The sequence below is a fragment of the Anoplopoma fimbria genome, chromosome 8, assembly GCF_027596085.1.
Source record: "Anoplopoma fimbria isolate UVic2021 breed Golden Eagle Sablefish chromosome 8, Afim_UVic_2022, whole genome shotgun sequence".
Taxonomy (NCBI): Eukaryota; Metazoa; Chordata; class Actinopteri; order Perciformes; family Anoplopomatidae; genus Anoplopoma; species Anoplopoma fimbria.
The window spans coordinates 27,307,776-27,451,954 of NC_072456.1; the positions used below are offsets into that span (position 1 = coordinate 27,307,776).

The following is a 144,179-nucleotide window of genomic DNA, read 5'->3' on the forward strand; positions in this document are numbered from 1 at the left end:
ATGAAAAGCCTCTCGTTGTGAACAGAGCAGGAATTTCAATGGAATGTCAACGAGGTGCTGGAGTTGACTGCAACGTAAGAGCAGTGATTTGAGAAGAAGAGTAATCAAATTAGATTAAACTGGTTGCTCGCAGTATCATCAAACTCTTTGATGAACAAGAGTGCTGTTCAGGGACTAAAGTTGTTGGAAATTAAAAGCTTTTACGAGATGTTTTTTGGGACATTTGTGCACATGCCGAGGCCTCGTGACGCCAGCTGGATCGAGACGGAAAGACTTTTAATCAAATATTAAGTTTTTGTTTTGTTTTATCTTCACAGTTCAAAGTGTTTTGTCCCTCCGGTGTTAATCAAATATCCTGCAGGGTTCAGTGAGAGATTGATTCGGCTTCTAGGAATGAATGGTGTGAAAGCTGTAAATCAATAGAGAGACTGTCAGCGTGTGATGCTGCTGGTCAGAGGTCTGTTAACCATGAACTGAATGAAGTACAGTACTGTGAATATATATATGTTATCTACTCATTAAACCATCAAATGGAACAGAAGACACCCCACCACATCATTTAAACACACTTCAGCTCGTTTCTGCCTTCTTTAGGTTGACAATAGTTGTATTGTAACTTAATCATTATTTTTGAGTTATGACAGATATATTAGATTCTCCATGCAGATCTTGGAGGTGATCCACGTCTGTGATTACACAATAAAAGATAACTGCGTTTGGACCAATAAATAGATTATCACACTGCGACCTGACTGCTAATCGCACCATTAAAACATGCTAATGGAATGTTTTAATGGTCAGTTAATCAACTTATTTTATCAGTGAGAGGATAAGAATTATGTAAATGAGTAACAGCAAGAAGTGTGGGAGCAGTCGGCAGAGCTAGTTAACGTTAGCCGTTAGCTGGGCCGTTAACAGCTAACTGTTTTATTTAGTTTAATGCAAAAACTGAAGTGTAAAACATCAAGAATGATAAGCTAACTGTTTCTACTTGTGTCCAGTCTTTATGCTAACCAGCTGCTAGCTGTAGTTTTATATTTAGCATATAAAGAAAAGACACTGGTATCAATCTTCTCACCTAAGGCTGCATTAATGTGATATTGTTAGTTCCGGACTGAGAAAATTCACTTTAACGCCTTAAAGTTTGTTTAACAACTCTGAAAGTCGTCCAAAATATCCGTATGCAACTTGCAGAGTTGACGTCATGTTATGCAGAAACATTGCAGCATAAGTAAATGTTTGGTTGACGGGGAGAGACTTAATTATATCACGTATTTCATGTACATTTCTGCCTTCATTAGGTTGTAACAGTTAACAGTTTATTAGGTGCTGTCCATGTAGAGTGACCTAGATGAGTTATTAAAGTTACTTATTAGCAATAACCCTGATAACAAGTGGTAATTATTATTAATAGTTTGTTTTTGTTGTCAACATCCATGTTTTTTTCCAGGTTTGGACGACTAACTCTGGAATTGTGACCATTGGAGGAGCACCTGAATGCACCATAACTTTAGCCAAGAAAACAAAGAACAGTTTTTTTCCTTCATTGTTTATTGTTACACAATGAGTTCTATCTGACCTTATGTTGGGTTACAGCAAAGAATACATACCATACTTCTAAAATCTAAAAGTGAGCATTTAGCAATCATAGTACCAATTAAAACACTGCTACATGAAGAGTTGACTAAAGTGTACAGTGGTGGTGCAGCAGTTGTTTTTGTTTTGGTGACCTGTTTGTTTAAAGAAAGAGACAGATGACAGAGACAGAAGAAGGATAGAGGAGATCATTATTCCATCCCTCAATTATATCCAGCCTTCACTCTGTTGACTCGGTGAAACTCTTTATTTAACTAATGACACCGACGCCAGGCGACAACACTGACTGCTGCAGACCGAACATCATCCCACCGAGCCGTAAATAACCGTTAAGAAGTGAGCAAACACGGTTTGCGGCTGAAGGTTAAAGTTCAGCTTCTTCTGTTTATCAGAAGCTCAGCAATTACAGAGAAGCATTCTGAGGATGTCGGCCATTACCGTTAAAAAACACACAGCGACAACAGAGGAGCATTTTCTTTTGACTGATGCTCCGGCGAAGGCCCCTGAAGGTGTGTTTCGTTGCCCTGGTAACTCATTCAGGTCAAACTTTTCTCGCTGATGTCTCCCATAGCGACAGCTCAAACTGATATCGTCTTTTCTCTCGTATCGACCAGGAGCTCCTGAATCAATACCGGCTCAGATTCCTTTGCCTTGGACAAAAATGTTTTAAAGTGCCCCCCCCCCCTCCCCCTTCCTGCATGTTGCCGCTGCAGGTCCAGTCTCCAGAGAGACACTTATCATTAGGATGGCGCTGATAGGACTCAGGAACAAGGCCTAATAGCTGACCTATGAGCACGCAGCCTCCGTTGCAACACATCCATCACCGAGGCTGTGGATGAGACAGTTTTATAAGATAATTCACAGAATAATACAAAAACAATATTTGAAAAATACTCAGAAAAATGTGTTTGTTTAATTCTTTTTGAAAAGTGGGTCAAATATGTGAAACCCTTGAGGACAGATTTTGTGGAGGTGTCGAATAAATGACTTCATTGATTTTTTTTAATTAAATTTTTCTTTCAAGTCTTCCCCTTATTGCTCTTACATGCACACTTTACCTCTACAAAAATGTGAAAATCTTAAGCACTTTTGAAGGAAAAAAAGAAAGAAATTTATATAAAAATAAATGTATAAAAGATTAAATAATAATATTAAATAATAATAATAATATGATAATAACGTAATACAATATAATGATAATGTAAACAATTATAATAATAAAATATCATAAAATAATATAATACAATATTATAATAATAATAATAAAATACAATATAATGATAATGTTAAAAATAAAAACTATATAATATAATATAATAATTATTATAATAATATTATAATAATCATTTGTCAAATTAAATGTATGTTTTGTACTCAAAACTAATAAAAAATTACTAAACAACTCTGTGTTAAAATATGTATTACATGTGTCATAACAGAAGCTTCAGTCTGCTTCCTTGGCGCCGCATCCCAGAGACAATACAGACTGCCGGTCTGGACGCAGCATTAATTAAATGAACTGCATGATAAGTATTTAATTTCCACAAACAAAACGATGGAACAAAATGGTAACCGAGGAAACACTATCACCTCTCTGATAAAGCCTCACTTCCATGCCTGTCGTCGTCCTAACTTTTAAATGAGTCTCTGAAATGAATGTGAGTTCTGACAGCCGGTGGTGTCTGCTGCTGCTGTGCGTCATAAGAGGTGATAGAGCAGCGCCGTGCAGAAAGCACTCAGGCACACGCCGCACAGGGTCACGGCCAGATCACAGGTCTGCAGGAGCCGCCGCCGCTCGCCGTTCAGATTCCCCGCCACGCCGTGTGCTCCTCCCGGGACGCCATCTTGCTCTCTGTCCGAGTCGACGCCACCTTGGCTGACGGAGGATGCCCTCGCTGCAAACACTCGCCGACTGGCAACATTTTGCTCTGTGTTCATTTGCAGATTGAGTGCATGGAAAAAAAAGATTATCTCAATATGCAAGAGAGGTGGTAAAAACTGAAATGTGGGGAAATGGCGCCATCTTGTGGCAAAGACGTCCAAGTGGGTGCAGCACAGAAACTCACCTAGACAGCTCTGCAGTGGCACGATGACAATAGTGACAACGACAGAGAGAAGAGATGCATATGTCTGCAGAGGAATGAGAAGAATGAATTTAAATAAATCATCACGTCTCTCTTTCTCAAAATAGCTGCCTTTAGTGTCTTTAATGTCTTATTCATGACGATCGTCCAATTAGCATTGTCACATGTTTCAATAATTAAAGGTATATCAAATTATCAAAGGACGATAATAAAGTGTAAGACGTTTTTTTTTCTTCCTCTCACTACATACAGTAGGAGTGAACTGCTTACCAAGAGGAGCTGGGCTCCGTTCTGACTCATTCTCCTCAAGGCTTTCCCCATCTGGACTCTGAGCAGAGCTAAAGAACAGGGCAGCAACGCCTCCTCCTCCTCCATCTCCACACATCTGAGGACAGAAATCAAAGGAGGCTGTGTCACACACAAGACGGCAGCGATAATCATCTTTTGTTAAAATAACAAATAAACCTCCTATATAGTCTTCTGACCAGTTCAAAGAGCTTTATACTACATTCACACACACACACACACACACACACACACACACACACACACACACACACACACACACACACACACACACACACACACACTTCATACAGTGATGGCAGGATCCAATCTAAATGTTCATTCACACAACAATGGCTCAAACCTCGGGGGAAATTTGGGGTTCAGTACTTTGCACAGGGAGACTTCCAATCTACCAACAAACAGCGTTCTTTCATTCAGGAGTCTGCAGTTTCGTTTCCCGGCAACGCTTGTGTTCAACACTTGAATACTTCTGACTGTACTTCCGTAGTTATTTCAACCCAAACAGCTATCCGTCCCCAAACCCAATCAATTGATTTCCTGTGAAGACAGAACCGTTGTATGAGGATATGTTTCTCTATGTTTCTCGTAAAGACATCGGCCACTAACTATTCCACCCTCGCCTCCAGAGTCTCAGTAGTCAACAGTGAGCGGGTCTGGAGGCTCGGGCAGATAAGCTCCCTCTTGAGGATTCTTTTTTACTTGTTCAGATTGTTCAATGTGCTAAATCACGTGCACACATCTGTTTTTGAGGTTGTTTTTTGTATGTGCAGACTAACTAAATGCCACAGCATCCGACCAGAACAAAAAAAAAAGACTGAAGGAATGAGCGTGAACTAGTTTTTAACTAGGAGAAATATTCATTGACTTGCTAAGACTCTCGAATGTCTGTATGGTAAACAAGAAGACAGTTAGCTTAGCTTAGCATAAAGACTGGAAACAGAGGGAAACAGCTAGCCAAGGTGTCCAAAGGTAACGTATTCCACCTAGCAGCACCTGTAACCCTCATTAATTAACAGATTATATTTCGTTTATTTAATCTTTAAACTTTTTTTTTTAACGACGAAAAACAGCAGAACGATGTATAAAAACGGGCCTCGTTAAGGTGATCATTTATGTGGGCATGTTATACCAGTTCATTATGGGAGTTATATAAAGGGTAAGGACCATATAAGTGTTTACTTTTGCCTACTCCTTTGGAACATATAATACATACATATAATATTTATGTATTTGTTTATTTAGAATCTGCTGTATATATTTATTGTTCATTTTTTTAGTTATTCTTGCTTTGTTACATGTTCAAATGGTTTGTCCTTTCTGGGCTACTGTAGAAACATGGCGGGGCTTCCTATGTATATGTGAAGAACTCATTCTAAGCTAACGGAAACGCTAACAGATTCTTAGTTTCAGGTGATTAAACACTAATGAAAACATGGTTACATTTCTGCCAATAAATCCCCCAAAATGCTTCACACTGTTCCTTTAAACTTAAAAGAAGAAGAAGAACTTCATATCGTAAGTACTATAAACAAATATTAATGATCATTACTCATTCACCTTTTTAAGATCTTCACCACGATGTCCTGCTCGTCTCCCTGTGACTCGTTAATAAACAAGTGGTGGATGTTCTCCGGTAGAACGTGGCCTTGTTCCGCCAGAACCACCAGGTTGTACATTCCCTGAGAAAATGAAAAGAGAGGAGCTGGTTATTCACACAGAGAAAACACACTCCAAATAATAACACTGTATAATGTGGTTTTTATTGCAGTGTGCCGGAGCCCGTGACCGTTTTAATGAAGTTTATCATAAGGGTGATGAGATTACGGTCACCTGGGGGCTTCCTGCTGCCGCTGCTCGGCCGTACATCGATACGGCCTCACCGACCGACGGCGATAATGAGTCTCCTCGCCGGCCGGAGGAAGCGTAGTAGTGGTCTCCCATCTTCAGCAGAGCTATAAAAGAAGATAAATACTGGTGGTGTTTATTGAGCGGACTGACAGACGCAGAAAGAAAATAAAATAAAATGAGAAGAAACTCACTGTCCGGATGCGGATCGTAGTTTAATATGGAGAAGTTATGATACCTCCACTGACAGTCGTGAAGGAGGTTCAGCTCCTGAGTGCAGAGAGAGAGAGGGGCTCCGTTATCCACGGCTGACACTTTCCCTCAGGCTTCGTTTCCTTCTCTTAGTCTGTGACTGTTCATCAAGCTGCCTCGTCAGGCCTCATCGCAGGAAACCATTTAAAATCCTCCTATAAACTATTTGTTCTTATTTTTCCTTTTCTCTTCGGTAAGACAACGTTCTACGAGTGGTTTCCCAGACAAAATGACAAAACCATCTGGTTCCAGTTCACAACAGGCAAAACAATCGATTAGTCAACTAATCGATTGTTTTGGTAATAGTTGCCTAAATTTCTTTCATTGTTTTTTTGTCTTATTTCTAAGAAACTTTGGTAAACTCAAGATTTTAAAATGGTGTTTTTGAGGAGAAACTTTACAGCTCTGTCGATTAAATCAACTAATTGATTAGTCAGGCCACCAAAATATAAACAATCGGCCACACGCCTCCAATTCATGCTCTAGTGGGATTCATCTGTGGCTGCAGATATCGATTACTTTTAGTAATCTAGTATGCTGCCAATAATTACATCAATCTCTCGGGTGAGAAAAACTTCATTATGCTTCATTATTAAAGAGCAATTAGAGGTCAGTAAGACGGGTCTCTCAAAATGAAATCTAATTAGTTTCCTCTGAAAGATCAACATTTTTTTTGCTGAACCATTTTGATAAATACATATATATATATATATTTATGGATTTCAAAAACGAAGCCTCTATGCCATGAATTTGCATTGATGATTTTTAGTAACCGAGTTGAGGAATCGTTTCAGCCCTTGATCCAACATTCACAAAGGTAGATTTTGGCGGTTAACAATATTTGATGCATCTGGACTTGACTTCTCTTATTTTTCTTAATTAGGAAAAAATATAAAAGACATATAAGAGAATGTTGCATGAGGCTTTTTGATTTCAGAATCGTGCTGAACATCAGTTGAAAGAGAATAGTCATTTTCTGTTGGTGACGGACATGAAGGGGTTAAACACCAGAGACACTCTTACCTCACACAGGTGGGCTGCGTTGCTCTGAGCCAAACCCAGACCGGCTTCAGCTGCCAACACATACTTCACAAAGGCTCCCTGCCTGTTTGCAACACAATAAACAAAAACAAAAAATGCAGAAGAAGCCGAGACGAAACAACAACGAGCAGAGACGATGATTAAATGTGGACGATTGTAAAAAGGTCATTGAAATGAATGTGCGTACCGGGAGCCCTGGAGGAAGGCCTGCAGAGCGTCTCTGATCATAAAGCCAAGATGTCCATTCTGGTCGCAGACCTTTTTCAGCATTCTGCACACAGAGGGGTAAAGGACGGCTGATGAATTATGGAATATTATTCCCCTATATAATATCGTAAAATATTGTAACGTAATCTAAAAATACTTTCTGATTTGTTGAGGAAATAAAAACAACAAAAAAACAACCTCAGCTGCAGATGGAGCTTCTTTAAATTCATAAGATAGAGGAACAATGGTGAGCAGAGTCTCTCTGTGCCAGACAATAATGCAGCGACTCATATTTTTAGATATGCAAATGCCGACTCCTCTGACCTTGAATCAGCCGCTGCCATTGAGATTGGATGCCACTGAGCTGCAGGCTACATAACAGAGCTTTTATTCACCACTTAATGAAAAGCCTCTTACGTCACAGCGCTCTCGGCGTCCTGGGACACGCCCTCCAGGTTCCCCGTGGAGAGGTACCACGCCGCCTCCACCGATGCGGCGGCGTGGCCGAGCCGGGAGGCGTTCAGGAACTGCAGGAACGCGGCTGTCTGAGAGCGGGGTCAGGTAGGAAAATATAAGAATTAAAGTGGCCCTATTATTCTATTTTCCGGGTGCATATTTTTATCTCACGTTACAGTTACAACATGTTTACATGCGTTAATGCCCATAATCCTCCTTGTTTTTCTCATCCTGGCTGTCCTGCAGCACCTCTTCTCACCCTCTCTCTGAAACACTCCGTTGTTGCTCCTCCATCCAGAAAGCAAAGTCTGCTCTGATTGGTCAGCTAGCCCGCTCTGTTGTGATTGGTCAACGTTTTTACATTTCAAAAACTCTTCATCCAGAGCTTCAGCTCAGTCTCTCTCTTTTGTTGTTTGAGGTTCAAACTAGCCGAAAGGAGTTTTACACTTCTGTAACTTTATGACCTCATTACATTGTGACCTCATAAAGTTACATTGTGACCTCATAAAGTTACATTATGAACTCATAGTGTTACATTATGACCTCATAAAGTTACATTGTGTCCTCATAAAGTTACATTGTGACCTCATAAAGTTACATTGTGACCTCATAGTCTTACAGAAGTGAAGGAGATAATTCAATGGAGCCGTTTCAGGAGCTCAGGAGCTTCTGAGGGGGAGGGTAACTCCTTTTAGGCGTGGACTTCAGGTTTTACACTCTACGGACATTTTACATGTACAAAAATATATATAACACACTAAAGAAGAGGGGAAAAGTGGAAAAGCATAATAGGGCCACTTTAACACAAGAAAAGTGAAACAAGAGTTTTTTCGACAAGGTGGTGCGACTCGGACCTCGTTCCTCAGCGGGTGGTCCGGGTTGGCGCCGCTCAGGTGATAAATCCCCAGGTTGAACATGCCGTCATTGCTGCCGTTCAGCGCCGCTTGCCGGAAGTATTTTACCGCCTTTTTGTGGTCGTTCAGAATAAACCCGTAGTACCAACCCAGACCGCTCAGAGCGTTGGTGGAGCCCTGAAGAAAAACAGAGAGAGAGATGTAAAAGAGACGACACACACACATATATATGTATGTAAACACACAGATTCGATTGATTGCACACACACAGACACACACACACACACACACACACACACACACACACACACACACACAAACAAACACACACACACGTACCATTTCTGCAGCTTTCTCCAGCAGCTTCAAACCTCTGGTGAAGTTTTTTTTCACTCCCTGGCCCTGAAGGGATCAACATCAATCAGAGGATCAATAAGTGTCAACACACACACACACACACACACACACACACACACACACACACACACACACACACACACACACAGAGTTGAAAGTGATCGTTAAATATCGCTCCAGTCTTTATAATCTTGCAGGACCTTCATCAGCAGGATGGAGTAGTCGTACATGGCTGAAGGATCTGTCATCTGCAGAGCGCTTCGTTCGAACCACTTCACCGCTTCCGCCACGTCCTTTGAGACGCCGTGACGTCCCCAGTAGAGCATCGTGCCCAGGTGTTTCTGAACACAGTGAGAAGTTTACATTTGGTTTATTTGACAAATAACTTGAGTACATCTCTAGTTCTTGTGAAGAAGTTTATTTAAAAATGACTGTGTGCATTTAACGAACTGAAACAGACAAGTGTTTCTGGACGTCGATAGGAAAACACACAAAAAGTAAAAGTAACTTTTAACTTAAAATATATAGACTGTTGTATGTGAAATCTGGTACTACACGCCTGTGTTAAAGCATTGTCATTCACCATATATCTTCTCTGATACTGCTACAATGTGAACAACAAATCTGCTAGTTAGCGTTAGCTGTTAGCAGCACAGCAACGTTAGGAGGTCGCATTGAGTTACATTATGATTGGTCCGCTGGATAAAAACTAACCTGAGCTTCGACGTCTCCTTTCTCCGCTCGGTACTTCAGATAGTGGAAGACGTCGCTCGTCTCCTCGGTGAAGCTCTTTAAATCCTCTTTGTTGCTCAGATAGATGAGTTCCAGCTGGTGTTGCTTTAGAAGAGACGGAAATATAGTTAATTATTAGTAATAAGATAAGATAAAATAGAACTTTATTAATCCTGAAAATGATTGTTTAAATTATTGATAAAAGATTACAACAGAAGAAAAGCAATAAACAATAGAATAAAAAATATAAACATATATGTACAATAATAAGAACACAATAGCTATAAGAGTAAGGTAAATACGTAAATTAAAATTAATTAATAAAAAATTTAACTAAAATATAAAGAAAGTAAAATACAGCAACAAAGAAAAAACTACATGAGTAAAAATACAATGTGTATAAAAACACCAAACTTAATAAAAAAGCAATATTGAGCATGATACTAAGAGATATTGCCAATGATATTGGAAAAGTAGTTACAACTTTTTTGCACATAGATCAATGAAAATAATATCGCAAAGTACTACTACTACTACTTTTACAAATAATACTTCAAACATGACTCCTCATTGTTTAGATTCCGGGGCATTGAAAAGGTCAAAGAGAGGTCAAATACTTATATTTAATCCAAAGATTTGAACGATGAGATACCTCAGGCTCTAACAGACATTTTATTATGAATATAATTGTTAATATTATATAATTATTATCATTATTATTTTATGGATAGATGTACGATTACATAACTTTGAATGAAAGCTGAAAGGCCCAAGTTTTTATTCATCACCTGCAAATATTCTCGTAAATACTACTTTGTGCTGATGAACCTGCTGTTCCTTTTCTCATTTGTGGAACATAATAATCTATTTTATCTAATCGATGAGGAGAATTTATCAGGTCACAAATCTCCACCTGCCAATAAGAATGATAAAGGTGTAATGCGTCTCGCTCTAATAGGTTCATTGAAGCTAACAGAGACTCATGTCAATCAATGAGTCTGTACACGCCCACTCCAGTGTTTCCCGTTAATCTGTCTGATCACAGGTCTCCTCAGGACTGTGTGGGTGCTCGCAGGCTTCAGATCGATGTAACAATGTGTAGAACACTGTTGACGAACGTCCAGATCAACCAAAACGTTGGTGAGATCAATAAACTGTGATGCTGAGCGAGAGCAGTGTGTCGAGATCTTCTTTTGCTCAACACAAATAAAACTCTTAGTAGAAGAAAAACACAAAGTACATGAGGTAGGAAGCTTGGTGACGCTGTGAAAACATGAGTTTATGGTCTCAATCTCTAGTTTCAAGTCTTCTTCAATACAGCATGATGTTCATTTAGTAAATGATGCTCCATTTAGAGTCAAACAGACCATAAAGCAGGGGATGCTTTAGGGCGGGGCTACACACTGACTGACAGGTCGACACCAGAGACGTAAACGGCGTCCTCCGTCCAAATATGGTCACTTCCTGTTCACTGGTTGCAAAAAACAACAACATGGCGACGGCAGTAATCAAAGATGGCGACGGCAAAATATGCAAACTCCAGCAAAACGGCCGTCCACAAACCACTGAATGACGATGGTTTTCGCCTGTAGGAAAAAAATTCAAGACCGTCCGATGACGTCATTCTGCTAAATAATTAGCCATGTGCTTCTGTTTGTTGCAGGTAGAGTTTGTTTTTTCGTATCAATGGGCCATCCCTGGCGAGTGACAGTCACAATAGCTTCAAGACATCCTTTTGATTTCTAACAATTCCTCCTTATTGTCACACATGAAGACATCATTTGTTATAAAGATCTAGAGGTCTTAAGTTATTTCATTGAATGTATATTATACTAAAATCATTATCGTCATTGACAGATTTTAGAACAGTTTCATCTTAAACCTTTATGACAAGTCGTTTGAACAAATCTACTTCTTTAGGTTTGTTTTTCTGTTTCCTGACTTTTACAATTGGTTATTCTTGCTTGTGTGTGTTTTGTGTCTGTAGATCTTCCTTCCTCCTTTGTTTGTTCGTTTATTGTTTATCTGTTTTGTCATTTCTTTATTCTTTGAAACAAAGTAGGAGTCTCAGTAAGTCTTTCAGGCTTCCTTCCTCTCATACACTGTAATAACTGTCTGTTTTCTATATTGTATGTATTTTATATCTTCATTATTGAGCAAATAAACAGCATACAGCATACCATCCAGTAGTTGTCGAGACATTGAGTACTGGACCAAAGTGGAATGCTGAACAATAGCATGTTAATGCTAGCATGCTAATTTAATAACAATCTTAATAATTTAATATCAACGAACCTCATTTTCATGCATCCTGGAACTATCCACGAGGCTCCGTGCCCCGACGTTGGAATAGTAGCTGTAAGCCACGTCCAGGTCTTTTGGAAACCCGTCAATTCCTTGTTGGTGCTTGTACCCAGCATGCATCAGGGCGAAACGGTTATTGCCCGATGCGCCAATCAAACTGTAGACATGACCCTGAAACGCGGCATTATTATCAGGCATTGTATGATATTAATAAGTATGTTTTATGATTGCATTGATATTAATGGATGACTCTACCTGCTGTCGATCGACTGATTGGCCGAGGCCGGAGAAGTAGACTGTGGCCAACAAGAGAGACGCTTTGTGATTTCCAAAGCAGGAGGAAATTCGGAGTAGAGCCGTTGATCTGAACTTGACTTCATTTTGTTCCTCATCCGAACTCAACATTGAACCAACTGCCTGATCAAACAGAACAGTCCGGAGCTCCTTCATGCCCAAAGATCCTACAGAAGATAATGCAGGAGTCATAAACTGTAAACAATGACGTGTTATATGTGAGTAAACATGAAACAATCTATGAGACCTGTTCTGATGTCCTCCTTTTTTGATTGCAAGAAATGAAAAAGTGTGCTGTATTCAAGTTGTTCTTCCCACGTCCATGTCTGGGTGCACACTTTGTCTCTGGACGGACCCCGAAGTCTTCTGAAGAGAGGAGTACACGCACCTGGAATTAAACATAAAGAGCAACCTGTCAGCAGTAGTCCTAAAGTTAGTACTTAAAGTTACTACGAGGACCTTTCATTTAGTGTTGATTCTGGCGGTCCCTGTGGACTACAGTGGTAGTGTTTCTGTTCACCAGACTCCCTTTAGAAAACCTCTCATTTTACTGCAGCAGGGTCTGACAGTCTGCCCCGCTCAGTCCTGGTTCTGGTTCTCCTGTGCCTCCCTTCTCTCCAGCAGGTCCAGCTATACGGTCCTCGCTGGCAGCCAACAGCAGAGAGGAGAAGCTCTGCTCCAGGAGGAGGAGGAGACGCTGCTGCTGCCGGGAGCAGGTCAAAGGCTGTGGTGAAGCCGGATCTGGGTCTGTCCACGGTGGACTGGTCTCTGCTGGATCTGGGTCTGTCCACAGTGGACTGGTCTCTGGTCTGGATCTGGGTCTGTCCACGGTGGACTGGTCTGTCCTGTCCACGGTGGACTGGTCTCTGCTGGATCTGGGTCTGTCCACGGTGGACTGGTCTCTGCTGGATCTGGGTCTGTCCACGGTGGACTGGTCTCTGCTGGATCTGGGTAGTCCAGATCCAGCAGTAACTGTTGTTGTTGGTCCCTGTGGAATCACAGCTTTAAAGGACTTATCTTCGTGATCCCTCACCTGTGTCGTCTGGTGTCGTGTGGTGACTCTCCGTCACTTCCTTAAGAAAAGCTTGTGTAAGCGCTTTCACTTCCTGACACTCCTGATGCGTCTTATCCAGCTCCTGCAACGTTGACTCCAGCTGGTTTCTCACCTGGGACACGGAGAAAGCTGCATTTCAACACAGTTGTATAAAACAGCAAACTAAATGAAATCAGGAAAAGGAAGCTTTACCTCTTTAGTTCCGAAACGGTAGTACTTGATTGGCCCAAAATACCCGCGGAATCCCCGCATGTACTTGCTTCCTCCGATCACAAAGTACCCATCAGTGTCGTCATAATAGACGCTTTCCTGAAATCTATTAGATATTGAACACAGCTCAAACCAGCTCCAATGATCATGACAGACATGTGAGTCACCTTTCTATTTCAGGAACTGGACCAACAGGTGCTTTTGTTCTTGCAGTTTGTCGTTTTAAACATTTCAAAATCAGAGAATCACAGAGAATCTTTAAATCCACAACCCGTCTTACTCGTATTGATATCTGCGGGTTTCATCATCCAATGTTGCATCCAGCAGCACCTGGAAGTCAGACATAATAATGATTATGCATGAGCTCACGACACACCAGCTTATTCGGCTGTGAACGACTGCAAATTGCAGCACAGACACTTCAATCGCCTCGAGTTTCCCAGCTGGAAAGAAAAAAACATCTTTCAGGAACTTGCAGATGTTCCAAAAGGAATCCAAACACCTCCAAAAGCAAAAGGGCACCAAAGCACACAGAAGAGGAGGGAGAACTTGGGGATGTTGCCCCGAGCTGTGTTTTAATTTCTATTTCTTATCCCACCACCCAGAGGCACGCTGATTTTTTAATTTTTTTTATACCTTTGAGTCCCATATGTAACAGTCCAATCTGATCCATTTCCACCGGGGCAACACGACGCCGGCTCGGAAAGCTTTATCTTCTCCCGTTGTCACACGTGTCTGAATAATGACGTCTCCTACACAGGAGATATGGCAGTCATATATTTCTCAGCGGGATATCCAGCACGCTTTATTAATACATAACACAGTCTGTTTCCCCGAATCACACAAAACACACACATCATCGCTCACAATCATCTGGTGCTGCCGGCCCACCTGTGTCTGTGAGCTGCAGCAGAACGGAGTCGAACCCGCGCTTCCTGCCGACGTGATGGATGATCCCGCAGAGCTTCTCCTGACACCATTTCAGCAGGTAGATCCACACGGAGAAGGTGACGCTGTAGGAGAAAAAACACATGATCTGACACAAAAATCCTCTCTTCAGCCACCGAAGCGAAGAGGTTGAATTTAAAGCGCCGCTCTTTATCTGCTAAAGATGACTGACCTCGCTGTCTGTCATTGACCGTAAATAGAAAGCTCACATGCTCCGGTGGAGAGGCTTCATGAAAGCTTGTGAAAGGTGTTTGTAATGAAAGTGAAGTATAACTAAAAGGGGGGTTTGTTAGAAACGTCTGACAGCACTGAAACAGAAACAATCACTGACCTGTGGCCTGTTCATCTGCTGATTTCAACACAAACCACCAAACTGTACATCTGAGGGACTATATGATGGTTTATTTGGTTTTATTGTGCATGTTTAATGCTTTTAATATCTACAAACTATACTTAAGTGCTACAACATTTGGAGACTCTGCAGGGGATTTAATTCCCGCTGTGTGTGAGACTAAGCTCCAACTAAACTGAACTAAGTGAGAAGTCGGTGTGTGAAGTTGATGTCCAACCTGGGCTGTGTCACAGCATGCAGACGGGCGCTCTCCAGGTGTCGGTCGATAAAAGGCTTGAACACGCGGACCGATCCAAAGTGCTCACCAGGACTCGCCAGGGGAAACTTCAGCATATCGATCACGTCTATGCACGAGTAAAACAGCAATAGGTTACATATGCAGCCATGGATGGATTACTGACGGGCCTACTGGACACAGGACCAGGGGCCCAAAGTGTCACTTTCAAAATATAACATAAAGGGACACACATCAACCAAGAAGAAACAATAATTACAACAGAGAGACAAATGACTCAAAAAGACATAAAACGACCACAAAGAGACATAAAATGACTACTTAGAGATACAAAACAACCACAAAGAGAATGTGAAACAAAATGACAACAAGACACGATTTGACGACAAAGAGACACAAAACCACCACATAGAGACACAAAACAACCACATAGACACAAAACAACCACATAGAGACACAAAATGACTACAGAGAGACGCTAAATGACAACAAAGTGTGATAAAACTACAAAGAGTCACAAAACAACCAAAAAGAGACACTTAATGACTACAAAGAGAAACAAAACGACAACAAAGACACACAAAATGACAACAAAGAGATGAAAAATCAACAAATAGATACATAATAACTAAGAAGAGACACAAAACAACCAAAAAGAGAAACAAAAGGACCACAGAGACAAAAAACAAACACAAAGAGACACAAAACTAACAAAAAAGAGGCTTAACAACTATATAAACTTTGTGTCTTGCTCCTATGTAATAGAAGTTGTAATAGAAGTTGTGGGGCCTTTTGAATGTCTCTGCCCAGGGACCCATTGTCTCATAAACCCCCCTATGTGGACAGAAACAATATGTTTATGTTTCCATTCAAAGTTTCAGTAATAAAGACATGAAGATGAAGGGTCTAACCTGACTCGTGTGGACAACGATGAATCCTGTTCCTGGTCGTCTGCCACACCAGCTGAGCGGACCATGAGGGGCACTCGGTGGGCGGTTTAGCTGGACGCTCTGAGATTGGCTCCACCTTCAGCTCTTTATAAACCCTCAACACAGAGTCCCGGTAAGGTTCTCCGCCATCTTCAAGAAGGTCTAACCAAGCGCGAACTGTCACATTCTGTGTGTCCAAAACGTGCCTGTTGAAGAAGTCACGTCGATATAAAATAGACGGAGGCAATCTGAGGGCCACCTGGTGGATCCTGTAGACCCCCGGTGTGCTTCCGATCCATTTCCTCCTGAAGACGGCTGAATCTGTCTCCTTTAATGTGGACGCCACCACCTCCACCGCCAGCCGACAGGGCCCCGAGCAGCGGTACCGCACACGGACCACTGAGCCGTGTGACACTTTGTCGGGGGCTGAGGCAAACCCTATGAAATGATCAGGCCGACTCTCACCAGTCTGGGATGAGGAGGCTTGTAGCTCACATTGTCCCTGGATGAAGTGAAGGATGAGTAAAGAGAAATTACTCACATGCTTGTCTTTCTCACTCAAACTAATTAGGCAGGAAAGAAGTGGCCAGAGGACACATCTTCAAGACTCAAACCTGCAATAACTGATCGTATCGGCCAGCGGATAACACAACATTAATATGTCTACACATAGGAGCAACCGTTTAAGGCGATACGGTGAACTTGTTTGCACCTTATTTACACATCAGGCAGTTATGAAGCAACATATTTTTAGAGCGTTCTTTCTAAAAAAAACAGCTCTCTGCTGCAGCTAAGCAAAACAACGCTATGAAAAAACTGAACCAGAACAGTGAAGTCCTGGAGTTTCACATTCAACCATTCATATCAGGATTACATCATTACAGTAAACAATAGAGTTTCTTACCATTATAATAGCAGCAGTGAAGATGTATCCACAAAAGCAGAAGGGTAAAACGTTCATTTTGAGTTGTTTTTTTGCCTTAAAATTAATTAAAACAAACACGTAATCCTTGAGTTAATATCAGTCCATTCGGGAAGTCAGTAATGTGCAAGACTATGATGTTTGACTTCAGTGGCTGTTACATTCCCTAAAAGGTGTGTGAGCATGAACACCCAGCGTGATGCAGAATTACCTGAAATTCTGGCGGTGCAAGTTTAGCAATTTGCATGAACGGCCTTTGAAATATCTTCAGGGCTTGGCTGATTAGACTGCAACAAACATGTTGTTGGATTTATTTTGTACGTGTTTCATGGGAGCGATTGCATCAAACGTTTGGAAAATCGACCTTAATGTTAAACCCGTCACCCAGGGTCCTCTTTGGCCTACGCCCTCACATGACTTCTGAAGAAATCTGATCAGAAAAAACAACCTGATATAGCAGCCAAAATTAATTACCCATGGGCTGTTCATGCTTCAAAGTGGAGGGAGTGAGGTGTTGGTTACCGTTGCCGTTGGGTGTGTTTTGGGCGACCACGCGTAGACGAGCGCTGCCTTGGTGTCTATATATAAAGGGGGCTGAAGTCAAGAAACTCTAGACGGCGAACAAACCTATCAGAGAGTTGAACAGATGAATACCTTTGATTAGACTTTGGGTTTTCTTTGGGGAAAACATAAAATGGCTTTACAGGACTTATGCAATCTCCAGGACTTTTTTGTGGACAGTTTAACCCCTGGATGTTCTTCAGAGAACTTTGGGAAGAAGACTGGTTTTAGCTATCTGACTGGTTTGCCCTTTAGCAACAGCACAAGTCTGTTTAATTTTTATATACCAGTTGCAGAATACTTGGATGAAAGCCCGCTACAGTTTGGACAGATCAGCTCCGCCCAGCGCTCTGCCTCGTCTCTGGACTCCATCTTAGACCCCCTCTCCTTGCATACGAGTCTTCCTCTGGCCTCCTCTCAGTCCGTCCCTCTACCCTTCCCGATGTCTCACGGCACCACCACCTTGGCTTTCATTTTTCAGGGCGGCGTCCTGGTCGCGGCGGACACTCGCTCCAGCTGCTCCGGCCTCGTGGCGTGCCCGGCTTCCCAGAAGATCCTGCCCATCCACACCCACTTGGTGGGCACCACGTCGGGTACGTCGGCCGACTGCGCCCTCTGGAAGCGGATCCTGTCCCGAGAGCTGAGGCTCTACCAGCTCCGCCACGGCCGACGGTTGTCCACCAGCGGGGCCGCCAAGCTGCTCTCCCACATGCTTCACCCGTTCAAGGGTACGGAGCTGTGTGTGGCCGCCACGCTGTGTGGGTGGGACGAACGCCAGGACCACAGAGGTGCAAAGACTGATCTCAGTGTTCAACGAGAAACAACAGGGAGTCAAATGACCGATCCTGGAGAGTCTGTAGATCTTGAAAAGGCCTCTCCGGTTGAGACTCCGAGCTCTTCCTCAACAACAATTTGTCATCAGCGTATCGTCGGAAAGAAAGCGAGCTCCTCTGGACCCAGTCTGTTCTACGTGTACAGCGACGGCACTCGCCTGCAGGGATCGCTCTTCTCCGTGGGTTCTGGATCGCCCTACGCCTACTCCATCTTGGACCAAGGGGTTCAGTGGGGGCTGACGGTGGAGGAGGCCACGTCCGTAGCCAGGGAGGCCGTGTACAGAGCCACGCACAGGGACGCATACTCGGGGAACTGCGTGGACGTCTATCACGTCTCCGCCAAAGGATGGACCCGCAGGAGCAGAGAGGATCTGAAAGAGGAGTATTACAGGGAGAAGGAACGACGAGGGAGACGGGATGTGACTTTGTCGGAGTGAAGACATGAAAGGAACACAAACGGCATGAGAAGAGAAAGGCAAACATCCAGGGGAGTGTTTTGGCAAGAGAGACGCGATGGCATCTTTTGCATGCAGATACTGAATTAATGAACAGGACAGGCAGTTGCATCCTCCAGGCTGTTTTCTCAAATGATTTGGGCATGCACATATCGCTCCCCTCTAATAAACAGCTGATGTTTTGTTTTGGCACTGATGATAAAAATGTATTCTAACAGCACTCTGCTGCTGCTGCCGCCGCCTGGCATTCAGATTTGGACGCTGAAAAAACATTATGAATCATGTGAGATAATTACAACCCACTCCTGCATGGTTTGAGTCACACCGACACAGAGAGAGGCAGAGAAACCAACCCGAGTGAATCGTTAGAAAAAACCAAAAGGTCTCGCTGTGAATAAAGGAACTGACTGAGCTTTAGCATTAAACCCGTAGTTGAAAACTGATTTGTGTCCGCTGTCAGAGGTTTCACTGACACTTCAATAAATTAATGAATGAATAAATGCGATTCTGCTGAACTAGCTTGTTCGTTCTGTTTGAGCGGCCTGGTAGTAAATTAAGCGTAGTAGTAATTATTCTAGTGACAATGACTCTGTGAGGGATATTAGAAGAAAAGGTAAAGAGCTGTTCGTCCTATTCATCCATGCTCTTTATACACTTCAGTGCCAAGCTTTTCAAGGGAACATTGTAGCGTGTGAATTATGCTTCAGTTTCAAAATGTCCAAGCTTGTCGTTCAGAATGCTGATATGACAAGCTTATTTTTTGCGAGATGCCATATGTGACGGACTTTGTATGTGTGCATATGCATGTATGTATCAGCTGTCTTAAATAAATTACAGGCACTTCTCCCAGTGCGACATCAAGAGAGTAGAGTTGTCTTCTCAAACACACACTGTGTGACTGACTGCAGCTGTGAGTGTGAGCGGGGAAAGCCTCCCTTCCCCCCCGACCTCATCCATAATTCCCATCTTCAGAAGTTCATTAATGACAGAATTATTGAGTGAATGAAAAAGAAACAACAACAAAGAAATAAAACGAGTGGAAGCCAATGTGGTGGTCCAGATTCGAGCTCAGAAAGAGGCCAGAACCGTGAAAGTTATCAGAGTATTTAAGGCTGAATGAGGAGCCGGGACTTTGCTCACCCTCTTTAAATATCTTTGTTCAGTTTCATGCAAACTCCAGATGAGAGAAGAACAAACTCCACTGGATCCGACCAAGAAGTGAGATGTTACAGACCCTGCCATCTAAGTTACATCAGTACATCTGTTGTTTTTTGTTTCATCCCTTTAGAAGAACGATAAAAAAGAAACATATCGACCCTAACAGAGCATGTTTTCTCTTGTAAATCCGTCAACACTTGTTCTCATATCCAGACGAGCAGATAGATTACGGCTTGGCTTTGTTTTTTCGCAAACGCAGCAGTTTTTTTGGGGGCGTTAGCAAACCTCCGTATCCAGCTGGGTGCTCAGGGGATCTGAGGAGCGACCTTTTGGGGTTGCAAGTTTTGCTTTCTAGTCTTATCAGTCACCACTTGTGTTAAAGGCTCTGTTGTTTCTCAGTCAGGAGACAGAACTCACCAGTGATCCAGAAACATTGATGTGCAAAGCAAGACTGCACTCTGTAGATGAATGAACACTTGAGCTCAAAGCATGTCTCTCTCTCTTTTTTTTCAAAGTAAAAATATCCAAAACATGTGGGCCTGAAACTAAAATTCTATTCCAAGAGGGATCGCATAAAGTATGTCAAAATTGAAAAACTCATATTATCTAAAAATCTCATGTTTTCCAAACAGATAAATTGGATGTAATATTTAGATCTTGGGTGTCCGGACAAATATAGATTTGTATGGCATGATGTTGTTAGGAACACTCATCCTTGAAATTTGGATTAGTAAATACAAATTTAGATTGTTTTGTTTGAAGATGGGCTTTCTGTGTGTCGGAGACAAAGATTTGAAATGACTCATAAAAATCAGCTTAAAGCCACCGACTTAATGGGAGAGTGATTTACAGAAATGTACCGGGTATTAGATTGATCATTATGAGCAGGGGAGTGGGGGGGGAATCACAGTCAAACATTTGAGCCGCGAGTTTCTTCGCCGGTGGGAGAACGATGTGGTGAAATCTGTTAATGCGTCCTTAAGAAGCAATTTTCTGGTCCAGCTTCTGAGTGGAACAACTGGGAAAATTATGCAAACTGGCTGTACATAAACAGATTACAACAAAAACACACAGTACTTTAAGGGAACGATAACCAGAACATATTGCAGGGGTTGAAACGATTTACATTTTGTCCAGAGGAAAAAATAAATGTGATAATTACAAACAAAAGCTTTGATTTAGGAGACGTAGAAACTGAGCTAAACTAACGCGGTCATCTGTTCATATATATATATATATATATATATATATAGTATATGTATATATAGTGTATATGATATAGGAGGCTTTAAGGGGGATGATTATAGGGACTTATTGTAGCAAAAACTATTTGATAATGTGTGTGGAGATTTGTTTATGTGTATAAAGTCTATAAGTGCATCCGGAGATTTGTGTACGTTGAAAAAAACCTTGAAATCTGTATTAAGATTACCATTAAAAGATCTACGTACACATCTGGAGCTTTATGTAAGCTTTCAGAGTTTTGTCTTCAGATTGATGTAGCATTTACAGATGTGTCTCCACATTAAGAGATCTATGGACACATTCACAGTTTTGTATAAACATTTGCAGATTTGTCAAGACATTATAAACGTATGTACACATTTACAAATCTGACTACGCCTTTAAAGTTTTGTCTACACATTTACAAATCTGACTACTCACACACAGAATCTGAGTACACATTTGCATGTTAGAAATACGTCCACACATTTACTAATCTCAATACATTTACATAACACAGATTTACATTTTATTCAAATGACTTGCACACAGATTCTGAATGCACATTTGCAGATTCCTGTTCTCATGTACAAATCTATGAAATGATTTATAGTTTGTCGACACATTTACAGATATATTTATGCATTTAGAGTTTTATCGACACATTTACATGTATATTTATGCATTTAGAGTTTTATCGACACATTTACATGTATATTTATGCATTTAGAGTTTTATCGACACATTTACAGATATATTTATGCATTTAGAGTTTTGTCGACACATTTACAGATCTCAACACATTTGCAAATCTGAAAAAGGATTTGTATTATTTTTTTTCTTTACACATTTATAAATCTGATTAACACTCTACTAACACATTTGCAGATTACACATGGATTTCTGCACAGATCTCAGTACGAGATTAGATCAGTGAGGAGACAATTAGAATAGAAATATGCAAACAGCTTCAAAACAATAATACTAATCTCCATATAATAATGTATCTGAGTGAGTAACTAAAGGGGAGGGAGGGAGGGAGGGATGGAGAGAGAGGGAGGGAGGGAGAGAGAGAGAGACTGGGATAAGTGGTCAGAGCTCACGTTGGGCTCAGATGAACCTCGGCATCCTTTTCCCACGTTGGATCCTTTGGGCTCCGTTACACCGGAGAACACTGGAGCGGGGCATCGAACGCACGGTGAGCTCTCCTCTCCTCTCCTCTCCTCTCCTCTCCTCTCCTCTCCTCCTCTCCTCTCCTCTCCTCTCCTCTCCTCTCCCACTTTATTCTAACCTGCATTATTATTATTATTCTCTGCTTCATTCAGGTTCCCCCTCCCCAGCTCTCTGTACACTTCATCTTTTCTCATTTTTTATTTGGCAGGTGGAACTGTTTCACTGATTATTTATGCAAAATCCATTTTTCTCATTTTGCTGCGAGCTGTTTCTATGACATAACGCACTGCCGGAGCTGCCTGCAGAATCAGAGCTTTGTGACTGATGCTTTGGACACATTTTCTGGCTTTTTTTTTTTATGAATATGCTCCAAACTCACCTGCAGCGTGCACTGCCTTGCGCGCTCTGGGGATCTGGTGCGCGTTCATGAAAACAGTCAGTGTGTAAATGACAGAAACGTCAATCAAGTAGGTCATTGTTCAGACAAGGTCTCTCTCTCTCTCTCTACTTGATATGGTAATGAGCTGTCCAGATGTAATCATGTGCTTTTGAAGGAATGCAATGATCCTTCAGTGTTCTCCAGCATGCATGTGATGGATGATGACACATTAGTGCATATCTGCTGCTTGGTGTTGTATCCAGAGCCGTGGGGGAGATATGTGGGGCCCCGGGGCCCTCGTCACTGCTCACTAGGTTTGCTGATGTGTGGACGCTCACACGGACGAGAGCTGACCGAGCGCAACGATACGCCGTGAAGAAAAGGAGCCGGAGCAGAAGTGTCAAAAAAGTGCATTTCCTTCTTCTAAAGAGCGAGTCAATCCAAGCCTGGTGACCTCCGGTTCTGAGGAGTGAAGCCGATGAGGAAGTGTGTTAAAGCTGCATTCTCTCTGCTGTCCACCAGGGGGCGACTCCTCTGGTTGTATAGAAGTCTATGAGAAAATGACTCTACTTCTCTCTTGATTTATTCCCTCAGTAAACATTGTAAACATGAGTTTATGGTCTCAATCTCTAGTTTCAAGTCTTCTTCAATACAGCATGATGTTCATTTAGTAAATGATGCTCCATTTAGAGTCAAACAGACCATAAAGCAGGGGATGCTTTAGGGCGGGGCTACACACTGATTGACAGGTCGACACCAGAGACGTATACGGCGTCTCTACGTCACTCCTCCTCAGTCCAAATATGGTCACTTCCTGTTCACTGGTTGCAAGAAAAAAACCAAGATGGCGACGGCCAAATCGCCGAACTCAAGGCTTCTTAACATCAGTCCTCAAACCAAATGACCTCATGACGACGACGTCCATTTCTTATACACAGTCTTTGATTAGCTGTTAGCTTCGGTGCTGCTAACGCTACTTGTTTGTCTTTCAGTCAATTTAAACACAAATGTGTTGTTCACATGTGACGATATCGGGATAAGTGACCAGAAAAGCATCAATGACGATGTCCTGTTTGTCATATTTTTGATGAATATCGTCCGATAACGATCATCAGTGTCACTTCATTTCACACCACGATGGCTAAAATGTGTGATTAATCCGATGTTCACATGCATGTTGAACCTCGAGGATGGACAACGATCCGTTACACCACTAAGTTCTCCGTCCATCACATTGGAGGAACCCCCCCCCCCCCTTATATTAACGCCCCAGGATGCATCACTTAGGGCTAAGCCGTGTCGAGCCTGGACTATAATGCGCTGACTGATGTGCTGAGTACAGTGGGCCTCTCCTCAACGCCAGTCTGATTTGGAACGACTTAAGAGATTTCCATGTGTACGCTGAGCAGCAGAGAGAGAGAGAGAGAGAGAGAGAGAGAGAGAGGGAAATGATGAGAGGTTATAAGACAAACGGCAGCAGGAGAGAAAGCCAGAGATGTTTTAATGGAACTGAATCCGTCCTCGTCTTTTGGTCCTGAAAGCCAGCCAGGCTCTCCCCCCCCCCCCCACTCTACCTCCATCTCTCCCCCCATGTTAAAGGCCTGACATGCACAGGCTATTTTTAATAAAAAAGAGCCAGATAGCCTTGGATGCAGCCGAAGCGACTCGGCGCCGAGAGTGAAGTGAGACAGAAACAGCGATTTGCAATTTAGAGCTATGTCACCACTCATCATTCCGTTCTGAGCCGGCAAACAGCAAAACCGTCCTCACGCTTTCATCCTCCATCCCCGCCTTACATCTCACACACACACACACACACACACACACACTAGTGCACACTCACACTCTAAAGACTTCAAACATCGGGTGAATGACGTGTTCTGCAGGCAACATGGGTTTTTTTGGGGAGATAGAGAATAAATGTAAGCCGTATGCTAAATGCACAATAGCTGAGGAAGACAGGAGTGTTTTTTTGAAGAGGACACTTTTGTATTTTGTTTTTCCATTTAAGACGCCGGCAAACAGATGCTGAACACGAGGGGTTACAAACGGTGCAGTTAACTGTAAGCCGAATGAAAAATTCAAGGGTGGATTTCTTTGACGTGAACAGAGAAGAATTTACTTAATTACTTTAGAAAGTAGGTCAGAATCTCTTGAGTGGAAGAAGAACATTGGTTTAATTTCCATGTGTCCTCTCTCTTTTTCACATGAAGCATTCAATTTAAATATATCACCAAATGTTATGGTTGGTGTTATATCAAAGGCTCCGTGCTTCACTGTGGGCCCTCTCTGGGCTTATTTGCATCTAAATGAATCAAAGCTCACGTTCCAGTCTACGTTTATTTAGCACGGAGGATTTAGGTTCATCAGCGTGCATACTTTATGTTCCTTAGCTGTGATATTGATCATTTGCATAAACGTAGCGGGCCGTGAACTCTCTCCGGCTTTGGTAGGATGCTAAAGCTTCATTTAAAACAGTTTGCAGAGCACATCCCTGTGTGGTCACACTCTGTGGCCACTTTATTAGCTTCAGAATTTAATCAGATAGAAGCGCACACAAAGCTCCTGGTTTATATTGCTGTGTAACGTTTGGAGCACCAGGCTCTTCTTCAGACTATTTTAATTGTGTTTTGCACATATATCAGAAATTAAAAATGTTATTATTGGGTGTACAGTTTCTTTATAGGACGTAGCCATCGTGACGTCACTCAGTTGTTTGCGGACTGCCGTTTTGAAACCTCTAGTTTGGTGATTTGGCCGTAGCAATCTTGTTTTTTTTTGCAACCACGTCATGACGCATGAGTTTATGCAACGTGCAAATGTGAGAGAAAAATACCGACATCAGTAAAATAATGTAATAACGTCGTAGGCATTCAATTAGAATGGATCGGACAGTTTACCTTCTGCTAAGCCCCGCCTACGGCACTGACTGCACTGCCTGAAGAAATATAATCAACACCTACAGTATACCTTCAGTAGCTAGCGTAGCATAGAAGTGCTAGCGTTAGTTAACAATGTTTAACCACGATTACCTCCAAATCCACTAAACCCGCCTGAACATGAAGAACATCTGAAACCATTGATGAGTCTGAGGAGCAGAGACGGATAGTTGTTGGACCCTGGGTCAGAGCTGGACGATATCTACGCTGTGATTGGCCAGTCTGAGTTTGAGAGGCGGGGCTTAACCAAGGGTCCGCTCTCAACTGGAACCTCTTCTCGATTTCTAACTCTATGATTGTGTCAAAAATAACAGTTGATTGGATGCATTACGCTCCACAGGTGTAATTAATGAAGTGGCCCTTGAGTGACTCATGCAGTGTTGCATTGTGGGATAATGGTCGCTTCCATTCATGCATAAAGGTGAACAACAGACGTGATAAAGATCTCCATTGATTACAGGGAGCAGTGATGGAACGAGGACAGAAAAACTGAGATTACAATGTTTACAGCCGCTGACACTTTTTCAGTAGATCAAGTTTAAAAAGATCAACGGCCGCAATCTGACTCAAATACCGAGGAAACCCACATCATTAAACTTTTGGGAAATGAGGACAAGTCATTGATTGAATTATTTATGAGGCTAATTAATCTCATAAGTGGGGAACCTGTCTACGAGGCGCAGGGACGCCATCTTTAGAGACGACATCCATCACCGGATGTCCAGGCAACCGGTGTGTGACAAGGAGCCGTAAAGAACCCGAGCTCCTCCTCAGCGACGGGACCCTCGGGCTCCAAATTAATTGAATTTTTTTAAGACCGCTCTGAACTCTCTGAGAATGCCTGAGTGATCAATAATAAGAGCATTCACACAGCAGAGCAGCGCTAGCAGCGACGGGAATGATATGAATGAACAGCATCTGGTATAAAGTGAGTTATCCTGTCTGGGTCGTTCCTCATTGGACCGTCATGTTCAGAGTTTGTCTGCTGCTATTTTTTAACAGCAGCAACAGTAGAAACGATCTAAGAGGTTTAAAATATTTAATGTGTTAAGATGTTCGACTGTCTTTTGCACTTCAAACACTTGTTTGCCATTTAAACCCCTCTCATTATGTTTCTCTCAGGTGAAGCTGCCAGCATGCGTGCAGAGCGGGAACATGAACGGCGAAACGAAGAAGAAACCTGAACGCAAGAAGATGGATCGTCATGAAACAACCCTCCATGTGATCAGCCGTCCGTCAGCGACTCTTTGAGACGGTTAAACTTTAGAAATGGCTGCACGTCTTCTTCTTCTTCTTCTTCTTTTATTCTGTGAAGGGGAAAGACACGGCGTATCAGTGGCTGTCGGCCTCTCCGATAAAGATCGGGGTTTGGAATGGATATCGAGCAAAAGTCAACAAGTCATACCTCATCCAGAGCCCGTTGACAACTTTATTGAAGAACAATTCCACTTTCAGAGCGGAGCGGGTGATGAAATCGCTCTGCCAAATGCGGCAATCGGACTAAATGACAGAAGACCTAATGATTTTGACTTTAAGGACTCTTTAGCGACGCAAACTGTGAAGCTTAAACATCTGGAACCAGCTGCCAAACCTCTAGCAGCCAAACAATATAATAGCCTTAAACTCACCCTGGACCACGAGAGAAGAAGCTGTTCCACTAACGGAGAGGACGAAGGTGTAATTAAAGCTCACAGTCCGGGTGTGGAGACAGGTGGAGGTGGCGTTCCACCTGAGAGGGTCTCTGCGTCCGAAGACGTCGGGTCAGAGCCTCGAACCCGCCGCCGGAGGAGCTGGCTCTGGAACCAGTTCTTTGTGATCGAGGAGTACCGAGGTCCAGAGCCCGTGCTCATCGGACGGGTAAGCGTTCCAATCATCACGTTGATAACCTGTGTGGAATATCTGTGCATCAGAAATCTTGCATGCACATGAAACATATTTTGTAGAGAGAGAAGAACATTTAATTCAAGCGAACTAAACATTTTTTAATTTACTCACGCAGTCGTGCACCATTACCCACATAAGTGATGTTTCACCCGGGCTCCGTTCGTCCTTGGACTCCCGCTCACAGCGTGTCTCCTCTTTCTACATCATTTCCCTGCAACGCTCCGTCGATGTGTTATGAGACCTAAATGATGACGGCGCCCGCTCACTCACATGAAATGCTCGCCGAGCACATCAGCCAATAAAAAGTTGGTCTGGCTTCCAGGTTTGCTTCCTCCAAATGATGGAAAGACGAAAGCGCCATTAAACGCCTCTATTGATACCAACAAAACAGCTTTTTACTCCACTCTTTAAACTTTGAAACAACCTTTTTACGGCACTTAAAAGCAGACATGTTCCTCATGGTGATGAGTCCTATAGCCAGTAACCAATCAGTGAAGAGTAAAGCCAGACCAACGCATCGATGAAAAGTACCTCCCGGATAGGATAGGATAAAGTTATGTTTTTGTGAATTGCACATTATTCAGAGGATTCAATATAATGTTACCTGATAATATAATCACCTCCTTCACTGTCTTTTAAAATGACCTCTTTAGATTAGTGTAGGGTAAACATAACCATTGGGTTCTGTCACTGCCAGATGGTTGTGAAATTATGATCACCTCATATTTTCTTTTAAAATCACCGGTATTAATCTTCTTTGCAAGGATTTAACAATACATGACTCACTATGAAAGGATGGGCACATTATCAATGGGCTCCACAAACAGTCCAGTGGTGTCAGCTGGTTTAACAGCTCGCAGTCAAAGACGCTGCTTGTGTTTCTTCTTGACGCACTCAAGTATTTTTGCTTGAAAAAGCTGTGTTTTTCTTCAGATATTAATCAGATATTTGTCAGATAAAATACATGTTCATCTGTGTTTATTATCTACGCAATCCATTACGTTACTAAGAGCAACCGCAGCTGAGGGTCACCAGTTAAAGATGAGTTTTTACCCGCCGTAGTGAAGGCGGAGCCAGAAAACAAGTCTTCAAAATCTACATTTGAGTAAATGTTTTGCAGCTAAATCAAATAGTTTACAGGATATTCAACCTTTGTTTCTTTATAATACATTTAATATTTTACATCTTTCTTTACAGGGCTTGTTTAAAGGTAATAAAGTAGTCCATGAATATGAGATATGATGCTCGCTAAAACAACTCTTATGTCTCACTTATCGAACACATATTTTTGACGACGTCTGCTTGCATCACTGAAATTGAATGATCATTTCTCTACAATGTGTCTCAAAACCTCCCATCAGGTTACAACTACACATCTGCGTGTAATTGCAGCATCAGTGCGGCTGTTACTTCCTCTTTTCGTGTCACACACTCGACGTTTTTTTTACATGTTACCACACCAACAACCTAAAGTGTCAGAGATGATTTAATCCACGGCACACCTGAACCGTTCCCACATCCCTAGAGGTTTGACTCGTGGCGTTTTCACAGTCACTAATGCAGCCGCTGGCAGCCGCCGTAGGATTATATCAGCTGTAACGCTAACAGGGAGCGCTGCCAGCCGCTTCGCAGCGAGCAGGATGCTTTATAGTGACAGTCTAGATTGGATTCGTACCAGTGCAGTATATACCTCATAAATGTTTAATCTCCCTCTCTGGTTGTTATTGATACAGTCGGGGGGTGGGGGGGGTGTTAGAGCAATCAGTAGTCACACGAGGCTGCTCGCTCCTCTGCACGCAGTCCGGATGTTGATATTCATGTAATAAAAGGCTGCAAAAGGGGGTCGTTTGTTTGCTAGAAAATGTGTTAAAGGTGACGCATCACCAGCTCAATTCACAGGTGTTTTAACCCCCTCAGGGCGAGAAAAGTGAAGAATTTAGTTTGCCAAAGAAAGCTGATATATATAAACCCCAGAAGGTGGATGGACTGAGAGAGGAGGAGGAGGAGGGAAAAGTGACAAAGCAATTAGAAGAGACAATTTCTTCTTCTTTTCTTTTTTTTACTCTAGTGTTGTTTTGTAGCGGGGCGGATACATTTCCTCCCCGCCGCGAGAGTGTTTTTCCATGCTGACTGAAGCACAGCAGGACTGAGCAGCAATTAGAGGAGGGCTGGATAGAAGAGAGAGAGAGAGAGAGAGAGAGAGAGAGAGAGAGAGAGAGAGAGAGAGAGAGAGAGAGAGAGAGAGACGTCTCTGTCGTTGGTGAAGTGTGGGATCAGAATCGAAGCTGGCTCTGCAGGAGAAAAGGAGGGAGAAGGATGTGAGTGGTAGGGAAGAATAAAAAAAATAAAAGCGTGAGTCCCTTATCGAGCAATTTGAGTTTCTATAATCCCCAACTTTATCCTCCAAGACATTCACACACAGAGAAAGTACTCTAATCTTATATATATGTCCTCCTGGTCTCTGCCTGCAGTGTGTGTGTGTGTGAAGTGTTAACATGCATTATGCAGGAATATGTAACATGCATTATGCAGGAATATGTAGATACCAATTCAATTTACTCCATGAAACCCTCAGATCCTCCACTGCTGGGTTTTCTAATTCCTAAAATAAAACTTCCAAAAACAAAATTGGAGCTTCTTTCATTTCAAAACATCTATTTCTCTAAGCCTTTCTTCTTTAACAACATCTGTCTTTAAAATTATATTTTAGTGCATTTACAAACTTTTATGTGTTATCATTTTTGTTTATTTATATTTCATTTTAAATGTAAAATGTTCTACAGATTTTGAATTCATAGTTTAAGTGTTTAACTACACTTTAAATGTTAAGCATTATGCATGCTTTCTGTAAAAGGACGTTTTTTTTGTTTTTATTTATTTTTAAATGCACAGCACTTTGAGCTACATAGTCTGTATGAAATATGCTCTATAAATTATTATTAAAAGATTATTATTATTATTATTATTATAAAATTATTCTGTTGCAAATCATTTTTTTTAATTAATTTTATCCCTAAAAGGAAGATTTTCTGTTTTTATTCATTTTTAAATGTGCAGCACTTACATAGTAATGCACATAGAAATGCGCCAAATAAAAATACAAATTATTATTTTTATTATTTTTATTGTTATTCAATTCCTCTTGTGCAAAGACACATTTCATGCCTTGCAAAATAAAACAATACACATTTTAAATTGCTCAGTGAATTTGTGAATTTTTGCAGCTGAATGTTAAAAAGGGGGGATGCTTTGGCGTTGGTGAGGATCTGAGGTCCACAGCAGAGGTTGTGAGTAACCCTGGTGGATTATATGATGTGCCTTAAGGGCAAGAGAGATGTGAAGGTTCCTGGTCAGAAAGCTCAGTGTGGTGAAGGCTGAGTAATCTCCTCAGCTTTCTATTTCTGTGTGTTTGGCCTTTTACCTATCTAGCTCACACTAATATCCTCTCTGCCATTTAATACAGAGCGAGTATTCTGCACCGGAGAGCAAAAGGGATGAGCAGGAGGAGCAGGAGGAGGAATGTGAGCAGATGGGCTTTCTGTGTAAAGTGAACTTGATATAAAAAAAGAAAAGGAGACACAAGGAGAAAAGAGGAAGCTTAAAAGGTACAAGGAAGTCATGGCAGATGGATTCACAAGAAGGGGAAGAGAAGGCACAGATGGATGGAGGAGTGAACGTACATGTAGGACATCACGGTCCACATCGATGTGGTTTTCATTTTGCTGCCGACTAACTCCCCCGATGGCACGTCTGGTCCACTGAGTTAATTAGCGGCGAGCATCAGCACTCATCCCCCGTCCCCATGTGGATCTAACAAACACCTGGTGCCGTTCATGTCGGGTTCACAGAGCACGTCTTCACAAATCACCCATTTACACACAGTGTTAACGAGCGATACCGCCGTCTTGAGAGCGACGTCGCCCCCCTCAGGGCGTAGCTGTAATTCACTCTGTTTATCTTAATCTTGTTGTTGTTGTTTTGTTGTTTTGTGTCCCAGCTGCACACGGACATGGACCGAGGAGACGGACACACTAAGTACACGCTGGAGGGGGAGGGGGTGGGCTCCGTGTTTGTCATCGACGGCAACACGGGCAACATTCACGTCACCAAGTCTCTGGACCGCGAGGAGAAGGACCAGTACCGCCTCGTTGCCACGGCGACGGACCGCCAGACGGGCCGGGCCCTGGAGCCCTCGTCGGAGTTCGTCATCCGGGTGCAGGACATCAACGACAACCCGCCCATCTTCCTGGACGAACCCTACGTCGCCGTGGTGCCGGAGATGGCCAACATAGGTACGGCGTTCAACTCTCACCATCTGTGAAATGAAGAGCATTGCATTGTGGGATTGATCGCAGAAAGTAGTGTACATGCCACTACATGTTTGAAGATGTCAAAGTGGATAACGTTACAAATTTAGGGTCTTTACAAATTGGAGGACTCGTGAACGCAAAATGCGTATTTAATATTTTTATTATTTTGAAAGGTGAGACAGGAAGGAACAGATCTGCTCTGACTTCGTGACCTAGACGTCTTTTATTCGTGGTGCAAAAAATAATCGACTTTGTTCCCCAAAAAATACATCTTGCTTTGTATTCCTGCTGACTCATTTCCTGGTTTTCGAACTCATTCCTGCAGGTCTATACTGGCACCAAAGCATTGAATACATTTTGACCTGATGATGGCGCTAAATGAAAAGTCAGTCACTAAAGTAGTAAAGGGTTCATCCTGAGGGGGACATGAATGTGTGCACCGTATTTCACCGTAGTCCTTCCAATAGTTGTCAATACATTTCACTCAAAACCGTCATGGTGGCGCTAGAGGAAAAGGATTCATCCTCTGGGCAAAATGTCATGATGAAAATTAACATCACAACTTCCAAATTGCTTTTATTCACCATCAATACAAAGTCCCCCTTAATTGTATCCCATATGAAGAAATAAAAGCTTCACATCTTTGCTTGTACAGTGACTGATTGTCACCTCAGGTGCCGATTATTCATCTGCTAATCGTTGCTGTTTGTACTTCTGCAGCAGAGTATTTGACTTCCGCACATTCTTTGAGCTTTTCTTCCTGAACGGAGTACGAACACACTGCATCCGGCTCTAATCGTTAAACATGAAAACCAGGATATTTAATCATATTTGATCTAAAAGATGAACGTTTCATCCTGCAGAGAAGTGGATTATCCTTTTAATCCTACAGATAAGATTCAGCTTTTCCTGTGGAATCGCTTCCCTTTGAGCTTATGAATCCGCCACCCAGCATGTCGACCTTTCACCTTTTGTCGCCTCTCGTCTCTCTCACAGGAACGTCCATAATCCAAGTCACGGCCAGAGACGCCGATGACCCGACATATGGAAACAGCGCCCGGCTGGTGTACGCCATCACTCAGGGCCAGGACTACTTCTCTGTTGATCCTCAAACAGGTCTGGATGATTTACACAGTAAACCCCAGAGGCTGCCAGTTAAATACAGCACGTCTCTGCCACCATATGTGCAACATTTACATGATCTGCGCCTCATGTTTTGTTTTTTTTCCACTGCCCTAATTCTGAACACGCATGATTCGCTTTGACGGTGATCTGCAGAGACGTCGAGATGTCGCTGTGCAAAAAAGAAATCATTTTTTGTGGTTGTGATTCCTGCTCTGCTGTCCACCAGGTGTCCTGAGGACGGCGGTGCCCGACATGGACAGAGAGACGCGGGACGAGTATCTGGTGGTGCTCCAGGCCAAAGACATGGGGGGGCATCTGGGCGGACTGTCGGGGACGACCACCGTCACCGTGAGGCTGAGCGACGTCAACGACAACCCGCCTCACTTCAGGAGGAGTAAGTTCTTCTGTGATCAGACCGCCACTTAAAGGAACAGTGTGAAATGTTTAAGGGGGATTCATTGGCAGAAATGGAATTTAATATTAATAACTACGTTTAAATCAGTGTATTATCACATGAAACTAAGAATCATAGTGTTTTCGTTAGCTTTTAAAAAGGCATTTATATCCATGTAGGGAACAGAGACCGCCATTTGCACCGCCATGTTACTACGGCAGACCAGAAAGGACAAACTTAACACTAACTCCAGAGAGAGACTTTTTGTGTTTTTACATTACCTAAACGTAGGGATGCGTTCCATAACTCGGTATTAAACAGACAACGATGCTAAATAATTAGAGATCGTAGAACTTATAAGCCCCGAATTTACTGGTGCTTTTAATTTGTACTTTTGAATGTTTTTATGTCATTTATTATCACGCTGCAGAATCTGCTCTGGCTGAGCTCCTCCTAATACAAACACAAACACAGACAATGACACAAACAAACACACACAAAGCGCGAGCAGACATGCCGCTGTGGTGAAGTGAAGGACACTCGAGTTGACGGCAACTACGCTCGTTACTGTACGTGCAATAAAATATTTGCAAACAAAAAGTGAACATGTAAACAAAAGTGAAACCTAAATCGATCGGCCCACACAGCTATGTTTACACAAGAACAGCACCAACGATCGGCCAAATAAGCTCTTTTGTTTTTTAGAAACTTCTCTGCTGCCTGAGACAAAGAAGCTGCGAGGAAATAGGACAAGAGGACAGAGGGAGTAGGACATAGGACAGGAGACATGTGTGTGTTCTTCATTCTTATAAATTCAATCAGAAATGTTGTTAATTTATTGACATTTACATTTGTTTCCAGTGAGATATTAATGACTTCATATCATGAATTTGTTTTATTGTTAACCTTAATGTTGCTGCTCTATAAACAATATTTAGATATATTTAATATAAAACGTCTAATCCTGTTCTGAATTTATTTGTTTTAAAAATTCTATATAGGTTTATAAAAGCAATTATTTTGTCATGTAGAAGAACAGAGTGTTGATATGAGTAGCTCCTAGTTGTACTGAAATCCTAAAGATTACTATTTGTACCTGAAGGCCACGCTTAGAAAGCGAGGGTTGATTTTAGGGGTATTTAGTTGGTTGTAATCTACAGCTTCACCACTAGATGGCACTAAATCTCCCACACCGTTCCTTGTCTGTCTCTCAATCTCAATGATGAAACGTCTCGTCATCATTGAGACAGCAGTCTGATATTTCCCTGCCTCCTCTGGGTCCTCGTTGTCTCGACTGACTCGAGATAAACTGAGCTGCTTGTCAGTCCACTATTTCCTCTTTTATTCCACGCACTCATATTCATCATTGTTTTCCACCATTAGTCGGAATAACATGGCCTCTTCCAACGACGACTCGGCATTAACATTCATACTAACACTCCCCGTTTGGTCCCGGAGGTTCAAAAATGGACTGCGCCTTGACGGAGAAGAGTGAAAGATCATGTCGGCCTTTTCTTATCCAAGCTTTTCCCCGTTCCATGCTATTAATATTTCATCCTAAAGTTCAGTGCTTTCTGCTTCAATAGACAGTAAAATCACTGCAGAATGCGTCCGACGCTTTCAGACGTATGCTGCTTTTTCTCTCTAAACCACCTCTACTTCTTCTTCCTGACAGTCTCCTCTCACCGCCGTTCATCTTCATGTTTAAAGCCCCCCCCTCCCCTTTTTTTTTGCTCGCATTGATAAATTGCTCCACAAACACAGAAGCAATTTAATATTTCCAAATGCCAATGTTATTTATCCGCCGATATCTGACTTTATCCTCCCTCCCCTCACCAGCTTCTCTTCCAGGTCATTATTTTCTGTTTGACAATAATGCCACAATTTAAGCAAACGGCTCATTTAGTATGCGCTTTGAATGCAAAAGGGGTTGTGACATTTTTAAATGCTCCTCATAATATGGAGGATTTGAATGATTAACAATCAGCAGGGCGGCTCTGATTAAAAAGGAAAGCGTTTCTCTGAATTCTGAGCAGACTGTAATCCAATCTGAGCTGTAACGTAAGAACAGATCCACTCAGCTAATTGTTTAATTCTCAGTTTAAAGGGAAAGACGTGTAGTTGGATGATGTTCTTCTCCATAGTACCTTTCTGCACGAAATTTCATGGCAACTCAATCCAATATTTTGAGATATTTTAGTCTGGACAAGTTGCTGCCATTGACAAATTCACAATGTATTATTCTGCCTATTAATAGTAATAATAATAGTAGTAATATACATAATTTGCATAGAATCTTTAATGCACGGCATGTAGCATAAAGTGCTTTACAATATGGGAGATTAGACATATAATAAGATAAAATAAGATAATCCTTTATTAGTAACACAGGCGGGAAAATTTGCAATTTGCATGATCTTAATAATATGGAAAATAGGATGGAAAATAAAATACAGCTGATAAAATAATATTTTTGTAAAACACTTAAAATGCAGAACATAAACTGGAGATAAATCACACTGAGTAATAATAATAATAATAATAACACAATGATAATAAAAATAATGATAATAATATATATATTTTTTTAAATAATAATAATATTAAAATAAGTACGCAAATTAGTAGCATGCACATACAATAACAAAGATTGCAGCAGCACAATTGACTATTTCAGCTCAAATGAAGACAAAACATATACAGATTGTGGCCATAATAACTATTAAAGAAAAGCTTTGAATTTGCAAATAGGTTAAAATAATAATTAGCACACAATTTATTTGTAGAGAGTGGAACTAAGACTCAAAACATGCCATTTATCTGTACACTGATGAAACTAACGGGCGCTGGGGTAAATGTTCCTCCTCTCCTTTTCTGGCCAGAGAGAGAATTTCTGTGCAAAGATGCTTTTCAAAGTTCAGCCAAAGCAATTATGACTTCAGCCGTCTGAGTTTGTCATTTCAACCGGATTTATCTTCAGAATGTACATTCCCACAAGACGTTCTCAAGAGGGAATTCCACACTAAATATAGAGGAACTCTGGTGGATCTGATATGAGCTCCAGCTGAACCTCAGAATACGTTTCTCAGACTGTGAATTCAGTCCTCTCACATTAGAACTGCATTAGTGAGGATCTCCTTATAAGTCGGTACGTGCAGGTGGATTAATTACCTGGATATGAAATATGTGTGAGTGGAACCCGTAATAGCCTCATGTATTATGTCATTTATGTCATTTATTTTTTCTCGGTGACATGACGTTGATTGTTGTGGTGTCTGTGCAGGTGCGTGGTCGTTCTCTGTGTCGGAGCTAGCAGCTCCAGGTGTGGAGGTGGGCCGTCTCTCCGCCGCCGATCCTGATCTAGGAGAAAACGCCCAGCTGGAGTTCTCCATCCTGGACACGGAGGAGGCCGACATATTCAACATCACGGGGAGAGACCAAGAGGCGGTCATTGTGCTGAACAAGGTGGGTGTAGAGTTCTCACGTTAGCATAAAGCTATACACGTGGGTGGTTTCCACTTTAAGCAACTACAGGTAACTTTCATTTTGTGTGGATTTTGGCGACCCCTGTGGACAAAAGTGGTAGTGTTTGAATAAGCAAAAAGATCGTGATCTGGCTCATATGTGTTTCTGTTTTAAGAGCAACTGAAATAACTTATTTTTAACACCTTTTTTAAAGAGATTTTAACGTTTTGTTCTACAATATAAAATAGTCAGTGAACACCCCTCTGGTGAAGACGTGAAGTCATGTGACTAAATGTCCTCATGGGCCTAGCATCACGAACTTTGCAACATATGTTCTCATAGCAACCTGTAACATACCCTAAAACGTTTGTTTGACTCAGAGAATCCAAAGTTTAATTGGTAGAATCCCATTAGCGTTTAGTGGAGTGGACTAAAGCGATGCTAACTTCCTGTTGGACGACAACAATACATCCTCCCTTCAGCGCTCTACAGAGGCATCTGTATTCCTCTGAGACTGTTTCACAACCAGTTAAAAGTTCCTCGTAGCTGCTTTTCCTGAATGGCTCCATAATGAGAAAAATACGTGACATTTCAGGAGTTTTTAAAAAACAATTTTCTTTGGTCTGGTATTGCAAAATTAATTTTATTTGTCCATTTAAAACCTTCTGCACTGCTTTGAGCTCTGAAGCTGGCAGGTTCAGAATTCCCAAGACTCCACACTCGAGCAATTAACGAGTAACAATGAAGTGATGAGCAGCATTTTCCCCTTCTGAGCTTTGAGCATTCAAAGAACTGTTGCTCAGTGAAATCCTGAATCGAGAGTCTGCAGAGGGTGAGGTAAGAGGAGGTGGATGATGAAAAGGAATAACTCCCAAACCTAATAATGCATGTGAGTTTTATTGGCGAGATAAAAGAGCGAAAAATGATGAATGAAAAGGAATCTATGAAGTGCGGAACTTATGCATGTAAATCATACATAAGATAAAATAAGATAATCCTTTTATTATCCCACAGCGGGGAAATGATTACAGCAGCAGAGAGGATAGTGCAAACAAGAGTATAAGTATTATAGATCAGTAAATAAGTCATAACACAGTAAAGAATAACAAATAAGTAAAAAAAAATCAACTTTAAAATATAACTAAAATATTAATAAACAGACAGAATAATTGTAAAGGTATCAAAGGACAATAACTAAAATACAGAGGAGGTATATAAACAGACAGGGTGTAAGGAAGAGGATTGGGTGTAAGGACAGAGGATGAGGAGGGTCTGGAGGATGAGGGTCTAAGGACAGAGGATGTGACAGAGGAGGGTGAGGAGGACAGAGGATGTGAGGGTGTAAGGACAGAGGATGACATGTATGTGTAAGGACAGGACAGGATGGGGTGTCAAGGACAGAGGATGTGAGGGTCTAAGGACAGAGGATGTGAGGGTCTAAGGACAGAGGATGTGAGGGTCTAAGGACAGAGGATGGGGTCTAAGGACAGAGGATGTGAGGGTCTAAGGACAGAGGATGTGAGGGTCTAAGGACAGAGGATGAGAGGGTCTAAGGACAGAGGATGTGAGGACATGTCTAACAGAGGGAGGATGAGGGTCTAAGGACAGAGGACTCTAAGGACAGAGGATGTGAGGGTCTAAGGACAGAGGATGTGAGAGGATGTGAGGTCTAAGGACAGGGATGTAAGGACAGAGGATGTGAGGGTCTAAGGACAGAGGAGGTGAGGGTCTAAGGACAGAGGAGGTGAGAGGAGGACAGAGGACGTGAGGGTCTAGCTATACGTATTATGAATAAGGATAGTTACTACGATCACACAAATCCTTTGTTTGTAAAATCTCATGTTATGAAATGTAATGTTTGGTATATTATAAAACAATGTTCAGAGCTGTAAAGAATAAATTCTTCTCCCAACAGCTGCTGGATTACGAGACCCGCAGCTCGTACACGTTCTCCGTGGAGGTGGCCAACCCCCTGGTGGACCCGCGGTACCTGAGGAAAGGCCCCTTTAAGGACCAGACCACGGTCCGGGTCATGGTGCTCAACGCCGACGAGCCGCCGCGGTTCTCCCAGAGCCGCTTCCATCTGGACGTGTCCGAGAACTGCCCCCCCGTCTGCTCCGTGGGCCGGGTGGACGCCGTGGACCCCGACACGGGACAGAGCAGCAACATCAGGTACACCCTCTGTCCTAGACCCTCACCTCCTCTGTCCTAGACCCTCACATCCTCTGTCCTTAGACCCTCACCTCCTCTGTCCTAGACCCTCACCTCCTCTGTCCTAGACCCTCACATCCTCTGTCCTCTGTCCTAGACCCTCACCCTGTCCTTAGACCACATCCTCTGTCCTTAGACCCTCACCTCCTCTGTCCTTAGACCCTCACCCCTCCTCTGTCCTTAGACCCTCACATCCTCTGTCCTTAGACCCTCACATCCTCTGTCCTTAGACTCTGTCCTAGACCCTCACATCCTCTGTCCTTAGACCCTCACCTCCTCTGTCCTTACACCCTCACATCCTCTGTCCTAGACCCTCACATCCTCTGTCCTTACACCCTCTGTCCTTACCTCCTCCTGTCCTTACACCCTCCCTCTGTCCTTAGACCCCTCCTCCTCACATCCTCTGTCCTTACACCCTCACCTCCTCTGTCCTTACACCCTGTCCTTACCCTCACATCCTCTGTCCTTAGACCCTCACATCCTCTGTCCTTACACCCTCACATCCTCTGTCCTTAGACCCTCACATCCTCTGTCCTTAGACCCTCACATCCTCTGTCCTTAGACCCTCACATCCTCTGTCCTTACACCCTCACATCCTCTGTCCTTAGACCCTCACATCCTCTGTCCTTAGACCCTCACATCCTCTGTCCTTACACCCTCACATCCTCTGTCCTTAGACCCTCACATCCTCTGTCCTTACACCCTCACCTCCTCTGTTGAAGTAGAGTTCTCCTCCGTTATCTGTTCTGCCTCCTTATTCTTTGCCGGTTTCTGTATCTCAGGTACTCCATCGATCCCCAGTCGGACCCTGAGGCTCTGTTCCGCATCGCCTCCGACACGGGCGTCATCAGCACCGTGATGGAGTTGGATCGCGAGCAGGAGCAGTGGCACAACATCACTGTCATCGCCACGCAGCGGGGTAACGCCAGCCGCTCTGCCCTCGGGGCCACGAACGCTCCATACTTCACCCAAAAGCACACAGTGATACAAAAGAAATAACACAGAGATGATTTTCAAACATTAGTATCATATTTTTCTCTTTTCAGACAATCCAAATCTCGTGTCGAGGGTTGTGGTTGCCATAGAGACGCTAGACCAGAATGACAATGCGCCGGAGTTGGACCGGCAGTACGCGACGTCTGTGTGTGACTCCAGTGCCCCCGGCCAGGTCCTGGTTTCTGATATTAGTCCTGTTTTAATCCGTTCTGTCTCCAGCTCCTCTTTTTTTTTTGACTTGATTTAATTTTGCCCATCTGTTGTTAAAACATTGCATCATTAGAAAATGAAGCAGCCGAGGCAAACTCACATCCTCTGTCTTTACTCAGCTTCTGCGTTTTCAAAGAGAGTAGATTTTTACTTCTATATATTATGATGGATATTAAAAATATACTGTAAAGACTTTAAAAAAAAAGAAATGTAGGTAGAGATGCACTGATTGATCGGTCCCTGGTCAGAACTGGAGTTGTCAACTGATCAGTCTCATATATCGGATTTTATTTATTTATTTAATTATTTTATATGTCAAATTTATTTATTTACTGCATGATGGTTTTACGTCCCGGTCACTGTCACACAGTGTCAATTCTTCATGTGTTAAAGCTGCATTCTCTCTGCTGTCCATCAGGGGGCGACTCCTCTGGTTGTATAGAAGTCTATGAGAAAATGACTCTACTTCTCTCTTGATTTATTCCCTCAGTAAACATTGTAAACATGAGTTTATGGTCTCAATCTCTAGTTTCAAGTCTTCTTCAATACAGCATGATGTTCATTTAGTAAATGATGCTCCATTTAGAGTCAAACAGACCATAAAGCAGGGGATGCTTTAGGGCGGGGCTACACACTGATTGACAGGTCGACACCAGAGACGTATACGGCGTCTCTACGTCACTCCTCCTCAGTCCATATATGGTCACTTCCTGTTCACTGGTTGCAAAAAACAAGAAGGCGACAGCCGAAATGTGGAACTCAAGGCATCTAAACACCGTGAGCATCAATTCTTTACTAAAGAGACTTCTCTCTTCTCAGGAAGCCATGTGTCGGCAACAAAACCACTTAGTGATGTTTAGAGGGTTAAAACACAGAGAAATATAATGCAGTATCCTATTCTTTCTTCTTTTCTGTCCTCTTTGAGTCAGATTTATCTTTAACATTAAAACGGAACTTCCTGGTCTGTGTTACGCAGGTGGTCCAGGTTCTGCGAGCCATCGACAGGGACCAGGGAGGACTGGACACCCCGATCCACTTCAGCATCCCCCCCGAGTCCAGCTCCGCCCTCAACCTCAGCATCAGGGAAACCGGAGGTGGCACCGATTGGCTATGTCTCTTCAGAATCCAGAAACATGGGTTACATGATACCAAACTATGTGCGGGTTTGTTGTGCAGCGACCGTGTTTGATTCCCGTCTCTCTCTCTCTCTCTCTCTTTTCCCTCCCGCCGACGTCATCAGGTGTGACAGCCAGCCTGGTGCTCCAGTCGGCCCTGGAGCCCCTCCCCGGCTTCTCCTCGTCCTCGCTCGCCCTCTACGTGCCGGTGGTGCTGCGTGACGGCGCCTCGGGTCTGACCAACACGGCCACGGTCACCGTCACCATTTGTCCCTGTCTGCGGGGGGGCATGCAGACCGAGGACAAGGGGAGGCAGCGGGACAAGAGGTGGGAGAGGCACGCCGTTTGTCTCCCCGCGTCCTCCACCTCGCCCTCCCTCATATTCAGTCTGGTCACGCTGCTCGCCATGCTGGCCTGTGTCACCACGCTGCTCGGTAGGTCCGGTCAGACAGCCAGGAATAAAACGTCCGCTGCGACTCTGAGCCGTCGTGTCAGGTCGGCTCTGCAGCGTTTGACGAGCGTTCGGTGGTCATGTGTCTCTCTTTTTGCCCTTTAGTGGTGTGTGCACTCTCGCTGTCATTGCGCCATCAGAAGCGAGACTCCCACTCAGCCTTCGAGGAGGATGATGTCAGGGAGAACATCATATCCTACGACGACGAGGGGGGGGAGGCGGACACGGCGGCGTTTGACATCACGGCGCTGCAGAGCATGCACCGCATACAGCACATGCACAACAACAGGAACATGTGAGCTGCAGACCAAAAATAAATAAAAAAGATACATCATCGCCGTGGTGTGTGTGCGTGACTCTGACATTTGTCTCTTGGCACAGATGGTACACCCAGCAGAATCCTCCGAGGCCCAGGACGTACAGCTGGAGCCGGAACCCGAGGCCGGGCCTGGACCCCCAGCAGAGGCCCGGCTCAGCCCCGCTGTACGGACGCCTCTGCTACGGCATCCACACGCTGCCCGTTCTCAGGGATTATTACCCCGTCGGGCCGCTGGAGGCCGGCGTGCAGCTCACACAGCTGACCCGAGGGCTCGCCGGAGGTCACGCAGGAGGTCACGCAGGAGGTCACGCAGGAGGTTACGCCGGCAGTTCCCTTGTCATCCAGAACCAGAGCACCTTTGAGCCTCCGCGGCGCTCGCCACAGTCCAGTTACATGACAGAGCACGTGCTGGCGGACAGAAAAGAAGGCGGTGAAGCTGCTGAAACACACGAGATTAAGGATCCGACAAAGGTCAGATAATAGCGTGAGGTGGACTATGGAAGCAAAGAAACGCCAAAAAGGATTTGAGTCGTGTTATCAAGTGAATAATAATGTTTCCAAATAACATATTCAGGACTAGATATGCAGCAGTGTGATTCATCATGAAGTGGTCACCCACCAGCTGTCATCACGTTCTGATTCAGATGTTGCTACATGGAAGAAGTGACATCACTTCATTTTTTTTTTCCCGCCCACCTCCAACCAGTGAGAGGAGCTCAAACAAAATGACCCAAACAGAAATCATGTGAAAGAACCAGAACTAAGAAAGACAATTATCTTAATTTATGTGGCTTTAATTACGCTGTTTTCAAATTTGAGACAGTAATTTCAGGTGATGTGATCAAAGAAATATATTTTATTCTTGGTTTGTTGGTTTCTTTTCACAAATTCACTTGAAGTGTCCGATAATCAGGTCAAAAAATCTGCTCGCTCAAAATGAATTGTTAATCATTCAGACGCCAAAATCAACTCAAATTTGTTCAGATTCTATTATCTTATTTTTTTATATTATCTTAATTACAACTACCTTTTAAATCATTCTAGGTTTCAGCTCCAGCCTGTCGGGTCATTTCCATTACTGCTGCCTCTTCTTTTTATTTATTCTTTGTGACCTAAAATTTCAAAGTAAAATACATTAAAAAGAAAAATCAAGATGATTATAAAAAATCAGGTTTACCAAAAAAAAATAATTCAGAATGAAACTAATCAGACCCCAGTCCAATCAGGTTCTGTCGCTTACATGATAATAATAAAAAAAACTATTTCCAGACTTGAAATGATCTCATTCAAACCAAATCAATTCAGTGGTATTTAAATGTCAACATGAAGTATCCAGTTATTAAATTTCACAATAATACATTTTATCAGTTTCCTAAAACATTTGGCTCATTATGGCGTTCTTCTGCTTCCATACATTCATCCCTGCATGTGCGTGTGAACCGTCTAATCTCGCCCTTCTTCTTCTTCTTCTTCTTCTTCTTCTTCTTCTTCTTCTTCTTCTCTCTTTCAGATAATCCCAACAGAAGCGACAGAGTCGACACCAGCCGCCAACGCCGGCGATCTGACCAGCTGTGACCCGAACGAGTCTTCATGCCGGAGTCACACCAGCTCCTCGTCAAACCAGCAGGAGGGTCGTCCGGGGTCGTCGCAGACTCAGACCAGCACGGGCGCCACCAGCTGCACGCTGGACGACATCGACACCGACTCCTCCATCCCCTCCGTGTCAGAGAGGAACTTCTCTGAAATGGGCTGTGTGAACCCTCAGCTTTACCTGAAAGGAGACACGTACAGCGTTGTGGGCTCGCTGAACCCGAACAGCAGAGAGGCGTGTATGAACGGGTCCAGTGGCGGCGTTGGGTCGTACCCGACGGGAACGCAGCTACTGAGCATGTGCGGCCTCCAGAGAAAGGACATGACCCCTCTGCCCTTACTGGGGGGGATGTTTGGCGACAGCAGAGGCTGGGCGGCGTGCGGGGCGGAGCCTGCAAGGGCAGAAGTCGCCGCCACCACCAACCCACAGCCCCTCCGCATGGAAGACCTCCTGAACATCCGTCTGGACCAGGTGACCTTTGACCTCTCGCAGCCGCCCTATGACTCGCTGCAGACTTACGAGTTTGAGGGCCGCGACTCCAGGGCCGAGTCGCTGAGTTCACTGGAGAGCGACGGGGAGAAGGACGACGGGAGGTCGGGGTCGGCGGCGGGGGGGGGATGGAGGAGCTGAACCAGAAGTTCAAGAGGCTGGTGGAGATCATCAGAGAGAGGGAGAAGGAGAAGGAGAAGGAGAAGGAGGGAGAGGACAAACTCCACGAGACTCATAAACAAAAGGAGGAGAAGGAGAGCGAACAGCAGAGATGGGATTTCTAGAAGTTAGGATTTTAAAAACTCGCCCAGATCTTCCTGTCTCCCCCTTTTCTCCCTTTTCCCAGCAGGCTGACAGTCGTTGAAATCAGTGCACAGCGTATAGTTTTCACCTCCACCATGTTTATAAAATGCATATGGAAATCTGTCACTTTTCACACTGCTCTTGTATTAATAATAATAATGCACTAGGGCTTTCAAAGCTATGAAAAATTTACTTTTTTTTTTAAATATTGATTCTGAAGCCCTGAAAGCTGCATTGTTAGAAAGAAAGAAAGAAAAAGAACCTCATCAAATATTGACCAGAATTGTGATATTTAATATTGATAGGTTAAACAGGGGGCACCATCACTCCTTTGAATACGAGAGTGTTTTTTTTAACGCTACAGTAACTGTATATTTATATTCTGTAGCTCTGAGTCCGAGTGGTCGCCGTTAACGGTAGAGAAGACCTGCTCACTATGCAATCTGCACACACACACACACACACACACACACACACACACACACACACACACACACACACACACACACACACACACAGTTAGAAATGATTAGGTTGTCACTGTCAAAGACGTGTGTACTGTTTGTGAAAGTACAGTAAAAACAATATGTCCATGTGTAGATTAATGTCAGCTTCTGCTTCCGTGGTTTATCGCTCACGAGTGGACGATTGTTTTTGGGTGGGGGTTGGGGGTGGGGGGTATTTATACCGGAATCCACACAGGAAATCAAGCATCTGATTTTTTGATTATTAAACTGTTGCTGACAGACAAACAACGTTCCACATAATTTCACCCACGCTAGATTAATTATAATTCACTATTGCGTTTGCAGATTTAGAATATCTCCAAAGGCGTATTCATCTCCCACCTTTTAAATAGACTAAAGCCATTATTCAGTGCGGCACAAACAGCTATTGTTCCTGTGATGAAGCAGCAAAAAACAACTTTGACATTGTGTAATATTATTCTGTCATTTGACTCATTTCCATAGCTATTTCAAAACTCATTTATTATTCAGGATGGGTTATTAGAATAATGACATTATTCTCCATAATATGATAACAATGTGTTTATTTTCTGTAATTATTCCCACATCCTATCATCCTCCAGAGGGGGGTTTGTCCCTTCATCTAACAAGATTGCTTTCAAACTAAATTTGACAGAAAATCTTTGGAGTCCTGACAAGAAAAATGAGGTGTAAAAAAAGAAAAAGCTGAGGTCCTCAGGCAAGAGAGCAAAACGCAGAGGAAGAGGAGTGAGATATTACACCCAGTGCCAATGAGAGCGAGTCATCACCACGCTGCGTTGTGTCAGAGCACAGTGGGTTTCTTCTGGCGGAATGCTAACTGCTGCAGAAATGTCACCCAAGAGAAGGGAGACGTGTCCTCACCCAAGAGAAGGGAGACGTGTCCTCACCCAAGAGAAGGGAGACGTGTCCTCACCCAAGAGAAGGGAGACGTGTCCTCACCCAAGAGATCAGGGACAGATTTCATTTAACGATGGACTAAATATAGACTCTCTGTATCACCACTTCAAAAACCAAATAGTTAGATAAAAATAAAATAACAGGGAATTAAAAAACACGTTTGAAATTCAAATGTGCAAAAGAGGTGATGCCATTCAGACTCACTTTAAAGAGAGACGTGAAGAGGACCGACGGTACGATGCTGCCACCTAAAGACAGACATGTGAACTGCATCCAAGAGGATGATGGGAAAATCACAACACAGCAGCTGGAAATGTTGGTGATTGTATAATAATAATAATATGATATAATATATAAAATAAGCCCATAGTGTGTCAAAAGGAACTAGATTTACTAGATTTTGGTTGTGCAGATGTTTTCTAATGTGGCTCAGCGTTACACTGTTTATGGCTCCATGTTAATATTCATATGGAGGTAAGGGACAGGATGGAAATTCTGTGTTACAGACGTCGCCATGTTTTTTTTTCACAACTAATGAAAGGTAATGACAATATATGGACTGAGGAGGAGTGACGTAGAGACGCCGTATACGTCTCTGGTGTGGACCTGTCAATCAGTGTGTAGCCCCGCCCTAAAGCATCCCCTGCTTTATGGTCTGTTTGACTCTAAATGGAGCATCATTTACTAAATGAACATCATGCTGTATTGAAGAAGACTTGAAACTAGAGATTGAGACCATAAACTCATGTTTACAATGTTTACTGAGGGAATAAATCAAGAGAGAAGTAGAGTCATTTTCTCATAGACTTCTATACAACCAGAGGAGTCGCCCCCTGGTGGACAGGAGAGAGAATGCAGCTTTAAGACACTTTAAGCAATGGCTTCACTCGGCATAACAGGAGGTTGATTGTTATATCTCCAAAGAGGGCAATATTTTACAATAAAGTTATGTTAAATGTGTCGTATAAGGTGACGGCTCTTGGTTCAAACATTAAGAATGACTGGGATATCTGGTAAATAGGGAGTTATGCTTTTCATCATTTTCTGCCATTACTAATTTCACCATTTCAAATTATTTTGCATTCTTATTTATTAATGACAAAGTGAATTTATTACCATCATATTTTTGAAATATTGGGGGAAGTTTGTTGCGTAATCATTTTTGTACATTCCCTCATTAGCTCAAGAGCTATTAGTAAGCTAATAATATGTCAGTATATTAGTGCTACACAAACTATGTCACCTAATTATCAGACTGGAAATATTAATACCTCTTCAGGCCTACAAAAACTCTTTATATTAAAAAAGACAAAAAACACAAAATGCGACCTGCATCTTGATCATTAAAGGGAACCAAACACAGATTACACACATCTCTGCATATACAAGTCATATAGATATATATCCAGCCATAAAGATCATTTCCTTTCTTTGAGGGTCGCTGCTACGATACTGCAGCTGCTCCTGACTGCAGGGGGTTTCCCTTCTGTCGCTCTGGAAAAAAACAAGGAGAATGGCAGCAAACAAAACAATAGCAGACATCCAGCCTCTGACAGCCGACATCACCGCCGGGCCTCGTTTTGATCCGATCACATCAAAATCAGTCACAGTTTTGCAAGAAAGTGAAAGTTTAAATATAGAACAGAACCAGTCTGTAGCATAGTAATTGTTCCTGATTAGAAAAATACAGAGATGCATCTCGATAAATGTATGTTCTGTGTCATGAAAAGGCGTACAAATATCAGGATTAATTCATTTTACATACACATATTTGATTGTAATGAGCTGGAAATGAGCCCCTGGTTTAAATGGGACCAGTGTCTGCTGGTTTCCATCTCGTTCTGTTTGCTGAATGAAAAACAAACAGTTGTTTTAATATACAGTAGAATTATCGGTTGGTGCATTCACCAGAAATCCATGCACATACACTATCTCATGCAGAGATCTTCAATTTATCATCCCTCAACTCAGACTTGGAAAATGAAAGACGTAAAAAAAACTGCAAGTGCTTGTTTGTCTTTTAAAGCAGCAGATAATGAGAGTGAATAAATGTTTAGACTTCATATTAAATCATTGAAATGGCAAATTTATGATAAATTACAACTTTAAAAATGATTTTTGAAAAGTGCAACAAAAGTCCACCTGGAGCAGCTTAATAACCTTTTTTTTGTTTTCATAGTTCTACATCTGTGTATTTCGCTCATCGTCTGAGAATGACATGTTGTAAACGCCATTGTCCACCGCTTTCACCCGCGTCTCTTCTTCGACGTCCTCATCGACACTCCTCTTGTTCTTTTTGCTGAAAGAAAGAAGAAAGAAGACGGACTGAACTCTGTGCATCACATTTACAAAAATGATTAAATATATAAGGCATTTCTAATCATCTGCTTACCGATTCTTTTGGACCAGAGAGTAGACGAGTAGGACGATGATCCCGGCACAGACGGCGCCCATGACGACCCCGAACACGATGAGCCACTGAGGGGTGTCGGGTTCCATCGGTGCTTCCAGGATGGGGGGGATGCCGATGAACTCCAGGGTTTTGTCAGTTAGCAGAAAGGCACTGTTGATGCGGCGCCTTGACTTTCTATTGGAAAAAAATAGATTAGATTTAAAATTTGAGTACTGGCTGATTTGAGGCCGTCGTTGTGTCTGTTAAAAGTCAAATGTTGGTGCAACAGTTTGCAACTTATGATTAAATGTGCCAAAATGTCCTTTCAAATCACTTGACCTGGAAAACCGCCACATGTAGGAGGCCAGAAGGCATCCAGACAACGTTAATAACACCATGTTATTAAATCCTCTTAGTCACCTACATTGAGGCCAGAGGAAAAAATACATCTCATATGCTCTGCATGTCTCTGCAACTATCCAAAACGCAGCAAACATTGACCTCTGTACTCACTCAGATCGTCAATACTAAAACGGTTTCCCAAATGTATTGCAGGTCCATCTCAGAATAAGATGTTTGCATAATTCCTCTAAAAGAGAAAGTTGAATTCATAACCATAATAATGCACCCTTTTTTTTTTCCAGTACAGATTTGCTGTTTCAGCCTCACTTGGTCTGTTATCAGCTTATATGGCCGCTTATTTTAGCTAATATTTGCACAATAATACATTAACATGTTAGCGTAATAACATGTTAGCGTAATAACATGTTAGCGTAATAACATGTTCGTCTTTATAGAAATGAAAGTTAAAGGTAGGTTACAGTTATATTCAGAGGTTTACAGCTACTACAGATTTACTTGGTCTGGTAAGAGCTTACATGGCGGCTCATGTTAGCAGATGTTAGCCAAATAAAACATTAACAAACGCATTCTTTGAGTTCAATTTCCCCAATGCAACACACGCCACCTGAGCTCACAATAATACGCAGGAGCTCTTTGCTACAGCGGCCTTAAGGTACATTCTCTGCTGTGAGCTTATATGGCGGCTAATTCCAGCTAATGGTAGACAGAAAAAAGCATTCACATGTAAGCATAATAACACATTCTTCTTTATAGAAATTAAAAGTTGTATTCACAACAATACAACACAGACAAGCAAAGAAAACTATGATACTCCTTCCTCGTTAGTTTATGGTCGCTGTCGTTAGCTGTTGCTTTGTAGCTGAAAGTCTCAGTTTTATCTTATTGTGCTCTCTGAATGATTTATATAAACCAGTCGTTAGTTAGCATCTGCAAAACTGAATCATTGCCAGCTTAAGAAAAAAGATTATAAACAAATTAATATTTAATATATCTGGAACTCACTAGTCAATAGTCATGCGCATGTCAGAAAAACTGCATAATCTATTCAATTGCACACATATCACATAGTTATACAGTTACAGCATTTATCCATATATATATAAATAAAGATACTGTTACTATAGAACTGCATCAAACCCAAACATGAGAAATATAGATTATTGACTCTCTGAATGTGACCTCTGACCTCTGAAAGCATGGCCAAAGAGAACATGAATAATATTTCTAAACAGGGATTTGAGAAGAGGAGCACCAGTGTCATGCTGATGATTACCTCACGGCCTCCTCCACATCTGGTTTACTGATGAGGAGTGAAGTGTTGGCGGGCGACGTCACCACGAACCAGAAGGACACTCTGGGCGTCTCATTGCACACGACGATGTTTGACACACTGGTGGAGTTTCACAACACAATAAAGACATCAGAGCCATGACATGACCATAAACCGTGAGTCACTGACTTCATTACGGCAGACTTAGATTATATTACAGCTTTACGGTAAGTGTGCCTGTTTTATGAACGGAAATAAGTATTCCTGTTTTGTTTGTTTTTTGAAGCAAAAGAGAAAAACACAAAAGTTTTCTTACGCGTATTCTTGCCCGGTGAAGTGAGCGCCCATGGCAAAAGCCAGAGTTGCTCGGAACAGGAACATTTCATTTTTATTCCAAACATACTGCAACAACAACAACAGATGTTTTTCAGAAAGAAGAAACCTTTAAGGTTGAATGATCACCAGACTGGACCTTGTCCACTCAGTGAATTCTGGACAATATTCAGCATATTAATATTTATAAGAGCAGCTCGTTGCTTGAATAATCAGTTCATATGAAAAATGTATTATTATTACAGTATTAAAACAGCATACAAAATAATAGTCAAAGACTAATCATGATCTGATGCTTTGGTTGTTTTGTGTAGGCGGGTGAATGTTGAATCACATACGTACAGCTTCATCTCCCAGAGCAGTTTTGATGCTGAGTCGGACTTTGTAGCCGTCTGAGGCATCTATAAAGATATTTAAATGCACTGTTAGGAGGGTTTAACATGGCAGAAAGCCATGCACGCATTATTCAGTGTAATTGTTGATGTCACACGGAGGCATTTGTCTAATCCGATTTGGTTTCAGACGAGAAGCTGCATTCCACCGAGAAATACAAACAATCCCTGTTTGGCTGCTGGCTTCTTGGTAGGATAAACATGTGAATACAACATAGTTTTAAGGTACGGTGTCTCACCTGGCGTACAGAGCTGTTGTGCCAAAGCAGATGACAGACAAAGCAGGACAAAGATCTGTTCCAACATTTCTCCCACAGAACAGGAAAGCAAAATAAAGTCAAATGTTACAAAAAAGGGGGGCTGGAGTGGAACGCAGTGATTCTTTTTTGAGGAGGTCAGCAGAGGGACGTCATTGGATGAAAGTCTCCAGGAGTTAATGGTTAAACTAAGACACACCTCAACTAACCCGTCCTCGTAAACCAGCTGCACAACATGGAAACGTTAAAGTGCTGCAGTGAGAGCTGCTTCACTATTTGTTCAAGCCTCCATGGAGTCAGGTAGGTAAAGAGAGACACAGTGTGTTTACTCAGTACAGTACAACCTGCGTAATAGAGGTTCAGTTTGTGTGTTAAAGTAGCAATATTGTCCACTTTTTGTTTTTGTGGCATGAAAACAGGAAAATGCAAATTAGTATCGAATAAAAAAAAGGAAAAAGAATGAAGCATCTGACCTTCTGCTCATTGGTTTAAGATAAGAGCAGCATTCCTCGCAGGGCAAAACACAAGGATGTGGATGGTACGAACGAAATACGGCTCACAGTGACCCGAACTAGTAAATGTCAGCCTGAGACGGTATTAAGCCTCCTTTAACTGTTCTTCATGCACTGATACATTTACATATTTTGGTCTATTTTTCTTCCATAACACGTCTTCTTTCAGACTAGTGGAAAGAAAACATTTATTTTACTACTTTCTCTGTTTGCGTCTGTAGATTTCTCCTAAATTCACCAAAAGTTACCATTAGATAATGCCTCATTTGCATATTTAAACATAACATTTCAGAAAACTTGTAATACAAAAAATAATCATCTTAATGTCAGTAATCAACTGGTGAAGTTTCATGTTGATATCTATTAGTTATTTTTTTACCCTATTCACCTGTAGAGTCTTCAACATGTATGTAATTTAACTAAACATATCTTTAAAGGACGTTTTCTCTAAATGAGTTTTTTCTCAGACTCTGATCCAGAAATCTCCACTTCAGTAGCTCTTACATACACCAAACTTTACAGCTTCATTCCTCTCTATATTCTGAAGGTTAACACAGAGGGGTTTGTTCAGATATCATTCATAGCCTGATTTATACAACATTTATCACTAGAAACATGGAGAAAATGAATTGTTTTTATGTCTGTTGACAGTCATTTCTGATTTATGATACAAAGAGATATCATAAATTCCCTTTGTAAAAACCTTTGACTCTAATATGTCAACAAAATGAAACAAGAATATTGAACCTGACGTTATCCAGTGTTCACATTTATGTTCTGTCAATGTATGAAAATGAGCACTAACTGACTCATTTGCATATTTAAACACAACATTTCAGAAAGCTGAGGAGGTTTCCAGGTGATATCTATCAGTATGTTTGTATTAGTAGTGGTATTAGTACACATCTCCAGTAGATCAGTGTGGTACCACTATTCATAACAGGAAGGTGAGATAACCTTCAACAGACAATCTCATGAAGATTCCTGTCAATTTGAGGTTAATCATCTATTCTGTTCTGACAATCCTTCATGCAATTTGGTTAATTGTTCAACCAGTGAAGGAAACCTGACGAAGCCGTTTATAAGAAACTAAGTTGACTCACATGAGGCAAAGTCTCTCTGATGACGTTTAAAACCTTAATCTGAACGCTCGGCTATAAACCATCTTCTGCTCCCATAAAACAAACAAAACATGATGGAAGAATGCGAAATCAACCTACTGACAGTTAAACCAGTCTCCATAAAAAGAAGCTGCTGCTTTATCATTCTTTTAATGGTAATCTTAATACAGATTTCAAGTTTTTTTTTCAACGTACACAAATCTCCGGATGCACTTAAAGATTTTATACACATAAACAAATCTCCACACACATTATCAAATAGTTTTTGCTACAATAAGTCCCTATAATCATCCCCCTTAAAGCCTCCTATATCATATACACTATATATATATATATATATATATATATATATATATATATATATATATATATATATATGATCGGTTAAAATAAAGTAGTTGTTTTGTGTTTTTGTGCTGTTATTTTCTCTTCCATCCAAATGAAAAGTCTATTGAGGATGAACTTAACAAACGGAGGTAAAACACAAGTCCATCTTTTTTCACAATGTGGAGCAGACTTCCACTGATTTATTTTGTAATTAGTTAGTTGGTTCCAGTTCAGCCGATGGAAAAGTCTCATTTCTTTGTTTGACTTCAGCTGCAGAACCACAGAACCACAGACTGCGTGTACTGAAGGTGAACAGAAGATGGCAGCAGAGGCGTTGACAAAAGAAAGCTAGAATAAACTCATTCTTTTTACTAAAGACACTAATAATGATCAACAGTCATTATTTTAAATGACTGTGTTTTATTATCTGCTTTATTTGACTGGAGTGTTGCACGTTGTGCTGCAGGTCTTTGCAGAATGAACGGTGATGGTAACTCATTCAGAATATTTGTATTACTGTTGGAACCTTATAAAGTACAATAACTGAATAAAGGTTCTATGATACTGCACTGAACTTGAGTATTTCAATTTTATGCTACTTTAAATTTCTACTCCATATTAAGGAGGGATGTATTGTACTTTTCACTGCACTACATTTATCTGACAGCCAGACAGGTAACTTTCAGAATTATATTGTCAAAGATTAAACCAGTGTTTCCCAAACCTCTTGGTAAGATGTATATAAAATGTATATCTCCCTTTGTAGATATGAAGGGCTCATTATAAGATAACAAAATCAATTCATAGTTTCAGCTGATTATACACTAATAAAAACATAGGTATGAATATTACTTTCCACATAGGTGTGTATTGCCTACTGACTTGTTTTTTGAGTTAAAAACCCAAAGACATTCATAATTCTTACTTTCTTGTAATAATGACTTAGCATTTCCTATCTATGACTTACTATTTTATAGTTATGACTTACTATCTCATAATTATGACTTACTATCTCATAATTATGACTTAGTATCTCATAATTATGACTAACAATCTCATAATTATGACTTACTTTCGTATAATAATGACTTAGTATTTCATATTTATGACTTACTATCTTATATTTATGACTTACTATCTTATAAGTATGACATAGTAACTCATAATTATGACTTACTTTTGTATAATAATGACTTAGTATTTTATATTTATGACTTAGTATCTCATAATTATGACTAACAATCTCATAATTATGACTTATTATCTTATAAGTATGACTTAGTAACTCATAATTATGATTTTGCATCTTATAATAATGACTTAGTATTTCCATCTATGACTTACTATCTTATATTTATGACTTAGTATCTCATATTTATGACTTACTATCTCAGATAAGTCATAATTATGAGGCCTTAAATCCTTATTTTGAGAATAGAGTCTCATGTTATTGATCTTTATTTATATTTCTATCACATCTCCATACAAACACCAGAATGTGACCCCTCGAATAGAATGAACATGTATTATTATGTTTCTTTATTATTATGGGAGGTTAAAGACCAGGCAGGCATCTCCTCCTGCGCTCTAGCGCCCCCTGCAGGCTGATGTCGGTACTGCTACAACCGGCCATAAGAGGCGGTGTGAGCGGATGAGCAGCTCAGTCGGTACCGGGAGAGCTGCCACTGGGAGCAGGAGCCGGTGGAGCTGCCATGGACCGACCTGTGTGCTCCTAGGTCTCCTCCTCTCCTCCTCTCCATCACTGCGTCATCCTCCTCCTCCAGCGGTGCGTCATCCTCCTCCTCCTCCTCCTCCTCCTCCTCCTCTCCATCTCCTCCATCTCCTCCAGCACCGGGCATGGAGCAGGAATCCGGGTCTGCAGGAGGGTTCATCCCCCTGAACGAGCAGGAGCAGAGGTTCTACTCGGGTCTGCACAGCCTGTGCCAGGCCGACGCCTCCGGGACTCTGTCCTCCGGGAAAGTGGCGGAGCTGTTCAAGGCTTCTCAGCTGCCTCCGGAGTCTCTGCACAAAGTGAGTGTCAGCTGGTCTGTGCATCACATGGGAGCAGGTGTGGAGGGAGCTGTGGCTGCAGGAGGAAGAGGAGAACCCTGTGGTGGTCTGCAGGAGACCCAGGTCCAGGAGATGCTGGTGTCTCTGTGTTTCTGTGGTCCTCTGGTCCTCTGGTCCTCTGCACTACAGGAGCTCTGCATTCTGTCTGCATAACCTCAATGCATCTGTGGCCCTGCAGCATTTTTGTCTCAGGAGACACAGGACATATATATATAATATATAATACACTTATTGTTTGTAGCACTTACTATATTTTGTATTAGTCTGTTGCAATTATTGTTTTCGTAGTAATTTGCCTCTGCACTATACTTTTGCTCTGGTTTATGCTTTTAGATGCTTGTTTAAGAAAGGAGATGCACTTATGACTTCTGGTGACTAGTAGTTCTCTTGAATACCTATGTTGAATACACTTATTGTAAGTCGCTAAATGACTGTAATGTAATGTACTGTAGTTTATATATCCTTTATAGACATAGTGCAAACAAGAGACATAGTAGAAAAAACAAACAAGTATTTTAAACAAGTAAGTAAGAAAAAAAACCCACAATAACTAAGAGAAAAATCTTATAAATACAGAGAGAATAATTATAGTTATGGTATTGCACCATGAGCCTTCCGCTTAGCACTTATTGTATTCCTATTAGTTTGTTTCTATACTTTTGCTCTGGTTTATGCTTTGAGATGCTTGTTTAAGAAAGGAGATGCACTTATGACTTCTGGTGACTAGTAGTTCTCTTGAATACCTATGTTGAATACACTTCCTGTAAGTCGCTTTGGATAAAAGCGTCTGCTAAATGACTGTAATGTAATGTAATGTAATGTAATGTAATATATATGTCCTCTACATGTAGTTGTGTTCAGGGTTAGGGGTTATAGTAGTGCACATGTATGCAGAAAATAGTCCAGTCTACTGTAGAAATAGATAGTGCTAATCCCCCCCCACTGTGGGACTATTAAAGGATTATCTGATCTTAACACTTAACATTTTAATATACAGACATTAAAACAACCAATCAGGGGAGTTTTTAAAGCAGGTTCTGTTATTACATTAACTATTTATTTTAGTGATAGTTATGATATGATAAGAATGTATATTTCATGTTATACAACTGATAATGTTAAAAAAGGACTAACAATTGTAGTTATTTATCATAGTGAACTAAATGTATTTTCATTTCAGTTGTTTACGTCATATTTGGCAGCATTTTGGAGCATTTTTGAGTACTAAGTTTTCAAACTTCAAAAGAAATTCCACGTTTACAGAACAAAGAAACTCTTTCAGTTTTTCCTTGAGAATCTGACGCTTTCTAGCTCAGTTAACCTGATATTTATCTAGTAATGTGAATGCTCAGACTTCTGAGGTTAAGTTATGTTTTATGAGTACTTCTTACTTAGCATGACTCAGATCTTTAGGTTGTCTGAACTGCTATTTTATAGACAACTTAATTCATGATTGTGAGTTAACTAAGCTCAGGTTAACTGCAGTGACATGAGTTGCCTACATTACATTACATTACATTACATTACATTACATTACATTACAGTCATTTAGCAGACGCTTTTATCCAAAGCGACTTACAGGAAGTGTATTCAACATAGGTATTCAAGAGAACTACTAGTCACCAGAAGTCATAAGTGCATCTCCTTTCTTAAACAAGCATCTAAAAGCATAAACCAGAGCAAAAGTACAGAAACAAACTAATACGAATACAATAAGTGCAACAAACTAATATGAATAAACAAAGTTATTTTCATCTTTAAGAACCTATATAAAGTCTTTAAGAACCTATATAAAGTCTTTATAAAGTCTATATTTTATAAAGGACATTTGGGTTTTGGCTTTTCTGCTACTTTTAAACAACGTTTTAGCCTCCATCATTATTCTGTGATTGTCACTTATGGCTGCTGGTAAACACAAGTTAAAGAGTCCCGTTAAGTTACATTGACTTTACAAAACAACAATAATGTGACTATGAATAAACGTAGAGCAGTCTTGATGTTCACTGTGATGGAGGACAGCTGGTGTCATTGTATGCTAATTGATGAATGAATAGAAACCAATGGAGCGGGACGGAAAAAACAACAAAAATGTGACGTAAATATGATTTTTTTTTAAATAACTTGCAAAAAAACAAACTTAAAGTTTGCACCCAATATTTTAATAATTTAAAATATCGTCATAGAAAGTCTGAGAGTCAATTCAAACCTGGATAAAAAAAGATTTTATTTTTCTGTAACATCTCATAGATATTTTCAATGGATGGTCAGACTTGTTTTGCTGACCCATCACAGGGACACAAACATATATTTTCCCAGCCCAGATGAACTCAGCGTGTTGTGTCGAGCCTCCGTGTCACCACTCACAATCCCCCGGGTGGATGGAGGCCCATTGTGTCTCTGTGTGGGTGTCAGGAAGTTTGGCATTGAGCCTTGCTTTCCTTCCTGTCCGGTCTGGATCGCCGCCACGGACGCCATCACCACCACACGGGGGTGATTGACACGCAGCGCTCTGAGCTGAGCTCGGCCGGCTGCAGGAAGTCTGCAGCATCACTCCGCGGCCTCTGTGCTGACCTCTGGGTCATTGAGTCAAACTGTCTCACAAATGCTGTGTTTCCTGCGGGACTCACCGTGACACAGGAGATTTTTACTGTGAATATACTCTCAGGTTGAATTTCTGTTCTTGAACTGTGTTTTTGTCGAGTCATGGTTCCCGTTGAGAGAGCAGCTTTACGGAGGAAGGATCTTTATTTGTGTGTGTGTGTTTACAGCAGATAAGAAGCTAAAGAAGGACTCTTCTTCCTGCTACGCTGACCTTGGTGTCGTCCCACACATTATGATTCAATCAATTGTTATGCTGAGTTCATGGGCCGCTAATGTTTCCCATAATGATAATAAAAATAATAACAACTTCATTTATTTATGTAGAGATAACAAAGTGCTTTGACAAACAAACTAAAGCAAAAGCAAAAGGCAATAAAACAACAGAAAGCCAACCAGAGCAGCCCAATAAAAGCAAGACAGACTAAGGTTACATTTAAACACTGATAAAACAGTGTAATGTAATCAAATAAAATGTATTTAAATTAAATGAAATTATTTTAACTAAATTTAACTTAAAACAAATAAAATGAGTTATGATATAATATAATTTATTTAAATCATGTTAGTTCAATTGAATTAAATTAAATTGAAAAACATAAAATAAAAGCAGTAAAAAGACGACATTACATAAAAAACATTCTGTATTAAACTTTTCAGCATGTGAACATTTATAGCACATCATGGAAGGTTCAATGTTTAGTCGGATGCCTCCACTGTGTGAGCAGCTCACTACATGACATTTAAATATAGACTTAATATATTAATATATAACTGTGTGAATCACAGTTTAACGTCTCTGCTCAGTGAGTTGTCAGTTTGAAGGTGAGTCTCTGGAATGTGTCACATGTTGATGTTCTGCTGACAGAATATGTTGTGGAACCCGTCTGGTTGAAGGAGGTGTGACAATGTTCCAGATATGACTTAACCGACATCCAGGATACACACAAGACGCGCATTGTTCTTTGTTTGAACAACTAACATGTGTTTAGCCTCAGAGGATGAATCCTACTGACTTTGGTGATCCTCTGACTTTTCTTTTAGCAGATCAAAGTTTGCACTTATCCTTAGAGATATCTTAACATCTACTACATGGATCGACACAAAATATTGTACAGACATTCATGATCCCCAGATGTTGAATCTTAATAACTTTGGTGATCCTCTGACTTTGCTTCCAGCGCCTTCAGCTATTTTAAGTTTTCATCCATCCAGAAAAAAAGCTCAACATATACTAGATGGATCGGCACCACATCTTGTACAGACATTCATGATCCTCAGAGGATGAATCCTAATAACTTTGGTGATCCTTTCAAAAAGTACTTTGCGCACCTCGAACATTGTCAGGCTCACGATGGATAGTTTTAAAGATGAAGGATTCAAATAAATGCAGCAGAACCAGAGACATCGTCTTTTTATCGTCACATCATGATAACGTTAGAATTTGCCTTCGCCCAATACTCATTTTTACAAAAGGGAGCTTGAACGCATCGTGATTAAAGTCGATGCAACCTCCGTCACACCTATGGGAATGTAGAAAAACGAGTACAGTCACATTAAACTGAGGCTGGTTCAGAACCAGTTTTTTCACTTTAAATAATCTCACCATCAGTGTCTTTTTGCTGACCTCAGATCTGCTCAGCCTGTAGCTGTTTTGGATCTCTGCTCCGTGTGAAAGCTGTTGACTGAACACAATGCAGGTCAAACAGAAGTAATGTCTCATAAGGCGATATTAGCCCCCCCACCCCCACCCGCCGCACGCCCTTTGGCCTCATTACACAAAGGGTATTAACAACACTTCTGTCGTTCATATTTCATAAAGCAGCAAATGTTCTTTTAGAAAAACTAGACTTGAATGCATCTTGTATGTTTTTTTTCTGTGGCAATTTTGCCTTTTATTTGAGGACAGTGTAGAAAAAGCTCCAGGATTTTGTGTGTTTATTAAAAAAATGTTAACTACCGTTAATCCATTGTTGCCAAAAGAAGAGCATCAGCTTTTATATTATTTGTAGCTCAAACAGTCGTTATGTGCCTCAGTCTTAATCACCATAAATGTCAGTTATGCTTTACTGAGTTGCTGCAATTTTCATAAAGAACAATTTAGATAATGAACTATAATGTAATTTAAATGAATGTGGGCATAAATTCATCACAAACCTTGATGAGGAAGTGATAAAGGTTTAGTAAAAGTAGAGTTCAGAGTTCTATTAGCTCTAGAGTTACTTTATTTAATAACTCATGTAGTCACAACCTCCTTTTTTTCAAATCAAAATTTCTTTCTGTTGCAATTTGAGGAATTTCTCCACAATTGTCCTCCATAACCCTAATCTCCTTTTCTCCCCCACAGCAGTCATTGTTCCTCTAATCAGGAGAGTGCAGGATTAACACTGTGCTGCTGATCCCTCACATACGGTTTCTTTTATAGTTTCATTCTGTTCGTACAGCTGGTCACTTTTACGCTTCACGTTATCTTCACCGTGGTGTAAAATAATCACATGTTGAAGATTAGCTGGCTGGAATATACGGAAACCCCGAGAGGAAAAACAATCTGGTGATCTGATCTAAATAGTTTTCTTTCTTGTGTTTATGACTTAAGGCTGAAGGTTTTTCCAGGATATTCTTTCCAAATTTAGTTATGAAGTTATGAAAGTTATGAAAAAGCTGTTTTTCATTTTTTCTTGTCAGGATGAAGTGTTTGTTGTTGTAATACTCACTTCAGCCACAAGAGGCTGAGGTGCACCACTACTCCATGTTCTTAAAAATAATTAGTACAGAGAGAAATGTAATGAAAGAAAACATGAATACTTTTATTTTTATTTAGAACACGGGGAAGTGGTGCACCTCAGCCTCTTGTGGATGAAATGAGTATTACAACAACAAACAATTTGAAAACATTTCCTGACAAAGAATGAAATCATGTGTCAAAATGTTTTGCCTGCTTTCACCGATGAAAAAAGAAAGTCACTTGAAAAAATCATCTTGGCAAAACCTCCTTTTTCAACTGGCAAAACCTTTCCCAACCTTTTTCAAAGATGAAATTGTAAGGAAATTAGAAAGATTGTCCTGGCAAAACTTTAGTTTTTCACCTGTTCTCAAATCGTAAACACAGAAGAGGGAAAAAAAGATTGGAATTAGAAAATGAATTACCGGAAAAAAAATTCTCCTCTGCCTCTCAGGGCTTCCGCAGAATTCTGTTTCTATAAAGGGGAACACATCGTAAACAGTATGAAAGATGGGATTTAATATAATATGCTTTGGCTCTCTGGGCTTCCGTAGAATTCAACACACTTTCAGCAGCTTGAAAAATAAGATTTAATATGATATATTCTTAAAGCATAGTTAAAAACTCTTCTCCTCCAGGTGACAGAGTTGTGTGGAGCGAAGCGTCTGGGTTACTTCGGTACGCCTCAGTTCTTCGTGGCCCTGAAGCTGCTGGCGGCGGCCCAGTCCGCCCTGCCCATCCACCTGGAGAGCGTCACGGCCAGTAAGTCTGAGGAGGAGGAGGAGGAGGAGGAGGAGGAGGAGGAGGAGGAGGAGGAGGAGAAGTCTCACCAGAGCAAAAGGGGATGAGGAGATTATTTTAACGCGACAGGATTTGGTCTAATCTGGATGAACGGGGCTAAGTGGGTTTGCCCTCATTACTAAAGCGAACCATCAGTCACACCAAGACCTGAGAGAGAAAACCAGTTTACTACAAGTTAACCTGATGAGATAAGAAAGAAGCATGTTCATGTTCATCCTCGTTAGGTTAATTCTATCAAATATCATCCCACAGGAGGCTCACAATCAGAAAAAGGGTGTTTTTTTACATTAAACATTTATTTAAAAGTGAAAATAAGAAAATAGATCCATCATGAGTGTAAAGAACCCCCTGTGTCTCTCTTCTAGATCTACCTCTGCCCAGATTCTCGGGTCTGAAGAACGAGCCAGAGATGAGATACTCGGCCGTCCCTCCGAGCGTGGACGGTCCGGGGGCTCAGTGTGGGACCGGACCTGGTTCTGTCTCCTCCTGGACTCCAGCAGACCGGAGACACCTGGAGGACCACGTAGACAGGAAGGTGAGCTCGGGATGAAATGTGGTTTGTTTTTGAAGCTGATGTCAGGTTTTGGAATGAAGCATGGATCACTGAGGAGAGGAATGGAGCGAAGACATTCCAGACGGCCGTCATCATCGGAGCAGAAAGGCCTCGTTGTTTGAGAGATTAGAGGAGAATGACGAGCCTCCTTCAGGATCCAGAACAGAAACACCATGAAACCTCCATGCAGATTAAGATACACTGGTTTAGCTAACAAAACGTTTTCTGACATTTTTATGTTTAAATATGCAAATGAGGCATTCTCTAGTGGTTACTTTTGGTGAATTTAGGTGAAATCTGCAAAAGCAAATAGAAAAAGTAGTAAAATAAATGTTTTTTTCAACTATTCTGAAGTTATTTTACCTCCCATAACACAGGAGAAGCTGGTCTGCTGCTGCATTGGTTAGTTTCTTGTTTTATTGTGTGACTTTAGTGAATCTGAATTAACCCTTTAAAACACCAAAGTCTCACAATAACAAACAGACTAACAGGTGGAGGCAGCAGTAGAGCAGTAGCTCCTGTGTCTCTATAACATGTCACATTCAGGTGTTTATTTAACTACTTTGTCTGTTTCTACAAACATCTGCTGTAGTGAAACACTGACTGTGGAGGAGAACCTCATACAGACACACTGATAAACATCTAGGAGTATGTGTATTGTGAGTATGTATATTTCTTTGTATGTGAAATAAGAGATATTCTCTCCCTGAAGGAATCCTGGTCTCCACCTCGTTCTCCGTGCAGTTCCCCCCCTCGCTCCCCACAGATGTACCGAGGATACCCGTACAGCAAGCAGAGGAACGGGGCCGACTCTCTGATCGGTACGAGAACGTCCTCCAGCAGCAACACATATCTGCAGATATACATTTACATGTTTGATTTAAACTTTCAGGGTTCTGCCGGAATTATAAAGAAAATACCAAGTGTTCAATTGTTCTTTTCCAATTAAATTGAATAAAAAAATTGGCGATAAATTGCCTTTTGGTCGGTACACAACATGGCAATATTATACCAAAAAAAATCGTATTTATGAATGATTTTTTTTGTTTTTTACTTTGGTTTAAATTGAGCTTTTCCTTCAAAGAAAATTTAAATTAAATTCCAAATTTAACAGATTATTGTATATAAATGATTAGGAAATAATGTAACATTATTTATCATTAGTGTTAAATTATATTTAATAATTTGCTCCATTCTTTGTTTTTTCTTCTTTTTTTTAAGGGAATTGAGCTTTCTCTGAGTTCTGCACAGCGTTCCACCTGATTGTGTTCACAGTATTTCTGCAGCATTGAGTACCGATGGACATAACTGTACGATGGGATTGTTTTGTTTAAGATCCCACAGAGGATCCAGTGTTGTCGTCCCTGTTTGTTTGATGGTCTGTTTTCATCAGCAGGAAAAGTCCTGATTTCTTAGCAAAGTGAATAAACTGTAATTCAGCATGTTTTCAGATCATTACATTCGTTAAGAGTCTCTTTTGATATGAATACAGCAGAGGACTGATCTGCATGAAGCACGCGTCCAGCTGGAGTCATAGAATGAATTATAGATGAATGTAAATGCAGAAGAGGAGGTTTTCTGACACTTGTTGCGTCCTCTTGAGCTCTGATCTCTCTGCTGCTCCTTTTTTGATCTGAACATTCCTCATTCTCTCTGATCACATATTTCAGTTTATTAGAATCAGTATGTTGGTCTCATGTTTCCTGCTCTTCTCTCTCGTCCTCCAGTTTATGAAATCAAACCTTCCTCTCGTCCGATGGTCCACCCGGAGCAGCACTCCTCCCCCAGTAACTACGGGACCAGAGCCGCCATGAGGGTAACGACAGACTCCTGCAGCTCCACCAAAGCTCTAATAAATAACATTTCATTATGATGTATGTGTCTCTTCCTCCTCCTCTCAGACCTCCTCCTCCTCAGAGAGGCTGGACCAGCAGGGCCTCGTGGACGACCAGGACGGCGACCCCTGGAGGATCACAGAGGAACAGCTGGAGTATTACACCAATCAGTTCAGGAGCCTGCAGCCCGACCTGGGGGCTCTCATCCTGGGTATGGACCCCCCTAATCCCCCCCCTGCTGCATCCATTTATTCATTAATATCACATTCAAACTGTTTCACCACTTTGTGTCTCTTTTCTAGGAACAATTGCAAAGAACTTCTTCACTAAATCCAAACTCCCGATTCCAGAACTTTCCCACATTTGGTAAGTGCTGACTCATGTTATTATCTATATTACACATCACATCAAAACATATATATATATTTTTGTAATACAAGTTCTTTGAAAGGTCAGTCTGTAAAGAGGTGAATATATTCTGAATATAGTTCACTTAAACTTTTAGTAACTGATATTGATCAGTGCATGAAAAACAATGTTTTTGCATGAAGTCTTCTTTGCTTTATAATTAAACAGAATCATGTTTAAGAGGATAAATATCAATGACACTTTATTTCAGGTTTTATTTCATGATGTTTCTCATTTTGCAGAATTTATATATTAAATACAGTGTTCAATTGTTCTTTTCCAATAGAATTAACGAATAAATTGGTGATAAATGTCTTTGGTCAGTGCAGAACAGATGAGCTAAACATGGCAATATTATACAAAAAAACTCATTTTCATCCTCTATGAATTCAAAATGTATATTTACTTTGGTTTAAATTGAGCTTCTCCTTCAAGGAAATTCCAATTTTTCCTAAAGTTAATATTAAATGTTTAATAAATATTAAGAAATCATTTTGAAATGACTAACCATTAAAAATAAAGTGTTACAAAAATAATTTCTCTATCAATCATCATTAGTAACAACCTGAATTGAATCATCAGCTCCATACTGATTCATAATATTCTGTAGGGAGTTGAGTGACGTGGACAGAGACGGAGCTCTGACGTTCCCTGAGTTCTGCACGGCGTTCCACCTGATTGTGGCCCGTAAGAACGGGTTCCCCCTCCCAGAGAACCTCCCCCACGCTGAGGACCGGCTTCCTGCAGCCGGAGGACGAGGACACACCGGAGACTCCTGAGGTGAGGGACTCAGCCCGGGGGGGTTCTGAGTGTTTGCTTCAGTTTGCTGGTTGCTCTTTATCTATTAAACTCTTCGTGCTGTGCTTTTCTTCTTGTTTCTGCAGAGTGCCGAGGCTCTAATTGTGTTTGAGGACGCTGAGCTGATGATGAGTCACACGGTAAAAAACATCCTCTTATTCCAGTTATTACATTACATTACATTCATTAATCAGAGGGTCACTTTTCTCCAAACCGACTTACAGTCAGTAGTATGTTACATATCATTCACCCATTCACTCCTGATGACAGGCTACCATCAAGTGTGCCACCATGAGACTCTAACTAACATTCATCATCCAGTCCACACCGATGGCCTTCATCAGTGTGGGGTTAATGTCTTGCCCAAGGACACATACGACTGTAAGCGCTTTGGTATCGAATGACTCTAATGTCTGATTGGAGAACTGCAGTTGCTGTTTGCTCCACTACGGGAACCAACAATCTGGACATGATGGTTCTACTTCCTGAGATGTGCTGCACACTCTACACTGTTTAATGATGAAACATTCCTTTTGTGTTTTGTTGTTGTTTGTTTTTTAGAATCGGAGCGTCATGGAGCGTCTGCAGCCTCTGACCTCAACACAACCAGATACCAACGAGGACTCATGTCAACAAGGTCAATATTTACACTTTATTTAAGCCTGGGACTGGCTGAATAAAACATAAATAAACTAGAATATGGCATATTTCTATTAAACATAACACATCCTCGTTTAAAGCTTGATTTCGTACAAATTAAGTGAAAGTTAGTCTGTTTGAACTTTACTTACTTACAGATTTAAACATAACATCAGAATATTTTTAGTGTCCAAGCTCAGCATTAAGAGTTTAAAAGTATTGAATTAACTGAAGTAGATTTAAGAGCAGCAGACACAGAAATACTTTTTGTAATATGTGGAAACACAAATAATCAACTGTAATGTAGAATGTTTAGTAGTTATTTTAATTAATTTTTTTGTTTGTTTTCTGGTTTAAACATTTCTTTTTTTGCTGTGTTATTGGTTAAAAACTAAACATTTAGTATTGTTTGACCTGTGACTCCTTATATTTTCTGGCCACCTCTGAATTAAGCAATAAATCTATAAATACTGAATTATATTCTTTATTTTCTACTTTATTATGAAAGTCCTAATCAGAATAAAGGTTTCTTCATTATTTTCCTGGTTCTGCTGCTGATGATTTTCTATTTCTCTTGGTCTGCAGATGTTGGTGTGAAGAGGATGACGACGTCTCAGGAGAAACGGATTCTACATCTCGGAGCTTTCACTGAGAGACCAGGTGATCACAAGAGTCCTTTTAACGTTGAAACGTTTAAAGTGAATACTTAGTTCTTGTACGAACACATCGTGCACCCTCAGAGCTTTCACCATGTTAAGAGTCTTAGATAGGAACTTTATTGATCACACGTTGGGGAAATTACATTTTTACAGCAGCTCAATTCTCAGAGAAAAAAAGGGATGAGTTAAAATGAGGTTGATTAAAAAAAAAGGAAACCAGACAAAAGTATAAATACAAGAACATATCAACAATATATTAACCTTTCACTTCTTCACTTCAGCAGTGATTACTTTTATATATTAAATAAATAATATGGTCAGTTCAAGAACAATTAACGGACTTATCAGGAATTTTAAACACACATTATTCTGTAACTGTAGGGTTATTATCATTAACTAAAACTGACACTAAAACAAAAAATAAATATTGTCATAAAACTGAAACTAAATATACTTAACAATATCCTTAAGAAAAAATAAAGTGAAAACATATTGCCAAATAAAACACAAATAAAAATGAAATGAAATAAATGTAAATTCATTTTAGTATTTAGCTATAATATACAGAAAGTACCCAGCATGATTTCTGTTAACTCTCATGAGCGTTGATGTTCCAGCAGATGGCGCTGTGCTGCAATGTTTCACATTATTCAATGTTTTCCACATTCAGTCTGGTTTCTATAGAATTAAACAACAAGAACATGATTTAAATATTTTATTAGATCAGATGTCATTTAACCACCAGTCTGTTCAGCTCAGGTCTGATGTTCTAAATCTGTTAGTGAAAGAAAAGAGATTTAAACATTTTCCAACCATGTATTTGGCATGTTTATGTAGATTTATTATACCAAACTAAAACAAAACAAAACAAAAAAAGATATAAAAACTAAACCTTTCTGATAAACTCTGAAAACTAAACTAAAATTTAATTTTAGTATTTAAAAAAGCTATTTAAAAAATGTTAACACTATAATAACAGACATGTTTTTTTTAATATAATATTGTATTGTTTATTTGTTTATTATATTCTGTTGTGAATTTTCTATATTTTTGTCTTTGTGTTTATTGTCACACTAATCACAAAGTCAAATTCCTTGTTTCTTCTTTCATACGTTTCTGATTCTCTTTCTTCTGTAAGATGTGTCAGAAGGTTTTAATATATTTTATATATCTATATATATTTACAAAACAAATGAAATAAATGATACATATTGTTGATTGAGCTTCTCTGCACGTAATGACTGTAATGTCTGTGGTTCAGCAGGGAAGTCCTTTCTTCTCATTTGCTTCCATTTAAACAAAAGCCTGACGTGACCCTGTTCGTGTCTCATGTCCGTCCTCACAGATCCGCCTCAGGACCTGGACCCGAACATGAGGACCAGAACCCGACCGAGGTGAGAACCCCCCCCCAGGAATTAGTCCTCTTAACCCGTTGCTCCTTTTAAACCTCTTGTTTTGTTTCGTCTTCCTCCCATGTGACCTCTGGCCCAGGTCTTACTCCAGCACCTCCATAGAAGATGCCATGAAGAAGTCAGAGGAGCCTCCCACCCCCCACCCCGACCCCAGAAAACCCACTCCAGAGCCTCCTCACTGGACCTCAACAAGCTCTTCCAGCAGGGAGCTCCAGGTACGACCTTTGACCTCACCGACTCTATCTGTCTTCACTTCTCACAATCAAACAAAACATTTTCAACAAGAAACAAGAGAAAAAAGCATAAAAACAATAACATATAAACACTATAGTCACCTTTTTATCATTCACTTATTGCGTTGAATAACTGCAGAGGATAATTGCGTCTATGGTGTGTAGCATTGTGCTAAATACAGTATATATAAAAAAATATGTATAAATAACTATTTAAATAAATATAATTGCACAGAATATAGATATTTCAGAGAAACAGCTGTTGGTTGGCAGACAACAGTGATTACTTCTAGTCACATTTGGTGAAAATAAGTGTGATTTCATTGACGGACTTTTTAAGAATTTAAATATTCATTATTCTGTAACAGGGTTATTATTGTAAACTACAAATGACAATCAAATGAAATATGCTGTGAAAAATATTGTCATAAAACTGAAACAAAACAAAACAAAGAGTTATATTTTAAGAAAAACTAAACTGAAATGATATTGCATGGTTAAAAATGAATAAAATTGAAAGAAAATGTATTTCAGTATTTAGCTCATACATACAGAACGTAAAGCAGACGGCATGCATTTCTGTTAACCCTCGTGACGGTGAACCACAGAAAGGTTGATGTTCCAGCAGATGGCGCTACACTACAACTCTTTATATCATTCTCATACTTCTTTAAACCAGTTCAGGTTCAGCTAACACTCCTAACTTCAGATAAACTGTGTAAACGAGCAGCGTGAACACGATCAGTGACACCTGTGTGCGTTCATGAGATTGTAACCTATCATAATTAATGCATAACATTTGCATCCCGCATAACAAGAATTTTAACCTGCTTTTGGAGATCCATAAAGGAAAAATTATTACTTTTTTAAACAACATCAGCAGCAGAATGAAGAGTCAGTTTACGTCACGTAATGGGATAAAATAATGAGTACCAATGTTAATTCTGCTACCTGGATTTAAAATGGTTCCATATGGAAATGGCTTTAAGAATACGAGCCATCACAGGTAAATGTTTCCCTGGACGGCAACTTAAATAAACCTGCATGTGAAGAACCATCCATCCGAACCAAGTCAAAACCAATCAAAACCTAATCTTGCATTACAGCTGGACATTTGCAAAAGACTCCTCCGACAGGTCTGGAGCCCTCGCACATTGTACTTCTTGTTCAAAAACCACTTAATAATGATTCTGTTCTTATGGGAGGTTCGTGCATGAACTTCCTGCAGCTACGGTGCATTTACAGTTATCACGTTTTGTTTGTGACAGTTCTCCTTTCATGGGAGAACAAAAAGAGGAAATTAAGCTTTTATTGTTCAGTTGGAGAGGTGACAGTGTAAGTCGGAGTCTGATCATGAAATAAGGGAGTTTTACTTGTGATTTTAAAGAGTGTAAACTGACGTCTGAGAGGGAAGTAGAGGTAAGCAGCTCTAGTTTACATGTCTGTGATGTTTCAGGTATAAAGAGTGGATGGTTGCCTCCTCCTCCGGCCCTCCCTCCTCGACCGACAACCTCACAGGTGAGCCGCTTTGATTATAACAGAGATGCTAAAAGCCTTTTTCTGTTGTTCAAATGTCTCTGAATCACAGATGATAGAAAGTCCTCTCATCTGTCTCTCAGGTTTCTCATTTCATCAGCGTTCCAGAGAAAAGTCCCCAGAAAAAAGTGCAGCAGCCGAACTTTGCTGACTTCAGTCACTTCAGAGAAGAGGTGAGAATTAAAATCTGAGTTTTCTTATTTAGTTGTGTTAAAGTGTCTTAAAGCTGCATTCTCTCTCCTGTCCACCAGGGGGCGACTCCTCTGGTTGTATAGAAGTCTATGAGAAAATGACTCTACTTCTCTCTTGATTTATTCCCTCAGTAAACATTGTGAACATGAGTTTATGGTCTCAATCTCTAGTTTCAAGTCTTCTTCTTTGCTTCTCTTATGGCCTCCGAACTTCGTTTTCCTTTTAATGCTTTATGTCTCTTAACTGTACTTCATTTTTCTTGACTTTTCCAAACTACAGACGTTCACTGTACTTCACTTGATTTATCTTTACTTCACTTCATTTTACTTTACTTCATGTCTCTTTGCTTCTCTTACAGTCACTAAACTTAATTTTGCCTCACTCTTCTTTACTTTACTGTACTTTACTCTACTTAACTCTACTTTACTTTACTTTACTTTACTTTACTTTACTTTACTAAACTTAACTTAATTTACTCTTTTACTTTACTCTAACTTAAATTTTCTGTACTCTACTTAACTTAACTTAACTTTTCTTTACTCTACTTTACTTTACTATACTATACTTAACTAAGTTTTCTTTGCTCTAGTTTACTTTCCTTCTTTCTATCTAACTTTTCTTCCCTTTACTTTACTTTACTTTACTTTACTTTACTTTACTTTACTTTACTTTACTTCTTTCTATCTAACTTTACTTTACTTTACTTCTTTCTATCTAACTTTACTTTACTCTACTTTACTTTACTTTACTTTACTTCTTTCTTTACTTTACTTTACTTTACTTCTTTCTATCTAACTTTTCTTCCCTTTACGTTACTCCTCTCTGGAGTGATCCCAGTAGGTCAGTTGTTTAGTCACACAGATCTCGTCCTGATAAACTGTGTGTGACGGTGACGGTATTTCCTCCCGTTGCTGCAGTGAAACCTCGGTGACCTCCGTCTGACGTGACCACACAGTCTGCTGATGGAGCTCCCGTGGTTTAACTGCTCCAGAGCCTTTTTTAAAACGTTTCCATGCTGTGGTTGTGTTTCACATCCAGCGGCGTGCTGAATCTCAGGCTCATTATTTCTGTCTGTCAGTTGCGTTGCTCAGCAAAATGGATTTTTTTTTTAAGGTTTCTTGGGCACAATTTTTCGCCTGTTTAAACCATCAGGACAGATCAGGAATCTCTACTTGCCACCGCAAGACAGCAGCACGAAGAAATGAGCGGATCAAATTCACAGAATCCAACATTAACAGATGGGAAACGATGGCGTGATGAAAAAAGTACAGAAGGTGCTGCCCAGAAGGAAATATCCTCAACTTTCCAAACAACTGATACTGCAGCTCAATATCATGGCAGTTTGTGAAATAGTCACGAAAAGCAAACTATTGGTTTCCTGTACAGGGACATGAAATGTCGCTCAGGATGAAAATATTGCCAATGGAAAGTCAACTAGGAGCTTATTCGTGGTGGAAACACAAATGAAATGCATCCATGTGACTAAGCAACAGTCAGAGCAAGTGGACGAGAGTGGACTTTCAACCACAAGACTGGTGTCCGAAACTGTTCTGTGATTTTATGGTTGTGGTTTTGTTGTCTAAACCTAACTGTTGGTTATTTTTTGTGTAATTTAATCGTCTACTAACTCTTTTGCTTCTGTATATTCTGCAGGAGGAGAGCAGAATGAAACCAGAGGAACCGGGTCCACGCTCCAGATTTGGTCGGAGCTCTGAAGACCTGACAACGTTTTCAAAACAGGTCGCTGACGTGGTTTTATTTAACAAGTGTCTCTGACGGAGACATGATGAGGAGGAGGCTAACGTTGATTTCTGGAAACGTTTTCTTTCAGGAGGTGATCGGAGTTTCTCTCAGTCAGGCGCCACAGAAGCCGGTCCGCAGGAAGTACCACGCCGAGAGCCAGAACCTGGAGGCCACGCCTCCACCCACCGTTCCGTTTCCTACTCCAACCAAACCTGCTCAGAAGTCAGTTTGACTCTTTGATCCTAAAATACAAACGAGTTGATTGATTGAATGTTTATTTTATTGAGTAGAATTGACCCCCAAAAAATAAGTGTGTTGCAATCTTCAACCTCGCCACTAGATGGTGCTAAATCCTACACACTGTCCGTTTAAGAACTTCTTAAAAGTAGTAAGGTGAGACTTTAAGAAGCACTATAATGGCTCTAACATGTGTGCTCATGTCTCCATGTTGACCAGACGACTCATTGAAGTAGCTCAATATCAATATCAGTGCTGACTGATTGATTAGTGTAAAACTCCAGGGCTTTTTTGTATCCAAATTGTTCTTGATTGTTTCAGTTTGTTCATGTTTAGACCCAAATAACACTGAAGGAAATGGAGTTAGGTTTACGTTTATTCACATCTTCCCTTAAGTTGTGCTCTTAACAAGTTCACCTATGTTGTACTACTTTATCTATCCAGACAATTAATGTGTATAAGTTTCTCTCTCAGGCTGATGTCCAAACAGAAGAGGGAGATCCAGACGGCGATCCGTAAAAACAAGGAGACCAACGCCGTGTTGACGCGCCTCAACAGCGAGCTCCAGCAGCAGCTAAAGGTCAGCCCCTCTTCTAGTTTCTGCAGCCATCCCAGAGTTCTCTGTGTGAACGGGTGTGGACTGCATTAGTGGCCGACCACAGCGACTTCCTGACATTCCCTGCAGTCCGACTCCTCTGGGAAAAAAAAAACATCTCCACAGCTCTGAGAATACTCTGACACAACGAGTGCTCACATTAAAAAAGACTTTACACATTACATTTTCACCACAAGCATGAGATTGTGGTTTAAAGGGTCTGTCGTACTGGAGGGCATTTATGCTTTTGTTTGTTTAAAGTTTCTTTGTGAACGTCACAATAGTTGTGCTGAACAAAGTAAGCGTAGATAAAAAAAAAGGAAAGTCCTTCGTTTTGTGTCCATCGCCCTCCTCAAAGCCTTCAAACCAAAGACTGTATATAAAAAGTGGACGTAGTCATTGTGATGTCACTCATTGGTTTGCGGACTGTTTAATAGTCTCGAGTCTATGAGAAAATGACTCTACTTCTCTCTTGATTTATTCCCTCAGTAAACATTGTAAACATGAGTTTATGGTCTCAATCTCTAGTTTCAAGTCTTCTTCAATACAGCATGATGTTCATTTAGTAAATGATGCTCCATTTAGAGTCAAACAGACCATAAAGCAGGGGATGCTTTAGGGCGGGGCTACACACTGATTGACAGGTCGACACCACGCTGTCCAAATATGGTCACTTCCTGTTCACTGGTTGCAAGAAAACAAGATGGGGACGACTAAATGGCCAAACCTGAGGCTTCATAAAGTTGATCCAAACACTAATCGGTGCTTTCACGACGACTACGTCCACTTCTTATAAACAGAGAAAACCGGACCGTTTGGGGTTTTTTATATTTCCACCATTAAACTCAATCAAGTTGTGAACGTGTATTTTTTATGTCATCTTTTTAAAAGGTTGTTTGAGCCCGTTCACACTGAAACTCAACCTCAGAGTTTTCTGACTAAAACAGCATCAGTAGCGTTTTCAAACGTCTCTAAAACCTCGGAGTAGTGTGGACGCTAGGGGCAACGTAGATATCCGTTTGAAAACTAACTGGTAGTAATGGGAATGTAGCCTCATACGAGCGTGACAACAAAGGTTTCCTCTTCATTCAGCGTGGTGAAAAAGCCTCGAGCTCAACTGTCTGCTCCCTTCACCCGTCACTCAAAGCTGAACGAATGGCTGTTTGCATTGGAGATCCCTCTGTGGCACACGCACTCACATTTGGAAACACATGTCGCATGCCGGTCATTCCTCACATCAATGATCCGGTAGTGAAAGAAACCCTCACGCTCTAATGCAGCGCGTCTACAGCGTTAATACAACACAGACTGAAGAACAAAACTAGTTTTTAAATCTGTTATATTAATGGAAGTCGTCTTCAGGAGCTTCTTGGTCATCCAGGACGTCGTTTATTGGCTCTAAATCTGCTGGTTCTTCAAAGAATCTGAAGAATTCTGCAGAGAAAGGCATATGTGTCTTTATATAGAGTCCAGCCTTTGGCATCCACAACTGTCTTCTTTAAAATAGAGCCGGGGCTGGACAGGCATCCAACGCCAACCGGGTGTGTGAGGAAAGAAAAGGAACCGCTCCTTCTTTACTTTTTCCCTAAAGTTGAAGTTACGGTTAGTAACAACTCTTAATAAAAACTTTAATCCGACCTGTTGGTTATTCCCCATCAAACGCTCTGAAGAAGGACGTTTACTAAAAACCGTTCACTGTGGACATTCAACTTGTTTTAAACGGCCAATTGTCACATATTCATGCTGAAAACTCTTATTGATTAGTGATCTTTTCATCTTTTAATGTAGTGTAGTGGTTCTGAACTTTTTAAGGGTTAATCTGAGGGTTCACAAGATGATTTAAGATTTAAATTAAAGACACTTTCAGCCTATCAGGCCTCTAAAAACTCTAATAAAATGATCCCAAATAAAGACCGCAACAAATTAAATCGTGCTTTGGATGAACTGCTAACCACAAGTTAAATCCAACCACACACACACACACACACACACACACACACACACACACACACACACACACACACACACACACACACACACACACACACACACACACACACACACACACACACATAGAGGCAGCTTTGGTGTGTAATGGACTTTAAGGGATTTATCTTGTTATAGACTATAATTATAATTGCAAACAAAACAAATAATGAAACAAAGCTTGTGAGGTATTTAAAGTAATACTTCACTCACAAAATGACCTCCAGTTACTTTCCTTATGTTACCTTGAATTCTTGAAGAAAACTTAGAAAAACAGAGAAAAGTCTTTATGAATTGTATTAAATGGGAGCTGCTTTCAAAAACAAATAAACTGAATAAAAACATCCTTTTACAAACTCTCACACAACTGGTGCAGAATAATTGGTCTCATTTATCCAGCCTTATGCTCTACAAACACATGCTTCTTCACTAAAACCTGAATATTTAAAACACTTGTAGAAGTGTAAGACTGTTAATGCAGAAGAGCTCACAGTGATGGGATGATAATAAAGTTTTCTTTAAGAATTCGAGGTAACACATGGTGAGTAACTGATAAACAGATGGTCATTATGAATTCTGCTCTGATGTTCCATCCCTTCTCTTTATTTAACGTCACTTACGTCTTCCTCTGATCTTTTTAGTTCTGACCTCATAAACACGCTACGATAGCATCACCGACAACAACACAGTGATGTATTTTACTTTGACATAATATTTGTTGTTGTGACGTGTTAAATTATTGCCTCTGCAGCCGTTTCCTCCACGCCATGTAGAACAAAGTATAGTTTAGTTGTGACGCACCTTCATTTAAATAAGACCATCATCAACAAACCTTTAAATAATGAACATCAAATGAAGAACACAGCGACAGCTATGACCCAAAAATCAAGTTACTACGTCATAAAATGATTTAATCTGCTGATTCACAAAACAAGCAAACAATTTCAAAATCACATTTACTCCATTATCTATAAAACATAACTACTTTGAATGAAGAAAGTCTGATAGTTATGGCGTGTTCCTGTCACTGGGCTTAACCCAGAAGAAACCCTACGTAGACCCTACAGGACATTTATTGAAACTAATTATCTTTTTATTCAAACCGCTTCACTGGAAATCATTCTCTAAACAAAATATGTTCACGTATAACCTTTGTCCGCCCTGAATAATCAGTCTACACTTAACAAATAAATTGCAGATAAGAATTTTCACAGAACTGTCAGCACTTAAACTTGTAAAGTGGTGCTTAGATTCCACCAGCTGGAGAGTCATAACACTCCTGTGTCCTTGCTTCCTCCTCTTCGAGGAGAGAGGAGAGCATATGTAGGGAATCAGGATACGCTTCAGGGTGGCGGGTTCTGGATGGATTTCCGGGGTCAAGTGCTCGAGGATAGAGGAGTCTAGGAGGGATGTTAGGAGGAGTCTAGGAGGGATGTTAGGAGGAGTCTAGGAGGGATGCTAGGAGGTGTCTAGGAGGGAGGTTAGGAGGAGTCTAGGAGGGATGTTAGGAGGAGGCTAGGAGGGATGTTAGGAGGAGACGTTAGGATGAGTGTAGGAGGGATGTTAGGAGGAGGCTAGGAGGGAGGTTAGGAGGAGTTAGGAGGTCTAGGACGTTAGGAGGAGTTAGGATGAATCTAGGAGGGAGGTTAGGAGGCTAGGAGGGATGTTAGGAGGTGTCTAGGAGGGATGTTAGGAGGAGTTAGGAGGGATGTTAGGAGGTGTCTAGGAGGGACGTTAGGAGGCGTTAGGAGGGAGGTTAGGAGGAGTTAGGAGGGATGTTAGGAGGCTAGGAGGGAGGTTAGGAGGCTAGGAGGGATGTTAGGAGGGATGTTAGGAGGTGTCTAGGAGGGACGTTAGGAGGCTAGGAGGGATGTTAGGAGGCTAGGAGGGATGTTAGGAGGAGTCATGTCGCTCCCCGCTGTGTCGAGTCTCGAGGTCAGACTCTAGACGTCTAATGTCAGCGCTGCACATATTCTGCATTCTCAACAATAATCCGCTCCATGTGAGCTGGTGGTTGTTTTTCTCTTGTGGATCAGTGAGTCCTCCAGAGTCTGTCCACCATCAGGGTCCACTTCTAGAGGGTTCCTGTTGGTCTAGACGTCATGACACGGCTAACAAAACAAACAACGTAATGAGCGCCCGAGGGTTGGTCTGGTGTTCAGCGTGCACTGATCTAAGGTCGTGTTGTTTCTGTTCTCTGGTTTGGCTGCAGGTGGTTCACCATGAGAGGGTCACCTTGGAGACCCAGCTGGAGCTCCAGCGGCCTCTGGCCTCCACGTGACGGAGCAGGAAGTCTCGTTAGAGTCCCGTTTCTGTAAAACATGGAAGATATTTGTCATGAATGCAGAATCATTGTAAAAGGATCGACGACGGGAACGAACCGGGATGTTACTCTAACATTCTGCAGGATTAAAACCATGCATTTGTTTTTTAAATCACCGTGAAATATGCACATTTAAAATATCCTGTAACTTATTTTTCTCTTTTTAATTTGACCCTCCCATGAATGTAAGCTTGCTCACCATTCATGTAACAGACTAAAGTTTCTCTCCCTCTGTGTATGTACAGTTCAGTTCATGTGGTCTAAAGCAAGTAATGGTGCTACAGATTAGTCTCTGGATCTGAATACTGTTCTGCACTTAAAGTAAAAAAAAAAGAGCATATTTACAGGGTTTATCTTCATGTTTAAAAGGCCTCAACAGAAATGAGTTTGATGTAATTCACCTTCAGGTTTGTTTGTCTGTCACACTGTAGCACTGACGAATGTTGACACTGGATTTGTATGAAATATGGACATATTTACTTGAAATTTTGCTCCATGTTTAATGATAGCACTGTCTGACTGTGTATTACTTGTTTTATGTTTTGGAAAAGAAATATTCTCAAGTCCATAAAATCTTGTCATCAGTTCCCGTCGTCAGTTCAGAACCGGAAATAAAAGAGCACAAATATTCCTGTAATGTTTTGCGAGATTGATTTAAACACAGCTAAGGTCAGATGTGGTTTTGATTTAATCTATGCAAAGACGTGTTGCTGCCTCGGCTTGCTTTAGACCATGTAGGATGGATGAAGTGGTGGAAACACACGACGGCATGTTTGCTCCTGCATGTTAGCTAGAATGAGCGTTGGACTGTAAATGATGCACAACTACTGAGCTATGATCTGAAGACAATAATCAAAACTAATCAATAAAGTTGTCTATTTTTATTGTGTGTGATTATTTAATTCTACATATTTAAGAATAAGGTAAATTGTTTGTCAATAACATGCTTTGATTGTTTTACTATCATGTAAAGATATAACTTAAAGGGACAGTGTGTACGTTTTACTGGCATATGGCCAGATATACACGATTTTAGGAACAAATTAATTCAGAACAGAATTATAAGTTATTTATAATGAATATATGTAAATATTGTTTCTAGAGCAGCAACAGTTATGTCTACAAAGTCCCTATATAAAGTAATTAATATCTCAACGGACACACGTAAAAAATGTCAATAAAACAAATAATATTTCTCAGTGAAGTTTATAAAGAATGAAAAACACAAGCATCCCACAGTATCAGCTTTTGGTTGATTGTTCATGCTGGTCTTGTGTAAACATAGTTTAAAATTAGGTTTCACTTTTGTTTACATGTTCAGAGTAACAAGCGTAGTTGCCATCAACCTGAGTATCCTTTACGTATCCTGGTTCACTTCACCACAGCCATATATATGCTCACGCTTCCTATGTGTGTGTGTGTGTGTTTGTGTCTATGTAAGAAAAGCACCAGTAACGTCGGGTCTTATCAATACTACAATCTTTAATTATTAAGCATTAACATAAAACGCAAAACATGGCGGTGCAAGATGGCGGACTCTGCTCCCTACGTGGATATAGATTACTTTTTCTAAGCTAAATAAAACACAACGATTCTTAGTTTCAGGTGATAAAACACTGATTAAAACATAGTTGTGAATATTATATTCAATATTTGCCATTAAACCCCCCTTAAATGTTAAACACTGGACCTTTAAGGTTGCTCTTTTTAATGGATTTTTCATATTATGTGTTTCATTAGAGCAAAAACTGCATTGAAATACTAAAAGCATTGCATTCGTCTCATTTATAAGACTCAAAAGAAGGTGAAGTTTTAACCGAAGCATCAGAAGTCTTCATCTTATTGTTGTTATGTGTCTGAGCAGCTGTGTTTTCTCCGACTCAGACATAAACACAATCGAGGGTCAACCAGATCGCCACCGATGGCTGTGATCCCAGACCCTCCACCTCCTCCTCCACCGCCGCCATCCAAAAATATCCGCTGACACACTTGGCTCCCATTTAGACACCTCACATACACACACACACACACACACACACACACACACACACACACACACACACACACACACACACACACACACACACACACACACACACACACACACACACACTGATTGGCCTATTTCTCTCTCATTCATGTCACATTCAAAATACACTCACTCCCTGGACTTCCCAGAAGCTGCTTTGATCGCGATCGAGGACTTTGATATCCGTCCAGACTTTATTTCCAGATCACTAACGTGTTGAATCAACATCCTGGTGTTCAGTTTCTGAGGACGGCAGTCCGTCAGACCTTTGTTCCAGACAGAAATATCTCAACAAGTACTGCCATGAAGTTTGGTACAGACATCATGTTCCTCAGATGATGAAACCTAATAACTTTGGTGATCCCATTACTTTTCATAGTGCCATCAGCTGGTCAGACTTCCCTCTTGTCCTTTGAATTATCTCTACATATACAAAATGTATTGCGCATAATTTGGTACATACATTCATGTTCCCCAGATGATGAACCCTAATGACTTCTGTGATCCCCTGACTTTTCTTCTAGTATCACAAGCAGGTCAAACTTTCCACTTATCCTGTGAAATGTCTCAATGTCTACAAAATGTATCGGCACCAAATTTAGTACAACATTCATGTTCTCCAGAGGATTTATACCGTCAGTTTTTTGGTATGTGTGGTCTACTGGGAGCAGAGTTGGTTGTGCGGCCTGACAGCGGCAGGAAGGAAGGATAGCTTAGCCATCATCCTCCTGTCTCCCACTACTTCCACCGTATCCAGTGGACATCCCAGCACACAGCTGGCTGTCGAGATGCTGCTGCTCCAGCAGACCACTCCATAGAAGATGGCTGATACCACCACAGAGTCGAAGAAGGTCCTCAGGAGTGCTCCCTGCACTCCAAAAGATAAGATTTATACAGTTTGAATCTGTGCAGTAGCTTTCATAATAATAAGGTTTGTGCAGGTAGCATGAGGTAGCGAAGTCCCTAGGATCACTGCGCATGCATTGTTAGCATGTTTCGCCATCTTGGGTTAGGGCCGTCGCCATGTTTTTTTGCAACCAGTGAACAGGAAGTGACCATATATGGACTGAGGAGGAGTGACGTAGAGACGCCGTATACGTCTCTGGTGTCGACCTGTCAATCAGTGTGTAGCCCCGCCCTAAAGCATCCCCTGCTTTATGGTCTGTTTGACTCTAAATGGAGCATCATTTACTAAATGAACATCATGCTGTATTGAAGAAGACTTGAAACTAGAGATTGAGACCATAAACTCATGTTTACAATGTTTACTGAGGGAATAAATCAAGAGAGAAGTAGAGTCATTTTCTCATAGACTTCTATACAACCAGAGGAGTCGCCCCCTGATGGACACTAGAGAGAATGCAGCTTTAAACATGAAGCATTGATTTCACTTTTCAGGACCAGAGGTTGCTGCCTGGTTAGATTGCTAATTTTAGCATTTAACTCAAAGCCCTGCTATGCCTCGGCCACACAGAGCTTCTAGCATGGCTGTATACAGTTACAGTTTGCATGGTTGATATATTTTGCCTCTCATTTTCCTGGAAGTAGCAGCATATAACTCATATTCAGGAAGTGAAGTGTTATGCAGGCCTAGATTGAGCCAAGCAGAGCACATAGTACGACTGAATGAGTCCTTGTGGCTGATTGAAATTGCAGGATAAATATATATATATATATATTTCTTTTTTTTAAGTAAAGAGCAAAATGAAACAGGTTTTTAATTCCAAAGAAAACAGCTGAGAGGTGTTTGAGCCCCGAGGTAGAATGCATTCTGGAATAAAGCGTCGCTTCCACAGAAAATGAGCTGGAGTGAGTGAGTTCAGACGGACGACAACGAGGCGCTAACGTAGCTCCACTGTGCCGTAACCAATACTTGGCACAGCCTGGCGTGTCGGTACGTGCTGCACCAACAGTTCATCTCCTCCCATATCTCAGGTTTTTATTTCATGTGTGTATTAACACAGTCAGACAGGGAGCTGTCCTCTCTGAACTATAAATACCACTTAAAAGTGTTTGGCTTGCATTTGGAGATGACAGCTGCACGTGATGAGGAAACTATATGTGTCAGCCATGTGTTGCCTCTAAGTATATGCCTGTTTGATATAATTACCGTATACCCATCTAACACAAAGTCAGCAACGTGGTTATTAGCCTGCTATTGATTTGTCTAGCTGGAGACGGAGACATTCAGTGATCTCAGACACACATAGACAGCCTCTGTAAAGTACGTTGTGATGACCAAAAGTTCTCTTTAAATACACTTTAAATGTGCGACACGCTTCTCAATAACTCTGTACCTTTAAATTCCACACACTGTACCTTTAACCTTTAGCTGTACCTTTAAAACTACACACTGTTCCTTAAACTGTACCTTTAATTGACACATACTGTACCTTTAAATACCACGCACTGCACCTTTAAATGCAACACACTGTACCTTTAAATGCTACCCACTGTACCTTTAACTGCTACCTTTAATTGCCACGCACTGTACCTTTAAATGCAACACACTGTACCTTTAAATGCTACCCACTGTACCTTAAAATGCTACATACTGTACCTTTAATTGCAACATACTGTATACACACCGTACCTTTAAAACAATTATTTAAAAAATCACTTTCCTCAGTTATTCTTCTATTTTCTCCTTACAACATTTAAACAGATATATGAAGTGAACTCACTTTATTGTAAACTTCATTGTATTCTACAGTTTCCCATCATATGACTTTAACATGTCCATTATTGTCATTTTTCCTGGGGGCTGTGAATCCAACACGGCCGCTCAAGGTTATTAGGCTGCTATTGATTTGACATTCAGTGATCTCAGACACACATAGACAGCTTTTGGCCTCTCTAAAAGTACGTTGTGATGACCAAAAGTTCACTATAAATACACAGTATATGTGCGACAGGCTTCTCAATAACTCGTATTAACTCCCCCGGCGGGTTAAGTTTAAGCCGACCCTTCTCACAACAAAGATTAGCAGCTTTTGTCCGTTCAAGTTCGGCCCTTTTGTTGCGGCTCCATTACTCAAAGATGACGGCATACGGCGAGTCCCTCGTCCCTCTTTTGTTTCCCCCTCGGGGGCTTTGCAAAGGTTGCACTTCTGGTTGTGGACATTAGTTAGGCCACAGGAAGGGCTTTTAGGCCGTCACCTCTGGCCGATTCTGGCCCTGTCAGCTGCTGGGATTTAGTTAAAACACTCATTCAGCAAATGTGAATGAAGCCGGATTCAGATTGGAAAGTCTGCAGCAAAGATTGACCGACAGACAGAGAAGAAAAAACAGGAATCCTCACAGTTTCATGATAAAATATTACATCCAAATGTGCCAGAAAGGGTGTATTTTGGAGTCATGTAACAGCTGGCACCTCATGATTGTTTTAGTACTTAAATCTTTGTCACAGCACACATGTTGTACTGCAGCTTTTACCAGACACCCTGCATGCTTTTGTCTGGTGTTGGAGGAATGTTGTGCACAAAATAATCCGACTGGGTTTCTTCATGTGAGGCAGACCGAGACCAGAAAGAGAAGCTGTCCACCCCCCTCAGATTTTAGACTGTACCCATAATAAAACAGCTAAACTACTCGTCTAGGATACATTAGATAAGTTGAGTCTAATTAATTTAACAACTCCTATAAATCTGTCCATCATGTTTTGATCGTTTGGTCTATAAAATGTGAGAAAATAGTCCATCAGTTACCCAGAGCCCAATATCACATATTGAAATAATTAGTTTTGTCTGACCAACAATCCAAAACCCAAATAAATTCAGTTCATTGTTATAAAAGACTTAGAAAACCAACAAATATTCACATTTTGCGGCACACTGTATCTATAATTGCCACACACTGTACCCTTAAATACCTTTAAATGCCACACACTGTACCATTAAATGCAACACACTGTACCTTTAAATGCCACACACTGTACCTTTAAATGCCACACACTGTACCCTTAAATACCTTTAAATGCCACACATTGTACAATAAAATACCTTTAAATGCCACACACTGTACCTTTAAATGCCACACTGTACCCTTAGATACCTTTAAATGCCACACACTGTACCTTTAAATGCCACACACTGTACCTTTAAATGCCACACACTGTACCCTTAAATACCTTTAAATGCCACACACTGTACCTTTAAATGCCACACACTGTACCCTTAGATACCTTTAAATGCCACACACTGTACCCTTACATACCTTTAAATTCCAGACACTGTACCCTTAAATGCCACACACTTTAAAAATGCCACACACTGTACCTTTAAATGCCACACACTGTGCCCTTAAATACCTTTAAATGCCACACACTGTACCTTTAAATGCCACACACGTACCCTTAAATACCTTTAAATGCCACACACTGTACCCTTAAATGCCAAATGCACACACTGTACCCTTAGATACCTTTAAATGCCACACACTGTACCTTTAAATACCTTTAAATGCCACACACTGTACCTTTAAATGCCACACACTGTACCTTTAAATGCCAGACATTGTATCCTTAAATACCTTTAAATGTCACACACTGTACCTTTAAATGCCACACACTGTACCCTTAAATACCTTTAAATGCCACACACTGTACCTTTAAATACCTTTAATTGCCAGACACTGTACCCTTAAATGCCACACACTGTACCCTTAGTACCTTTAAATGCCACACACTACCTTTAAATGCCTTTAAATGCCAGACATTGTACCCTTAAATACCTTTAAATGCCACACACTGTACCCTTAAATACCTTTAAATGCCACACACTGTACCTTTAAATGCCACACACTGTACCCTTAGATACCTTTAAATGCCACACACTGTACCTTTAAATGCCACACACTGTACCCTTAAATACCTTTAAATGCCACACACTGTACCTTTAAATGCCACACACTATACCTTTAAATGCCACACACTGTACCTTTAAATGCCACACACTGTACCTTTAAATGCCACACACTGTACCCTTAAATACCTTTAAATGCCACACACTGTACCTTTAAATGCCACACACTGTACCTTTAAATGCCACACACTGTACCTTTAAATACCTTTAAATGCCACACACTGTACCTTTAAATACCTTTAAATGCCACACACTGTACCTTTAAATGCCACACACTGTACCTTTAAATGCCACACACTGTACCTTTAAATACCTTTAAATGCCACACACTGTACCTTTAAATACCTTTAAATGCCACACACTGTACCCTTAAATACCTTTAAATGCCCTTTAAATGCCACACACTGTACCTTTAAATACCTTTAAATGCCACACACTGTACCTTTAAATGCCACACACTGTACCCTTAAATACCTTTAAATGTCACACACTGTACCTTTAAATACACTTTAAATACCTTTACACAGACTGTACCTTTAAATGTCACACACTGTACCTTTAAATGCCACACACTGTACCTTTAAATGCCTTTAAATGCCAGACATTGTACCCTTAAATACCTTTAAATGCCACACACTGTACCTTTAAATACCTTTAAATGCCACACACTGTAAATGCCACCTTTAAATACCTTTAAATGCCACACACTGTACCTTTAAATACCTTTAAATGCCACACACTGTACCCTTAAATACCTTTAAATGCCACACACTGTACCTTTAAATGCCACACACTGTACCTTTAAATGCTGCACACTGTACCCTTAAATACCTTTAAATGCCACACACTGTACCCTTAAATACCTTTAAATGCCACACACTGTACCCTTAAATACCTTTAAATGCCACACACTGTACCTTTAAATACCTTTAAATGCCAGACACTGTACCCTTAAATACCTTTAAATGCCACACACTGTACCTTTAAATGCCACACACTGTACCTTTAAATGTCACACACTGTACCTTTAAATGCCACTGTACCTTTAAATGCCACACTGTACCCTTAAATACCTTTAAATGCCACACACTGTACCCTTAGATAAAATGCCACACACTGTACCTTTAAATGCCACACACTGTACCTTTAAATACCTTTAAATGCCACACACTGTACCTTTAAATGCCACACACTGTACCCTTAAATACCTTTAAATGCCACACACTGTACCTTTAAATGCCACACACTGTACCCTTAAATACCTTTAAATGCCACACACTGTACCTTTAAATGTCACACACTGTACCTTTAAATGCCACACACTGTACCTTTAAATACCTTTAAATGCCACACACTGTACCTTTAAATGCCACACATTGTACCCTTAAATACCTTTAAATGCCACACACTGTACCTTTAAATCACACACTGTACCTTTAAATGCCACACACTGTACCCTTAAATTTTAAATGCCACACTGTACCTTTAAATACCTTTAAATGTCACACATTGTACCCTTAAATACCTTTAAATGTCACACACTGTACCTTTAAATGCCACACACTGTACCTTTAAATGCCTTTAAATGCCACACACTGTACCCTTAAATACCTTTAAATGCCACACACTGTACCCTTAAATACCTTTAAATGTCACACACTGTACCTTTAAATGCCACACATTGTACCCTTAAATACCTTTAAATGCCACACACTGTACCCTTAAATACCTTTAAATGTCACACACTGTACCTTTAAATACCTTTAAATGCCACACATTGTAAATACCTTTAAATGTCACACACTGTTTTAAATGCCACACACTGTACCTTTAAATGCCACACACTGTACCTTTAAATACCTTTAAATGCCACACACTGTAAATACCTTTAAATGCCACACACTGTACCTTTAAATACCTTTAAATGCCACACACTGTACCTTTAAATGCCACACACTGTACCCTTAAATACCTTTAAATGCCACACACTGTACCCTTAAATACCTTTAAATGCCACACACTGTACCTTTAAATGCCACACACTGTAAATACCTTTAAATGCCACACACTGTACCTTTAAATACCTTTAAATGCCACACACTGTACCTTTAAATGCCACACACTGTACCCTTAAATACCTTTAAATGCCACACATTGTACCATTTAAAAACACTTTAAATTACTTTCCTCAGTTATTCTGAATGAACTCACTTCATTGTAAACTTTATTGTATTCTACTTTATTGTATTCTTCAACATGTCCATCATTATCACTGTTCCTGGGGACTGTGAATCCTGATCCAGTCCAGCCCCGCACTCCACTCCACTCCGCGTTTCCCCGCCTCCTCTCTCCCCCTGTTTCCTGAACCCACCTCCAGAGCAGCGGAGCCTCAGAAGACCCGGCGGAGCGGCCAGGAGCGCACAGTCCGTGAGAGGAGGCTGGGATGGGGGTCACCAGCAGCTGAACCCCGCGGACCCGCACCAAGGGTCCGAGGAGGAGGGCAGAGAACCTGCTCACTCTTTTGGGTCACTTTAATTGGATTTAAACCATGCCATTCTCCAAACGCGTGGTGCAGCCGCAGCGGCTCTGCAGGAGGACCACGGCGGAGGAGGAGGAGGCTGCTCCGCTGGAGGACCTGGGCTCCGTGAGCAGCGCGGCTCTGTCCCGGAGCCTCCTGCAGCTGTCGGACCTGGCCAGGCATGCATGCTCCGTGTTCCAGGAGCTGGAGGACGAGCTGGTGGCCGCCGGGCTGCGGGTCTGCGGGCTGCAGAGCCGGATCACTGGGATCCTGCAGGTCTGCGGCGGGCTGGACCCCAGACAGGAGGCAGTGCGTGAGTACACAGGCTGGTTCTGGGTCTTATTGTGGGGGTGGGTCCCACGGAGGAGCTGCACCAGGGGGCTCCTTTCTTTAGACTTTACTGCAACAAGTTATGCACAAAAGTTTTCTCAAGTTTTCTCTGTATTTGTTATTTAAATATTCCTTAAAAGTTGTTGGCTGGAAGTTCAGATCTGTTCCCACCTGAGGTCATTTTTTATTATTATTATTATTTTTTACTTAAACATAATATACTTATTATAGTCATTTGTTTTATTTCTGTGTCATAATAATAATAATAATAATAATAATAGTAAAACATTGCATTATTATAGGAGCTTTTGAAAATGTACTCAAAGTCACTTTTAATGTTAAACACAGAAACATTAAAGTTACATTTATGTATAAGAAATGATGACATCATTATCTTATTATGGTGCATGCATGGAGGGGGTCCCACAGAGGAGCTGCACGAGGGGGCTCCTTTCTTTAAACTTTACTGCAACAAATTATGCACAAAAGTTTTCTCACGTTTTCTCTGTATTTGTTATTTAAATATTCCTTAAAAGTTGTTGTTTTGTGGAAGTTTAGATGTGTTCCCAGGCTGAGGTCTGATCAACACCTGGAGCATTTTTTATTCTTTTTTACTTAAACATAATATACTTATTATAGTCATTTGTTTTATTTCTGTGTCATAATAATAATAATAATAATAATTAAACTTTAATTAATAGTAAAACATTGCATTATTATAGGAGCTTTTGAAAATGTACTCTTTAATGTTAAACACAGAAACAATAAAATCAATAACAATATAAACAAGGATATATTACATTATAACAGTAAAAAAACTAAAACATGCATAACTATCCTCACAGGTTGAAAGCAGATTTAAATGGTGATTTAACATTTGGCCACTCCCACATGGGATTACAGGACTCCACCATTTTTCATTCATATCAGAAGAACATATTACAGATTCTGAATATAACTTTAATAACAGTAGAGCCAGAGAAAAAAATGATAAAACATATAGATATGAATTCTCTTTTTTTGTTAGAAGTGTGACATGTTGCTCAACATCCTTCAAGAAAACAACAACAAATTTGTTTTTTTACAGTTAAAGTTACATTTATGTATAAGAAATGATGACATCATTATCAAATGTATTTTAAAAAAATATATTTGTATACTTATTAACACCTTACTTTTCTATAATAATATTAATAAGTCTTATAAGATATGATCAATGCCAGAATTTCTTGGCATCAGAACAAAACTGTTTCAAAATATTCATCACAGAAAGAGCAGCTTTTATTAGTCTTTTTTTGTAATTTCTGCATGTAATATTTGGCAGGTTAATATTTTTTATTATTATTTTTATTTTATTTCCATTTTTTTTATTAATATTTCAATATCTGTTGTCAACTCTCAGTAATATTAGAAAAACTCTTTTCTAACTCTTTTCCTGTTCTATAAAGTGTTTCAAACAAACATTTAAAACACTTTATTTTGAAGGACACCTTAACCTTTGGAAGCAGTTTACCTGTTTGAGAGTCTCTCGCTGGGAATTGCGTCAAAACATCCATATTTCTAGATCAATACTTGTCAATAGTTCATAGTCAATAGTACACGTGTTTTTTTTGTATTATTGATATGGATATGAGAATAAGTTGGACTCTGAAAACGTCTCAGTTTTGCTGCTGTTCTAGTTGGACTTGTTGGCCCACAGGTGAGAATTCATTACCCTGATAACACATGTGTGTGTGTGTGTGTGTGGGGGGGGTATTTATGTTTAAACTCTCCAGGAAGCACTTAGGGAACCTGTGCACCCCCTCCTCTACTCCCAGACCCCCCCATTGGACATATCACTGCTTTAGTTGAGGTTCAGCAAGTCCTTGCATGCCTCCCCCCCCCATCCCCAGACCCTGCTTCCTGTGGTCTGGGACTGGGTTTGTCCGCCTGCAGGTATTTATCAGAAACCAGGACCTGACCCCTCTTAGAGCTGATTTAAACCTTGAGATGTCTGCAGAGTGTTTGTAGCTCTTGTTTTTTGGACAGATTTTCTGAATATTTCTTCACACACATTCCCAAAAAAGCTAAATATTTGCAGAAATGTCTGTAAAGCTCCGGACTCATCTCGGTGGTATCTGGATATCTGAGCCGCGGTGGTTTTGTGGTTTGATTCTGATCTGAGGAGACTCGTCTCTGAGCTGGGAGGCAGAACATTTGATCACAAGAGACATTCTATCTGGTTTCCTAACAGTTCATCAAAGTTAGATTTTTACTGCAGATCTCTGTTTCTAATCAGGGAATCTACTTTAATGAAGAGAATCAGTGATGAGAAGGTTTTACAGCTGCAGCAGTGCTGACATTAGAGCCTTATTTTATGAATAAAGTTGAAAGATATGAGGAAAATATGTGATTAAATTGTTGAATATCACGATAACAATATCATTTACGATAAATAATCAGATGATTCATGGTAATTTGAGTATTCTGGTTTAAATATAAATCACATTGCCTGTTAAAATAAAAACTTTCTTTTTTGAAAAAAGGGCTACATTAACAGTCAGAGTGTGATTTGTCCCACGTTTTCAAGGTACAGTGAACATGTTTGGTGCTCTTTACCAGATAACCCCCCCCCCCCCCCTCCCTTCAGCCTGGAAAAGCCTAATTACTCTTAATTGTGCTTTTGGTATGGATGTGTGTCAGTGCAGCCTTAAACAACAGAACCCCCCCCTCATCTGAATGACAATCAGTGTAAATGGATCAGTTCAAGGCACCGGGAGCTCAGCGGGGGGGGGACGACTCGTCTCCACTGCTGCTGATTCATCCACCATGTTGGATTATGCATCGATATCGGACATTGACCCTATTGGTTTGGCATCACAAGTACTGTCCCTTTAAGACCGCCCTGCTGGAGAACCTTTGTTGTGTCATATTGTGCTAATATTTGTATATTTTTAAATACGTTGTGTGATGCTGACACATTTGGGTCAGAGTGGTTTTTTTTCTTTCACTTCTGCTCCATCCAGAGCCTTTTATTTTTTTATCAACACCACCAGCAGTACCAGAGTGGTGCTGAGAACACCGGCCGGTCCATAAATATAGAAAACACTTCAGTGATGCTTCTACTGTTTGTGACTATTAATACACCACTGGAATAAAACTGAATAACACCAGAGATCCTGTTAGACAAACAGTACGCTCTTTAAAATGAACTCACGGCTCGGATCATATCCAGGTTTTGAGTCACAGATCTAACTTTATATGACTTTCAGAGATGTCCCGATAATTCTAAATGTTCTCCTTGTATTCTGTTAAAGTCGTCAATAGTGGTTATTTGCATAAACACAAACACGATTCATCAGGAAATAAAGGATTGTACAACAGTTTGCAAGGCTGGAGCACAGATGCATGCACAAGAGAAAAGTTTTTGCAGAACTTTATAAACGAGGTTTCACTACGAGGGCAACACGACTGCGTTTTATGTTAAGACGAGTATGAACGAATGCATTTAAACAAGAATATTAGTAGAGTTTTCATATTCATTAGCCATGTAAACAGCTTAGTGTGACAATGTAGTCAGTGATTCTAAAGGGATGAAAACATGAAGAAGTTGTCTGTTTAGTAATCTATTTATCCAAATCCATGGATTTCTATCTGATCCTCGGCCTCACACACAAACACACACTTGAACACACACTTGAACACACACACACACCAGCAGCCTGGCATGTGTCGCTGTGTTTGGACAGCTCTCTCTGTGACACCCAATCAATGTCTGTGTTTGACGACCATCAGAGCTCCGTGGTGCCGTCCCACGTTAGAGCACTCTGCTGGGTTTTAGGTTACGCCGGCTCAGTGTGGTGGTGGTGGTAGTGGGGGGGTTCTGGTCTGAGAGCACATGGCTGGAAGTTTACCACATTCCTTCAGCAGACCGCTCCAGAGACGGTCTCTCAATCCAAACAGAGGAAAAGTCTCACAGATCCTCTCAGTAGAACTCTAAACAGATCAAACGAGCAGCAATGCGGCTGTTTTTATTATCTGAACACGGCGTAGGATTTCAGCCTGATAACGTATGAACATGTTTTCATACAAATAATTTACAAAATCATTTTAAAGATATTACAAGCATAACCCTTGTCATATTTCCTTGTGAACATCATGACGCATACATTTGTAATGACGCAGTGGGAAGCCACAACATAGTTTGACATAGAGTTTTGTGCAGGTTACAGTTGGGCATCGTGCTGTAGTTTGATGTCGTGCTGCACGAGTTTGTTGGACGTCATAACGAAGAGTTTGACGTCATTACTGATTGTCTGACTTCCTGACGCATAAGTTAGACGTCGTGACAAAGAGTTTAACGTCATGACAAAGAGTTAGATATCATGACATAGGAGTTAGATATCATGACATATGAGTATGACGTCATGACAAAGAGTTAGATATCATGACATAGGAGTATGACGTCATGACATATGAGTTAGATATCATGACATAGGAGTTAGATATCATGACATAGGAGTTTGACATCATGAAAAAGAGTTTGACGTCATGACAAAAGATTTTACATCATGACGTATGAGTTGACGTCATGACATATGAGTTTGACATTTTGATAAAGAGTTTGACGTCATGAAATATGATTTTGACGTCATGACATACTAGTTTGACGTCTTGACGCATAAGTTTGACGTCTTGACAAAGAGTTCAGCGTCATGAAAAATAATTTGACGTCTGGACGCATGAGTTTGACGTTAGTTTGACGAAAATGGAAATATGAACCTCAGAGGAATAAAATTCTGATGTATCGGACAAATTGGTGCCAGTTCTCAACTGGAAGCGGTTCTCAATTCCCATCACTAGTTCAACCCATCATGCTTTAGTGTTGCAAACTATGTGCATAGTCTTATTACTTATTATTTTAGAGACTCTAAAGTAATAAGTGTTATTGTTATTTGAAGCATAAACCTTTAATAAACTGACAAAATGCAAAAGGTTTTATTTTCACATCATTTAGATAATTATGTGCATACACAGTCCTCTACACCAAGGGAAACTGTTTGGAAATGATCCCACATATTAAAAAAGCATCCAGGATCAATATTTTATCTTTTATATAAACATTTATATTGCTGCTAGTAGAATTATCTTTGAACAAATGTGCACTGAAGCATTAATTAAGCAGCCGACTAATTGAGTTTGCTTTAAAATTCTAGTAGTGACTTAATGACCGTCACATCCAGTTTAAACTCAAACTACATGTTACGTAACATTTAATAAAAGACAAGCGCCTGCAGCGGTTAGAGTTCCTCACGCCGGTTCTTTAAAGAGCTTCAGGCTTCTACTGTTCTACTTTTCCGCTCGCTTAAACAAACCGCTCGAGTAAAACGGAGCGCCGTGTATTCAAGCTCTGCAGTTTACATCCTCCATGTTTCTTTATTCCACTTCCTGCAGCTCTGTGAGCCTCGTCCTATACTGGAATAAAAGTTCATCTCTGCTACTATAAACTACTATAAGCTCAGAGCAGGAGACCACATTTCATTGACTGTCCCTCCATTAGCGGGACTTTGATTCACTAAGCGAGGCGAGTCGATGCACGCTGCATCCGAGGTCAATCAATGTCAGCGTTCAGCTTCAGATATGCAGAAATGAAAATGTTTTGGCAGCGTGTGAGGTCTAGTTTTATCAGTAGTGATTCCACTTTTGTTTTTATTTCATTGGTTTATTTGGTAGAGACGATGCACAAGAGGCAAGAGGCTATTTTACATCTGTAGTCCCTGAACAGATGTTACAAATTCACCCTAAAAAACTGAATATGAGATAAAAGAATTTTTTTAAAGTTATGGATCATTTATCCTTTTATAAGCATGCAGAAACAACAATAAAACAAGACAGAATATTAGAGTAGAAACATCATTTAGGACACCCTAAACTACATTGTCAAGTACTATTAAGACATGCAACTCATAAACACAACCCATGCAAAGCAAAATAATGAGGGATAATTATGTTAATAGAAACATGGACTAAAGACAAGATTATGCTGCATTCTTATGATGTGTTCAAACCAGCATCCAAGTGAATATTTGCATCGTGTAACTCGGGTAGTTTGGGTTCATTTGTGTTAATTTGCAAAAAAAGCCAAAATCGCCGAACTCGAGGCTTCAGTCCACAAACCAACGGGCGACGTCACCATGACAACGTCCACTTCTTATACACAGTCTATGGTCCAGGTCTCGACTGGTCACTGGGGTGGAGTTTGATTCTAGTGAAGCTTTTGCAGAAAATGCAGAATGACTGAAATCCCTTCTTCCTGAGTGGTAGTTTATCAGGCAGAAGAGTTAAATATAAGTGGCGTGAACAGATGTGGAAGGAAGTTAATGCCAGCAGCCTCAATCTCTTCCCTTAAAGAGAACAAAGACGTTAAATCATTCACACAAAGAGCCAGTGAAGCCTCGTCTCCCTCATTATCAGAACCAGGAGCGTATCTCTGCAGGTCCGGACAACCTGCCGTTGATATAGTACCCCGGCTAATTATAGAGCGCATTTCAAAGACCTGCTCATTTATTCCTGCAGACAGACAGTTAGACGGCCCAGACAGCCAACAGGGCTCAACAATGAGGATTGCCCCCGGGGGCAAATAAAACTCCACGTCACGGGAAGTAAAGTCAGAAAATAACTTCACTGAGCTGGCAAAAAAAGGAATCAAACACATAGTTTCTTTCCTGGAGCTGATGATGGAAGTACAGCTGGGCCATAACTCCATATGATAATAAATCATCTTTCAGTGGAATCATGTCATGATGAAATCATGCATCCAGATATCGTGATTGATAATAACAAGCACGTACTCAAATTTCCCTGAAAAAAAGCTTATTCGCCAATAAAAAATTGAATTAAATGCGAAAATATTCTTTACTTTTTATTTGGCGAGTATTTTATTCACACCAGAGTAGAGCTGCAACGATTTATTGATAAATTGTCGACTATTAAATGAATCGAAAACTCTTTTGATGATAGATTATTTGGTTCTATTCATTTTTAAAGACAAAGTCAAAACTCTCTGGTTTCAGCTTCTCAAATGTAAAAGTTGTATTTGAGTTGTGGATAAAACACTCTTTGGGACTTTTGGGAAACCCCAAACAACCAGGTAGTTGCAGCCCTACACAAGAGTCAACAAAAACCATGTGGTTATTTTAAATAGACAATTTTATTTATTGATTTATCAGTAAAAATGCTGTATCGTGATAAAAGATTTAACCCTTGATGGAAGTAGCGAGTAGTGAACCATCATCTCTGCAGAGAGTTGCACATGCTCAGTAACGATCAAACGCTCGTAAAAAGAAGTTTAGGAGCCGAAGTGCAAGAGAGCGTTTTAAATATACTGGAAAGGTAGTTGGATGGCAAAACTATGGTGTCATGTTTCATATTTTTTACCTTTTTAAAATGTTGTTATTTCATAGTTGCTAATAAATACAACAATTTGTAATTTAATAAAACATGAAGGTTGAGCCCTGCCATGATGCTGCTTCCTGTTGTTTTCATCGTACTGTCCAGCAGCTGATCCATTCCATATTCCTTTGTCTTTCCTCTTGGATTATATTCAGCACTCTCACTTTGCATTTTTGGGAACCGATTATGAAAAAGAAAACCTGTGAACAAACCAACAGCTTTGTAACCTGATAATATTTCATAAACACGTTATTGTAAGCAAAATAGTTTAAACACCAGAGTGGTTTGACATTGAAACTAGAAATGCTGTCTTTGTACCGAGTTGAACTCAAGGTCTCCCCCACCCCCCAACACCCCCCCTTTCACTCCATTAACTCTGCATGCGTCTAACCCCCCCCCATTGAAGTGGTTTTCTGCTGAGCCCCTCTTGTCAAGTCAAGCATTCCAGAAAGCCGGTGACCAGTAAAACCACAGCGCTCTCCTCCACTTCTGGTACCCTTTCACCCCCCCCCCACACATGCTCCCTTAACTTGGCCTGGGTGGCTGGTGTGATTAGGGGGAGGTGGGGGGGGGTCAGAGTTAAAGGGGTGTGTTTGTTTATCAAAGGAGGCGTTTTGTTAAAATTAAGGTTTTTCAATGCTTTTGCTGGAGGTGAATGTGCAAATGATTATAGTTTTACATTCCTGCGGCGGGACCACCACGAGAGCGAGTGGGCGTCGTTACACCTCGAACCCTCGGCAGGTCTTCGGTGCTCCTAACTGTTGAGAGGAATGTGTGCATGAAGATTTTCCTGTTTTTTGTGCACCGTCAGGTTTCCTGCAGAGGAAGCTGATCTCTGGTTTGTTGTTTTGTTGGACTGGATTGTTTTTTTCGGGGTTTTCACGATAAGCTATCTGCTCGGCCCCGAGGTGTGTGTTATTAAAAAACATTTCCCAGGAGTCATTACTCTTTATGGACTGGAGAGTGTTTGGAGACAATTCAAGCCTGTCCTGAAGAGGAGGTGGATGGGGGATGGGGGTGGGGGGAGTCGTTTACCCCCCTGACCTCAAAAGCCTCCTGACCTCGAACCTCCCCCCCACCCCAACCCTTCAAAAACACAAAAGAGCAAACACAGACGCCTCCATCTTGCTTATCACCCGGTCTTCTAAAGACTTGAGCGGCCAATTAGAGTGGATTTAAGGTTTGACATGATGCTGAATGGCCACAGGTCAGAGGAGTCCTGTTCAGACTCAGTCCAGAGCGATGGATGATTAAACTGTCAAAGTCAAGTCACTGAGCCGTGAACAGATAACCAGGGTTAGTTTATATCCTTCACTTCCTCCGATGGTTCTAAATCATTGAGCTGCAGAAACATTCAGTCACAGTCGGGCAAAATCTTATTTCTTTCCATAAATCCATGCTGTTGGTCCTTGTTTACCTCCGACTGTGTCCTTTTAAAAGTATTTAACCAATGAAAATGTTTGTAGATTTGTCAGAGTAACATTTAGCTTCGTGGTAACTACGTCTCTCGTCTCCCAACACCAACATGGCCGTTAGCTTAGCTTGCTAGCTAGCTAACTTAGCTACTTTCCAAATGTAGCTTTATCTTAGCTGACATGTTTTATTCAGTGACTCTTTTTATCAGAGAGAAGGGGCGAGTGAGACCAGTCATACTTAAGATAAGATTAATCCTTTTATTAGTCCCGCATTTAACGGTTGTAATCAATGACAGACAGATAACGCATCTTTATGTTTTGGTAAAATATTAATAATGGAATGACACATGCAAGAATCTGACCATATATGAAGACAAAAAGCTGTGTTTATATTAAAAACACACTTTTTTGGGTTTTAGAGACACAAGATTTCTGCCAGACAGCCTCAAAACACTCTTTAACTACGCATAAATAACTTCATCAATAACAATATTATTCTCATAACAAAAACAGTTTATTGCTTGTGATTTCAGAATAAAGGTCTGCGTGACCTCACCTCTTAAATCCGTAGAGATATTCTTTTGTCTCTACAACATCTGCTCAGCTCTCTGTCTGAACCCACATGTAGCTGTTAGTCTTAATGCTGCAGCTGAGACTGCAGAAAGATTAAATAAATACAAAGTCAAGTCAAACTAACTTTTCTGTAGCGTGCAGTTTACAGCCTCCTCACCACATTCCTTCTCCGTGGCAACCTGGAGGAAACATTGGCGGCTCAGAGGGCCGTAAAGCTTTTTGTCGGCCGCTCTTTGTCCTGCCGCCACCAGCCAGGAGCGCTTCAGGGCCACCTGCGAGGATTTCCTCTCCCCACTCAGAGACTTGTCTTTAAATGATATGATCTCCCACTCCTCCATATCCCCTCCCCCACCCCCCACCCACAGGCCTCCATCCTCACAAAGACAGACTTAAATATTACGCAATGGAATAAGTCTTATAGAAATTTTAAGACACATCTCGGGATCTTTGCAGGAAGAGAAGATAAAAAAAAGAATTCTTATGAGGTCTTTTCTTTTTTTTATTGCTCCTGGAAGGTCATTGGCTCGCTATCTGTTTAGAGGGATTAGCAGGAAGTGAGTGAGTCACAGTGGTATGAAAGGAACCATATATTAAGTAAATCCTCCCATTGCTTTCCAGCCAACAGGAAGTTATGTGTTGCAGTGAATTGTTGCATGGAAATCTAAAAGATATTCTCCTCTGACGTTAAGACAAAGTTAAGGTATAGAAACGCTGGGTGGTGGAGGAAGATGTGAGTTCAAAAAGACGTGATATTCAAACAGGAAAGGAAATGTGAGTTTCCAGTCTCTGCCATGCAGGTGTTTAGACTGGGATCTGACTGGAATGTGAACTCCCCTCACCTCGCCTCCCTGTAACCAGCCAGTGGATCGGCCTGGTCGGGCCTTTAAAGAGTTGAAAGAGTCTTTTCATCAATCATCAGACCATCACACACAGGCGGTGCAAAAAAAAAAGGAAAACACCTGTGGATATGTTAACGGTGGGCGAAGACAATTCTCTTCACCCGTAAAATATCTGGTGTCGGGTTCAGTTTGGTGAGTTACCTCATCCGAGCACAGAGAGGAAACAGAATATTTAAATAAGCTACTTTTACTACCATTTTAAGAGTCTTGTTAATGCCATTTTAAGGGAAAGTTATGGGAAATGAGATGAAAAAACAACACCACTCTTAAGTCTGTCTGATAAAAGATTAAGCTACATCCAGGGAGCAGTAATGTTAGCTTAGCATAAAGACTGGAAACGGCTAGCCTGGTTCTGTCCAAAGGAAGTCACTGCACCCGACCAAGAAATAGTCCGGTTCTAAGCTTCATGAAAATCACAAATATTGTCATTTTTACATCTCAGTTTTTATAAGAAATAAACAAACAAGATACTAAAAATGATGATGTATTTTTGTTAGCATATACATAGAGGCAGAATCATTATTTTGGCTGTAAAACTGTCTATATAACGTGTTAATAAGATGGTTTTTTTACGCTCAAACAGAAATAATATAGCTGCTTCCACGGTTTTAATTCTGTATGCTAAGCTAAGCCGGCTATTTGCTGTAGCTACATATCTAATAAACAGACAATTAATGTTCTCATTGCAAGAAAACAAATAAAAGTATTTCCCAAAAATGTCCAACAGTTATTTTAAAGTTTTGACATAGATGTAATAATTACACCTAACCAGAACCAGAGACTTTACTTCCACTCTAAAAGTCTTTATTATCAATGAATGTAATATTCTTGCTCAGACATCCTCAGACTCCGTCCTCATGGTCTTATCTGCTTCCTGCTGTGTTTGTACCGTCCTGTTGGTCCTCACTTGTCACACCGATACACACTTTTAGTTTTAAAGTTAACCCTGTAGCCGACTGACACCGAGCCTCACTGACCTGGTTACAGACCTTTCAGCTGCTCTGCTTCTCGTCACTTCATCAACTCTTTTTTCCACCAATGGACAGGATGGTTATTTTTCTAACTTTTATCTTCCCGAGACGAGTTCTGAGTGAGGGAACATGCACAAACCTCACCTAGAAGCTTACTAGGCTTACTGTGATTGACAGGTCTCGCCGTAAACGGAGTCTCTACTCCCTCCTCAGTCCTAATATGGTCACGTCTGTTCACTGGTTGCAAAAAAACATGATGGCGAAGACCATGACAAAAAAATCTATCCACAAACCAATGGGTACGTCCACTTCTTAAATACAGTTTATGGTGCAAGAGAGCGTTTCAATTATCTTGGGAACACGAGTTTGGCTATGTGGCGTTAGAGGATGTGAGCGAAACTCCAGATTAATTGACTTGAATAAAGATTAAATGACAATAAACTTTAGTCTTTGATGTAATTTGATGAACGCTAATAGAGAGGCCTCCATACAGGTTTCTTCTCCACCCTGCTCATTTTACTGTGAAGCACACTTCAAGTTCACCGTCCTGCCCTGGTCTTTTATACCCTCCTCCTCTGGGACGATTCCTCGCCATCCAGATCCATCTTTCATTCTTGCCAGTAATTTCTGTGCCTGCTCGCTCCCTCAGGCATTTTAGTATACTTTGTTCTTCTCTCTCGCCTGCTTTCTCTGAGCTTCTAGGTCTCTCTCTCTCTCTCTCTCTCTCTCTCTCTCTCTCTCTCTCTCTCTCTCTCTCTCTCTCTCTCACTGGTCTCTGTATCCCAGTTTCTTATTTTGAGATCCAGCCAGTCCCGCTCCGAGCGGCCCCACTGGGAGGAGACCATCCTGCTGTAGCAGCAAAAAAAAGTGGATGACCTGCTCTCCATTATGTGCTGCTTTTCACTGAGCAATTCTTATAATTAAACATCTACTGACCACCAATCAATATTAATATTTAATACAGTATTAATGTATTTATACATAATGAATGTATTCATTGCACAGTGAGTTATTGTGCTTAAAGGGAAACTGCTGATTTGCAATCAGCTATTAATTTTTCCCAATGTTGGAATAAAATATAAAGCAAATCTCATGGCAATGCCACGACATATTAAGGACATTCCACATGTCATTATAACGGATTTGTGTCATTTCATGCAAAGTTGTTATTAGTAAAGTTCAGGAAATGTATCATGGTTGGGCTTGAAATAAGAACATAAGCTAAGTACAACTATGTGACATAAGTGCAGGAAACGAGTCACAAACATCACTAACATAACTTTAAAATAACTCAACAACACTCAAACACACGAACGCCGGTCTCCTGGTTGAAAGTCCTGTGTTTGTTTCACTGTTTATACTTTGTCACTTCCTCTGAGCGTAGCATATTCAAGCTACATGGCTTAAAATGACATGCACAAAACAAAAAATGGCGTTCCTATCGCACACTAAATTACATACAAATTGTTGTGTCATTTGTTGAGACCGGCTGTGAATGCAAACGAACCATGTTTAACTTTCCTCCACGCTGCCAGCACCCAGAGCTCCCTGCTTATTGGTCAGCAAGATGGTTGTTGTTTGAACTAAAGATTGTACTTAATGGCTACTTATATGAGCCAGAATCACAGACTGTATATAAGAAGTGGACGTTGTTGTCATGACGTCACTCATTGGTTTATAGACTAACGTTTTGAAGCCTTGAGTTTGACATATTGGCCGTCGCCATCTTTTCTTTTGCAACCAGTTAACAGGAAATTACCATATTTGGAATGAGGAGGAGTGACATAGAGACGCCGTATACGTCTTTGGTAGAGTGCTGTCAATCACAAGGCAGCATAAAGAGCCCAGTGCATTCTGGTTGTTGTTTTCTACCTTTTGAACAAAAGTTAAAACCACAGCCCTTTTTTCTGTTTTCTGCGGTCATGTAGCAGCAATTTCAAAAATATCTGCGATCTTTCTTCTGCACGGACAGCCAAGTTTTATGGAAAGAGAAAGACGTACTTAGCTCACCAAAGTTCACTGCATTACATTTGATTTCTATGTAAATCCTCCCACAGAGTTTGTTCCAGCACGCAGCTCTTACCATAAGATATTTGATTACGAGAAAACAGGAAATCCAATCTCCCCATCAATTCTTCCCACATGTTTCCAAGGAATAGATTCTCACCCTGAAGAAAGATCCCCTTACCGATCTAAAAGTTTCTCTCTCAGAGCTCACTGGGGAGTTGTGACTTGGATGGGACTTCCCCTGATATCTGAGCACTGAAAACAGCCATCCAATGAGATGCTGCATTGTTGCTTTTGCACAATGAAGGTACAGAGTTCGTTAAATCCTCTGATTCCACCTGTCTTTCTAAAACAGTGGTGTTAATTTCACCATAACAAGCATGTTTACTGTTCACTTCGTAGTGATGCTGAGTAGTTTAAAGCTTCAGTGAATCCACACTCAACACCGAGCTTATTGGGAGAGACTGGGCACAAAAAAGGGAAATAATATTTGGGACAAACCCAGTTTTTTGTCCTCCATCGTTGCTGCTGTTTAATGATTTGCCAAGTCTGTGTTGGCAACCGGTCGACATCAGGCAATGAGCCGCCACAAAGCAACTTAGCAAAATTGCCTGGAAAGAAGGGCTGCAACTAAAGATGTTAATCGTTTGGTTCTATGAAATGTCAGAAAATAGCAAAAGATGTCCTCCCAGTTTCTCAAAGTCCAAGGTGACGGACTCCGCCTCCAGCTCCCTATGAAGATATGAACAACTCTAAGCTAACGATTCTTATTTTCAGGTGATTATACACTAATGAAAACATAGTTATGAATATTATCTTACATTTCTGCTAATAGATCCTGCAACATGCTACACACTGGCCCTTTAAATGTCTTGTTTTTTTAGTCCAAAACCCAAAGATATATAGTTTAATTATATAAATATATATATATATAAAAAGAGAGAAAAGCAGGAAATCTCCATGTTTGAGAGGTTGAAAACAACATTTTCTGCCATTTTTGCATGTCATTTTTTTTTTTTTTTTTTACAATAAATCAATTATCAAAATAATAAACATTATGTGCCTACTGACTTGAGTCTCTCATGGGGTTCAGTTAAAACGAAATGAAATTTTGAACCTAATTTTAAAAATTGTTGGAGATTAATTTCTGTAGATCGACTAATCGCAGCATTTGTCATTTTGGTTATGATAAGAACTCTGTGGGCGACATTGATAACCATGATTCAACATATTTGGTATTCAAAGTCCAAGCGCAGCTTAAAAAAAAGAGCCAAATACAACTTCAAACAGGAATCAGTATTTGAATAATCCTCTGATCCTCCGCGTACGTTGTGTAACAATGAAGCCAAAGGTCGTTTCAGCTGGCGAAGCTTTCTGTTCTGTTTTCACATGAAACATGACCTTGTGGAGACGTTTAGCTGAATTCACTTAACAAGTCTAGATTCTCTTTCCATGCGCACGTCTGTATTTGCACATGCATCAATAACATTTTGTTACAGATTGAAACAAGATAAACAGTCTCAGTTGTGGTTTGGACTCGTTTTTTGCCGACAGACCCCAGATAAATAATTCCTGGAAATAGATCTGTTGTGGAGTCATTTATGGGAAACGAGGGCTGTTGAACAGAACGGAACGGTCGGTTCATCTGGAGAGAGTCGTCCTTCCCTCAGGCTGCTTCTCAAATGGAAGCTGGACGCGGTGCATGTTGGAAAGTACCTGAAGGTGCTGCTGTGTTTTTTACCAGCTGATAAGAGCCATCTGTTGGCCGTCAGCCTGGAGCTCCTCGAGCTTTACTTTAGACTTTCTCCTCCTGCAGGAATAACCGTACTGTAACCAGACATCTGCATTTATTCCTGTGTTTTTACTTGTTTCCTGAAATGTATTTTATTTCAAACTGAAGGTCAAACATCCTCAAATAATCCAAAACGATCCATCCAAAATTATAATAAAGATTATGTGGTTTATGACTAAAAGCCCTGATGAGGTTTAACTTAAGACAAGCGTCACCAGTACTGCTACTTAACAGAGACTTTGTTTAAGTAGTCAAATGGCCACTTAGTCCACAGAGATGTGAAGTTGAACAGGACCAGAAAGTTTCTTGCGTGTATCAGTCTATCTGTGGGAAACTGATGCATAATAAACTTATGCTCTTTTCCTCTCAACTTTAACTTTATTGTCCCTGAGGGGTCATTTGGAAGCCATTGGAAGTCTAAACCTCCTTGTGGAGGGTCAAGTTCTCCATACAGACGACGAGGAGGACTCTCATGCCTCATAAGTTGCTCTCTTAAAGACATTATGAGAGACATCAATGATCTAACACATGGAGAGATGGATTTTTGTGGCCAATCGGTACAAAACACCCATACCTATGCATGTTTGAAAGGTTTGTCCTTCTATTCATCGCCACACAGCAGTCGGAGTTACATTTGCATTCATACTATGCTGCGTGTGAGGTCGAATCTTTCTCTGCTCGTGGTTAAACTTGTCTCTTCAATGCCACTTTTGTAATCTGATCATTCCAGGAAGCATTAACTGTCGAGTCTTTACGGCTCCAGGATCAGATCTTGCTCTCACTGGGATTTGATCTCATGCCCGAGTTGGCCTGGCTCTCATTGAGTTCAGATCTCAGAGAGGTGTGGAAAGGCATGTGGACACGATCCAGACAGATTTATGTTATTCATTCTGCTCATACACTCATTCTACATCACCACAGTCTTCCACAAGCTGCTATCTAAACGGCTGCTAGCTCTAACAGCAGCCATGTTTGTTGTCAATGTTCATAATTATATTGTTGGGGGAGTGTCTTTGGATGGAGGACTGAAGGGACGGACTGTCAGTGTTGACGACTTCAAGACTATCTTTCTAGATTTAAAGACTTTTGGAGCTAATGCTGCTAGCTAAGAGCTAAACTCACGAGTAGTCTCGCTATAACATAAAACATTTCCTGATTCTTCTGCATCCAAATAAAAGATTTTAGAAAACGAAATAAAGGAGGACTTTTATTGTGAAGAATTTACAGCAAAATGTGTTCATCACTGAATTAGCTTGGCTTTGTGAACGGCTATACTTCAACAGAACAAATATACTAAATATATGCAATTGAAGCAGCTCACATTGAAGTATGGAAACATGTTTATGGACACAGCTGAGGTTTGTTAACAACAGTAGCAGTGTGTTACCTCACTACCTCCAAATGTGGCTTGACTGGGAGCATTCCAGTGCGTCCACAGCACACAGACGCTTGTGTTTAGTCTCTTCCGACTGGTGATTACAACGACTAAATCAATTATCGACAATAGGCAATCGGTATTGTCGGCAAAAAATCCTGATCTGGGCATCTCTAAAAGCTATATTTGCTCTGTTCTTTTTATGCCGATATGATCCTCCACTCAAAAACCACAATATGTTCTTTTGTGAGCCGTTACAGCCCAGATGATACCAAATACAGGTTAAATTCCATGAGTCTCGATACCCAACTTGGTACCACGGAAAAAAGAAAACCATAAATCCCATCTACTTTAACACACTCGACTATTACCATTTTTTTTTTTTGCTAATTTATTATTAATCTCATTCAGTCCGCCTCAAGTTTCCCACCAAAAATGCAATCAAAGCAGGTCACATTAAAGCGTATATGGACCCAGCTGAGTTCTGGTCACTTGTTATTCCGTCCGACTTGTTATTCAAACACCCAAGGTTTGGTTTTTGACATAAGCATGAGCAGAACCGGCCAAATCAAAAGGGGTGAGTCAGACGATCCCTCTAGAAAAGAGAAACACATAAAAGCATTTGTGCAAATAAAATGGAGAGCAGGCCTTTGAGCGACCGCCGCTCTGAAACGGACCCGCGACGGGGCGACGGCCGGCCCTCTCAGATCTCTTTTGTGCGGACCAGCGTTCGTGCCAGCTGGCTGGCTGCTGGGAAGTTTTTGTGTAACTCATTACCTCCCCCATTGAGGAAACACAAAGCCACGGCCGCCATCACACATCAGAGGCGTCTTTCACCTTTAACGGGGAGGTCAAGGTCATGGTTAGCGTCGACGGAGACCGGGGTCACGGGATTCTGTGAACCAGGAGGAAGTCTCTCCATTCACTCCATGTTTGCACAGTTACCTCGGCAGCACTTTGTCTAAAAGGAAGAAATGTCCTGTTGTGGCAGGACACGCTGACGGCCATTGATTTGAATTCCTTCACTACATGTGTGTCCTTAAAGCCTCATTCACTCTGTTTTTATTGCCCTTATTGTTTGTTAAACGTCTCGGTGGCACCAGCCTTTGACAGAAACGCCTCATTTACCACCTCGATGATGTCTTTGTTCATTCCTGTCATAAAGGCGTCGTCTTGTTTTCAGTTTTGCCTGATGGAGCTGCTTGTTTGTGTTGGAGGTGTTTTAGAGCAGTGTGTTTTATTTTGAAAGTGTTTTTTAGAGGCGGATCAAAGACTGCTTTATTCTGACGGATCAGCATAACACGCTGAAATCAAAAGCACATGCGTTGTCCAGGTTGGGATGAAGGTGTAGATACAGAGTGGGAGAAAAAAAACCAAAGTTGTTGTTCTGGACCTGAAAAACATAATAAAGCGCATACCGAGGCGGATTACGGCGGCTTATCTAAAGCAGCAACAGTTTCTCAGCTTTTCTTTGGCTCTCACTCATCTGTGTTTGGATTCCTGGTCTCAGTGAAACAGGGCTCATGTCAGGTTGTTAACCCTCCTCATGGATGTGGGAACCGGTGAGACGTTTGACGGGACCATCTGTGCACTCTGCAGATGGCCCTGCTTGGTAAAGTGGGCCAGGTTTAGGACCCTGTGGCCTACCGAGGACGGGACAATGGAGATTACGGGTGTCTGATCTCTTGGTTTAAGGACTGCAGGACACGGGGAGGAGGGGGGGGAAGAACAGCCACAACCAGTGTTGTTTCATCCACATGAAGGAACTGAACATAAACCCTGTCACTGGGGATGAAATACCCTCTAACACGTGTGTTTTTTCTTCATTGATAAAGGTCACAAACGGCATTTATTCAGTGATAAATGACTCTGCAGTATTTATCAGCAGTGATGGAAACATAAAAACCAGGTTGGACATGATAATGTTAGTGACGCCTGTTGAAGTGAATATATAATCAATAAAATCAACAGGGGTTTTGGACAATAATTGTAATTTATTTCCATTTATTTCCAATAATCACCAACTCTGGTTTGTTGCAAATAAAACTCTTAATTTACAGAGTTTGGTGAGAAAAGAAACAGCTGTTATATGCTGTCCATTAAGCCACCAGACTCCAGTTAGAAAATAGTCATTTTACCCCGCTGATCATTGAAACACGCTTCATTCAACTCTGGTTAAAATAAACCCTTTACTCACTGAGTACGATGTGAAAAGAAACAGCCGTTGTTGGTCTTTCTCCTGTTCCAACCAACAATCAACATCTATGCTTGGTTTGGAATAAAAACCTTAACTCTCAGAGTTAGATGTAAAAAGAAACGTGTGTTTTATGCTTTTCCTGAAAGCCACCAGACTCCATTGACAGAAACAGAAATGTTACCTCTTTGATCGTTGTAAAACACATAACAATCAAACTGAGCAGAAACAAAATAAAACTCAACAAAACCTTTTACTTTGTCAGTCTTTCTACTGTTCCAACAGTTTGAAAGGGACTTAATAAGCAACGTCATATAACAGAACAAACCACCGTAACACTTTCACTGTTTACTAAACCTGTTATCTAGCGGGGTTAAGACGGCGAACTGGCACCAGAGAAAAAGACACTTGTCTGCTGGAAGTGGGAAAAGAGTCTATCGCCTATTTTTAGCGTGTTTTCTGCGTTAAAAAAAACTTTGCATCGCTATAATTTTGGGATAAAAAGGGTATAAAGAGTGACTGAGGTTTATTCACAGAACACAAGTCTTCTCATGTTTATGAGAGTGGAGTCTCAATTGTAGCTCTGGAAGCTTCTCTTGTTTGGAGGCCATTTGTCCTTCAGTGGCCCTCGTGTTGCCTTTTGTTGTGTCTTTTTATGGAGTTTTTTCTAAAGTCAGGCTTAAGAATAGAGCATTGAATAAAACGGTAATCATTCACAGAGGTCTGGACCTTTTTGGTTCTTTTTATTTTAGCGTAGCTCTGGTCCACATGAACCTCACGTTCCCACACCCTGTCTGGGGTTCTTGTTTTTCTTGATTGTTGATGTTGGTTCTCCGCCAAAGTCGGATTTCTGTTTGCTCAACCTGCCAGAGAGAAATGTAGAACTGAGAGTCTGCAGGAGAAACAGTACGCTGAAGGCAGGGGAACAGAGATGAAGTAGATAACCATATAACCAGAATAGATCACCACAAAGTTTTGTTTTTGACCGACACTGACTTCTTTTTAATCATAAAATATATAGCCTTGAATACCCCGCCTGGGGCTAATAAAGGATTGTCTTATCTTACCAGCTACTATAAAAAAAATCAATCATTGACAAGTTGTAGTTGGTAGCCGACAGAAAAAACATCATCTGGGCGTCTCTAAAAGTTTTATTATGCTGACGTTCCGATCTGTGACTCAAAACTGTGATATGATCTTTTGTGATCGAAACCAATACCGATAAAGTTCAGTGAAACTCGATTGCCTATTGGATACCACAGAAGAAATACTAAAATCGAAACCATGAATTCCATGTACTTTAACATACCCTCCTTTATTACCGTTAGCATGCTCTTTTTTAGCAAATTTCTTATAAATATACACTCCGCCTCAAGTTTCTCTGCAAAAACTACAGGATTACATGTGAACACATCATGATAACGTTATAATTTATCTTCACCCAGTACTAATTTTAACTAAACAGAGCCTGAACGCATCATAATGTAACTGAACTGAACCTCCGTTTGTGAGCCATTAGCGGTGCTGCTAACGTTACTAGCTCTCCTCCTGTTAGCCTGTTAGCGGTGCTGCTAACGTTACTAGCTCTCCTGTTGGTTTAAACACAGATTGGTTGTTTACAATGTAACATTATCAGAGATCAGAGACTAGAAAAGCATAAATGAAGTCCTGATCTCATATTTTACTGAATATTGGAGGATAACGATCGTCAGGAAAACTTTATTGAACACTGTGATGGTTAACGTTAGACTGTGGAATAAATCTGGGGTACACATGTGGACAGTATTATTTTATTGATCAGTCTGAGATGAACCTCTCTGTTAATGTGTTCATGGAGGTCAGATCCTGTTCTGTAAGTGTGTGTGTGTGTGTGTTTTGGCATTAGCTTGAAGACTTGAGTTTCTCTTCCCACAGATTTTGTTTTCATGACCTCTGCCACCAGAATACCTGAGAAATCTGAGCCGTTGGGAAACGATCCAGGATGAAGGTATCTAAGAGTGATTTACCTTCATCCTCCTCATCCGTGAAACACCTTCTGATTTATGACCTCACGTGAGGGAGTGGAGTCACTGATAGAGGCTTCGGCATCAGACAGATATCTCAAGTTATTATATTAGATTTGATTCGTTCCATTTTTTCCCCGTCAAATAAATATATTCATAATAACAGTCCAAAAACTATAATATACGGTTGTATAAAATGTCTTTAAGATATTTCGAGGTAGCGTTAAAATTTAACTGAAGCTCTCAAAGCCTTTTGATCATATCAGGTTGCACCACATGCAGAGACAATTCAGATTTCATGCCGAACGGACAATAAAAGACATAATTTATAAACACTAGATGTGTATAGGGAAAAATAAAAAACTACTAGATATCAGCATGAAACTTCCCCAGTTGATTACTGACATTAAGACAATTATTTTTTGTATTACAAGTTTTCTGAAATGTTGTGTTTAAATATGAGAATGAGGCATTATCTAATGGTCACTTTTGGTGAATTTAGGAGAAATCTACAGACGCAAACAGACAAAGTAGTAAAATAAATGTTTTCTCTCCACTCGTCATGTGTTATGGAAGAAAAATAGACCAACAATGCAACAACAAAGCTTTTCTAGTAGAAACACAGAGAAACATGTCTGTCTGATGAAGTCATGTGCAGCCAGAAGTCAGAACTGTGCCGAGCTTCTTCTTCGTCTGTGAAAAGGTCGCTGTGGCAGCTGCTTCCTCGTTCTCCATCTGTGAAATGTATACGTTCAATGCGGGCCTTTTGTTGCTCGGCGGCGATGGCACTGACCCGGGGTCAGCAGTTTGAATCCCACCGTGGATATACCCATTGTGAAAATATACACACGGTCTCTTATATTTAATGTGGACCAGGTGTCATCCCAACCAGGCCGGAGGGGGAGTGGAGGATGAGATGCAAAAAAAGAATAAGAAGTGAAGAAAGACATGTTTTTCAGTGTTTGTGCACGCGATCTGTGTTTTCATCCCGTCTGCTGTTCTTTCTCACAGCAGCATGGAGGTTTGTTGTTCTTGCAGATCTTTATTTACTCTGTAAAGAAATGACTTCTGGCTCCTGAAGAAACTTTTAGTCTGAAACCGGTTCAGCATGTTGGGTTTACAGTTGAAGCCCCGTTAAGGTCATGATTTATGACTGCAAAAATGAAAATAGATGTGGTTTATTGAGTAATTTGTTAGACTCAATAATCGGTAAAGACGGTATTTAGCAGGATGTGGCTGCAGGGAGAATGTGTTAGATCTCTACTCATCAGTTTGTCATTGCACATGTTTGTGATGTGATTCTATTTGCAAAATGTCGTGCACCAGATCTGCTCTCATGTTGATCTGCACAGACTCAGGTCTCAGCTGTGATCTGAAGTGTTTATTTAACCTTCAAGTTCATTTTTTACAGACAATATGTGGGTGAACATAAAACAATAATAACGTCTAAATAAAACGTGTCTACTTTATTACATTACTACGATATACTACATATTCTACATTATTTTCATTATTAGACTTTGATCTTATTGTGTTTATTATCTGACGTTGTTCTTTGGTTGTATTGTTTCTGATGTAACGCAGGTTTGATTATGAGTCAAATATGTCACTCTATTACTTGTGACACATAACGGATATTAATGTGTACTCAGTTATGCCTTTCTGCCGCTCAAAAACAACACATCGCTTGTTAAGAAATAAATCTTTAATTTAGCAAATTTTGCAGTTTTCTCTGAAATGCTTTCTTTAAAATATCTCCAAGTGTGTAATATTGGCATCATTCAGGATGTGCTTATCCTAAAAAACAAACAGGAAACTGCACAAAAGGTTAGGCAGCTCGCAAACCGGTAAAGACTGATGCTTCAGGGTCGTTTCCCCGTTGACGTGACGCCGACATGATGTAGCGCTGACGATCTTGAAGCGGTGGGTTTGGAAGCAGAGGTCAGTTGGAGTGAAGTCTCACGATCACACGAGTCATGATTCACGCTGGCGTTGATGATGGAGCTCTATAGCTGAATGTTCTGAGCTCCACAGCAGCTTAAAGCCTCAATCACTGGATCACAGTGCAAAGAGACACACCTTTTACTCCAGTAAATATAAATGACTGCAGTCAAAGTAGACTTTGTTTTTCCTTTCTTTTTATTGACTCACATTTTCCGATGTCTGTTACATGTCTTTACTGACTTATTAGCGGTTGATTTAATTGCTAAGTGTCGACGGAGTGGGTTGTTGTTGATGGTGATGGTGTTGCTCACATGTTGATACGGACGGATGTCAGTGACGTTGATCTCTGACACAAAGAATCTTTTCACCACGCAGCCTTCAGAAGAGACCGAGTGTTTTATGATGTCACAAAGGAGGTCAGGGGTCAGTCGGGGGAATTTCACATCAATCTTTGTAGAATGTGAGGATGTTTTACAGTCTGGACAAAGTGAATCCGTATTCAGAAATCAGATTTTTTTTAAAGGTGCACTGCAATGAATTAGCATATTCTCCTGATCCCCTGGATTATGATGTTTTATTTAATCTGTCCTTCATGACGCTGTGGGATTTATCCTAAAGAGAAGCTCGAGGTCTGTTTGGTTTTTGGGTTCCTGTCGTCTTCTTCAGTCCTTTTCTTTTTTTTCTGACCTCTGTAAAGTTGTTTGTGTCGTCTCTCTGTCACGCCACACGGCTCTCGTTGGTCACGCTCGTCGCCGTGAGTCGGGGAATAACCTTCAACAGTCCAAACATTCAAGAGTGAAGGAGTACAGGGACGCCACGGAGAACAGATGTGACCCGTCCATCTGGACTCTGACTCTCTGGTCCAAGGTGTCACTCTGTCACTCTGCTCATGTTTCCTGTCAGGGTTTCACGCCGTTTTCACACAGAGGCTGAACCACCGATCAGCTGAGAGCTCCTTTCCTTACGTAAACAAACCTGAAGAGGGTTTCCTGTCTTCACCACCGTGACTCATTGTCAGTGAATGCAGCTGAAGTTCAGCACACAAACACACACACATCAGATGACAGCTGGTTTACGACTACATCCACACTACTCCGCCGTTTTAGGACCCCTAAAACGGCAACGTTTGAAAACTTGGACGGGCAGAAACTATTTACTAACGATGACATAGACATCCACTCACACTACTCTATTGTGTTGCATCAGTTACAAAAAGTCCTTCCCTTATTCGTCACTCTGTCAAAAGAAAACCTACGACAGCCTTGATTACCGATTGACTACCAGGTTAATTCAACACAAGATTATTTCATATTTCGGTTATTGAAGTAGCCATGTTGCTTCTTTCCCATCTCTGTTGAGATCTGCACATGCTCAGTACGGATCGGGTAGCTAGAGACAAGTGTTGTTGTTGTTCCTGTGTAGCGTGAATTAACTTGCAGAAACCTGATCCAGAATTTAAGGCTGCTATTTCTGATATAAGCTGTTGCCTTAAAAAACTTTATTTTTAAATAAAACATATATTTTTTTATTTTTTTATTTGATTATTTTATTTGATAATTTTATTTATTTATTATTTTATATTTAAAAATATATATATTTATATTAACATCATTTTTTATATTTAAAAAATATATATATTTATTATTATTATTAAAAAAAATATGTATTAATTTAGATGCATATGAAGGAAAGCAAGGGTTTGAACTCTAGCTTGTGTCCACCTGTTTCTTTACTGAGTCATGTTGTCCAACATTCTGACAAACAATAGTCTCTTTCTATTAAAGACACATAAACCATATTGCGTATGTATCTACCTGACCTCAGACACTTTAATCTGGTCGGCCCTAATCTCTCCCGGTAGGTGACACACTTCTGTCCCTGTGAAGTCGGGTGTCACTGCTGGTGACCCGTATCGGGGCAAAGACAAAGCATCTGTCTGCTTAATTAATATTCAATCACAAGCTCCGCCCCCAAAACCAGCGAGAGTGACATCTGGTGCATTGTGGGTCGACCCAAGCCGCCTTCTCATCACATGTTTTATTCAAATATAAGACAGCTTTCACTCAGACACATGACTGTTTGTAACGTGATTCATTTCAAATACTCGTCGGCATATTTATGGTAACTTTAAAAGTTGTGAAATCTAGTAAAGCATTTTACATAATTTATTTTTAATTAAGCTCTAGGAAACTATTCTGAGCTGAGTAGCTTTGGGAAGGAATGTATTCACTTGATTTATTGTCTACAGTTAGAAGAGGAGATTGTTAACTCTCCTATGTCTGTACAATTGATATGAAGCTACATCTTGTAGCCTTAGCTTAGCATAAAAACTAGCCTGGCTCTGTCCAAAAGGTAACAAAACATATATCACATATTTACTTTCTTCCTTGGAAGTTGAACTATTTCATATTAAAGGAGATAATTCCTCAAGTGTATGAACATACTATACATATATTATATATCTATCTTTAGGCACCATTAAGACCATACATTTGGAGGCCAAAGTAAATTTTTGGTGGCCCCAAAACAGTGAAACAGTGAAACAGAAAAAGGCAATTTAACACATCATCCTCTACTGTGACATTATCAGAATGAAAACATGTATTTAGCTGTTAAAACTGAAAAATCTTTTTCTGCCAGAAAAAGTCACCGTGTGGACACAGGTTTAAAAAAAAAAAAAAAAAAAAAGGCAACCACATTTTTAGTGTTGGCAACCATACGCTGATGCCTGGTTGCCTGGCGACCACTTTTAAAAGTTGCTGTGGATGTCAGCGGTGATGTTGTGAACATCGCTCATCTGGCTGCTGTTTGAGGCCACGATCACATCGAGAAGCGTCGCTACAAACCATCTCGTCGTTTCTTTAGACACGCATAAAAGTTATTACTTCAAACTTCCCGATCCTCTTATTCTTATTCATAAACGGGTCTGTGGAGCTGCAACAAAGTTGCTCTGTAACCCCAAACACTGTCTGGACTGTGGAGACCAGATCACGAGCACCGTTTCCCTTCTCCCTCCTCGTCTCTCTGTGAGGGTGTTCCTGTTGATCCACGGTTCACCCTGCTGTGATGTCACGCCCAGTGGAGCCAGACTAATCACAGCCACCTCCCAGGATCATCCCACACCATTCGTCTTCTAGACAGCTTCTACTGCTTAGTCAGAGTAGAAGAAGAATGCTGTTCTCACCAAATGTGAAGCAAGTTTTCAAGTTACTCGTGGGAGTTTGATGGCGGGATTGTTTGTGTTTATTTGCGTCACTGGCTAGACAAATCGGAAAGGAACAGGGGTTTTCCTCTGTAAAGACAAGGTTTCATCAATCATGGCTGAAATAACCACTATTGTTGATTAATATATATATTGTTGAGTCCCAGATATCCTGAGGAAACTAAACACTGTCGTGTCCGGGTTCATCATTTCACAGAGCTGTATTCACTGTATCTATCAAGCCACACATCAACTCATTTACTACAGCAGTTTGAACCCAAAATAAACAGACTTAGCTGCAAGTTAATTACATTAAACGGATAAAAAAAATGCCAAAATAACTACATTATTATGCCAAATTGTAAAAAGTCTTAATTCATGTTTTGTTAGGTTTGTCCGCAAGAAGACAAGCAAGCGACTTTTAAAATGCTTGTTTTTTAAATGGAGTTTGGATTCATCAGCGCTAGGCTATGCTAAGACCTTAGCTGCTCCATCAACACTCAAAATAACAGCACAAATCCATCCAAACTCCATTAAGAAAAGAAGGATTTTAAAAGTTGTTTGCTCGTCGTCTTGCAGACAGACCTAACAAAGCTTCAATTCAGACTTTTTACAAATCTTCATCATTATGTCATTATTTCGGCATCCTTTTTAACCCTTTTATTGCAATTAAATCACAGCAGAATTGTTTATTTTGTGTTAATACAGCTGTAGTGTTGTACAAAATTTGCATCTACTCGCGTCCATTCGCATCTTTGCATTGACTTTGTACGTAATCGCTTCACCCAAACAACTCGCATGTCTTCCTGGACCTCAAACGTTGGTTTCTCCTTCAGTGCAGTTCATCTGTTCTTGACCCAGCCTTGTGAAGATGCCAATTAAAAGCCCCTTTATCTCATCGTGCCCTTAAAGGCAGCTCGTTCTGCACACAGTGACTGTTGGAGTGGCCTGTGTGGAAGACTTCAGCGGTCTCTAAAAGCATTGTTGGCTCTGCTCTCCGCTCACATTCTTGCAGCTCTCGGCCTCCTGACCACACAAGAAGGAGGAGAGACCGAGCACTCCTCAAATATTTGCACAGTAATTTCTGGTTGTTTGAGCGAGTTGTGTGAAGAGTGTGAAGATCCGTGACATCAAGGAGGGAGATTAATGGACGACTGACGGTCTGAGAGTTTAATTAGCAGTAGCTGATGGGTGAGGTTTGGAGCTCGTTGATGACGGAAACCAAACCGCACAAACAAAGCGACGAGTCCGTTCTCGTGATGGAAACCCGTTTAATGAGAGGGCGCTGCTGGTCACGCATAACTGAGAGGAGAATGCTGAGTCTGGGGTCTTTCACATGTGGAGAAAGGACATCTTTAACCCCCCACACCCTTCACCCATCACCCTCCCCCGCACACACACATCTCCTCCTCTACTACTTGTGAAGAAGCCCTGGGTTTTGGTAGATCCTCCTTCTGAAATTAACCTTAAATCACTCAACTTCTTTGAACCAGGACTGCACAGACAGATTAAATGGAAAAATGTAGGTCCCTTTCCCTCATTCTGCCCACAAAAAAAACAAAAAGTGGTTTAGTTTCACAATTCTGTGAGAAAACATGAAAATATATGACAAATATAACAATAAAAAAGAGTGTAAAAACATTCACAGAAGTTTCTATTACATTTCTGAAGAATAAATGAAGGAGTTTGATTAAAGGCCTTAAAAACCTCCAGAATAAAAGAAACTCAAATGTGAAATACTCCCCCATATTTAGGGCTTTTATTTTGATAGGTAAGAACAGAAGTAGATGCTTCTTGTCTCCTCAACATGGAGATTATTTTGTCTTAATCAAGACAACAAACTTTATGACTTCTTTCAACTTTGAGATATCACCACAAATCAGATCCACTCCCTTCTTTTGTACCTTTCACAATAAAAGCCTTAGACCTTTAACTGTTCACCAGAGGAAACTCAAATTCACTCAGAGCCTTTCGCCAACAGGAAACTCAATGAAATATTTGCTCTGAGTCAACAACATCCTGGTAGTTGATCCTCTGCCTGAATAAATATATTCAAAGCTTTTTACTGAGCTATTCAAACCTGCATCTCTGCCGGTTTGAATAGCTCTGATGTGAGGAGTATTTTACCTTTTGTGTTTATTCATCACACCGTGCAACTTTTATTATTTTCTAGCATTAAGTGAATGGTGGAAAACATTAATCACAGTTTAAAAGTTCAGCAGTTGGTCATGTTTCCTGGATGTTCCTGTTGCAGCTTCATAAATAACTCTTACACATAAACACGTTGGGGACATTAAGATTCATAGATTTGAATGAAAGGGCGTGGAGTCGCTGCAGAGAAACTGGGACTGCACTGTAACGTGATCCGTTCAGATGAGTTTATACACCAGAGACTTGTTCTTTTTCACGTCTGATAAACTCTACAGGACGTCAGCAGACGTTTGGAATCACACGGAGAGCTGGAAGGTCGCTCAGAAATTACAGCTGACCGATTAAAAAACCTGAAAAATTAAGGTGGGGGTGTTTAATTGTACCCAGATCAGCCTGACTGCTACTTTACAGAACCTTTAGTTTAGTCCTGAGCTCTCTCTCTCTCTCTCTCTCTCTCTCTCTCACAAGTTTCAGGAGATTTCATGTGGTAGAGGAGAGAAGGAAACTCTGGTTCAGGATCCGTGTGTTGATCCGGACCTGGAGCCTGGATGTGTTGCCGGGCAAGTTGAGCTGCTTGTATTTTTACCGTGCCACCGGTGTGTTTGTGCTGAGAGAGGCGGATAACAAGTCTGTAACTAAACACACACTGATGTTTGCTTTAGAATCAGAGCAAAAAAAAAGTGCTGATTTAATGTTTTTATTTAAGATTTAACATGTTTTGTGTTGCGTCCTTCAGTTTGTGCAGACATATGGACACAAAGGAGTGAAAGGTGCTGTGGAGGATTTATTTATTTAAGTAATTATTTCCTGAAATGTGCAAATGAAAGGAGAAGACAATGGAATCATCTTGCTTGGTTGGCTTTGGTATCGAGGTCACAAACACACACACACACACACACACACACACACACACACACACACACACACACAGTAACAATGCAGAGCGACCCCATTGGCTAACAGACCACGCACTCCCGTCCAATGAGAGCATGCAACAGAAAAATGCGCAGCCTCACTCACAAATAAAATCAACATGTTTTTCTTTAAAAAAAAAAAAAAAACATTTTCCCCTCAGTGAAATGGGATTGTTTTTTTAATGCAAGAAATAATCAGGCCGATCAATCAGCTGTGGTGTGTTATTGATAACCTGCTGACATCCCATAGTGAGGTCAGAGGAGAGACAGATTGTTGTTTGGGGGTTTAAACTTCTGTCATGTGAGTTTTTACTTTCGGTTACATAACAGTGGGAGCAGTCGGGGGGAGGAGGGGGAGGAGGGGGAGACGCCCGCGGTGACATCATCGGCAGAGCGAGTCCACTTCTGAGGTTCTTTTCTGGGAAGCTGGCCTGCGTGAGCTTGTAGAGAAGATGATCTCACTAATTGATGAGAAAAAGTCTGAAAACGTTTCTTTAGAAACCTCATCGTGTCGAGGAATTCTGTAATCCTTTAAAAGTTTGAGGTAGAGAGGTGAAGACACTACAGGTGAATAGGGCAAACGAATGAACTAATAAATATCAGCATGAAACTTCACCAGTTCATTACTGACATTACGATGATTATTTGAAGTTTTCTGAATAATTGAGCATTATCTTATTAAATATTTGCCTATTTTCCTATATTTCAGACTCAGGGTCTGGTGTTTACACGCCTCCTCTCAGTGACGTCTTCAGCTTGGCTCTTTCTGTAGGAATCTGTGGTCGGACTCTCCGCTGAGCTTCACCGTCTCTGCCCGGTCGGCGTTTAACTCCCAACGCAGAGGAATCCATAAAAACGCAGTGTGTGTGTTTTTACGAGACTTGATTTGGTTTCATCAACAAGTCTGAGTTAATGTGTGAACTGTAACCAACACAACACGTTCACAAAGAGGTCGGACGGGTGAGGCGACTTTCTTTTGAGGGGAGAAAAGATAATACGGAGCAGAGCTTAAGAAGTTGGAGAAAGTAATGAAGAAATTCCTCTCCCTCTCTCTCACCCCGCTGCTCCCTCCCTCTCTCCCCCTTTCTACTGGCCTCCTGTGCCTAGTTTCTCCTGATGTTATGGGGAGGGACGGCAGTAATCCTGGGAGTCCTCCAAGCCTCAGCTCATACGTGAAGGATTGGAGTGTTATCTATATAAGGTAACAGAGAAAAGCCTCAGATCAGAGAGAGAGAGAGAGAGGGAGAGTAACCGATCGGCAGATAAAAGAAGAAACGGAACATAAACACGAGTCCTGACGGCAAACTTTTGATGTGAACGTCCACTGATCCATGAAGGAGGAGGAATCTCTGTGATCCCTGCTTCTAGTTTTCTTCTTTCCGTTTTACACGGTTACTCAAAGACACACACATTTCCTTCACACACACAAGGAAACGTGTCTGTCTGTTCAATGAAGCGTAGCTGAAAGAGTCCACTCTCAGATAACAACGCTTGTTCACTTGTTAAGATTTTTCTCTTTCAGTTTCATTTAGAAAACATCCTCCGGTTCTGACCAGTGAAGTCAAAGCTTCATGTCTTAAAGCTGCATTCTCTCTCCTGTCCACCAGGGGGCGACTCCTCTGGTTGTATAGAAGTCTATGAGAAAATGACTCTACTTCTCTCTTGATTTATTCCCTCAGTAAACATTGTAAACATGAGTTTATGGTCTCAATCTCTAGTTTCAAGTCTTCTTCAATACAGCATGATGTTCATTTAGTAAATGATGCTCCATTTAGAGTCAAACAGACCATAAAGCAGGGGATGCTTTAGGGCGGGGCTACACACTGATTGACAGGTCGACACCAGAGACGTATACGGCGTCTCTACGTCACTCCTGCTCAGTCCATATATGGTCATTTCCTGTTCACTGGTTGCAGAAAAAACATGATGGCCACAACCAAAACACCAAACTGGAGGCTTCAAACCTTCTAACATACAGTCTATGCTATTTACACATCGAGCAGACATAAATCAGGTAATAAATTAATTGAAAAGTAGAGTCATTTTCTCATAGACTTCTATTCAACCAGAGGAGTCGCCCCCTGATGGACACTAGAGAGAATGCAAGTTTTTAGACACTTCAACATCGGCTTCACTCTGCAGAACCAGAGGTTGCCGCCCGGTAAATAGGCTATGGTTCGCTAAAATGTTAGCCGTATCCACTTTATACGCTGATGATATGTTGGTGTTTTGTTTAATTGTTGTTCTGCTGCTGTGAAGTGGCCAAGAAATGCTTCTTTAAGTGGCGAATGGATTCAATACCACTTGAACAACAATCATAGTTGTTAATCTGAGACTTTCCACTGCAGCTGAAGGATCTAGAATCTTGTCATTGAGCTTTACTGTGATCATAAGATGCTAAAGGAAACTTCTTTCCTCTTTTAAAGATGAAGGCAGGCGTGTCCCTCAAACATGCATCTTATTAACTTGAGCTCAGCTCGTCATAAAGGGCCACAGGAACATGTGACTCCAAGTGGAACTGGACCCTGATGGGAATAACCACCTCTGGAAACTCTATCTGCTCGCTCTATAAAGTACAATGCAGCTGCTCGGATCTGGTTCGCTGCCCCCGCGAGGCTTCCTGGTGACTTCTGATATTTAGGAAAGGCGAGGCCGGCTGGACGCCAGAGGCCATGTTGCAAAAAAATAAAACACCCAGTTGTTTGTGAGGAGATTCGGTTTCTTGTATGACAGCGTCAACCTCAAACGCCAGAGTCGCTGCCTCAGCAGCTTCGTGCATAAGCCCACAGCTGAAACACGTAACGGGATATGTATGAGAAGTATTTACCGCCACATGTTCCTCCAGGGCAGACAGGCATGTTATTTGCATTTTTTTTTTGTTCCACACATTCTCTTTTATTTTTAAACAAAACAGAACAAATCAGGAACATACACATATGGCGAAATTAAACCACAAAGAATTTTTGGGGGATGTTGTCCAATTATAAACACATATGTCCTTGATTAAAAATAAAATAAAAATAGAAAATAGAAAATATATAAAATAAAATAAATTAATTAATTAAAATGTTAAATAAAAAATAAATTTAATTTAATTATGTTAAAATAAAATAGAATAGATAAAACATTGGGGGAGGAATTTACAGTTGCGTAGAGTGCTTTTTCGTCAGGATTAATTGCTGTTTTGTTGTTTATACTTGAATCATAATTTAGCTCGGGCCCAAATATGCGTTAATGTTTAAACCAATGAAGTCTAGAGTTAATCAGATATTTCTTTGTGTCAATGAATCACATGAAAAAAAAAACGGGAAGGAAATGATCCTACTAAGCTTTATCTGTTTATCACAGCCTGATATCTCTTCTTCCTGTGAGCCATTGAGCTCCATTAAAAACACATCAATAAGCCTCACTGTTGCACTTGGTGACATGTTCCTTTATCACTATGAACACACATACTGTGTTTACTGTGACTCAACCCGACATTCACCGTCCTGCTGCCACTAATACTCTCAAGAGCTCCACATGTGCGACCTGAGACTTCACCCACCTGTCACTAAAAGAGGCCACACATTCAATTATGTCTAACTTTAAGCCTTAATATAATTCAAACAGTTGAGTTATATAAATATACATCCCCTGTATAGTCGTCACAAACAGGGATGTTAGCCATAGAGACCAAAACCGTCTTGGTACCAGGCTGTAAACACGTTTATTTGTCCTGTAAAGTTAAGCATTTTAACATTGAGGTCTATGGGGATTGACTCGCTGTTGGCGCCTCATGTGGTCATTTGAGGAACTGCAGTTTTTGTCACTTCAGCGTTGGATTCATTCCTCTCGTTTGATCTAAGTTCTTCTCTAGTCAGCTGACTTCTGAAAATGTTCCTGCAACACTTTAATTTCAACGGTTACCTACGTACAGGTACATGACCTTTTGACCTCTACATCAACCCCATCCTACGCATTAGGAGCAATACAGAGATCTATTATTAAGCATCTGGAATTGACCTAGTCTATATTGTTTCGATCTTCTTCTTCTTTTTAATTTCCTGCAGACTAGGAACAGGAAGTGTATTGCTAAAATCAGAATCTATATTTAATGCTTTTATTGTGAAAAGAGAATATAGTGTATTATAGTTTATATAACAATCTGAGTGTGTTTCATCATGTTCAGTGTGTGTGATATCAGAAGGGCAGAAGGTCAGGTTGAGACACACACACACACACACACACACACACACACACACACACACACACACCACTCCTCCCTCTAAACCAAATCAGACCTCTATATGTTGCTCTAGCTTGTTTGTTCAGCTGCAGAGGAGATCCTCCTCCTCCTCCTCCTCCTCTCCTCCTCCTCCTCCTCTTCCTCCTCCTCCTCCTCCTCTTCCAGCAAAGTGGAGGTTAGATTCCATAGTTTCACAGAAACCTCTCTGGGGCACCGGTGGCAGCATCGTACAGCAAACAGATGTTGTATTTTCAGATTTACTCTCTTCGGGGGTTGAGACCTTGCTGAGCAGATTTAAGGACTTGTGTGTTTTTATTACTGGGCTGAAACTCCCACAGGTGCTTTTAGAGGGAAAGAGGCCGGCTCGCTTGTTATTATTACGAAGAGACTCTTCCTGAAAATGTTATTTATTTTTCTGTTTTGGTTGTGTGTGGTTTTTTTTGTTGGTGAAGCTAAAATGAGAGGAAATATCCTGAAGAGTTTCCACTATGAGAGAACGAGTGATAACGTATCTTTAACCACACACTGAGAATGTTAAAGCCTGGAGCTCAGCGTTCCTGCTGACTCTGCAGAGCTGTGAGTGGATCTGATGTAGATATGAAAGTGTGTTTTAAGGATTTGTAAAGTTGTTTTTTAGCCTCTTGACTGCAATCTGCTGAGGGACGAAAAAAAAAGCCATCTGGTGGAGTTTGGCCTCCATTAGAAGCAGCTTGAGTGCATGAAGATAAGTTTTCCCTCCACCACCTCTGCTGCTCGCCGGTGGTCTGAGTACGCCTCCACCCACTGCAGAGCACACACCCAAAACTGTGAGCAGGGAGGTAAAAACAGTCCTCGATGCGTTTCTTATATTATAAATAAAGATGTGAGCGTTTACTCTTATGGCAGATTTTGAACCCCAAAGCAGTTTCTTTTTCTCCTGTCAGGTTTTTCTCTCTGTGGTCTTTATTTCACTGTAATATAAAAGTCCTGCTCCTCTATGGAAACAGAACAATCATATAGAAGTAGAGAGAACTCTGTTATAATGACATAAATCATAAAAAAGTTAAAAACGCAAGTTGAATTTCTTAGATTATTCATTTTACAAAAATTGGCAAACAATGGAATCTATATAATTAACTTGGTTCAAAGTGCTGCAACTGTAACCAATGTTGGGGAGAAAAAATGGAGGCTCTACGTTTTAGATATATTTAACTTTTTACATTTGTACAAACTCTACTTCCAGCCTCTCCTCCTCTCTCCTCTCCTCTCCTCCTCTCTCCTCCTCTCCTCCTCCTCTCTCCTCTCCTCTCCTCCTCTCTCTCTCCTCTCTCCTCTCTCTCCTCCTCTCTCTCCTCTCCTCTCTCTCTCCTCTCCTCTCCTCTCTCTCCTCTGTGTTCAGCAGCCTGAAGTTCAGTCAAAGTTTCACAGATTTGTTGTCACATGACTGTTGTTCTCAGATGAATCAATCATGTCTTCATAGTTTCACTGAGGAGCTCAGAATTTAATGTTTTTTACAGAATCTGGTTAAAGCAAACCGTTTATTTGTGGCGAGATTTTAAATGAGACATGTAGAATAAAATGTTGCTGATTAAATATCAAACTTTAACGCTTCATTTCAGCTGCTTTTTCTTGGGAAGCGTTCATCAAACATGATGTGTTTGAGGATCCTCGGAAAGATACAAATCTGCCGATCGTGACGGTTTTTACAGCGTCTGGCTGTGATAAAAGGTGAAGTTTTGGCGATTGTTTAAAGAAAACATGCTTTTCCATCTCACTGGCGGGTTTTGGGTTTAAGAGGGTTAAAGTTTGGTTTAGAACCTTGTGGCTTCAGCAGAAGAAAAGTCTCCAAAGTGGTTGGAAGTGTAATAAATTACAGCGTCAGACCGTTGTCACGTGAGCGTGTAGGTTTAATAAAGTGCTTTAGCCTGTTTCCCAGTGTTTCCTTTGGTAAGTGCTCTGCTTTCTCACGTCACTCAAAGCTGACTTTAACGCTGACCTGTCGGGGTTTTCATTTCCATCATCCTTCAGAGAGAACTGAGACACTGGAGCTTGTTTCCTCTCTGTTGTATGAAGCCTCTGAGGGCCGAGGAGGCTTCTGGTCCAAACTGCATCATTGACCTGTCCTAGTTTAGCTCCAGTAACCAGACACAGCTGAGCAGGAAGCCTTGTTTTTACAGGGCTCTCTTTTTAAAGCAGTTGAAACTTTAAATAGTCAGCTGGAGGGTTTCTTTTTTCAACGTTAGCATCGTTAGCTATCCAGCTACAGCGAGTAGAGTCTGGATGAGACCTCTGCTTTTGTCTACCTTCTGTTACTTTATTCCAAGAGGTTTCTCTTTAATATGCATCAACAATGGAAAGCTTGACAAACGTTCTTTGTTCTTTAATCGTCCTCCTCAAGTTGATTCAGCACTCCTATCATAACCAGTAGAGTGTACCAGTATAGTGATGTTTGTAGTGTGTCTGTATGAGTGTTTTACTACAGTAGATGGAGTTGTGACGGAGAACTGAAGCTGTTATCTATGCTCTCTGAGTTACTCTGGTGAATCTGAACTAACCCTCGAAAACCCCAAAGTCACAGACATTAACACAAACAGACTAACAGGTGGAGGCAGCAGTAGAGCAGTAGCTCCTGTGTTCTGAGAGGTTAAATCTCTGTTTGTGTGAATGTAGTCTGGTGTCTTTGTAGAGAGCATAGATAACAGCTTCAGTTCTCCGTCATAAAGGTAAAGAGGTGTAAATATTCTAAATATAGCGTTCTCTTAAACTGATATTGATTCTTTTAGGAGTCTAAAATACGTCCACAGCAGAACATTGATCTGCTCCGTGCTGGTTCTCCTGTCTGTTTCTACAAACATCTGCTGTAGTGAAACACTGACTGTGGAGGAGAACCTCACACAGACACACTGATAAACATCACTACTGTACCTTTAAGGTCAGTTCACTTTCAGATGTTTGGTGGGACTGAATAATGTTTTCGCTCCGTCTTCTTCTCACAGTCAGAGGATCGTCCTACATTCTTGTGGGTTCTGAGTTGCGTAAAACTGTCGCCGCACAACCGGGCCGTGTGTCGCTGATGCCATGTCGTTTGGCTGCACCCACTAATTTCACATCATGACATAACAACGGGACCCGTCATTACCGCTGCAGGCAAAAGAGAAAGACGGCTGGTGGATCTCTGGAGGAACAGAATGGTGGATCTGGAGGCAGAGCTGCTCCTTAGCCTCAGATTTATGGCCACAAAGAGAATCTGCTCTTTCAGCTCGCTCTGTCCTCGGGGTCGGCCATTCATGGAGCACTTCCATGAGAGAATCCTCCAGGGTGTTCAGGAGTCAGGCCTACTTTATACAAACCTGGGTCCACTTTCTTTCTTTTTCCCTCGGGGGAGTAAAGAGCTGCATTGAGAGCGTCAGAGAGAACAGGAAGCAAACACATGTAGAGATCACAGCCATGTTTGGTTTGACGGCAAAGACTTTCAGGATTGTTCCTCACATAATGAAAAACAAACCTCGTACTTTCCAGCGCTGCGCTCTCTAGAGATTCATCTGAGCTATAAAAAAACACAGTATTAAATCATAACAAGATGTTTTTCTGCAATCAACTAATAATATGTTTGCTCTCTTTCTCTTCCATGTCCTCCTCTCACGCCCTGCTGCTCTCCATCAATAGGTAAGTACAGATTACATTTAGATTTTCCATCTGTCTGTAGATTAATTATGTTATTTCATATTTTCCCACATTGGTTGGGTAGTTTTCTACAGTGTTGTTCAGACTCTGTGCAGACACTCCTGGTTCACGGCGGGGCCACACAGCTGAGGTACGCTGAACTGTGGAAAGGGTCTCTTACGTCTCCGTGCACATGTGGCCCGTTTCCATGGAGACGCCCATTTTAAACCAATGCGGACGACGGCGTCCTTTTTTTTGACATGAGCTGCTGGCGTTGAGTTTCTGTGAGGAGCTGATCCAGCTGTGGTTCAGCCGGCTTAAACCCTCAGGTTCAGAGACACCTTCACAGCAGAGGCCTTCATAAATATCAATCTGCATAGTTTCATCTTCTCCCAGACGAGTTGGCAAACTTTAAACGTTGAATTAAAACTGTTAGCAGCATCTAAATATCTGGTTGTTTCATGTTTGGTTGTCAGAATCGATATTGAAACAGCAGACTTAAGTTTTAAGTATTTAACAACCTTGTGACTGTAACGAGCGGAAATTGACACGCGTCCTTAAGTATGTCACCATCTTTCCTAAATCTGACGTATTTTACAAACTTTTCTCAATTCTAAAATGTATTTAACAACCTTTTCCTAAACTTAATGAAGTAGTTTTTCTTTGAGGCTGGAGTTCATGTTGAAAGATTCTAGCGTGCGAAAATTGCGGGTTGGTGGAATTTAGTAGAAAAATGCACAAAAAAAGAGGAATAACTTTTTGTCAGATATCATATGTTGTATGAGGACACGTTAGACAGAAGGTCGATCAAACAGACTGATGTCCAACAGTTTATGAATGAATATCTGTATCCTAGCGTTGAGAGGCTAACAACAGAAAGATACTTGTGTCCCGGATTGAATATCACTTTCTTTTTCTTCTTTATGGATGTTTTGTGTGTTGGGGGGGGTCAGCTGGGTGTGGTGCTGGAAACCACCAGGACCTGGTGAGGCCTGATCCTCTCCATTGTTTCCATTCATAGAGCTGCTGGGCTTCACTCGCTGCTACTGGTTTGTGTTGGTTTATTCTGCCTCTGAGCTGGATGATGTGGGAGAGAGGACCGAGGCCTAATGACACACACACACACACACACACACACACACACACACACACACACACACACACACACACACAGATCTCTGTCAGCTCAGTCTGACCATATTTCCCAGTTAAACAGAGGTTTCCATTGCCGTCCGTCCGGGTCTAATGTTGCCCCCGTTGTCCCCCCCCCCCCCCCGTCTCTGCTCTCTGGTTTCCTGTTTCCACCTCGTTGTGCGTCTGAGGCTCCGGCTGTGAGGAGGAAACCCGCTGTGATTAATCTGCTCATACGTTTATAAAACCCCAACATACGTATGGACATTTACCTGAACTATCACTGCTTCTGTTTCCGTAACCTCTGTTGCTCCACTTGTGACCCGAGACCAGGGCGCCGTGCAGGCTGTTGACCTCTGACCCCTCAGTAACGCTGAGTTACATGCTGATGAATGAGCGGCTGCTTTGTGTGAGGCCATCGCTGTCGGTCCACAGACTCTGGATCAGTCGGTGCTGCTGCTACTGACGTCTCTGTCTCGTCCTCACGTGTGAACCCGTCGGTCTGTTTCTCATCCTCTGCTAGTCCAGTGGAAAACATCAGCACAGCGATCACATCCCTCCAATTCTTTTACTTACAAGCGTAGTTTATATTCGTTGTCGTGAAGCCAGCTAGAGCGCTCGGTCTTGCATTTTTCCTGTGACAAGAAGTTCATTGATAAAAACACTATTCACATGTCTGAGGATTTTACAGAGAAGGTCAATTCACTTTTGAATGCTCTAGAAGCAGGACGTCTTATACATCTTGATTTCAGTAAATATTTTGCAGCCAAATCAAATAGTTCACAGGATATTCAACCTTTGTTTCTTTATGATACATTTAATACTTGAATTGTTTCTATACAGGGTTTGTATAAATGTAATAAAGTAGTCCATGAATATGAGAAATGAGTTTATAGATAATTAGAATCCCTCCTGGGCATTGTGGAGGTTGGTTTATGGCAGAAAAAGGTTTTATTTCTCTGTAGATTTCTTTCCATAATGTTCTCAGACATTTAAAATAGTAACACTAGGCTCTTTTAGTGGACCTACATTAATGCCAAAGAGTTGTTTAGTGTCTGACGTCTGCAGAGTTCTCCAGTTTAAAACACTGACGTCTGCATTAATCATTAGGTTAAAAAATAATACCAAACGTTACCCTTTAACTTTTATTGCTGCAATACACATTATTTGTGTTTTGTTGTAAAATTCTTCTTAGTTTAAGGGTTTTCTTATTTTAAATGTGCATTTAAAGGTCAATATAGACGTCTGATGGAAGCAGAGCGTGCACGTGGTTTTGTTTTGCAGTTCCATAACGTCTCTTCATAATCAGAGTGACATGCAGGAGCAGAACGCTCAGTGAAGTCGGTTTGTTCTGATGAAAGATGAATCTCCTCCGCTTCTCTTTCCTTGTTTGTTTTGGCTTTTTGTCGGCGTGGAAACGTAAATTCACTTTTCCTGTCTGGACACTTTTGTCTCACCTTTTTTTTCTTTCAAACAGCCGTGTTCCCGTAAACTGACGCTGCAGACGCTGATCACATGATCTGTCTTCATCCTCCTCCTCCTCCTCTTTCTCGTGGTTAACTCTTCCCTTCCTCCCTGTAGAGCCAGGAGCTCTTTATTCTTTCTCTTTTTTTACCCGCCTCTCTTAAGGCGAGACGGGAGCACAGAGTGAAACAAAAGCAGGAGGTCAAAGGTCACACATTTTTCATTTGTGAGACTAATAGGCCAGGTGTACCTGGAGGGTACGGGAACCCAGAGAGGGACACACCCACCTAACGAGGAGGAGGAGGAAGGGGTGTGTGTGTGTGTGTGTGTGTGTGTGTGTGTGTGTGTGTGTGTGTGTGTGTGTGTGTGTGTGTGTGTGTGTGTGTGTGTGTGTGTGTGTGTGTGTGTGTGTGAGCACTTCAAAGGTCTAGAGAAAGTAGGGACTCGGTCCAAACCCAGCGGGCGATCCGTTACAGCCCACCAGGAGCTCACAGAGGTTCAGTGATGTGATACCAGACTGCAGCCAATCAGGAGGCGGAGCTGTAAAATGAACCCCGTGCTGATTTAAGGGGCAGAGGAATTTTTAGTGTTCTTAGGAGGATAGGGTGTTTCTTTCTTTTTTACAGTTATTGGTCCAGTTTTTCCTCTCTCTCTCTCTCTGTCTCTCTCTCTCTGTCTCTCTCTCTCTCTCTCTCTCTCTCTGTCTCTCTCTCTCTCTCTCTCTCTCTCTCTCTCTCTCTCTCTCTGTCTCTCTCTGTCTCTCTCTCTCTCTCTCTCTCCCTCTCTCTCTCTCTCTCCTCTCTCTCTCTCTGTCTCTCTCTCTCTGTCTCTCTCTCTCTCTCTCTCTCTCTCTGTCTCTGTCTCTCTCTCTCTGTCTCTCTCTCTCTCTGTCTCTCTCTCTCTCTCTCTGTCTCTCTACCTCTGTCTCTCTCTCTCTCTGCATGCTGCATTACAAACCCTTAATAACTGCCTTTGTTAATGTAAGGGAGAACTTAAAATCTAACTATTTAGGTCAATAAAACCGTATTTGAGATTTTTTTTACCACAAAACCTTCATATGAAATCACAGTATGTTAATTATTTATTTTTTCTCGTGAAATATTACAGTATGCAAACACTGCATATCACTCCGGCATTAATATCCCACAATGCACCGTGGTAGTGACCACAGCGTTCTTAACAGACGGTGGCGTACAGCTCTGTAACGTTGATAAAGTTTTATTCTAAGTGTTAGTTTGGACTCACATATTCTATATTCACATTCAGTGAATGAGTGACTCGGTGTTTACTGACCTCGTAATGAGGTGTCCAGAGGTCAAAAGGTCAAGGGTTTCTACGATGACCTCTGACCCTGCTGAGTGGAGGTCATCTAGAAACATGGAACGAATGCTCACATTCATGTCGTGACTTTTCCTTTTTCTCTGCCGGCGAACAAAACAAACGTTTGTGTGTTTGTTTGTTTGTGATCAGAGTCGATCTGCTTCCAGTAAGTCGTCACATGATTCCATCACGGACAGATATTTACTGTTAATGTCACATTAATCTGTTGTGACGCTGTAAACAAAGCTCGCTGCTCTTTACGGAGCTATAAAACACGCCATGCTGTTAAATCTTTACAGGAAATGTTCCTGAGCGTGTCACATGCTGAACACAAACCCGTCTCTCCTAAAACCTCCTCAGTCTGAGTGCTCTCGTTGGCGTCTTTCCTTCAACACGAACCGCTCTGGAAGTCTTTATTAAAAATGGAAAGTATTTCAAAGTCCCACATCTTGCCGTGGGACTTTGTAGTGGTAAATGTGAAGCAGATGAGGAGACGGGCCTCCATCATGCAGCGCTCCACAGCTTTGGCTGATCTTCAGTTTCAGGAAAAGTATTCCCTGAGTGCAGCAGCGTGGTTTCACATATTACCCAAACGTAATTTATTTCAAAACTGTGTGTGTGTTTAGGAAATGGAAAAGAGGTTTTGTCGTTGTGTTGGGGAATGTGTCACAAGAGGGAAGTTTTGAGGTTAGACTCCTCAGTGATGTGTATTGTTTTTGTCTACCTCGGCGGTTTGTAGGGAGGCTCAGCTTCTGAACCCGCCGTCGGGATGGAAAAGTAGTTTTCTTTAAACAACCGCCAAAACCACATCGTTCATCTGAGCCAGAAGATGTAAAAACTAACAGATTTCTATCTTTCCAACGGTCTTCAACACATCATTCATGACGAATGCTTCTGTCAGAAAAAAAGGCAACCAAATCAAGAATTCAAATTTTTCGATTTCATCAAAACATTTTATTCTACGTGTCTCATTTAAAATAATGACACAAATGAACCGTTTGCTTTAACCAGATTCTGTAAAAAACATTAAATTCTGAGCTCATCAGTGAAACTATGAAGACATGATTGATTCATCTGAGACCAACAGTCATGTGACAACAAATCTGTGAAACTTTGACTGAACTTCAGGCTGCTGAACACAGAGCAGAGAGGAGAGGAGAGGCTGTAAAAATAGAAATAGTTTAATATATATAGCACAAAGAGCCTCCAACTGTTTTTAAAAATACTTTATTAAAGAAATTCAACTCGCTTTTTTATGATTTATATCATAATAACTGTGTTATTCTGGAGCAGGACTTTATATTACAGTAAAAAATGAGGGCAAAAGGGGGAAAAATGTAACGGGATCAAAAAACAGCTTTGGTTTCAGAGGGTTCATGTGTTGGAACACAACCATGTCAGAGGTCAGAGGTCAGATACTGAATATCTTCAGTGTAATAGCCATCTGTTCTTGTGATCAGCAGCACGTTGTGTTTCGTCGTCGTAGTAACTGAAGCGGTGACATCAGATGGGGTTCACCCTCTGCTTCCTCATCATTCCTCTCCTTAAGGACAGTTTATAGATCCAGGCCGACGTCTCCTGGAGCTCAGACGTGATGTTTTGTTTCTCCTCCTCTCCAGGTTTTCTTGTGAGGACTTGTGTCGTGACCTCGAGTCAGGAAGTACAGACGTTAGAGCTCTGCAATTAAAAACAAGAGCACACCTGTGTTCTGCTTCTACCTGCTGTGGTGATGTCATCCTCTCACCTACATTTCATTCAGACTGTAAATGTCATGAAAGACTATGAATAGAAACGTTTCCCAAGCAGCTGATTAAATGACTGGTGTTGAGGGACAATAAGTATCAGACAGCTTTCAGAGCTATGCCTACAAAAAACATGTGTTGTAATATATAATAAATAAATAATAAATGAATCTAATAAAAGTCTGTATATATATATATATATATATATCTATATATATATATATGTGTATATATATATATATATATATATATATATATATACATGCATACTTTTATCAGATATATCTTAATATATATATATATAAATAAATATATATATATATATATATATTAATTAATATATAAAAAAGTTTCTCTCCATAGATAGAGATAGATATATATGCATATATATAACTATTTTTATTTATTTATTATTTTTTTAATACTAGTATTTTCCCATCCTATTTATACATTTTAATATTTCCATCCTTTCGGTACATTATATTACACATTAAGGTACATCATAGACATTTTATTAACATTATTTTTAACCTCATTTATCCATCATTTAGAATACAGCTTCTCTGGTGTTGTGATTCTGGCGAGTGATGTTCACAAAGGGCAAACAGTTGCTCTTTTATTCTTTATTGAGAGTAAATTAAAAAGTATTTTTAAAAAAAAGAAGATATCAGTTCCAGTTGGATTATAATATCGTATCATTAAGGCTTCATGTTGTTTCTCTGTCATCATCATCATCATCATCATCAGTTGGCAGGATGGCGGATTAGCTGCTGCTCGGTGTTATTCTGTCCGTGCTCTCGTCTTTGTGTTTCACTCATCAGCTGACGTTCAGCAGCGACCTTTTCTTCTCTGACAGCTTTGACTTTTTTTAGATTTTTTGACAAACAAGAAAGATGCAGATAATTTCCTTTAATTCATTTTTGATGAGTGTCGTTTAACGTTGTTGTTGTTTCTGGTTCTATTCAGGTTAGTAGCATTTGTTTCCACATTTTTCGTGCAGTTTGTACTGAAATAAATAGAGATATTAATGTGAAATGATGCTTTCATAGTGGGCAGGTGTTTGATTGATATTTAGTTTAGTACTTCTTTGATCTTCTGTGATTTAAAGCAGAATGCTGGATTGGAACTGTTCAATGTATTTTACTGATTTATCACAAAAAAGTGAATGAAGCTGTTTGTTGCCAAGTTTGCACTAATAAGGAATCAGACTTGGTGATTGGTTGGATTTCCAGCTTCTTAAATGAGAATATTTTCTGGATTCTTTCTTCTGTGACGGTAAACTGAAGATCTCTGAGTTGTGGACAAAACAAGACATTTGAGGACGTCATTTTGGGGCATTTTAAAGACCAAAAAATGAATCATTGGACCAAGAAAATAACAGACGTATTAATTATGTCACATAATAATAAAGATAATAATCTTTAGTTTAGTTTCAGCCCTGAAGTAGATCAAAAAAGTTCGGTCAGATTTTTGCTCCGTCAATTTTGAAAGTACATTTTTTTTTTTGCATTATTGTGCAAACGCTTAATATCACGTATATATTTTTTATTTAACACACTAACTCTCATCAAGAAGTATGACAATAATCCCAGAGCAATAGTGTAAAGAGTAGTGATGTCCTCTGAAACCTGACTTTGGAACTTCTTGTATTGCTGCTCAAGAAAGACTTTGTTTACATACAAGAATGATTATCTTTTCTACAATATAATCAAAAAGAACCGATAAGGGAATCGATAAGGAACCGAACCGATAAGAGTATCGATAAGAAACCGAACCGATAAGAGAATCGATAAGAAACCGAACCGATAAGAGAATCGATAAGGAACCGAACCGATAAGAGTATCGATAAGAAACCAAACAGATAAGAGTATCGATAAGGAACCGAACCGATAAGAGTATTGATAAGAAACCAAACAGATAAGAGAATCGATAAGGAACCGAACCGATAAGAGTATTGATAAGAAACCAAACAGATAAGAGTATCGATAAGAAACCAAACCGATAAGAGAATCGATAAGGAACCGAACCGATAAGAGAAAACCGAACAGATAAGAGTAAGAAACCAAACAGATAAGAGAATCGATAAGGAACTGAACCGATAAGAGTATCGATAAGAAACCAAACCAATATGACTATCGATAAGGAACTGAACCGATAAGAGTATCACTAAGGAACTGAAACAATAAGGAACCGATAAGAGTATCACTAAGGAATCGAACTGATAAGGAACCAAACCGACAAGAATACCGATAAGGAACCGAACCGATAAGAGTATCGATAAGGAACTGAACCGATAAGGAACTAAACCGATAAGGAACCGAACCGATGAGATTTTCCATAAGGAACTGAACCGAAAAGAGTATCAATAAGAAAACTGAACCGATTAGCAGGATCGACAAGAGTACTAGTATACATAAAGTCCTAACGATTCCCATTCTTAATAAAGACATCATTTAAGAATAAAAAACGTCTGTTATTAGACCTTTTAAAGTGTTGAGTGTCTATTTAAAGGTGTAAAGGTGTGGTTGTCATGGAGATGTCAGATCTCCATGAGTACCTGATCCGTATCACTCGAGTACCGCTGACGTTCCTCTGGAGCCTCCCTGCTCCTCCACGTCGTTGTTTCAGCGGTTTGGATTAACGCTGCGTCTCTCTGCAGCAGACCATAAACAGATTAGTGTTAGTGGCCCCGAGTCGGAGGCCATCTGTACCCAGCGCTGGGTGGGGAGGGGGAGGGGGGTGGAGAGCAGATGTTCCGGTGGAGCTCTGAGGTCAGTGTGGCAGTAGAGGCGTCTCTGCAGAGACACTCTGGACGCCGGCGTTCTGACTGAGATCATGGTTCTGTGCTGCGGCGCCGGCCTCCTGTCACACGGTAATGTTCGATTCCCCCGAGGAGACGCTTTACCTCCATCACACCTCTGCTCTCTGCTTCCTTGTTGGTACTTTTTTCTGCATGAGGCCCTAAAACTTAAACTACTTTCTCTACTGTCCCTTTAAACTATCAGAAGCTGCTTTTGATCATGTGGACTAACGATGTTCCTCTTCTCTAGAACCTGAAACGTCTTTGGTGAAAGTGCTTTTAACGTTTTTTAGAGGCTTAAGAGACATTTTGAACTTAAATGCATGCAATGGATTTAAAAAACAGGATTTATTTGAGCATTTAATGTACTTTTTTACCAACGCTTGTTGACAGTTCTCTGGTTGATGCACTTCGCTGGTTTGTTTTAGGTCTGAATCATTTTAAAAGTTTTAAACTTTTTGATATCTAGTTTTTTTGTTTCTGTTAGTTGTGTTTTTATCTTGAGCTTGTGTGAAACTTTTACGCTGCAATCTGAGATTCCAAAGTCTCAATGGGATTATCTTGAATAGATAAAGGTTAAATAAATAATACAATTTGAGCTGCAACGATCGGTTGATAAGTTGTCAACTAATATTTTAATTGCCAACTATTTTGATAATCAGTTTGAGTAACTTTTTAAGAATTTAAAAAAAAGTTTTCAGCTTCTAAAATGAGAATATTTTCTGGTTTCTTTGCTCCTCAGTGAAAGTAAACTGAATATCTTTGAGTTGAGGACAAAACAAGACATCTGAGGACATCGTCTTCATATTTATACACAAAAAACAAATCAATTAATCAAGAAGATAATGGTAGATTTCAGCCTTAAAATAAATAAAAAGTTCTGTGCTCACTAATAAAAGTCTTGCAGGGCCAAAACTTCAGATTTGATTCCCTCCATCTGGAAAGAATCATATTTATTTTGCTTTTTTTGTGCAAACACTTCATTTCTTGAATATTTAATCCAACACACTAACTCTGGTCATGAACTCTGAGCTTCCTCGCTCACCTTCCCTTCCTTCATCTCACTGTGACCTCATCACTGACATCTGCCGCCGTGTTCTATCCCAGACCGACGGCAAATTGTAGGTGTGAGATTGTGATGGGGGTTCAACTCCTGTCTGGGCCGGTGCTCGGAGAAATTACAGGGAAGAGAGAGTCTGAGGAGGCTTTCATCCCTCCACCTCCTCCTCTTCCTCCTCCACCTACCGGCCTGCAGGCCTGATTAGGAGGAGGAGGAGGAGGAGGAGAGATTGATGGTTCATGTCAGATAATATACTGCTTGATCTCACCTTTACGGGAAAGTTCACAGGGTGATTCTTAGTTGGAAATAAATGAGGGAGAAGAAGAAGAGAAGACTGAAAAAGAGGATTTTATTTTGTTGTTGCATAAATCAAGTGAAGTGTCTGACTCCTGTTTGTCTTCTCACCTGAGGCCATGTGGCTCATTTGGCTCAGTGTCGCATGTGAAAGGAACCGAAAGACGCCAAGAGGTCTGATGTGTTTTCTTAGACCTTATTCGGGGGGGTAACAGCTGACCACGGCTCCCCCCATTAAAGGCTCTCCTCCCCCCATATGACTCCATGACTTCTCAAAGGCTTCTCCATGAATGTAAAGCCTCAGTGGAGGAATGCTGCATTCACACCAGACACAAAGACAATGTTTTGCTCGATGCTAATACGAGAAATTTGCCGTAATTCGTGTGTTGCAAAATTGATTTATACAACATTTTATTTACAAAAAACATGGAGAAATTGCTTTTTAACAGCTTTTTACAGTATTTTCTGATTTATGGAGTGATACAAAACTCCCTCTGTAAAAACCTTTGACTCTAATATGTCAACAAAAGGAAATGAGCGTTGAGATTCTCCTCCTCATCACTGTAGTCACTGACGTTGTTGACGACAGTATTAGATATTCACCCACATCTGTACGATAGTTCATATTAGCACAGAGACCGAACTAAACTATGTGTATAAATGTATTTATATGAACCATATGGTACAAATAATAACAACTCTGACATATTTATGCCTATTTGATGTTATTTTGATTGTTGATGGAGCTGCTACAAAGTTAGCATAGCCTAGCACAGACAGATCCAAACTCCATTCACAAAACCAGCATTTATAAAGTTGTTTCCTTGTTGTCTTGTGGAGAGAACTAACAAAGCATGAATTCAGACTTTTTACAATTCTGCATCATTATGTAGTTAGTTCAGCATCTTTTTATACGTTTATTGCATTTAAATCACAACAAAATAGTTTATTTTATGTTCATACAGCAGTAGTGAACCAGCCGACATGTGATTTTCTAGATACAGAGAATACAGCCTCCTGATGATGTTATGAACCCAGACAAGACGGTGTTTAGTTCTCCAGTATGTGTGGGATTTCCACAATATATATATATATATAAAGCAGCAGTGGTGGTTATGTGAGCCGTGATTGATGAAACTTTGGAGGTAAAGCCCTGTTCCTCTCCAGTGTGTTTATAACGCCGGCTGTAGAAGACTAAAACAGGGGAAAGTAGACTGGGGTTTGGCTCACTGTGTGTGTGTGTGTGTGTGTGTGTGTGTGTGTGTGTGTGTGTGTGTGTGTGTGTGTGTGTGTGTGTGTGTGTGTGTGTCAGATGGGTCTTTAGTGTGTCGGTGTTAACAGCAGAGCCAACAGTTCATCTCTCAGCGGGGGGGAGACAGAGAGGACTTCTTCTGTTAAGAACTTTATCGTTTCACACAGAGAGATATGAGACAAATCAAAGAAAACACACAAATTTACTAGAAAAGTGTCTGTTTGACTCTAAATGGAGCATCATTTACTAAATGAACATCATGCTGTATTGAAGAAGACTTGAAACTAGAGATTGAGACCATAAACTCATGTTTACAATGTTTACTGAGGGAATAAATCAAGAGAGAAGTAGAGTCATTTTCTCATAGACTTCTATACAACCAGAGGAGTCGCCCCCTGGTGGACAGGAGAGAGAATGCAGCTTTAACACATGAAGCTTCACTTTAAAGAACCGGAGGTTGTCGCCTGGTTCTGAGTTTTGTTGCTTAGTTGAGAAAATGTTTTGTGTTATAATTAGGATTTTTTTTTACTTAGTTACAAGGCTGCCTACAGGTCTTACTCTCTATTTTGACAGTGTGTGTGTGTGTGTGTGTGTGTGTGTGTGTGTGTGTGTGTGTGTGTGTGTGTGTGTGTGTGTGTGTGTGTGTGAGAGAAGCAGGGACAAAGGGAAAAGTGTTTGTTGTTTTGGGGGAGGTGTTTAATTTCTCAATTTACACGTGATTATCGATATTTTTTTACTCCTGTGTTAATCTTATTTATTGCACATGCATAGCAATTACTATATTTATCCCTTTAATACTAAAATATGAATCAAATAATATAATAATTAAATAAAAAGAAAAGACAAAAAGAAAAAAAGAAAAACATTTATAAGTTTAAAAGGAGCAAAGAGATCATATTTAACCAGATTCTTCCTCAAAACTTTTACGCACAATATGACTAAATGTTATGTTATTGAACAACCAATTAAATAAAATAAGAATCAGGGGCCAATAATTCACCAGAATACCCGACACTTCATATTGTCTAGTTATTCTTTCTTGAAGTGAAGAATATTTACTGAATCCCACCGTCTGCTCACTCTAAAGCTTATTATATAAGTCTTTATCGATGAAAACAACCTGTTGATGTTCTGGTGATTCTCTGATTTAATAACGTCTGTAACTCGACTAAATCTTTGAGTTCCAGTCCTCCTGACTCAATAAACAGTCTGTTTCTGTGTTCTGTTGATATTTCCGACCTCTTAAGTGTAATGTGAGATCTTCTCAGTAAGCTGAGGAGCTGAGAGGGGGAACAGAGAGACCAGACCGGGTTCTGGTCAATGTTTAGAGGATGAAAGTCACGGCGTCGGGTTGCATTCATCCCTATTGTCTGGCTGCAGGTGATAGCACTGCACCGGTAAACGGGCTATTGCCCTGCTAACAGCTGATTATCCTGATTAACCAGCGGATCATCACGAAAACGCCAGAGTGGAAATTAAAGCTCTTTTCACAGCGTTCATGTGAGCATCACCTCATTTATCAAGAAAGATGTTGAAGGGTCGTCTTCTGTCAGACGAGTGGAAAGAAAACATTTATTTTACTACTTTGTCTGTTTGCGTCTGTAGATTTCTCCTAAATTCACCAAAAGTTACCATTAGATAATGCCTAATTTGCATAATTAAACATAAGATTTCAGAAAACTTGTAATACAAAAAGTAATCATCTTAATGTCAGTTAACAATTGATGAAGTTTCATGTTGATATGTAGTAGTTTATTTTTTGACCCTATTGACCTTTCGTGTCTCTTGGATGTACCTCAATTACTTCTCTAATGGTCTCTCTCTCTCTCTCTCTCTCTCTCTCTCTCTCTCTCTCAGCGGTGTCTAACCTGGACGTGGAGAGTAAGCTGACGGTACATTACGGTTCTCCGTGGCTCCTACAGAGGAACATCTTCAGACCCTCCACGAGGCCGGCATGTGTCGTAGACCTCCACAGACAGGCCAACCTCAGCCTGGCGGCCGTACATCAAGGTGAGGCCTGTCAGACTCCCAGTAACTCCCAGTACAAACACAACACACCTGCTGCTCCCCAGTATTACCTCTCTACATTTTTTATTAGACAAAACATGTTTTTATTGTGTCATTTACTTTATTAAAAAGAAACGGACACCTCTGGAATAGTTGCTTCTCACCATAAAGGTCTTCTTCTTGCTGTTTTGTTCTGACCTCTAGTGGAGAGTTGTTGCTACTGCACTCACATTGTTGTAAGAGCAATAGAGAATACAAAGGGCCTAATCTGAAAATGTTCCTTTCGAAATCTGTAATCTGTGTGTTATTGTGTGACTTTGGTGTTTTAAAGGGTTTGTTCAGATTCACCAAAGTCACACAATAACACTAACAGACTAACAGGTGGAGGCAGCAGTAGAGCAGTAACTCCTGTGTTCTGAGAGGTTAAATAACAGCTGGAATCACCGCCTCTCTGACTCAGTGACTGATGATTACTAGTAATAATTTCAGGTCTATTATATGTAATGCTTTGTATTGTACTGTGTCCACCTCTTCATTTCTGCACTGGGTTCCTCCAGACTGACACATTTCATTTATTGAAAGAGTTTCTGGATATTGTTCGTAGACTGACCGTTGTTTTTTTAAATGGTTCTTGTTTCAGAACACCAGAGGAGACGATCGGGCAGCAGAGAGCGGAGAGTCACCATCTCCATCTCGGCGGTGCCCCCGATGCCCATGTACCCCCCCGCACTGGTCGCCCAGCAACAGAGGGGAACCGATCTGACCTCGGTGAGACGACTCACTTTATGTTTCTGCTAAATGTTGTACTTTTTATTGTGGGAGGTCAGGGAACCGCTCACGGAGAACGATGACATGAATTTTGGTTCCTCATTTTTCACATTAAATAAAACTTTAAATTAATAAATATAGAAATATTTCACTAGTGGTGACCATATTAAATTAACGTTATATTTATTGGAACATTTTACACAGTTCCACTTTTGATTATGTATTTGTTTTCCCAAACATATTATTGAATTCACATTTTATTTTTTGGTTTGAGGGTATATTCACTCTTTTTTTTATATTATTACATTTTTTTCTCCCTTATTTCGGATCAAATTACATATATTTATATTTATGTATTAATAAATATTAATATTTTAGATTTATTATAATATATTTATATTTATATATTTGAGGTAGAAGTAAATAGATAAATACAAAAATTGAAATCAAATAATTTCTTTACCGGAGACCATTTCCCACTTTTGCTGGTTTGCTGCTGGTTTAAAGTTACTGTGAGGAGCTTTTAACTGGTTGTGAAGCAGCCTCAGTTTAATCCTGATCCTCTATATGACCAGAGAACCAGAACCAGAACCAGGACTGGGCGGGTCAGACTGTCAGACCCTGCTGCAGTAAAATGAGAGGTTTTCTAAAGGGAGTCTGGTGAACAGAAACACTACCACTGTAGTCCACAGGGGGGCGCCAGAATCAACATGAGATTCACAGCAGCTTTAAAGCATTTCTTTGTGACTGCTTTTTTAGCAGCTACACATATTATTTTAAAAGAAGTATTTTCTTTTAATATTTGTGGAAGTTGAATGTAGAAGCTCTTAAAGAAGTTTGACCCAATTAAAAGTTATTATTGTCCCTAAATATTCTCACTCATTCTGTGATTTCCTGGTTCTTCCAGAGAAACGTTCTCCGTGACGTTGAGTTTTAAATTACATTACATTACATTACATTACATTACATTACATTACAGTCATTTAGCAGACGCTTTTATCCAAAGTGACTTACAGGAAGTGTATTCAACATAGGTATTCAAGAGAACTACTAGTCACCAGAAGTCATAAGTGCATCTCCTTTCTTAAACAAGCATCTTAAAGCATAAACCAGAGCAAAAGTATAGTGCAGAGGCAAATTACTACGAAAACAATAATTGCAACAGACTAATACGAATACAATAAGTGCTACAAACGAATAGGATAAGTGCAGTAAAGGAATACGAATACAATAAGTGAAACAAACTAATACGAATGCATTAAGTGCTACGAGGAAGGCTCAGGGTAGTGCTTCTTAAATTGATTCTGTCTAGACTTCCTCTGGAATACAATTGTTGGTTTCCCTTTCCCATTTTTTATGTTGTATGGAAGTAAAATTTGCTTGTTTTAACCCCATATATAGTCTTGAATATTTGTTTTTCAATTTTTTTTTACTAGATTTCATTGATGGAGATGACTTAGAAGTCTTTTTGAAGTGAAATTGCATATTGTTTTTTGTCTTTTAAAGCAGCCAGAGAGGCTTGTTAGAGATGCATCGACACAGTTAGCACAAACACAGGTAACAATGATGTGTTTCACCTGGTCTGTGCAGAGCATGGTCCTCCAGTGTTTATCTGACAGCCCTGGATTTATATTTATGTTTCATCACCTCGACAATAAATGTTGCATAAATCATCTGAAATATATTTCCACACAAGTTCACCCCAATGTTGTTGTCTTTCTTTTTGTCTGTGTGTATGTTTATGTTAAATATCTCCATGCTCATTCATTTCGTTGTTGTTGTTGTTGTGTTTTTGTCTTGTACCTCAGTTCGATTCCACCCGCTCCTCCTCCCCTACCGAATGTTGCCGCTTCTCTCCCTGGAGCAGAAAGGTAGTGGTCCCTCCCTCCTCCTCCTCCTCCTTCCTCCCTCCCTCCCTCCTCCCTCCTAAAACTTCATAAGATTCTTTGTTTGACTCCTTCTAATTTGCATAATGGAGTGTCTTTTGTAAATGCATGCTCCTTCTCAGAAACGATTAACTTCCTGCTCCATCCGGTCAGAAACTGAAGCTTCATCACGTCACATGTTCACTGGCGTTTAGCGTGCAGCATGTGAGGAATGTGTGTGTGTGTGTGTGTGTGTGTGTGTGTGTGTGTGTGTGTGTGTGTGTGTGTGTGTGTGTGTGTGTGTGTGTGTGTGGCCACAGGTCTAATGATAGGGGTCGACTTCCAAGAGCTCGGGCCCGTTATTACCCATAATCCCTCTGGTGCTGTGGTTTCTTTGCTGCACCCATCACTAAGAGAGCTGACATGTTTTTCACCAAATGTTTAAATGCCCACTCACACTTGTTTCCTTTCCTTCATGCTTCCTCTCCTCAAATAGAAAACGTTTCTGCTCTTGAATTAAATCAGCTGTAAATTCTCTCCTTTTGGGCATTTTCTCTTTTGCTAGTTGGGAGAAGTTTCCACGGAAACCTGTTTCTTTTGTTGCTGTTGCTTTTTTTTGGGTGTCAGGGTCTCATTGGTCTGCTGGGAACAGGGAACACAAAAGGCTAAATGGGGGGTGGGGGGTGGAGGTGGGAACCAGTTCAGCCTGAGAATCACTCCCAGTTTCACATGTGCCTCTCTGAAGGAACCTCAAGGTAAGAACTTAATAACAGACTGAATAGATTTATCATGGAGGTATAAGAAACAGGAGGATTTAAGTGTGAGCTCGGCCTGATGGGAAAAAATGATCCAAGCAGAGGAAGAATTGGCTCTCCGGTGTTTCCAGAGACTCGTCATAAATGCCGGAGAGTTGTTTAGGTTCCGCAGAGTGTCGGAGTGTGAGATCAGAGTTCCCAGAGCAGCATGTTGGGACTGGAAGTGTGTCTGTAGCACCGTCAGTACTTATCCCGACACGTGCTGGAAAGTTCTTCTTATTGGTCTGAAGCTCGGATGGCAGTCAGTGCTGGAAAATCAATATTTCCTCATTAAATCTACATTTCACCTTTGTGCATTTGCTTGCATTTTTGAATGTGCTTTTCCATTTACTGTCTCTTTCTAAAGCATGCTTTTTTTTAATGTCCAATATTTCCAAAGTGAAACTCAGCTTCTAGAAGAACTTGTGTATTGATTTGCGTCTGCAGCAGATTAATACAACGATGATAATCTCTGTGTTCAGCTCTTTCCCAGATAAACACCATCATGACCCTCTCTCTCTCTCTGAAGCTGAGTTTCATCACTCTCTCACCGTTTCCCATGTAACGCCGTCTAACCCTTTAACAACCTAACCATGGACACATCCATCTGTTGCAGGCCGTGACCTCTGACCCCGACGCCGACGGGGTGGCTCTGGGTCACCGGCACAAGTTCCCCATCCCTAACACCCCCACCACCCTGGACAAGCAGACTAACTGGTCCAGAGCCCTGCCGCTGCCCACGCCAGAGGAGCGAATGAAAAGCAGTTCACAAGTCATCAACTCGTGTGTCATCCCCATTAACGTGACCGGTAAATCTGAAGCACTCTGGTTTTAAATCTGTTTAATGTGGCGGCTTCTTAAATGAACCATGCTAGCCTTCTTTAGCTCTTCTTAAAGGAAGAGTTTAACATTTCTGGAAACACACTTATTTGCTTTCTTCCTTAAAGTTAGATGAAAAGATATACATACACCACTCTCATGTCCGTCTGTTAAATATGAGCCAGGAGGCCGTTAGCTTAGCTTAGCATAAACACTGGAAGCAGGGGGAAACGGCTAGCCAGCAGCATCTCTTTAACTAACACCGTGTTCACACAGCAACATTACCAATGTAATGTAATGTTAATGTAATGTAATGTACCAAGGCCTGGTGGAAGTGTTGCTCAAGAGCTCGGGACGTAGTTATGTTGTTAAATAGCTTCTGGAGCTGGTGATTCTCATACAGATTAAAAAAATAAATAGGATATCACTTATTAAAATGAGCTTTAGAGGTGCTGGTCAGAGCCAGGCTAGCTGTTTCCAGCATTTATGCTAAGCTAAGCTAACCGTCATCTTGTCATTGCTTCATATTTAGAGAGAGGTATTGATCTTCTCAGCTAACTCTTAGCAGGAAAGCTAACAAGCTTGTTTCCCAAAATGTCAAACTATTCTTTTAACATTTACTGTTTTCTTTAAGGAATACTTCCCCGTAAAATGACGTCTGTATATAAGATACTCTCTTTGAAATCTCCACAGTGACCAAGAATCAAAAAACAGATAAAAGTCTTCCTGAATTTTAGTAAACAACAGCAATTAATTTTTCTCTTTTTTCACAAGACTTGGATCACAAAATAATCCAAGTCTATTTATATAGTTGAATGCTCACTACTTCACAAAGGCATGCAACTCGTACTGAAGAGTGCATCCACTCAATGGACGAGTAAGTATTCTACTATATGAGATGTTTGCAGAAAAGATAAACAATTAATCCAAATTTTATAAAAATTGGAATATGGCCATCTGCAATTTTCCAATCTTTGTCTTGAAATAGCATTTTAAATGAAAGATTGTGACGCTGCCGAGACTTCCCAGTCTACAGATTATATTCTACAGACTTCAGAAAACATCCTTGTTTGATAACAAATGACAGCAAAAATCCCACCATAATAGTTTAACATGTGCCCTGATTTGCAATTCACGCTCGGTGTGCAAGTCATGCTTTGTGCCTCCGTTAACTTTCTCCCATCATGCTCCAGAGCTTTGTGCCGGTGACGCTGCGACACGAATGCCAATTAGTTCTGAACGAAACGGCTGAAAAGACCCCGGCAGCTGTAATTTACTCTCACTGAAGTCAAAAGAAGAGTTGTACGTCGCCAAGTCTGGCCGAGTCAGACACAGTCTAGGGAGGTGGAGGGGGGGATAAAATGCACATTGTAAAGGAAAGTTCAGTGATTGCTATGGTGCTGAAAAGGCCTGACCGGCTGTCACATGATAGTCATAACGGAGGGTGAGAGGACGAGGAGGAGGAAGGACAAAAAGCAGCATTTCTTTTCATTTCTTCACATTTCATACAGTTTAGATGTAACATTAAGCAGTAAAGTGAGTTTGTCTCACTGCGTCCTCCGCTCCGGACTGCTATTCCTGCAGAAAGTCTCATTTAGAGTCACAGTTGAGAGTTAAAGAAGGAGTCTCAGCTCATCACAGATTCCTCAGACGTGCCATCTCTGTTGCAGGCGTCGGTTTTGACAGAGATGCCAGTGTGCGCTGCTCGCTGGTCCACTCGCAGTCTGTGCTTCAGAGGAGGAGGAAGCTGAGGAGGAGGAGGACCGTCGCCGGCGTCCCCGACAGGTGCACCGAAATCTGGGTATGTAGCTCGACACGCTTTCTCTCTGTCCGGAACAAAGATTTAAAAACGTTTATATCATAACTGCTGCTGTTAAAGAATAATAAAAGTGTGTTATTTATATATTGAAATGAAACAAAATGCTTCTAAATCACATGTTTGTCCTTGTAGAGATATTAATGATGATAGTGAAACAAAGCAGTTCATTGCTTAGTGTTTTATTTCGTGTTCAAATGTTCTTCTGCTGTAGAAGACAAGCAGAGCGATCGTCTTTAAAGTGGGCCAACATAAATATGAGAGACGTCATCTAGTGAGGCATATTTTCAGCGTTATTTTTAGGGTATTTCATGCTTTTATTAGCCGACAGAAGAGAGACGACAGGAAATGAGAGGAGGGAGAGATGTAGGATGACATGAAACAAAAGTTCTCAGCCAGAATGTTGTCAACACTTAAGGAACTTTGTATAAGATGAGATAAGATAAGATATAAATTGAGATAAGATAAAATGAGGTTAGATGAGATGAGATTAGAGAAGAAAAGACGAGGGTTATAATGTAAAAAAAGATTCAATAAGATAATATAGAACTTACTTAATGCTGAAGCTAAATCAAGTTTTATCTAAGATCAAAACAGAAGAATAACAAAATATTATATATTTATATTTTTAACATATAAATGGAAATATATTATATATATTTCCATTTATATGTTAAAAATATTAACATAAATGAACAATAGAGTAATACTTATTAAGTGTAAAAGTAGTGATACTGACACCAGTGCAAAATGGAATAGCAATTAGAGTAAGGTAATTCAAGTAAAAATATTTAAACTAATTTAAATAATATGGAATAAAGTAATAAAAAGTTATATTGCACATAATATATTGAAAGTAATTTTGCTCTTCTGTGTGTTGGTGTCTCCTCCAGACTCCAACGACTCTCCTGGCTCCAGAGAGCGGACGGTGATCGTTCACAGTCCCGACGTCACTCCCTCCACCGACGACCTGGACGCCCACCTCGGCACCCGAGACTCCGGCTGCCAGACCGAAGACTTCCTGATCTCAGGAGCTCCGTCTCGGAGGAGGATCCGGTCCCAGAGAGGCCAGACCGTCTCCCTCTCCCTCTCACACTCTGCGGGCAACATCCTGTTCCTGTCCGACAGCGCCGACGCCATGTTCTCCGCCTCTGTCGGCGACCGCCTGCGCTCCCGGAGTCTGCCAAGAGACGGGAGGCGGATGATGGTGGACGAAGGTCACAGCGACGATGATGAGGAGGAGGAGCTGTCCCCCTTTGACGCCGAGGACTTCCTGCCGGGACCCGGGGATCTGCTCCTGAAGGACGGGGAGGAGAGCGTGGGCGACCGGGCGGCGTCCGACCGCCAGCTGGGCCGGAAGTACAAGCAGCTCCCGGAGAGTCCGGAGCGAAGCTGGATGGAGAGGACCAGGTCCCGGCTGCCGAGGAAGGCCGACATGGGCAGCTGTGAGATCTCGTCCAGCTCGGACACCTTCAGCAGCCCCGTCCATTCCGTCTCTGCCGCCGGCGTCCAGATGGACCACAAGGACGACCACCAGTCCTCCAGCGGGAACTGGAGCGGGAGCAGCTCCACCTGCCCCTCGCAGACCTCGGAAACCATCCTGCCGGCGGCCTCCCCGCCGCTGACCGGATCCTCGCACTGCGATTCGGAGCTCTCGCTGAACGCCGCCGCTCACAACCAAGACGACCACGCCGGCTTCTTGCTGGACCACTATCAGGGTCTCAGGACCCAGCGGGCGGGCTCCTTCTCCTCCACGGCTATGGACATATTAGAGGAGGCCGGGGTCGGAGCTCCCGTGGAGGAGGAGTGGCGTTTCCCCGACGCGGATCAGCGGCGCCCTCGGGACTTCAGCCCTGAGCCCAACAGAGAGGCGGAGAGCAGCCTGGGCTGCCCGAGCTTCACCAGCATGGCCACCTGCGAGAGCAGCTTCTCCGACAAGCCGCCGTCGGACACCGTCTCGCACTACTCCGTAGACACCGAGGGTTACTACACCTCCATGCACTTTGACTGCGGCATGAATGAAAGCAGGAGTTTCTCTTACGGATGTTCAGCTCCCGGCTCCGAGTCGGACTTCGGCGGTCACATGACTCTGGGAAGGCGCTGCCTCTCTTTGAAGAAACCAAAGGCGAAGCCGTGTCCGCCGAAGAGGAGCTCGTCCTTGAGAAAGATATGCAGTGAGGGACACATCCCTGACAACAAAGAACCAAAGATGTCTTCCAAGGAGAGGAAACTGCAGCTGGTCTTGTCCAACTCCTCGCTCTCCAGAGAGCCCCTGGTGGTCTGGGGTG

General features: G+C 40.9%; 5 protein-coding genes across 5 annotated transcripts in view; 3 read left to right on the forward strand and 2 right to left on the reverse strand.

Annotated features, from left to right (window-relative positions):
• Positions 1 to 3,294: 3,294 nt before the first annotated feature.
• On the reverse strand, positions 3,295 to 22,340 carry LOC129095056 (protein sel-1 homolog 3). Its single transcript, XM_054603418.1, is given in 25 exon segments — positions 3,295 to 3,524; positions 3,663 to 3,726; positions 3,951 to 4,065; positions 5,547 to 5,668; positions 5,820 to 5,941; positions 6,029 to 6,104; positions 7,110 to 7,191; positions 7,315 to 7,398; positions 7,752 to 7,879; positions 8,645 to 8,821; positions 8,984 to 9,046; positions 9,202 to 9,342; positions 9,716 to 9,838; positions 12,029 to 12,208; positions 12,293 to 12,498; positions 12,579 to 12,719; positions 13,365 to 13,497; positions 13,578 to 13,701; positions 13,876 to 13,925; positions 14,232 to 14,347; positions 14,487 to 14,608; positions 15,113 to 15,239; positions 16,042 to 16,561; positions 16,964 to 17,037; positions 22,310 to 22,340. Coding segments are annotated over 25 exon segments (3,351 nt in total).
• A 4,330-nt stretch (positions 22,341 to 26,670) lies between these two features.
• LOC129094059 (cadherin-24-like) lies at positions 26,671 to 44,404 on the forward strand. Its single transcript, XM_054602073.1, has 15 exons — positions 26,671 to 26,679; positions 26,826 to 26,924; positions 27,159 to 27,560; positions 31,585 to 31,879; positions 32,894 to 33,013; positions 33,249 to 33,416; positions 36,700 to 36,881; positions 38,797 to 39,053; positions 39,875 to 40,037; positions 40,117 to 40,260; positions 41,275 to 41,392; positions 41,539 to 41,847; positions 41,970 to 42,159; positions 42,246 to 42,654; positions 43,694 to 44,404. Exons 1-15 carry the CDS (start codon positions 26,671 to 26,673, stop codon positions 44,402 to 44,404), a joined length of 3,576 nt encoding a protein of 1,191 aa, XP_054458048.1.
• A 2,308-nt stretch (positions 44,405 to 46,712) lies between these two features.
• On the reverse strand, positions 46,713 to 51,071 carry cltrn (collectrin, amino acid transport regulator). Its single transcript, XM_054603071.1, has 6 exons — positions 50,962 to 51,071; positions 50,673 to 50,731; positions 50,314 to 50,399; positions 50,001 to 50,117; positions 48,365 to 48,559; positions 46,713 to 48,271 (listed from the first exon to the last, which is right to left on the reverse strand). The coding sequence occupies exons 1-6, from the start codon at positions 51,026 to 51,028 to the stop codon at positions 48,154 to 48,156; spliced, it is 642 nt and encodes a 213-aa protein (XP_054459046.1). The 5' UTR covers positions 51,029 to 51,071; the 3' UTR covers positions 46,713 to 48,153.
• Positions 51,072 to 54,779: 3,708 nt separating this feature from the next.
• reps2 (RALBP1 associated Eps domain containing 2) lies at positions 54,780 to 77,145 on the forward strand. Its single transcript, XM_054603059.1, is given in 21 exon segments — positions 54,780 to 54,970; positions 60,968 to 61,091; positions 61,496 to 61,665; positions 62,396 to 62,504; positions 63,411 to 63,499; positions 63,585 to 63,729; positions 63,821 to 63,884; positions 64,537 to 64,644; positions 64,646 to 64,706; positions 64,811 to 64,864; positions 65,286 to 65,361; positions 65,949 to 66,023; positions 67,368 to 67,416; positions 67,514 to 67,566; positions 67,569 to 67,649; positions 69,124 to 69,185; positions 69,287 to 69,376; positions 71,049 to 71,135; positions 71,227 to 71,360; positions 71,850 to 71,955; positions 76,169 to 77,145. Coding segments are annotated over 21 exon segments (1,980 nt in total). The 5' UTR covers positions 54,780 to 54,796; the 3' UTR covers positions 76,238 to 77,145.
• Positions 77,146 to 85,698: 8,553 nt separating this feature from the next.
• Positions 85,699 to 144,179, forward strand: part of nhsa (Nance-Horan syndrome a (congenital cataracts and dental anomalies)) — a 61,225-nt gene continuing 2,744 nt past the window's right edge. The window contains exons 1-8 of the mRNA XM_054602846.1: positions 85,699 to 86,001; positions 135,680 to 135,832; positions 136,470 to 136,597; positions 138,406 to 138,468; positions 139,873 to 140,065; positions 141,746 to 141,876; position 142,195; positions 142,785 to 144,179. The exon at positions 142,785 to 144,179 is cut by the window's right edge and continues 1,245 nt beyond it. Of these exons, the coding sequence (XP_054458821.1) occupies positions 85,719 to 86,001; positions 135,680 to 135,832; positions 136,470 to 136,597; positions 138,406 to 138,468; positions 139,873 to 140,065; positions 141,746 to 141,876; position 142,195; positions 142,785 to 144,179 (2,347 nt within the window). The 5' untranslated portion in view covers positions 85,699 to 85,718. The remainder of the gene's footprint in view (positions 86,002 to 135,679; positions 135,833 to 136,469; positions 136,598 to 138,405; positions 138,469 to 139,872; positions 140,066 to 141,745; positions 141,877 to 142,194; positions 142,196 to 142,784) is intronic.

What these genes read in the sequence shown, in the direction of transcription:
- LOC129094059 (XM_054602073.1), top strand. An exon ending in CTCTGTTGATCCTCAAACAG is followed by an intron (nt 33,014 to 33,248) that starts GTCTGGATGATT and finishes GCTGTCCACCAG; the next exon opens with GTGTCCTGAGGACGGCGGTG. An exon ending in AGATTAAGGATCCGACAAAG is followed by an intron (nt 42,655 to 43,693) that starts GTCAGATAATAG and finishes TCTCTCTTTCAG; the next exon opens with ATAATCCCAACAGAAGCGAC.
- cltrn (XM_054603071.1), bottom strand. Translation starts at nt 51,028, where the DNA reads ATGTTGGAACAGATCTTTGTCCTGCTTTGTCTGTCATCTGCTTTGGCA. An exon ending in ACAACAGCTCTGTACGCCAG is followed by an intron (nt 50,732 to 50,961) that starts GTGAGACACCGT and finishes ATATCTTTATAG; the next exon opens with ATGCCTCAGACGGCTACAAA. An exon ending in TTCACCGGGCAAGAATACGC is followed by an intron (nt 50,118 to 50,313) that starts GTAAGAAAACTT and finishes AAACTCCACCAG; the next exon opens with TGTGTCAAACATCGTCGTGT.